Genomic DNA, 144,179 nt, shown 5'->3' with positions numbered 1-144,179 from the left:
TGTGATAACCAACCCATCTTAGTGGGTGGCTCCATGGTGAGCATCGCTGGATACTAGGTCAGTGCCCACCTCCTATACAAAGTCTTCCCAGACTCTTCTGGCTCACCTGGAAGCTTCCATTGCCTCTCAGCTCTTTCAGCAAGAATGAGGTTGCTTCCAATTCTCTCCACCATTATACCCAGTTTTTCTATCTCTCATGTGTCTGCTGCTTCCTCCCCAGTTCTATTGTAGATTCTTGAGCTCAGAACCTATCCCCTCCTTCTTTGCACCAGCCACCATGCCTCTTTCAGTGAAAGCCCGGTGGGTGATCGATCACAGAGGAGAGTCTGGACAAGGCACAGAAGCACAAACAGCCCTCCCAGCTTTTGCTGATGTTTTCCATCCAGGTTTGCACCCTGACCTGCACAGCTGCACCAGGCAGGAGGAACTAGAGGAAAGGCCAGCCTCTGCAGGAACCACCAGAGAGAAAGCAGGTGGAGGACAGGTGATTGCTGTGGTGGGGTGTGGCAGTGAGGTCAGGCAAGTCAGGAAATGAGGAAGAACATTAACAAGAGGAACCTAATACCCCTATTTTTATCTAGGGATTACTTTGCCTGGAAGAACATCTGTGCAAGAGCAGTGGAGTTAAGAAGACTCTAGCTTCTTTAATGCTGAGGTTTGCTATTCCAGATGTGAGCCCAAGAGCTCTTATTTGGGTCCATCTCAGAGGCCAAGCCAAGCTTTGCTGCTGTGGCTGTTTCTGCGTGTGTGTGTGGGAGGGGTGCTAAGGAGGAGAGGTTAGAAAAGCCCAGAACCTTATGGATCGGTGTGTGTGTGTGTGTCTAGATATTTACACTTTCTTTTGTTTTCACAGTATGTCCCAGCTTGGATGCTGCTAGACAAACTAATGCTCCCATCACCCCTTCTCAGAAATGTTACTAGCAGGTCCCAATCCACACAGCTTTCACCATCAGTAAGATGGCATAAGAATCATAGGTTGACTGCCACATGCTAAGTGGAAACACATGGCATATCATTCAAACAAGAATCCACATTTTCTCTAAGACGCAGAGCATTTATAGAAAGGGAGCCCCAAGCCACATGCAGAGAACTGAAAATAAGCCATGAGGAAGCACAAGCTAGAATCAAGATTGCCGGGAGAAATATCAATAACTTCAGATATGCAGATGACACCACCCTTATGGCAGAAAGTGAAGAGAAACTAAAAAGCCTCTTGATGAAGGTGAAAGATGAGAGTGAAAAGTTGGCTTAAAGCTCAACATTCAGAAAACGAAGATCATGGCATCTGGTCCCATCACTTCATGGGAAATAGATGGGGAAACGGTGGAAACAGTGTCAGACTTTATTTTGGGGGGCTCCAAAATCACTGCAGATAGTGATTGCAGCCATAAAATTAAAAGATGCTTACTCCTTGGAAGGAAAGTTATGACTAACCTCGATAGCATATTAAAAAATAGAGATATCACTTTGCCAACAAAGGTCCATCTAGTCAAAGCTATGGTTTTTCCAGTAGTGACGTATGGATGTGAGAGTTGGATAAAGAAAGCTGAGCACCGAAGAATTGATGCTTTTGAACCATGGTGCTGGAGAAGACTCTTGAGAGTCCCTTGGACTGCAAGGAGATCCAACCAGTCCATCCTAAAGGAGATCACTCCTGGGTGTTCATTAGAAGTACTGATGCTGAAGCTGAAACTCCAATACTTTGGCCACCTCATGCGAAGAGTTGACTCATTGGAAAAGACCCTGATGCTGGGAGGGATTGGGGGCAGAAGGAGAATAGGACGACAGAGGATGAGATGGCTGGATGGCATCACCAACTAGATGCACATGATTTTGGGTGATCCGGGAGTTGGTGATGGACAGGGAGGCCTGGCATGCTGCGATTCATGGGGTCGCAAAGAGTCAGACACAACTGAGCAACTGAACTGAACTGAACAAACAAGGTGGAGAAAGTGGCCGCTTTCTGGTTTGGTTTTTTCTTTAGCGATGCCAAGACTCTCTAAAGTATCCAGGAAATGAAGAAATGCCCTGAATCTTGAGGACTCCTGTAGGACTACTCAGAAATAGGGAGAATGAAGATGGTTCTGAACACTTCCTGGGCATGTGTCACACACCTCAGGGGATCCCCTTCCTAGTTCTTATTAGCCTGGCCTGTCATTCCATCAGACTGGGGCTCTGAGCTGTCCAAAATGCACCCAGATTCTCCATCAAACAGAGAAGGTGACCACATCTCAGAGGATTTCCTTTTTGTATACCCCATAGTGCCTCACCCAGGACAGCCCGCTCATTATCAACTACATCATCACCCACAAACCAAGAGGTCATTAGCATGAGGAATAGAAGTCAACCAAAGAGGAGCACTTACAAACAATAATTAAGGGTATTTCTCAAGACATTTTAAAAATAGGGGTGCTGTGACATCTGTCTGAGGTGGTTTAAATACAAGTCAGTTTTTCAAAGTCATTGCCCTCTTTCATTCATTCTGTTTTGCTCACTTGTTTATTTCAGACACTTTCAGTCTGAAAGTGGCTTTGTTGACAGTGCTTATAAAAGAAGGAAAGCAACATAAGGAGCAATTTCAAGTGTGTACTGTTCGCCCTGGCTTCAGGAATCCCTAGAGTTTGAGCCTATCTCAGTGAGTGGGTTGAAGGGGGTTGGGATGAGGGTCACCTTTAGGTGGGTCTCTATAAATCTTCATGTATCTTTTTTCTTTGGAAAGAAATAGACACAATTTATAGAGACATGCCCATGTGCCGGCACACACACACACACACACACACACAGCCTTCTCAAACAGACTACTACCGGCAAGCTAAATAGTGGAAATATGCCCTTATTGTGCAGGGCACGAGGTTAAGGAAGCCAAGTTTAAGTTTTTCTAAATAAAATAGTTTTTAAATGATAGCATTAATCATAGAATTTCAGAGCTGAAAGGGATCTAAGGGAAAAACCCACACCTGCTCCACCTCCCCTGCCCTCAGGTCTTCAGAGAATGTGTTTATTTCATCTCTAACCATTGAAGATGTACCTGCTACTTCCTTTCAGTGACACCACAACCAACACAGTTCTTCATCACGTAGGCCTTAAAGTCTCCCCTGCTGTATTGTGTGGTGGATCGTGAATTGCTGGAGTCTGGTGTTTTTCCTGAAACCTTAATGAGATATCAGAGCTCCACAAAGCTGCTCCAGAGGAAGAAGACTGTGGCTGGCCCCAAGGTGGAGCCCGATAGCAATTTGGGCCAATAGGAAGAACAGTGGGACTTGAAGAAATCCAGGGTTCCATGCCTGGGTTGGGGTACTAACCTACATGAAGGAAATTACCTAAGTCTTTCTGTACATCCACTTGGATTCTGTGACTTCATAGCTGTTATGTTTCCTTGGAACTGTCCTAAAGTCCTTTTGTGTATGTTTAGATAGCAGGAAAATGCATACCAGGGTAGGGAGAGCCTGCCTGGTTCTTAAGTTCCTGCCATAGTTCCAAAGCTCCAAATTAACCATGTACACACATCCTTGTTGCCTAGCTATGTGCAGATATGGTCCCAACACGGCTCATTGTCATGGCCCAGAAACATTCAGAGGCAAGGTTTACTCCCTTTTATTTCATTTCGCCTTCCCTACCCGCTACTCTCTCTCTCTCATTTCTCTCTGCCCATCTCCATTTCTCATTTTTTCACTCTTTCTATTTAATTTCAGCACCTCTTTTAGGATATGAAACTAAGGCAATTCTTGGAGGGCCACTCTGCATTGAGCATGGCTGCATGGAAACTAGTGTACTCACTTGGCTGCAATGACTCCTGCGTGGCACAGAGCTGCCTGGCCTGAGGCCTGGTCACCTGACTTGTCAAGTCAGGGAAGCCCTGTCGTTCCATTGCACTCTGCCCTCCATTGCTCTGACTCTGCTGGTGGCAGAGCTCAGTGGTTGGCCTTGTGTACTTTGGCAAGGCAGTGTGGTTGTAGTAGGCCCTGATGAGGTTTTCCTCAAGCCACTGTACAGTCCACTGGGAGACTGTGGATAGCCGAACCTAGCTGAGAATTCACTTCCTCTTCAGATTTCGTCAAGAAGGTGTAAAATGTTCAATGACTTCCTTAGACATTGGAAGGAATACAGCTGTTGTCAGGCTCAGAATACTCACCAAGGGAGGCTTTCCAAAAAGGGAAGTTTTCCTAGGTTAATGAAAGGCAGTTAACTGAGCAGTCTAGGGAAGAAGCAAAGCTTGGTGGAGGCAATTAGCCAGAATGGGTTATAGGCATTCCCCATTTCTACTGACAACAGCACAAAAGGAAATGCTCTTAAACGGCAGCATATGGGCTTTAGGGGAACTTTAAAGGGACAGCCTGGATTGTTGGCAGACAATGGCCCAGGCTGAGAGGAAGACACAGACAGCTGCTCCAGAGTAGATCTTTGGCAGTTTGAGGGTTAGATGTGCATACCTGGCATGGCATGTAGAAACCACTTTCTGATGTAACATTTGGGACCTCTGATCAAGATAACAAGCTGAATGAGTTAGTTCATGGGGCCCAGCCAGATGAGACATCTTTTTGTCTATTCTTAGGTATGGATCTAACAGAAGCAGAAGATATTGAGAAGAGGTGGCAAGAATACACAGAAGAACTGTACAAAAAAGATCTTCATGATTATCATGATGGTGTGATCACTCACCAAGAGCCAGACATCTTGGAATGTAAAGTCAAGTGGGCCTTAGGAAGCATCACTACGAACAAAGCTAGTGGAGATGATGGAATTCCAGTTGAGCTATTTCAAATCCTAAAAAATGATACTGTCAAAGTGCTGCACTCAATATGCCAGCAAATTTGGAAAACTCATCAGTGGCCACAGGACTGGAAAAGATCAGTTTTCATTCCAATCCCAAAGAAAGGCAATGCCAAAGAATGCTCAAACTACCGCACAATTGCACTCATTTCACACGCTAGTAAAGTGATGCTCAAAGTTCTCCAAGCCAGGCTTCAGCAATACGTGAACCATGAACTTCCAGATGTCCAAGCTGGTTTTAGAAAAGGTAGAGGAACCAGAGATCAAATCGCCAACATCTGCTGGATCATTAAAAAAGCAAGAGAGTTCCAGAAAAACATCTATTTCTGCTTTATTGATTATGCCAAAGCCTTTGACTGTGTAGATCACAATAAACTGTGTAAAATTCTGAAAGAGATGGGAATACCAGACCACCTGACCTGTCTCTTGAGAAACCTGTATGCAGGTCAGGAAGCAACAGTTAGAACTGGACATGGAACAACAGACTGGTTCCAAATAGGGAAAGGGATATGTCAAGGCTGTATACTGTCACCCTGCTTATTTAACTTACATGCAGAGTACATCATGAGAAACGCTGGGCTGGAAGAAGCACAAACTGGAATCAAGATTGCTGGGAGAAATATCAATAACTTCAGATATGCAGATGACACCACCCTTATGGCAGAAAGTGAAGAACTATAGAGCCTCTTGATGAAAGTGAAAGTGGAGAGTGAAAAAGTTGGCTTAAAACTCAACATTCAAAAAAAAAAAAAAAAACTCAACATTCAGAAAATTAAGATCATGGCATCTGGTCCCATCACTTCATGGCAAGTAGATGGGGAAACAGTGGAAACAGTGGCTGACTTTATTCTTTTGGGCTCCAAAATCACTGCAGATGGTGATTGCAGCCATGAAATTAAAAGACGCTTACTCCTTGGAAGGAAAGTTAGGGCCAACCTAGACAGCATATTCAAAAGCAGAGACATTACTTTGCCAACAAAGGTCCGTCTAGTCAAGGCTATGGTTTTTCCAGTAGTCATGTATGGATGTGAGAGTTGGACTATAAAGAAAGCTGAGCACCAAAGAATTGATGCTTTTGAATTGTGGTGTTGGAGAAGACTCTTGAGAGTCCCATGGAATGCAAGGAGATCCCACAAGTTCATCCTAAAGGAAATCAGTCCTGAATATTCATTGGAAGGACTGATGCTAAAGCTGAAGCTCCAATATTTTGGCCACCTGATTCAAATAACTGACTCATTGGAAAAGACTCTGATGCTGGGAAAGATTGAAGGTGGGTGGAGAAGGGAACGACAGAGGATGAGATGGTTGGATGGCATCCCCAACTCGATGGGCATGAGTTTGAGTAAGCTCTGGGAGTTGGTGATGGACAAGCCTGGCGTGCTGCAGTCCATGGGGTCACAAAGTGTCAGACACAACTGAGCAACTGAACTGAAACTGAGGACATAAAACTGAAAAATTCCTTTCTCCTAAGGAAGATTTAAGGGCAAATACACTAAATGATCTGCAAAATGGCTTTTAGCTCAAGGGGTTGCCCAATATCAGCATCTGCTCAACTAGAACGCAATTAACACATAAGCCTAATCTGAGAAATTGGGAACTTTCTCTCCCAGCATTGCTCTGTCTTTCTGGATGGGGGAGGAGCTTCAGCAAGAGCTAAAGATGAGGTTTCTTCTTACCTGAAACAGGAATCTTAGCAGGTCAGGTGTCCTCAGGTTGTTGTGATCTTCACAAACCCTGGGCACTTGCTCCCCAACCTGTATTACATGTCTCATCCATGTTGTCATTCATCTATTCCCCCACATGTGACAGGCCAGACCATTTCCCCTGTCACCTCTTTCTTTACCTACTCTTTATTTTCTAACTATATATGATTGATATATACATTAGTCAGGATAAGATCAGCTATGAGACAATAACAAATAGACTCTGGCATCTCAATGACTTGGCACAACTAAGTTCATATCATATGGACATAAAATCTGATGAGAGTCGTCAGGCATTCTTCTCCAACTTGGGCAACTTGAGAATCCAAGCTCTTTTCATTTTGCGATGGCAAAATCTCAACATGAGTCTCCAAGCTCTCTACGACAGGGGAAGACAGGGCTGAAGATTCCCGTGAACTATTTTAAGGACCAGTCTAGTGAGCAGTTTCCATCATTTCTTCTGTATCCATTGACAAAAAAAGCAGTCACATGGGTGCCATCTAACTGCAGGAAGGGTGGGAGATGTAACCTTACTGTGAGCCCCAAAAGAAGAAAATTAAACAGGATTTGGTAAATACAAAACATTGTCTCTACCAGTGTTTATGTCTGTAGTTTTGTGCCTCTTTATTCTTGGGGCTTCTTTGATAGCTCATCTGGTAAAGAATCTGCCTGCCATGCAGCAGACGCCAGTTTGATTCCTGGGTCAGGAAGATCCCCTTGAAAAGGGATAGGCTACCCAATCCAGTATTCTTGGGCTTCCCTGTTGGCTCAGAAGGTAAATAATCCAACTGCAATGTGGGAGACCTGGGTTTGATCCCTGGGTTGGGAAGATCCCCTGGAGGAGGGCATGGCAACCTGGTCCAGTATTCTTGCCTGGAGAATCCCCATGGACAGAGGAGCCTGGTGGGCTATAGTCCGTGGGGTTACAAAGAGTCGAACACAACTGAGTGACTAAGCACAGCACAGCACAGCAAAGCAAAGCATTCATCTTGGAGTTTTGCCCATAGAGAAGTACCTTACCTCCTGATCCACACACATGCAAGGGTGGATATAACTAGATATGGTGGACATGAACCTTATCACAAAGCTAATGTAATAGGTAGAGCATGGCATCAATAAGGTCACAGTAGCATATGAAACTAATCTGTGCCTCTTTCTCTAATGGTAAACTGGGGGTGTAATGCTTATCTTACACTACTGTCAGGATTAAAATATGCCATATTTGAAAGTTGCTAAGAGAGTAGAACTCGGAGAAGGCAATGGCACCCCACTCCAGTACTCTTCCCTGGAAAATCCCATGGATGGAGGAGCCTGGTGGGCTGCAGTCCATGGGGTCGCGAAGAGTCAGACATGACAGAGCGACTTCACTTTCACAAAGTTTTCACTTTCATGCATTGGAGAAGGAAATGGCAACCCACTCCAGTGTTCTTGCCTGGAGAATCCCAGGGATGGGGGAGCCTGGTGGGCTGCCGTCTATGGGGTCACACAGAGTCGGACACGACTGAAGCAACCTAGCAGCAGCAGCAGCAGCAAGAGAGTAGATCTTAAAAGTTCTCATCACAAGAAAAAATTTTGTGAGTACGTCAAGGCTGTATATTGTCACCCTGCTTATTTAGCTTATATGCAGAGTACATCATGAGAAACGCTGGGCTGGAAGAAGCACAAGCTGGAATCAAGATTGCTGGGAGAAATATCAATAACCTCAGATATGCAGATGACACCACCCTTATGGCAGAAAGTGAAGAGGAACTAAAAAGCCTCTTGATGAAAGTGAAAGAGGAGAGTGAAAAAGTTGCCTTAAGGCTCAACATTCAGAAAATGAAGGTCATGGCATCTGGTCCCATCACTTCATGGGAAATAGATGGGGAAACAGTGGAAACAATGTCAGACTTTATTTTTGGGGGCTCCAAAATCACTGAAGATGGTGATTGCAGCCATGAAATTAAAAGACGCTTACTCCTTGGAAGGAAAGTTATGACCAACCTAGATAGCATATTCAAAAGCAGAGATATCACTTTGCCAACAAAGGTACGTCTAGTCAAGGCTATGGTTTTTCCAGTGGTCATGTATGGATGTGAGAGTTGGACTGTGAAGAAAGCTGAGTGCTGAAGAAATGATGCTTTTGAACTGTGGTGTTGGAGAAGACTCTTGAGAGTCCCTTGGACTGCAAGGAGATCCAACCAGTCCATTCTAAAGGAGATCAGTCCTGGGTGTTAATTGGAAGGACTGATGCTAAAGCTGAAACTCCAGTACTTTGGCCACCTCATGCAAAGATTTCACTCATTGGAAAAGACTGATGCTGGGAGGGATTGGGGGCAGGAGGAGAAGGGGACAACAGAGGATGAGATGGCTGGATGGCATCAGCGACTTGATGGACATAAGTTTGAGTAAACTCCGGGAGATGGTGATGGACAGGGAAGCCTGGCATGCTACGATTCATGGGGTCGCAAAGAGTAGGACACGACTGAGCGACTGAACTGACTAACTAACTGACTGTGTATGGTGATGGATGTTAACTAGATTTATTGTGGTGATCACTTCATAATACATGCAAATATTGATCATTATGTTGTATACCTGAAACTAATATAATGTATGACAATTATACACTGATATAAAATTAATTATTTTTTAAAACACCATATGCCAGAATAGGTAAGAAACAGATACACTTGTGATCTTCGCTTTGCCCTAGTGAAGATGCGTATTCCCCAAAGTGGTTTCAGAAGCTTTCAGCCTGGCTTCCCCAGGATGCAGTGTGGCCTAGAGCATCTTACAGTGAGCTCTTCTCTATGTAGGCTGAAGATGGCTGCCTGCCTGTCATTGGCAGCCTGGGTATATAGATATTTCACCTCCCTAAAGATATTGGCTTGTTTTCTGATAGGCACGCCTAGCTAAGAAGATTATCCAACTATGCCCAACAGGGCAGTAAGGGTTTCATTAAATAGCAAAAGAGAGCTCCACAGAGTTACTTTAAGGAATTGCAATACGTTTGCGCATGCTCAGTTGCTTCAGCCGTGTCCAACTCTTTGTGACCCTATGTACTGCAGCCCAGCAGGCTCCTCTGTCCATGGGGATTCTCCAGGCAAGAATATTGGAGTGGGTTGCCGTGCCCTCTTTCCCGACCCAGGGATCAAACCTGTGTCTCCTGCATTGCAGACGAATTCTTTACCACTGAGCCACCAGGGAAGCCCAAGGGATTGCAGTAACTACCATTTATTGAATGCTACTTTATCTGTATGTTCTCATCTAATGTACATAAGCATCCTCCCAAATTTAAAACTGTAGGAAACCAAAGTTCAGAAGGGTTAAGAAAATTGCTCAAAGGTCATGCAACTAATAAGTGACAGATATGGGGTGTGAATTCAGGTCTGTCTAGCCCACAGTGCTGCTTGGTGGGGGTACAGAGTGAGGGGGAGAGAATGCTTGGAAGAGTGGGCCCTTCTGCATCAACCACGTTTTTTCCTTCCAATGCTCTGGCTCTTTCCTCTGTTTGAACTCCCCCTTTCTCTCCTCCTTTTGACCTTGATACTGCAGCTACAGCAATATCTAATGGAGGACAGCAATTATGTTTAGAAGCAGCCTCCGGACCATAGATACATCCACTCTGAAAGGGTTTCTGGATCAAGGGCAATCTTGTTTATGACAAATGGACAAATTGGTCTATTAGAGAAAAAGCATATAGCTAGAGAGCCATGGACAATCAGTGAAGTGACCTAGGGTTCTTGCTAACAGACCCTAGTGTGAAGCACTCCTTGGTGATATTCATGTAATATAATGCACAGCTGTAGGGAAAACACAGTCCTGAGCTAATCTTGCCGAAGCAGTGACCAGACAGGGAAGAGGGAACAGGGTGAACCGGAACAGGGTAAGAAGATCTCCACCATCAATAAACTTGCTGGTAAAAGAGGAATGAGCTACCAGAAAAGACTTCATCAACCTCAGATGAAGCAGCAGCCATAGAGTAAACAGAGACCCTCTTGGGTGTGGGGTGGGGTTGTGTGAGGAGGATGACAAAGTTACATGGGCCTATAGACATGTCTGGGCTTCCTAGGTGGTGCTACTGGTAAAGAATCTGCCTGCCAATGTAGGCGACAGGTTCAATCCATGAGTCGGGAAGATCTCCTGGAGGAGGGCATGGCAACCCATTTTAGTATTCTTGCCTTGAGAATCCCCATGGACAGAGGAGCCTGGGGGGTTACAGTCCATAGGATCACAAAGAATCAGACACAACTGAGTGACTGAGCACACATGCACACATGCCCCATAAAGACACTGAAAGATACCATCGTTCTGGGACTTCCCTGGTGGTCCAGTGGCTAAGACTCTGCACTCCCATTGCAGGGGGCCTGGTTTCATCCATGGTGGGGGAACTAGATCCTGCAGACCACAACTAAGATCTTGCATAGCTAAATATGATAAAATAAAAATAAATATTAAAAGAATCATCCTTCCATCTTCCTACTTATTTGGCCCAGAACTTTGCTACCCTTCCTCATATCTGTCTGTTCTTCTGGAAAATTAACCGGTATCTCTCCACACTGGCATTGTAGATGCCTCCATAAGGCTGAGATTGTTAGCTTTCACACGGATGAGAATTTTCCAAAAGCCAATGTGCAGACCACTTCCAGATCATGTTCCTACCAGGCTGTGTTGAAGTGAGATGAATCAAGGCAATGCAGTGAGTTCCTCATGAATTGAATTTAGTCTAAATGTATTCTGTTCTTCCTACCTTTTTGGAGTTAAAGTGTCACTGTTTAATGAAGTGGTAGAGATTTTTGCATGTAGAGGTATTTTTTTTTAACAAAATAAAAGCTGACCACCCTATGCCATTCGCAAATTAAATGATTTGTACTCTTCTATGAAATTCTAAATTCTGGACAGCACTGATATAAGTAACTCAAACTGTTTCTAATAATACATCTAGCCCCTCTCTGGGCCTTATTATCTCTGCTTGTTGCGTATTTTTTTGACTTTGCTTCATGTCATGAAAGGTAAATCTTCAGATGCCAGGAACACAGCCAGTGTCAGGTATTAGTAATATTAATGCTAATAACAGCTCTATCAAACGCTTAATGAGATGTCTAGAGGAAGGCACACACACCAGGCCTGTTTGTTAATGGCACTGAAGGTAGCCACAGTGTTATTAATAAATTAATCGCCTCATGATGTGAACCTTACACATACTCAGGCTCATCTTCTTAGCAATTAACAAGATTAAAATGATTTGTTCCACTGGGGACACATCAAAAGGGAATTTGATAACGGCAAAGGGTGCAGTTAGAAAGTTGCTCAGGTTTTCTACTCCCACCTCAATGTTGTAGTCTGAATAAAAGTACTTTCTTCTCATGATAGAACTGGGAAGCAAGACAAATACAAAACTCCTGGAGGAATGAAAACCTGAAAGCTGCAAGGCAAGAGAAGGACCTTTTCTAATGACTCAAAGTCTTCTGATCTTCTGATAGGCCAGTGGTAGCCACAGGAGCTAAAGAACCTCTTGATTGAGGGTGAAAGAGGAGAGTAAAGAAGCTGGCTTGAAAATCAACATTAAAAAAAATAACATCAGTTGCCTCCAGTCCCATCACATCATGGCAGATAGAAGAGGAAAAAGTGGAAGCAGTGATAGGTATTATTTTCTTGGACTCCAAAAATCACTGTGGATGGTGACTGCAGCCAGGAAATTAAAAGACACTTGCTCCTTGAAAGGAAAGCTATGACAAACCTAGACAGCATATTAAAAAGCAGAGACATCACTTTGCCAGCAAAGGTCCATATAGTCAAAGCTATAATTTTTCCAGTAGTATTGTATGAATGTGAGAGTTGGTCCATAAAGAAGACTGAGCACTGAAGAATTGATGCTCTCAAACTGTGATACTTGAGAAGACTCTCAAGAGTCCCTTGGACTGCAAGCAGATCAAACCAGTCAATCCTAAAGAAAATCAACCCTGAATATTCACTGGAAAGACTGATGCTAAATCTGAAGCTCCAATACTTTGGCCACCTAATTGGAAAAAACCCTGATGCTGGGAAAGATCCAAGGCAGGAGGAGAAGGGGGTGACAGAGGATGAGATGGTTGGATGGCATCACTGATTCAATGGACATGAGTTTAAGCAAGCTCCAGGAGATGGTAAAGGACAGGGAAGCCTAGCGTGCTGCAGTCCATGGGGTCACAGAGTTGGACATGACTGAGTGACTGAACAACAACAACAAGCCACAGGAGGAGATGGATGACATGCCCATGGTCTGATGAGACCATGTGCTTTGGTGTTCTCAGGTCTAGGGTAAAATTAGGGATATTACATTATTTTTGGCTCCTCCCAGCTCTGCCAGTCAGTGGATCTATACATCATCAACTGCAACCTGCAGTGATCTTTGGAACTTCTGATTAGACTAGGATTTCCAGGAACAAGGGAAAATTCGTATTACTGGGAAAACAATAGCTTTGACTATATGGACCTTTGCTGGCAGTGATGTCTCTGCTTTTAATCTGTTTGCAGAACTGGACATGGAACAACAGACTGGTTCCAAATTGGGAAAGGAGTACGTCAAGGCTGTATATTGTCACCCTGCTTATTTAACTTGTATGCAGTGTACATCATGTGAAATGCTAGGCTGAAAGAAGCACAAGTCAGAATCAAGATTGCTGGCAGAAATATCAATACCTCAGATATGCAGATGACACCACACTTATCACAGAAAGCAAACAGGAACTAAAGAGCCTCTTGAGAAAGTGAGAGAGTAAAAAGGCTGGCTTAAAACTCAACATTCAAAAAACTAAGATCATGGCATCTGGTCCCATCACTTCATAGCAAATAGATGGGGAAACAATGGAAACAATGATAGACTTTATTTGCTTGGGCTCCAAAATCACTGTAGATGGTAGCTGCAGCCATGAAATTAAAAGACGCTTGCTCCTTAGAAGAAAAGCTATAACCAACCTAGACAGCATAGTAAACAGCAGAGACATTACTTTGCCAACAAAGGTCCATCTAGTCAAAGCTATGGTTTTTCCAGTAGTCATGTATGGATGTGAGAGTTGGACCATAAAGAAAGCTGAGCACCTAAGAATTGATGCTTTTTTTAACTGTGGTGCTGGGGAAGACTCCTGAGAGTCCCTTGGACTGCAAGGAGATCAAACCAGTCAATCCTAGAGATCGGTCCTGAATGTTCATTCGAAGGACTGATCCTGAAGCTGAAACTCCAATACTTTGGCCACCTGATGCAAAGAACTGACTCATTAGAAAAGATCCTGTTGCTAGGAGAGATTAAAGGCAGGAGGAGAAGGAGATGGTTGGATGGCATGGAAGCCTGGAGTGCTGCAGTCCATGGGATCACAAAGAGTCGGATATGACTGCACAACTGAACTAACTGAACTCCCTGAACAAGACAACATACTTCTTAAAGCAGTGAGTTTTCTAACCTCCTAAGTTTTACAAACCCTAAGCCTAACCCTACCGGGCTGCTTGGTGGTTATTCAGATTGGAGAAAGAGGTGTCACTTCCCATTGTGCAGAATTTTTAAGATAGAACAGTTGTCATAACTAACTTCCTCGGGTCCTTGGTAAAATGAAGTGGGGAGTGAACAATTGAATGCTGGGAAGCAAGCTAAAAGTTTGACTCTACTGAACACAGTTCTGAGAAGCATACATCAGGGTGTGCAACTCTTGGCTTCCACTATTTCTTTCTCCCATTGCTGAAGGTTTCCACAGTCTTTATCGCAGTCTAAGTACCTGACCTCTACCCTTTCTCTGCTTCTTCACTGGTGACTCAAAGAGGACAACAGCTTGTGACATCTGTAAGGAGGTGGCAGGGCAAAGAGCTTAATGGTGAAAGGCTGTAGGATACTCTGGATGAATGACTGAGTGTAAAGATTTTAGGCATTCCAAAAACCTCTGACTCACGTATCTTCATCCCTTCCACAGTAAAAACTCTTAGTTAACCCCTAACCATGAACCCATTATGTAGATATGTCACTTTTCTTGGTTGCATCTAAGGCTCATCTACTAAGAGCTTTCTCTTGACTAAGTTGACTAACTTGACTAAGGCTTTTGATTTCTGGGAGAGGGGCCAAAGTAGAGTAAGTAGCAGTGTAGGAGGCACCCATTTAAAAAATCAATATTTCACTAAAGACATTGGCCTTTTACATTTACCAAGACATCTTCTCTCTCAGGCTGGCATGGATGTGGCTTCAGCCGCAACCCAGAGTTTGCCAAGTAAGCTAAGAATACTCAGCCTAGGCTCTAGGCTGCTTCAATACAGCTTCCTGAGGTATAGGTGCCATATATGTCTCAGTGTGTGTGTGCTCAGTCGCATTCAACTCTTTGTGACCCCCATGGACTGTAGCCTGCTAGGCTCCTCTGTCCATGGAATATTCCTGGCAAGAATACCAGAGGAGGTTGCCATTTCCTACTCCAGGGGATTTTCCTGACCAGGGATCGAACCCAGGTCTCTTTCATCTCGTGCATTGACAGGTGGATTCTTTACCTCTGTGCCACTTGGGAAGCTCTTATGTCTCAGTAAGAACCTCATTCATGAACAAACAACTAGCTATCCAACACATGCATTGCCACCCACCAGTAGGGGTCTCAAAGCCATGCCATGCCATCCAGGACTTTTTCACCTCCCTTAATTATCCCCGTGGTCTGTAGCATCTGACATTACCAGAATTCAAAATTGAATTTCCCCGGAAATTTTAATGATCTGGTTGAATTGCTTGGACATTGAGTACATAGAAAATTGTCTGGAACTAAACACACCAAACCACTTATGGCATTAACCCCTGAAGTGGTGACTGCGGAATTAAAGGGAACATTTTCCATTCTAGATTACACACTGTCAGTATTGGTTGACAATTTGTCAACAGGCATGCTTGTCTCTTGTAATTTAAAATATTTAAAGCAACCTAACCTGTGAATGTAAATTTGGTGCCAATTTAAACTGGGGTTGAAGGAGGAGGGCAGGCTTAGGCCATAAGACTCCTGAGAGGGAGAGGTGCCAAAAGTATTTAGATCCCTGAGCCAGGCATGAGTGTGGTCAGCCAGAAGCAGAGCAATAAGGGCCCCTCCCAGGCTTAGCAGGGGCTTAAAGTTGCAGTTGACTCCTAGGGACAGTAATGGACTTGTTTCACCATCACCGCCCTACTCCCACCATCCCCAGAAACAAAAGATCAAAGGGATGAATGGTTGAGGCAGAGCTGGAATGGAGTGGACTGTAAGCAGAGAAAATGAGGAGGTCCATTTCCTGTTCCCTGTCCCCTATCTCAGAACTTACCCTTAAATTATCACAGAGGCCTCAGGGATTAGAAAACTCTTTAGATGTTCTTTTTTTCTCTTTTATTTAGAAGGTAGTCTCAGCTTTTACTCACCCTGTCCACCCTCACTGCCTTTAAAATCTCTCGCAGCATGAAGTTTTAAGTCTCATTTGGGGCATTAGCCAATGGCTGTGCAGTCGATTCATTTGAAACTTTGGGGGAAAGCAGATTTGTTTTCCTACTTCATCAAAGTAGCCATGCCAGCCTGCAATCCCTAAAGGCATGCCCAGGTGATGGATGGAAAATGAATAAGAATCTTTGTATGTACAGACTATAGCACCTTTCACATAAATTTAATTCAGAGACTTCATCAACAGCTTGTTGTTTAGCTGTATTGGATTTGGGCTTGGAGCTGGCGAATACCTGCCAGGACACCAAGATATCCAGTGACTTCTGATGACTTGTTCAGTGTATGTCCATGGCAAGCCAGAGGAGGGCAGAACAGGATGCCAGGAAAGAGGTCAACTGCTTACTTCCTTGGGTCTGGTTGTCACAGGCCATTTGAGAGACTGATAATTGCCTAAATCCAGAAGGATTAAGGGGCCTCCAGCCTGGTCCACGAGCTGGCTGGACCAAATAGGTCATTGCTTTGAGTCCCTGTTTCAAATGTGCAGCTCATTTCCAAGACCAGTGCAAGTTTTGGCAGAGAGAATCCATTTGGATTCCAGCTTCAGTTAGACTGGATTTTAGGCACACTCTGCCAAGGAGTAAGCCTGACCACGCCCATTGACTAGAAAGTTACTTTCTTTTTGTCCCCTGGAACTTAGTTCAGCAATATAAGAAGACAGCATGACAACTGCAAGAGGTTAAACAAGAGATCAAATTGTCAACATCCGCTGGATCATCAAAAAAGCAAGAGAGTTCCAGAAAAACATCTATTTCTGCTTTATTGATTATACCAAAGCCTTTGATTATGTAGATCACAATAAACTGTGGAAAATTCTGAAAGAGATGGGAATACCAGACCACCTGACCTGCCTCTTGAGAAACCTATATGCAGGTCAGGAAGCAACAGTTAGAACTGGACATGGAACAACAGACTGGTTCCAAATAGGAAAAGGAGTACGTCAAGGCTGTATATTGTCAGCCTGCTTATTTAATTTATATGCAGAGTACATCATGAGAAACACTGGGCTGGAAGAAGCACAAGCTGGAATCAAGATTGCCGGGAGAAATATCAATAACCTCAGATATGCAGATGACACTGCCCTTATGGCATAAAGTGAAGAGGAACTAAAAAGCCTCTTGATGAAAGTGACAGAGTGAAAAAGTTGGCTTAAAGCTCAACATTCAGAAAACGAAGATCATGGCATCTGGTCCCACCACTTCATGGGAAATAGATGGGGAAACAGTGGAAACAGTGTCAGACTTTATTTTGGGGGGCTCCAAAATCACTGCAGATGGTGATTGCAGCCATAAAATTAAAAGACACTTACTCCTTGGAAGGAAAGTTATGACCAACCTAGATAGCATATTGGAAAGCAGAGACATTACTTTGCCAACAAAGGTCCATCTAGTCAAGGCTATGGTTTTTCCAGTGGTCATGTATGGATGTGAGAGTTGGACTGTGAAGAAAGCTGAGCACCAAAGAATTGATGCTTTTGAACTGTGGTGTTGGAAAAGTCCCTTGGACTGCAAGGAGATGCAACCAGTTAATTCTAAAGGAGATCAGTCCTGGGTGTTCATTGGAAGGACTGATGCTAAAGCTGAAACTCCAATACTTTGGCCACCTCATGCAAAGAGTTCACTCATTGGAAAAGACTCTGATGCTGGGAGGGATTGGGGGCAGGAGGAGAAGGGGACGATAGAGGATGAGATGGCTGGATGGCATCATTGACTCGATGGACATGAGTTTGAGCGAACTCCAGGAGTTGGTGATGGACAGGGAGGCCTGGCGTGCTTCAGTTCATGGGGTCGCAAAGAGTCAGACACGACTGAGCGACTGAACTGAACTGAACTGAAACAAGTGCAAGAGCTTCCCAGTTAACACTAACAGTAAAGAACCACCTGCCAATGCAGGAGACATGGGATGTGGGTTTGATCCCTGGGTTGGCAGGATTCCCTGGAGGAGGGCATTGCAACCCACTCCAGTATTCTTGCCTGGAGAATCTCATGGACATAGGAGCCTGGCAGGCTACAGCCCACGGGATCACAAAGAGTCAGACACGACTGAAGTGACTTAGCACAGATGAATGCACACGAACAAGTGAAAACAGCTTCTTGTAAGAAGACCTGACCTCAGGAGTCTGAAGAGAAACACACAAATCTAGTACCTTATACTTTTCCAAGGACTTGCATATATATATTTATATATATTTATCTTGCATATTTATATGTATTTATATATATTTATCTTGCATATTTAACTTGCATATTTATCTTGAATCTCACAACATCCCCATGAACTAGGTAAAGAAAAACCAAACAGTCCCATTCTACCAGTGAGGAAACTCAGCTCCAGAGAGGATACATGATTCATCCCAGACCACAAGTTAATGACAGAGCTTGAATTAAATCTGAGGTCTTCTGACTCCCAGAGTTATGTTCATTGGATTATGCCATATTATCTTAGGTCATATCTCTTTTTTTCCCCAAATATTTATTGAACACCTACCACATTCTAGGCACTATTCAAAGAACTTTGGATAGGGCAGTGAACAAAACAATGTTTCCTCTCATAGAGTTTATATTCTAGCGGTGGGAGAAAACAAATAAGTAAAAGTTAGTCACTGTTGTTCAGTTTCTAAGTCATGTCTGACTCCTTATGACTCCATGGACTGCAGAAATCCAGACTTCCCTGTTCTTCACTATCTCCCAGACTTTGCTCAAACTCATGTCCATTGAGTCAGTGATGCCATCCAACCATTTCATCCTCTGTCACCCCCTTCTCCTCCTGCCCTCAATCTTCCTAGCATCAGAGTCTTTTCCAATAATTTGACTCTTCACATCAAGTGGCTAAGGTATTGGAGCTTCAGCTTTAGCATCAGTCCTTCCAATGAATAATCAGGACTGATCTTCTTTAGGATTGACTGGTTTGATTTGCTTGCAGTCCAGGAGACTCTCAAGAGTCTTCTCCAACACCACAATTTGAAAGCATCAATTCTTCAGTGCTCAGTCTTCTTTATGGACCAACTTTCACATTCATACAATACTACTGGAAAAATGATAGCTTTGACTATATGGATCTTTGCTGGCAACATGATGTCTCTGCTTTTTAATACGCCATCTAGGTTTGTCATAGCTTTCCTTCCAAGGAGCACACGTCTTTTATTTTCCTGGCTGCAGTCACCATCCATAGTGATTTTGGAGTCTAAGAAAATAAAATCTGCCATAAATAAAAATAAAAGTATAATTTTTCAAGTGGTGTTGGATGCTATAATAAATAAAGATGAAGAGGAAAAGTATGATGGGTGTTATTTTTGATAAGGTAGTCATAGAAAACATTCTCCATTAAGGTCACATTTGAGTAGAGACCTGAAAAAAGGGAGAGAGCAAATTATTTGGAGGTAAAGTCTTTCTCTCAGGCAGAGGAAACAGCATGTGCAAAGACCAAGGGAAGTTTATACGTGATGTGTTTAAGAAACAGCATGGTGCGTGCATATATTATAGTGACATCTGTGTGCATCCTATTGTATTCGAAAGCAGACAACACTTGCACCTCAGTCTGTTGCTCATACTCTCTCAGACTGTGGGTGAGTTAAGGGGTAATGTGATGCAAGAGTCTTGACTGAACTGCTCAGCCAAAGCAGAGATGAGCTCTCTGAGCACAGAGTAGGGCTCTAACTCTGCAACCTCAGTGGCATTATCAATCAAGGCCTGAAATTGACCGGACTAACATGTATATCAATTAAGTTAGGCTTAATAGTAAGATTATATATTTTGAAGTTTGGTGTTAGTTTGGGTTCAACCATTTCAGAAAATATACAACATTGGTTTCAGTTTGAATCAATTCACTGTTTAAGAAAAAAAAAAAAAACAATAACAACAAACTTTGGTTCAGGTCACAGTTCAGTGAGAATATTTTGCTTCAGTTGATGAAGTATGGCTTAGCAAATGAATATGGCCAGTCTTGGTATTTGGCTCTTGGTTTGGTTTCATCCAAATTCCAGTATTCAACATCCATCAGATGGCCCTTCTATAAGCAAAGGTCTTGAAGCATTGATAGTTTCAGTGATATGAAACTTTTTTTAAAAATTTGATTCAGTAGATAGTTTTTCCTTTGACCAATGTTTTAAGACAAAATCTCTCTAACGGCTGAAATTTCAGTTAAGAGCAAAGTGATTTAATGGTTTGTATTTGCTTATTTTGTTTCACATTTTTAAGGAAGTCATTTCTACCTACCCAGCCAGACAAAACACAAGGAGCACACACTCTGAATATGCTTGCCCCCCACCCTTGCGTGTTCTCTAGTAGCTGCCTCATCCATCAACTGTCTGTTGAACCAAGCCTCAAACTTAGGAAACTGTTCTCTCAAGTGGGAAATAAATTCCTAGAACTCAGAATTTGAAATAGTCCACTGCCTTGCAAAGTCTGCAGTGAAAATGTTATTTGGTCTCCTTGGATAATTTTGCATCGTTTGAGTACAGTAGAATGTGAATCTGGTTTTGATTCTACTTGCCATGTAATCTTGGGCAATTTGTTACCCCCTCTGAGCTTCAGTTTCTTAATTTGAAAATTGGATTTAATAATAGTGCCCGCCTCCCAAGACTGATGTGAGGATCGGAAAAGATCATGTATGCACAGTTTCTGCCACGTAGTAGGTACACAATGATAGTGCTTATGATGATGAGATTTTCTGCCAAAAGGAATAGATGAGCAATTTTCTGATCTGAACATGACATGTTATCTGGCTCATCAGAAATCTAATGATGCCTAGAATTAATAGCCACATTTGACGTTTACTCCAAGGATGATGAGCTAAAGCTTTGAAAATTCCTCAGTTATTTGATTTCTTGTAGACAACCCAGATCATTTCATCACCCCTACCGCAAACAAAAATCCACTTTGGGGATCTAGTTTGGCTGTTTCTGCAGACTTGATGAATAGGGAAGTTGCCCAGATCTCTTTGCCATATGTGTCATTCTTGCATTGATTCCTTGGTTCAGAGATGAGATTGGAAAAAGAAGCGGCAAAGAAACGCCATCTATTGCCCATTTGCCAGTACCTCTTTGACACTATGATTTTAAAATGACTGAAGAAACTGCCAAGCATATGCTCAAGATTGCCAGGCTGTATGAATATCCAGTTGATCTCACAGGATGCAGATTAACCAATGAATTAGTTACTTTACTGAGTAATGCCTTGGACAGAAGCTAGACAACAACCTATTCCAAATTGTTCTGTTGCTTTAGGGTAAGTGAATGGTGTATTAGACCTCTGTACTAGCCTATTTACTGGTTCACATTCAATATATTAAATCATCCTTCTGGAAGCTAAGTTTATATTTATAAAGGACAAGAAGGACAGGTCAGAACTACAGTTCCATTGAAGTTGTGTCCCCATTGCCTACAACTGACTTTGAATAAATTCAATTCTCTCTTAAGATAGATAATACCACTCTGGTGAGTGCCTTAATTAAGTGAATTAGAACTCACTGGCATAAATACAAGATGGAATCTTAATATCAGTTAATGTAATATAATGAAAGCATTATTTTAACTAGTCTGAAGAACTGTTATGTGGGAGATCTGGCAGCTCTTAACATATTCTCGTTCTAGTTGTAATCTTTCACAGTCAGAAGATTTGGGTTAGTGGATTTGGAAACTAATTGGTTGATGTGATCCTAAACTGATCCATAGATTGGTGAATTCAAGCCTCTTTCCCATGGGGGAGGAGAGCACTGACTAAATACATTACTCACATAAGCATGATTTACTTCCTTGTAAGGTCTAAAGACTAAGTCCATTTAGAAAGTATAACTCAGGAAATTCTTAAGAGTGTAGACTAAATAATCAAAAGTCGAGGTCTTTCCTTTCTACTGATGTGATGTAACTAACTGAGCTCATCCAAAAAAATAATTTGTGTAGCTTTTCCAATTGGTGCCAAAGATGAAGGGAGAAAATGCAAGATCATGGAGCAGGTTAGAAATGATAGTGCCACATGAAGATCTAATTAATTACTAAGGCTTCATCAGCTTCATAATGGAAAGGGGTCAGAATATATTGAAGCACAGGAGTTATGGAGGACAATTGGTGCCTTTTCAATAGTGGATACTCTGCCAATAGCCAGTGTCTGAATTTAACAGTAACCAGGAAAAGACTCTGATGCTGGGAGGGATTGGGGGCAGGAGGAGAAGGGGATGACAGAGGATGAGATGGCTGGATGGCATCACTGACTCGATGGACATGAGTCTCAGTGAACTCCGGGAGTTGGTGATGGACAGGGAGGCCTGGCGTGCTGCGATTCATGGGGTCACAAAGAGTCGGACACGACTGAGCGACTGAACTGAACTGACTGATGCACCTGAAACAAGGAAAAAGGAAGTACTAGTCCCAATTCTGCCACTAACCAGCTGTGCAAACTTAGAGAGGGTACTTTCTTCTCTAGTAGTAGTTTCCCAGTCTTTCTTCTCTAGGGATAGTTTCCCAGTCTATCAAATAAGAAGTTGAACTAATTGATTTTTGAGGTCCCTTCCAGCTTTGAAATTCTATGAGTCTAATTTCTGGCACTATAAAAAAAAAAAAAAAACAAGCAACAAAGTATGAAAACTGTATATGGAGGGGTCTGTAGGTGAGATATTTGGGTAGATGATTCAGGATGAATATCCTTTTCATCACCATTAAGCTTGACCTGCTTTTTTATTAATACATGCCAGAGCCTTTGCTAAGTGCTTTAGACATTGTGCCAACACTGGTATGAATCACTGAGTTATTCTCATGTATACATTTATGCAAACTACTATTTCCCATATCTATAATCAGAAGGCATATCTCATCTGCTATTGGCATCCCATGACTTACATGAAATAGTAAGTTTAGAAGGACCACAAAAATGATTTACAATCTTAATCTGGGTGGGATTTTGAAGAAATCTAGTCATACTGTATACTTCCTGGGTCTTTCTAAAATACACAGAAGTTGACATTTCTTTAACTCTGTAGCCAGTGTTTTAGAGCCATAAATGAGAGGATGAAGGTGTTTTCTCCACACCATTAAGGGGCTTTCAACTCAGTTTCTGTCTTTCAACCAGAATCTTTGCCAATAGATAAGAATGAATGGTGTGATCAGTTACCAAAATATTTATGTTTGGCTTTAGAATTTGGGGTTGGGTTTTTATTTGAAGAGGTATTCCTAAAGCTTGGGAATTTCATACCACAAGCCAAATATTGAGAAGCTACATTGCAAAGAGAAGACATAGGAAGCACTGAGAGGTTTAGTCCACTCTTCCTTGTTCCTTCTGCACACAAAAGATCATCTTTTAGAATGACGTGTACAACCAGTCCAGGAGGAACCCCTGCCTTTCCACCAGGCTTATTCCTTTACTCACCACATCCACAAGGAGGTTTTGTGATAATTAGCTATTGTTTCCAAGGGTTTTTGTTTCCAACTCTTGTGGGAAAATCTGTTTCTATAAGTTGGAGTGAAAAACAAGAGAAATTGAGTTAATAACAAAAGAGTGAAAGTGAGTTATTCTGATGATCCATTTGTCTATAATGAAGAATTGACTGAATTTCCACGTTGTGGCATGTAATGGGGTGAAAATTATTCATGTGTATATGTTAACAATCTTCTCCCTCTCCCAGTGCAGCAAGGAGAAGTTGAGTTTTATTTTCTCAGATTCTCAACATTACAATATCTCTCTCATATGTTTGACAAACTAATTTTTGGCCTTTTGTGATACACAACCAAGAAGAGACAGCAAGAATACATGAGAAGCAGAGGGAAAGGATTTAGGCTGCATTCTAAGCCAATACACATAACGAAGTACTTGGAGAGAGGGAAATATTGAGAAAAGAGAACTGTTCTGCCTGAAAGTCTTGGAAAAGTTGGAAGTGTGGGGGACAAATTAAGGAGAGAGACACTGGAGACCTGTGGAATGTGATGCAAAAAAACCACAGGAGACAAAGGGGTATTCAATGAGTTGTTCTGAATCCCCTTCATGGTTTTTGATTAGCGTGAGAATTTGAATTATTTTGAAATTACTTTTGGTTGCTAGCACATGTCTTTGACTAAGACCTACTCTGATACTGGACAATGAGAGTCCTTACTCTATCAAAGCTTCATTAATTTCTCAAAACCATCTTTCCATGAGGTTGGATGCCTTGCCCCTGTAGATGTGCAATGACACTTCATAGCAAACCTGACCAACTGACTTTTCCCAGTTGCTAACCACCAAAGCCCTGCCAGAGGCTTAGGCCCTGGTGAGATGCAGTCTGGTGGCAATAACATTATATCTCTCACCCTTGACATATGGTTCAGATATTGCAACTTTCTCTTACAGTGCTTTGACATGTATTTTCTCTTCTTCCATCCTCAGGGCATCTCTATTTGAGAGGTAGGACCAGGATGCATATCTCTATTGCCCTCTTCAAAGGTTGCTGCTTGGCAAAACTACGAGACGTGAACGACACCAGGATTCTATCTGGGGCCAGTGATGAGGCTTGGTTGTGCAATAAAGTTCTATTAAAGTATAAAAGAGATAGAGAAAGCTTCTGACATAGACATAGAGGGGGCCAAAAGAGTGCCCCCTTGCTAGTATTTAGCAAGAAGTTATATACCTATCAGCAAGCTGCTAATTAGAGAAAGGAAATGTCTCAAAACTCTGAGAGTGGCACCAGGCCACTCACCCACAACAAGCATTTTGAGATAACATTGGCACAAGGTGAGTCATCCCGGGCCATAAAACAATTGACATGAATCTTGAAGAAAGGCAGATTTCCAAGTAAATACATAGTTTCATAAACATAGATTAAGAGAACATTTCCATGAGTAAAACATACTGGTTTGTTGAGCCATTATCGCTTCTGAGTCTTAGGCTGAACCAACTTGAAGAAAGACAGAGTCTAAGGTAAATACATAGTTCATTAACATAGCCTAAGAAAAACATTTCCATAAGAAAAACACATTGGTTAGCTCAAGGTTTGCAGAAAGTTAAGTTCAGGTGGAAGCAGGTGTCGTCATGGCAACATAGAATTGTAAAAGAAACCTCCTTTTAATTTTTTTTTTCTCTAATTTTATTTTATTTTTAAACTTTACATAATTGTATTAGTTTTGCCAAATATCAAAATGAATCCGCCACAGGTATACATGTGTTCCCCATCCCGAACCCTCCTCCCTCCCCATACCATACCTCTGGGCCGTCCCAGTGCACCAGCCCCAAGCATCCAGCATCATGCATCGAACCTGGACTGGCAACTCGTTTCCTACATGATATTTTACATGTTTCATTGCCATTCTCCCAAATCTTCCCACCCTCTCCCTCTCCCACAGAGTCCATAAGACTGTTCTATACATCAGTGTCTCTTAGAAACCTCCTTTTAATTTTGTATAGAGAAAGAAAAAGAATGTCATCTGACACTTGCAGTCTATTTCCTCCTTTTCTGCCTCTTACCCTCTCACTTTGCCAGCAAGTAATTAGCAGGGAATATTTCATAAAAAGATGGGCACAATAAAGGACAGAAATGGTACAGATCTAACAGAAGCAGAAGATATTAAGAAGAGGTGGCAAGAATACACAGAAGAACTATATAAAAAAATCTTCATGACCCAGATAATCACGATGGTGTGATCCCTCACCTAGAGCCAGACATCCTGGAATGTGAAGTCAAGTGGGCCTTAGGAAGCATCACTATGAACAAAGCTAGTGGAGGTGATGGAACTCCAGTTGAGCTATTTCAAATCCTGAAAGATGATGCTGTGAAAGTGCTGCACTCAATATGCCAGCAAATTTGGAAAACTCAGCAGTGGCCACAGGACTGGAAAAGGTCAGTTTTCATTCCAATCCCAAAGAAAGGCAATGCCAAAGAATGCTCAAACTACCGCACAATTGCACTCATCTCACACACTAGCAAAGTAATGCTCAAAATTCACCAAGTCAGGCCTCAACAGTACGTGAACCATGAACTTCCAGATATTCAAGCTGGATTTAGAAAAGGCACAGGAACCAGAGATCAAATTGCCAGCATCCATTGGATCATTGAGAAAGCAAGAGAATTCGAGAAAAACATATACTTTTGCTTTATTGACTACGCCAAAGCCTTTGACTGTGTGCATCACAACAAACTGCGGAAATTTCTTAAAGAGATGGGAATACCAGACCACCTGACCTGCCTCCTGAGAAATCTGTAAGCAGGTCAAGAAGCAACAGATAGAACCGGACATGGAACAAAAGACTGGTTCAAAACTTGGAAAGGAGTATGTCAAGGCTGTATATTGTCACCCTGCTTATTTAACTTATATGCAGAGTACATCATGCAAAATGCCAGGCTGGATGAAGCACAAGCTGGAATCAAGATTACTGGGAGAAATATCAATAATGTCAGATACACAGATAATACCACCCTTATGGCAGAAAGTGAAGAAGAACTAAAGAGCCTCTTGATAAAAATGAAAGAGGAGAGTGGAAAAAGTTGGCCTAAAACTCAACATTCAGAAAACAAAGATCATGGCATCTGGTCCCATCATTTCATAGCAAATAGATGGGAACAGTAAATAGATGACAAATAAATGGAAACAGTGACAGACTTTATTTTGGGGGGCTCCCAAGTCACTGCAGATGGTGACTGCAACCATGAAATTAAAAGACACTTGCTCCTTGGAAGAAAAGCTATGACCAACCTAGACATCACAGTAAAAAGCACAGACATTGCTTTGCCGACAGAGGCAAAGGTATGGTTTTTACAGTAGTCATGTATGGATGTGAGAGTTGGACTATACAGAAAGCTGAGCACCGAAGAATTGATGCTTTTGGACTGTGGTGTTGGAGAAGACCCTTGAGAGTCCCTTGGACTGCAAGAAGATCAAACTAGTCAATCCTAAAGGAAATCAGTCCTGAATGTTCATTGGAAGGACTAATGTTGAAGCTGAAACTCCAATACTTTGGCCACCTGGTGTGAAGAGCTGAATCACTGGAAAAGACCCTGATGCTGGGAAAGATTGAAGGCAGGAGGAGAAGGGGATGACAGAGGATGAGATGGTTGGAAGGCATCACCAATTCAATGGACATGAGTCTGAGCAGGCTCCGAGGGTTGGTGAGGAACAGGGAAGCCTGGCATGCTACAGTCCATAGGGTCACAAAGAGTTGGACACGACTGAGTGACTGAACTGAACTGAATTAACAGAGGGGTCTCCCAGGTGGCCCTAGTGGTCAAGAACCTGCTCGCCAATACAGGAGATGTAAGAGACACAGATTTGAACCCTGGGTCAGGAGGACCATATGTGCACATTTATTTGTGCATGGAGGATGGCATGGCAACCTACTCCAGAGATTCTTGCCTGGAGAATCCCATGGACAGATGAGGCTGGCAGGCTATAGTCCATAGGGTTGCAAAGAGTCGGACACGACTGAAGTAATCTAGCACACACGCAAGATTGGCAGAGACCACACATCCTTAAGCTCCTAATCAATTTTCCTTAAGCAACCCCTCAGAGAATTCAACAATGAATTGTCTGTGATCCAAAGGATCACTTAATACAGGATATACTTGAGAGCAGATAAGGGTCATGTTAACTATTCATTCTGCTAGTTTCTCTGTACTGGGTCTCCATATTGAGGCAGATCAACAGAAAGCAACTTAACCATAATATCTTAGCTTTCTGAGAGGAAAAAGAGCCTTACTGGCTTAAGATTTGACTTTTTACACACACTGTCTTTTTTGAAGGGGAAGAAAAGACATTTCCATTTAAAGATTATATCTGTATCTTTTGTAAAACCACACTGTCCATGATAATAAATACTACAGTTAGAACTGGACATGGAATAACAGACTGGTTCCAAATAGGAAAAGGAGTTCGTCAAGGCTGTATATTGTCACCCTGTTTATTTAACTTATATGCAGAGTACATCATGAGAAACGCTGGGCTGGAAGAAACACAAACTGGAATCAAGATTGCCGGGAGAAATATCAATAACCTCAGATATGCAGATGACACCACCCTTATGGCAGAAAGTGAAGAGGAACTAAAAAGCCTCTTGATGAAAGTGAAAGTGGAGAGTGAAAAAGTTGGCTTAAAGCTCAACATTCAGAAAACGAAGATCATGGCATCTGGTACCATCACTTCATGGGAAATAGATGGGGAAACAGTGTCAGACTTTATTTTTCTGGCTCCAAAATCACTACAAATGGTGACTGCAGCCATGAAATTAAAAGACGCTTACTCCTTGGAAGGAAAGTTATGACCAACCTAGATAGCATATTCAAAAGCAGAGACATTACTTTGCCAACAAAGGTTCGTCTAGCCAAGGCTATGGTTTTTCCTGTGGTCATGTATGGATTTGAGAGTTGGACTGTGAAGAAGGCTGAGCACTGAAGAATTGATTCTTTTGAACTGTGGTGCTGGAGAAGACTCTTGAGAGTCCCTTGGACTGCAAGGAGATCCAACCAGTCCATTCTGAAGGAGATCAGCCCTGGGTGTTCTTTGGAAGGAATGATGCTAAAGCTGAAACTCCAGTACTTTGGTCACCTCATGTGAAGAGTTGACTCATTGGAAAAGACTCTGATGGTGGGAGGGATTGGGGGCAGGAGGAGAAGGGGACGACAGAGGATGAGATGGCTGGATGGCATCACTGACTCGATGGACGTGAGTCTGAGTGAACTCCGGGAGTTGGTGATGGACAGGGAGGCCTGGCATGCTGCGATTCATGGGGTTGCAAGGAGTAGGACACAACTGAGCGACTGATCTGATCTGATCTGATACAAGGAATTGCATTTTAAATTCCTCCTAGAATTCAGTGGCAGGAAAAAATATCTGTTTGGGCAGACGAACTCACAGGCATCTTTTTTTTTTTAACTTGACAGAGAACCATGTGACTCAATTTTGTTGATTTCTTCCATTTTTACTTTAACTACCAAGAAACTCAGAGTAAAATTTAGTGGTCAAAGACAGTAATTTATCATAATGCTGTCTTAACTTTCTAGTTCTGTTTCCTATAAACTTTTATTCTGTTTTCAATTTGAATTAATCTGTTCTTATATGTTCTTAAAACTTGAAAACTGCTTACGTCTATTTTAAGGAGGCATGTTAGTGAATCATAGACCCAAATACTCTCAGAGTGGGAAGAGATCTTAAAGATCATTTATAGCAACCCCCCATACAATCCTAGAAACAGCACCTACTTTCTCCCTATCACACAGTCATTCAGCCTCTATTTGAATACCCCTCATAACAGAGAACTATTTCTGATGCCCAAACATTCATTTTTACACTGCTCTGATTTCTAGAAAATTCTTCCTTATGTTGACCTTATGTCTCTAGCTTTTGTCATTTGATACAGATTCTATCTCCTGAGACCTCATAAAGCAAAGTGAAACTTTGCTCTCCATTGTATCCTTTCACATATATCAAGAGAATGACTGCACTTTGCTGGAGCAGCCGTGAAGAGATACCCCACGTCCAAGGTAAGAGAAACCCAAGTAAGACAGTAGGTGTTGCAAGAGTGCATCAGAGGGCAGACACACTGAAACCATACTCACAGAAAACTAGCCAATCTAATCACACTAAGACCACAGCCTTGTCTAACTCAGTGAAACTAAGCCATGCCCATGGGGCCACCCAAGACAGGTGGGTCATGGTGGAAAGGTCTGACAGAATGTGGTCCACTGGAGAAGGGAATGGCAAACCACTTCAGTATTCTTGCCTTGAGAACCCCATGAACAGTATGAAAAGGCAAAATGATAGGATACTGGAAGAGGAACTCCCCAGGTCGGTAAGTGCCCAATATGCTACTGGAGATCAGTGGAGAAATAACTCCAGAAAGAATGAAGGGATGGAGCCAAAGCAAAAACAATACCCAGTTGTGGATGTGACTGATGATAGAAGCAAGGTCTGATATTGTAAAGAGCAATATTGCATAGGAACCTGGAATGTCAGGTCCATGAATCAAGGCAAATTGGAAGTGGTCAAACAAGAGATGGCAAGAGTGAACATTGACATTCTAGGAATCAGCGAACTAAAATGGACTGGAATGGGTGGATTTAACTCAGATGACCATAATATCTACTACTGAGGGCAGGAATCCCTCAGAAGAAATGGAGTAGCCACCATGGTCAACAAAAGAGTCCGAAATGCAGTACTTGGATGCAATCTCAAAAACGACAGAATGATCTCTGTTCATTTCCAAGGCAAACCATTCAATATCACAGTAATCCAAGTCTATGACCCAATAAGTAATGCTGAAGAAGCTGAAGTTGAATGGTTCTATGAAGACCTACAAGACCTTTTAGAACTAACACCCAAAAAAGATGTCCTTTTCATTACAGGGGAATGGAATGCAAAAGTAGGAAGTCAAGAAACACCTGGAGTAACAGGCAAATCTGGCCTTGGAATATGGAATGAAACAGGGCAAAGACTAATAGAGTTTTGCCAAGTATATGCACTGGTCATAGCAAACATCCTCTTCCAACAACACAAGAGAAGACTCTACACATGGACATCGCCAGATGGTCAACACCGAAATCAGATTGATTATATTCTTTGCAGCCAAAGATGGAGAAGCTCTATACAGTCAACAAAAACAAGACCAGGAGCTGACTGTGGCTCAGATCATGAACTCCTTATTGCCAAATTCAGACTTAAATTGAAGAAAGGAGGGAAAACCACTAGACCATTCAGGTATGACCTAAATCAAATCCCTTATGATTATACAGTGGAAGAGAGAAATAGATTTAAGGGCCTGGATCTGATAGATAGAGTGCCTGATGAACTATGGAATGAGGTTCGTGACATTGTACAGGAGACAGGGATCAAGACCATCCCCATGGAAAAGAAATGCAAAAAAGCAAAATGGCTGTCTGGGGAGGCCTTACAAATATCTGTGAAAAAGAAGAGAAGTGAAAAGCAAAGCAGAAAAGGAAAGATATAAGCATCTGAATGCAGAGTTCCAAAGAACAGCAAGAAGAGATAAGAAAGCCTTCCTCAGCGATCAATGCAAAGAAACAGAGGAAAACAACAGAATGGGAAAGACTAGAGATCTCCTCAAGAAAATTACAGATACCAAGGGAACATTTCATGCAAAGATGGGCTCGATAAAGGACAGAAATGGTATGGACCTAACAAGCAGAAGATATTAAGCAGAGGTGGCAAGAATACACAGAGAACTGTACAAAAAAGATCTTCACAACCAAGACAATCATGATGGTGTGATCACTGACCTAGAGCCAGACATCCTGGAATGCGAAGTCAAGTGGGCCTTAGAAAGCATCACTATGAACAAAGCTAGTGGAGGTGATGGAATTCCAGTTGAGCTATTTCAAATCCTGAAAGATGATGCTGTGAAAGTGCTGCACTCAATATGCCAGCAAATTTGGAAAACTCATCAGTGGCCACAGGACTGGAAAAGGTCAGTTTTCATTCCAATCCCAAAGAAAGGCAATGCCAAAGAATGCTCAAACTACTGCACAATTGCACTCATCTCACACGCTAGTAAAGTAATGCTCAAAATTCTCCAAGCCAAGCTTCAGCAATATGTGAACCGTGAACTTCCTGATGTTCAAGCTGGTTTTAGAAAAGGCAGAGGAACCAGAGATCAAATTGCCAAGATCTGCTGGATCATCAAAAAAGCAAGAGAGTTCCAGAAAAACATCTATTTCTGCTTTATTGACTATGCCAAAGCCTTTGACTGTGTGGATCACAATAAACTGTGGAAAATTCTGAAAGAGATGGGAACACCAGACCACCTGACCTGCCTCTTGAGAAGCCTGTATGCAAGTCAGGAAGCAACAGTTAGAACTGGACATGGAACAACAGACTGGTTCCAAATAGGAAAAGGAGTATGTCAAGGCTGTATATTGTCACCCTGCTTATTTAACTTCTATGCAGAGTACATCATGAGAAACACTGGGCTGGAAGAAGCCCAAGCTGGAATCAAGATTGCTGGGAGAAATATCAATAACCTCAGATATGCAGATGACACTGCCCTTATGGCATAAAGTGAAGAGGAACTAAAAAGCCTCTTGAAGAAAGTGAAAGTGGAGAGTGAAAAAGTTGGCTTAAAGCTCAACATTCAGAAAACGAAGATCATGGCATCCGGTCCCATCACTTCATGGGAAATAGATGGGGAAACAGTGGAAACAGTGTCAGACTTTATTTTTCTGGGCTCCAAAATCACGGCAGATGGTGACTGCAGTCATGAAATTAAAAGACGCTTACTCCTTGGAAGGAAAGTTCTGACCAACCTAGATAGCATATTCAAAAGCAGAGACATTACTTTGCCAACACAGGTCCGTCTTGTCAAGGCTATGGTTTTTCCAGTGGTCATGTATGGATGTGAGAGTTGGACTGTGAAGAAGGCTGAGCACCAAAGAATTGATGCCTTTGAACTGTGGTGTTGGAGAAGACTCTTGAGAGTCCCTTGGACTGCAAGGAGATCCAACCAGTCCATTCTGAAGAAGATCAGCCCTGGGATTTCTTTGGAAGGAATGATGCTAAAGCTGAAACTCCAGTAATGTGGCCACCTCATGTGAAGAGTTGACTCATTGGAAAAGACTCTGATGCTGGGAGGGATTGGGGGCAGGAGGAGAAGGGGACGATAGAGGATGAGATGGCTGGATGGCATCACTGATTCGATGGACATGAGTCTGAGTGAACTCTGGGAGTTGGTGATGGACAGGGAGGCCTGGCGTGCTGTGATTCATGAGGTCTTAAAGAGTCGGACACGACTGAGTGACTGAACTGAACTGAGCTGATCATGACCCCCATTTATTCTTTAGTCTTCTTGGCTAAGTATTATAATTCCTAAAACTGGCCCTTCTCAGTGCCTTAAGAGAAAACTGTAGTAAACAATAATTAGATTATTTTCAATGCATGAATGGGAAACAGTTTCACTATCAAAGGTCAGTGGCCATCAAGAAAAAAAATGTTAACCAACAATGGCATAATGAAAATGTGGCTTAATTTATCTCCTGGAAATTTTATGACGGGAATATGAAAACACTACTACTTTTTAAATGAAAAGCAAGGTATTTAACCTTAACTTAATAAACACAACAAATACAAAATACATCTTGCTTTTTTATAATGGTTAATTAAATTATACATATATATATATTTATATAGAGATACAGAGAGAGAAGTGTGGTAGGAGACAGAAAGATGGATGGGAATACCAGAAAAACATTAAATAAAAAAAGAAAAGAGATGAAAATGCATAGAGGGAAGATACACAGAGAGGCATAGAAACATTCATTTATTCATACAACCAATATTTATTGAGTGCCTTTTATATATGTCAAGCAGTGTGCAGAGTACAAAGATGAATTGAACATGGTTCCTGTCATCAAGAAGCTTGTAACATTTATTTTTTTCTCTTGAGATCCAAGTAAAGACAATAAGTATACAAATAGCTATAAAACAAGTTACTATTATATAGCCATTAAAGAAGTACAGGTAAAATTATTACAGGAATTGAGAAATAGGGACATATCACTATTGGGAACAGGCAAGGCTTTTTGGAGGAAGTGATATTTGACTAGACGTTGAAGGATTGGCCTCCTGTGGTGGTAGAAGGCCAGAGGAAATTTCAGGTAGAGGAAAAATTATGAATAAAGTCAAGGAATCAGAAAAGTTCAGGGGAAAGAGCAAGCAATAGGTTTGGGCTAGAGCATAAAATGGTAGAAGGAAGTTAAAGAAAATTATAAGATCTAAACTTTAATCCCAGAAAAGTACACTGAAATTTAGATGGAGATATACACAGAGAGGGAAAAAATTTACTTCTCTAGAGTAACATGACCATCATATGATACCCTTTTGGAATACTGTCACAACAAACCATCAGTTTTGCACTTTACAGACATAAATAAAGATATTTCATGTTAACGTTTGTCCTTTGGGGTCAGTGACCAAGTCAACTCAAATCTGATCAATGAGACAGATTCTGCAGACTCACAACCATCCCAATGAATTTAATCTGACCCTAGATTGCTCCTGGACCAAGGGATACCCAAAAGAACAAGCAGGTCTTGCTTCTTAATCATACCAAATATGTCCCAGTCAAGTTAATATACTGCCATTTATAAAGAACCTACCTCCATCAGCTAGTTCCCTAGAGGATTCTAAGCAATTGCTCAGGGCAATTGCTTTTCCTTTGATCTCTCGTTCCAGAAAAGCATGATCATGAGAAATTTACCTGGGACTACTGCCCATGATGGGGTCAATCTCCCTGAAGCAGCTGGAGCCAGTAAGTGCAGGGTCAAAGTCCCTCCCTGGCCAGTCTATTCTCACTGGGTACAGAATTGTACCCACAACGCAGATTTCACGACTCTGGAGGAGAAAGGTGGTGTCGACAGTAGTAATCAGAATTGAATCTTATCTTGCTTTGAAGTTTGCAGGCTTGGTTCTCCTCTGACTTCCCTCATTATATACTGGAGCTCTTAGTTGGATGATCGGCACAGTGAAAATGTCCCTAAGATGTCCTCTGAAGTCATGCCTCTTCTCAGGTATTTCTGAGACTTTAATTATATAAATAGAACTAAGACCATATGCTATCAACTACAAATAAATCCATGAGGCTGGACAGAATTGGAGGTTTGTCTTCTATCTACTCAGACCAAATCAACTTAGGAACATGTATGGCTCTGGATGAGATCCTATCTGTGTGATACAGGTGATTTAGTGACCAAGGAATCTGCTATTCTCTCTGTCTGAACTTTGATGTCAATACAGTCAACTAGCTCAAAAACACCCCAAACCAAAGTATTACTACCAAGCTTATGCTCATTTATACAGTTAAGGGTCTTACCCCAGGAATTCTAAGAGGTGTTCCTAAGGGTCAGGGGTTGTCCTTGATAACTCAGATCTCTTTTTGATTTTCTAAGAATAGCCCCTCTTTTCCTAACTAGATGGAGAATTTAGGAAGATGGCTTCTCCTCTCTGGACCCTAATACACTCTTCCACATTTCAACAGGGTTGATGGTCTCCAAGGCCCACCAGCTCTATAACTCTATGTGCACATTCATTTGTTTGGAATTAGGTCACCTTTGAAAAATCTTTAGTGGCATCTAATTTGCAGTGATCCAAAGTCAGAATATAGATTAATGGTCACCTCTGCTCTCAGTGCCTCTTTGAAAGAGATTCACTATTGCTTGGCCAGCTGCAAATCCAAACTGGAAAAGAGGTAAAATAGCAGGGTTTTTACAAACCACTCCAAAGAAACCCAAACAACTCACAAATAACAGATCTATGTTGTTAAAAGTTACCTTGTATCTATGTCTGTGATCTACCTATCAATCATCTTGACCTGAGAAGATGACATGGACCAGAGAAAGGGTAGGAGAGAATCATATTGCAGATTTCATTATTTTAATGGGCTAAAAATAACCAGCCAGGTGGGAAATGTGCTTGGTTAGGTCAGCCAGCTTTGGCTATAGAGGAGGCTAAAATAAAAGGACAAATCCATTGTGGCCTTTTGTATAATTAACGCTTACCGAGTTTTCAAGTTACATTCAATTGCTTGATGTCACATAGATGTGACCGCCCAGTGTACGAAGTATTACCATTTGGCTGTTTGCCACCTCCCACTCCTTGCAAGTAGATTCCACTTGGATTAAGGACAAGAATGTGATGAGATGAGTAGCCGGGTAATAAAATCATTTATACTAAGACAATGTAGGCAGAATGGGAGTCCTTGGGACAACACTTTTTGGTTGAGTAGCTTTGTGTAGTAAACCGAGTTACAGATAAGGTAGATAGCCATCTGCTATCTCCTCCTGCTTAGCTACACCATGTGAAATAAGAAACAAGTGGATCACTGAAAGCTGCCCACAATCTAAACAGATTCACTTCTACTGTCGAAAATAAGAGTAACACTGCTAGCAATAAAAGTAAAATGGACTAATTTGAGAATCAGACTGACTTCAGGTGTTCTTTGGATGGATGAATGTTATAATAACATGCAATAATCTATTAAGTGAGCCCACACAGGAATGATAAAATAGAATAAAGGATCTAAAGGGATTTTAAACAATTTTAATTTCCTTTGTGCCTTTCTGTGTTTTCTAAATTTTCTACAATGAACACATATTGCTGTTGAGATCAGTAAGGAAAAGAAAAAAACCTGAATGGATTTAAATAATCCCCATGGGATGACCATTTTGTTACGTTACATTTGTAGAGTACAGTAAAACCTCAAGTAAGCAGAGCCCAACTTGTAGTTCATCAGCATTTGGCTTTCTTTTTCAAATAATCCATCTTGAGAAGAAGCAAATCATAGGAAAGCAAGCAGATATAGGAGATGTGATAAAAAACTAATTTAAATATCTATTTTAAAACCTTGTCTAAATTGTTTTCCAAGTTGTTTTGTACAAATGAATATAGGTTACTTAGAAAAACATCATTTTGAAAAAAATCATTTTGGTCCCTCTTAACCACCAACTCAACCTTCTGTGTTATTAGCAACAGACGAATAGAGAAATAATTGGTTGTCTACAAGAATCAGGCTATACTCCACTAAATAAATCAAATGGTACCTGAAAGTAGAATGTTTTTCTTCTCCATGAATAATTAAAAACACTAAGGCAAATTGAAGAAAGCTTAGTTTTGGTCAATGCAGAAGGCTTTAATGAAAAAGAATCCAAGAAAGGAGGGAGTGATTTTAGATAGAGGTTCATGATAGAATCAAGCAAAGGAAGATGTGATCACGACCAAGACAGGACTAGCAGGCTAGACAAGGTAGGCTTGGCTGGTATGCTGGACTACAGAAATACCAAGGAGGGAACTAAAGGGTAGATAGGATTAGATCCAGAGCTAGCAACCACACTCTTAATCTTATGGCTCAGTAAACACCATGGCTGGTCAGTCCTCACTTTACATGTTCAGCCCAGGGACTAGACAGTTCCTAGGGTTAAAGCACTAGACTATGTCTAGGAGAATCCTGATCCATAGTGCCTACAGGTGCAGTCTCATTGCCCCTCCCTTGCCCCCCCAATCTTTCCATATTCATAGAAGAGGGCAGTTGCACCTCCTCTAGAAGTCAAGTCATGTTTTGAGTTGATACTTTTCTTTGAAACTTCCCTTAGGCTCTGCCTCTTTCTAGAAGCCTTAAAAGTTCAGTTTTGGACTGACGCTTTTCATAGGTAGAGGATGATATGTCATGTCTCCTCCTCCTCTGCCATGTCTAGAAAAGGGGATTAGAAACTCAGTTCAAGGAGACTGAAAGGCAACTTGAGCCTCTTCTACATCCTCTTGAAGACCTTTAGCATAGTAAATAGACCACCCCGAGGCTGGGAGAAGTGAGCTTCTGTGAAGAGAGAAATAGTCCAAGGGTGCTTTGACTGAAGACTAAGGGAAATCTGCTGGGAAGAGCTTTTGACTCTAACCTCAGATTTAGGGTGAGTTGATAATGGAAAAATTAAATATTAGTGAGAAAGGTATCAAATTATACCTTAGGCATTTCTTTCTTTAAAAAGGCTTGTTCTAAAAGAATTAACTGCTTTACTAGCTGATATGTTTGGGTTCAGCTTTTTAATAAAGAGATTATTTTTTATAATAAAAGAGAGGAAAAGCTTGCTTAACTATTTTAAACATGCCTGTGACTTAAGCCTTATTGCTTCAATCCATGTGACTGTGGCAAGCCACTGCCAACAACCCCTTGAAAGTAGACTCTGGAAAACTAAAAGCAGAAAGTAAAAACAAATGTTCAGAGGGATTTATTTTAAGGGCAGGGTGGGCTTGAAAGGCAGGGTGGGCAGGAAAAGGGAAGGAAAGTACCACACTTTAAGGGAATTGCTTGAGTCAGTCTATGACTTCTATATCTTTTACCCTGACAGTATCTCTTGCATCTCTCTGCTCTGTCAATGTTCAGAATGTGACCATGAGACCCAGTGAGCTACTTATCTAGCAAGGACAATTCAATTATGTTACCTAAATTCTCCTTACTTAGACAAGAAAAGAGACCATGACAGTTTTGGAAAGATTTTGAGTAATAAAGGATCAGAAAACAAAGGAACTTCTTTTTAGCCTCAGTTATCCAAACAACACAATTAACCAGATCCTTCTCTCCCCTCCTCCTGCCTATGCATTCCAGCCAACTGAGGTCACAGTGCACTGGGATTCAGATGTATGTTTGCTGGAAGATTTTTTTTTCCTGGCACTAATCTCATAGTATCTGAGTTATAAATTATGCTCATTAAATACTTTCTAGAGATTCAAATGAAATGAAAAAGAAAACAAAGTGCCTCCTACTTTTTTCTGTGAAAATAGAGACCTTCTTATCTTAGTCCAAGTAGGGCCTGCTATTCTGGAATAACTAAACTTGGAGGTGGTTCTCTGCCCTTCTTTAAGGTTCACATTCACTGTAGTATACATTCAAATGGCCTTTTGGGAATAGATGTATAGTGAGCAAAGCTTATTAAGGTTATTTCCCAGGGGCCCCCTTTCAGTAGAATTAGGCTTGAATAACCCTAGAGATTGGTCATCCTCAGAGGTAACATTGCTCACTAATTTCTTGCCCAGGCAGATCAGTTTGTTGAACTGGAGCAAGCTTTTCCATTGCCTCACCAAGAGAAGATTCCAATCATGGAGCCCTTCACTCCTGGGTGGGACAGAGAGGAAAGAGTAAGTATACCTTCCCCATCCTAGGCCTTTCATAGGATTTCAATATGAATGTTTCCAACCCTGCAATACCATGCTACTCCACCAGCAGCTTGCAAATTGCTGAACTTGCCTGGATCGTTGAACAAATAAACATCATTACATTTGTCAGGACTGCATAATTACAGTTGCATAATGTTGCTATTAACAAGGTTGTTTTGTTTTGTTTTTACCAATTTTAACACAAAAGAGGAGGCATATTAATGTATAGGTAATTCTTAATTAACTAATGAGATGTGTCCTAAACATTTATAAGTCAATGATTTAGAGTTTGGAATGCCTTGCTGCATGGAAGCTGTTACATATGTGGTGGTCAGGTTTCTAGGCCAGTCCACAAAGGCTGATTTAACCCACATGAAGCAGAGTTGTATTAGCTCTCTGGCGGAGGTCCTAGGTCTTGAGAGCAGAAGGAAAAGCATGCTTTCTTTCCATTCTTTGGGTCCAAGGAAAACCCAAAGCATAAGTTTTGAAAGTAGGGGAATCTAAACAGACTTTCCCACCCTCATACTTGTTTTCACCCTTCTTCCATCTCCTAGGGATTCACTGCTTTTGTCTCGTCGCAAGACCTCAACTGTGATCCTTCATTCTTCAAAACTGCCAACTTCTTCATTTCTCCTAGTCCACATGAAAATGAAAGTTCCCAGTCCTCCTGAGCATGAGACTCAGTTCAACTTCACTATAATATTAGATGAATTGCCCCTTCCTCTCCAAAAGGCATGTCTATGGTTTATCTGGGCTTCCCTGGTGGCTCAGATGGTAAAGAATCTGCCAGCAATGCAGGAGACCTGGGTTTGATCCCTGGGTTGGGAAGATCCCCTGGAGGAGAGACTGGCTCCCCACCCTAGTATTTTTGCCTGGAGAATCCCAAGGACAGAGCAGCCTGGCAGGCTGCAGTCCGTGGGGTTGCAAAGAGTTGGACAAGAATGAGCAACACTTAACTAATGGTATATCTAAGAGGAGGCTTGTCAATCCCACATGAACCACAGTTGATGAAATTTAAGGGAAAGTAAACAGATAAAGTAATAACCTCAAGGAAGTTTTAGGAAATGGTAGATATTGGAGGACAAGAGGAAGGAGCTATAGTAGAGAGCAGGGCACAGACTGAAAGGCAAGTCCTGTAGTCAGTTCACCAAAGTTATACCCCCTTTCTCAGGATCTTTCCTCCCACAGTGTCTGACACCACAGTGCTCTCTAAAGGTTTTCAAGTTTCTCCTCAATGGCTCCCATGGTCTTGCAGGTCTTTAATAAGTTGGGTCTATCTCACTAAGGGTCAACCTGAAAAGTCATAAAAAGTTAGAAACATTCTGGAATAAGTGGTGTTACTGGGTGATAGCAACATAGAACATTTAATGAGAGGTAAGTGAAATGTCTGGGAACCCTTGGATTTAGGTCAAGCCTTCTAAAATTTATTGGGGCTGCTCTTTTTGAGGATTTTGTGATTTGCACAACCTGACAAGGCCATTGTGGTCAATTAACATGCTAATTAAAGCCCAAGTGCTAATGAGTGTGTGCCTGCTCAGTCACTAAGTCGTGTCCGACTCTTTGCAACCCTGTGGACTGTATCCCACCAGGCTCCTCTGTTCATGGGATTCTCCAGGCAAGAATACTGGAGTGGGTAGACATACCCTTCTCCAGGGGATCTTCCCAACCCAGGGATCAAACTCGTATCTCCTGTATTGCAGGCAGATTCTTTACCACCGAGCCACCAGGGAAGCCCATGCTAATGAGGCCAGTAGTCAAATTCACTTTTGAGCCAACTGGCTTCAATCTGTCCCATAGACTCACAGCCCACAGCATCTTCCCCTCTAGCAAGGGGACCCAGATGAGTGAGTGTAAATGACCTCAGTCACACCCAGCTGCAATGCTGGGAAAGCACTACCCAGCACACAGCCAATGATGGTAAGCCTGCTGCAGTGTTTTCTGCTGCCAACTCCAACACATTCTTAGGAAGGCATAGGTTCTTGTACAGTACCTCCAATGCCCATGCCACCCTACCAAAGGGAAAAAAAACCCTTCAAGAGCTTCCAAACCCTTTTCTGCTGTGAGAGAGAGTCAGAGAGACAAAGACCAGTTGCTTATCTGCTTGTACTGGTCATCAGAAAAGAACAGAGCCCAGGTCCAGGTAGCAGGGTGGCAGAGGGTGGTGCAGGCTACAGGGCAGCCATGTGCTCAGTATAGAAGATTTCTGAAGCATAAACGTTATAACTCAGAGAGGGTACCTGTGATCATCACAGAAATGAGGATACCTTGGCTTTCTTAGGAGAAAAGCAGTTATCAATGGCAGACAAAGTCAACAGAGGCCACTGGGAATAGAGGAAGTGTATGGCCTTTGGTCGTTGTATAGCAGCTAGAATTGTGATTATTCTGGAACACGTTTAAAAAGATAAGGAAACAGGAGTGTGTGGAGACACTGTAACATTTACTTCAGAATCTTGTGATTTCCAAGGCTATGTGGAGGGAGCGATGGTCTGAGGGTCAGTGTCTCCATGAAAGAAGGAATAAGAAAGCAAGATAAGAGAAGAGACACTGACAGGAGCCCAATAAGGCACTGGAGTCCTCCGAGAGAGATACATGAGGGAGAATCCTTGATAATTGGTCTGTTGTTTTTTGCTTGGGAATGATACCCTTCTTGTCAGGGAGAAGAGATGAAGGAAATTGTCCTGAATTCAAGCCAGGCAGTTAAGAAGTTGCCAGTCTTATTTTGGTTGGCAAGACCAACCTCAGAAGCAATCGGGCAGGGCGCCAGAGGAAAGGACATAAGCGTCTTGCTGTGTGGCTTAGATAGAAGAGTATCTCTAAAGGCCTGAGGTGGCTCACCACGTGGCCCAGGTGCTGGACAATGAGAGAGATGGGTGCACCTGCCTGAGAACTGGATAACAAGGCCAGCCTTGTTAACATTCAAACACTGTATCAGCGCAGGAGGCGAGGATATCTCTCAGGCTGGGGCAGCCAACCTCCCTCTGAGGCAGCTCGCTCTGCAACAGGCCTCCTCACAAGGTTTTTGCACAACTCAGGGGAGCTTGGAATTTCGCCAGCTCCATCACACTCTGCCCACAGAGTGTAAGCTGACACTGGCACCCATGCCAAAGGGAGCCCCAGCTTTGAAAGTCTGGCCAGCTTCTGGGCTCTGTTTCCCTGCTGGCCATTACCTTATGGCTTGTTTCTCACCAGCTGCTTTTCTGCTTTTCTTCTTTGGAAGGCTGCAATCTCTACTGATTGAAGGCCATGGCCCACTTGCCTGTGGAGCAGGAGCAACACAAAAATAGTTAGCGAAGAGGATGTGGCAGAGAGGGGCATGGGAAGATGCTAATTAAGTGTGATCTCCACTTACCCATCTTTGCCCACTGGTGGGGGCACAGGAAGGGGCTTCGTGAAGCCCTTTTTCCCAACCAGCCAGAAGGTCTCTTCTGTGCCTTTGCCCTTATTAGAGAAAAGATGGAAAATCTTAAAGGTACTATAACCAATTTTTCTAAAGAAGTCTTTCTGGTCAATAGGAATGGAATGTCTACAAACATTCCATTTGGCTCAGAAACTGCCTCTGTTTTCCCCTTGTCCCCACTCCCTGGCATCTTCCTTCCAATACGGCTTCTTTGTCATATATACCCAAGGCTCAGACATGGAAATGGCAACCCAGTGTTCTTGCCTGGAGAATCCCATGGACAGGGGGAGGGGGGGGGTTGGAGAGCTGGTGGGCTGTGGTCTATGAGGTTGCAAAGAGTTGGACATGACTGAGCAACTAACACACACACACACACACACACACACACAGACAAGCTCCATAAGCTGCCACCGCAGCTAGATGAAAAGCAAACAGCATTTCAAGTTGTCATCCAGATGTTTGCCTACCCGCCGCCACACAGCTCCATCTTTGGGAATATGTGGCTGTTTTGCTTCACAGCTACCAAAGAACTGTATGTTCAATCAAAGATTTTGTCTGTCATTTTTGCCCTGATCTTTTGGCATGAGTCAACCCGTTGTCTTTTGTATCCAGAGTACATACATTCAGAGTCCACCTCCCCCCAACCCTCCACCATCCAATGGCTCTCACAAAAACCAAAAAGGGAATAAAAATGGAAAGCACACCATGCAACTTGGTTCTTAAGCCCAGGGCATCCTGGCTGCTTTGAGAAGTCTGCATTCTGCAGTGTTTCTTTTCTTCCTGCCAAGGGAGTCTTACAGTTAGAGAGAGACCCCAGGGAGGCCTCCACCTACAGCCCCACTAGTCGATTGTCAAGAACCACAGGTCTGAGAAGAGAAAGCAAATGTAAACTCAAGTTCATTGCCCCAGAGCCTGAGTGATGACTTCAAAAGAGCCACATTTTCTGCCCCTGCCCTACCATCCCTTCTTCTTCAATCAGTCCTCCTCAACAACATGGTTCTCTCTCCTCCTTTCAATTCTGTTTTGTCTGTCCTCCCAATTCCCCCAATCCATAAGGGGAAAATGTGTTTACTAAGACTGAGAAAAGTATGGGATGTGTTTCCAACTCATTAATCTGAAATATGGTCTCACTCTCAGCAGATCTTATTTGGAATAGTTCTAAATTGCTTAACTTAGAAATTCCAATTAGGTTTGCCCCTTTAAATATCAAATCCATTATTCTCTATTTTGTATCACATGTATTCATCCCTTAACAATCATAACAACAACCATAATAATTATTAGCATATTTAATTGGAGAATCTCAAAACTTTTCACAAATATTTGGTTCAAGACTGAGCGAGCCCTCTATGAGGAAGAGAACACCACAACAGCCCAAACTCCCTGAACAGACAGCCAACCCACCCTAAGCTCACATAATTGAACTATTTGGGACCAGAAGAAGTGAGCAACTTGAAAATATGCTCATATCACTCATTCTTAAATTTATTTCACCCTCATAGTGCCTGGGCTGAAAATACAGAGATGGATCTGTCCTCAAGGAGCTCACAGTATAGTTAAATAAAAACAACTATCAGGCCACGTCTTGGGCCCTAAACAGAAGCCCAACTCTTCTGCCTTTTAAGCAGTTTCTTTTCCTCACAGAATCTAGCTCAGCATCTCATATAGAATAGGTGCTCAATAAACAGAGACTATTCCATTCGCTGGCACTCTAATCCCTTGGGTATTTGGAATACTCATGGTGTCATTGGACCTCGCTTTGGTAAAACATACTCTCAAAACTTGACCCCAAGCCCCAGCCGTAGTCTACTGTTTTTCTTGAGCTCTAGAAGCTATCAGGACAGCATGCCAATACCCAAGGGAACTTTTGCAGATGCCAGGACTGTGCAGATATTTGGGTGAGTCCTGGGACATGCTGGGATGCCAAAACTAATGGTTGCAAAATAGAATGGGAGTGTTATGGACTCAGGCAAGCTTCCAAATCAAAGAATATGCTGGGGAGTTCCAAGGGTGCTCTGAGGTTTTGGAGGCCATCCAGGAGAATTCTTAGAATCCTAGCTCTCTGTTTACCCACCCTACTCCAAAATCCTGCTGAAAGGAGAGAGAGAGACTGGGGAAACAAGTAAGCAACAACTAAAGCCTAAAGCGAACTCTTTGACTCAGCATCAATCCCTAGGCAGTCCCAGAGATCTCCCAAATAATAGCACCTTCCTTTGGCCCGACACTTTAAAGACATCTCCTGTCTTATTTAATCCTCATAAAAACTCGGAAAACAGGTTTATTATTAACTTCATTCTGCAAATGGGGCCCTTGTTTATGATTATAAAATGACTTGGCATAGGTGGGACTTTGATCCCAACTCTGCTAGACTATAAACTTTATTTATTTTTTACTATGATTTTCTATATTTTATTGAGGTGGAATTAACACATAACATAGTGAAGAACAGGGAAGCCAAGTTTGCTGCAGTCCATGGGGTCACAAAGAGCGACTGAGCGACTGAACAACAAACAATTATGTTAGTTTCAGGATCACAACATAAGTCTAGTTAACACGTAGACTCCAAAGTTTAAATGTTCTTCCCTCTCCACTGTATAGCTTTTCCCACACACTGGAGTCAAGGGGCAGGTCTAGCGACCAAAAAGCAACTGTTGGTAATTTTAAAGCTTGTGATTAATGAGCTTCCTGATAACCACAGGTCAGAAGAGGCCTCTATGTTGAGAAATGGAAGCACAGGGAAGATGAAGTTACTTGTTCAATGTCACACACTGAGTCATCGATGGGACAAGAATTACAGACCAGACCTTCTGACCATCATGACTCTGTCAGTGCAACTTCATTACTTCTTAGCTCAATTGCTGGTGTGTAAATGTCCACCTCTGGCAAAGACAACAGAAACCACCTGAGAACAACCATTTGGGAAAATCTTTTTAGAATGTAAATCTACCTGAGACACCCTGGCAAAAGCATGTGATAAGCCTAGACATATACAAAGTCTCAGCAAGGAGCTTCAAACTTGTCAGAAAAATGATAAGTGAAGCAGAACTCATTCATGTAAGAGAAGAGGTAATAAGATGATTTATCACCAGGCTACTTGGAGAAAAATACTGCAAAAAAACAGAAATAGCCAGTTAAGCACTGATGATTTTTGTGCCAGTGTGGTAGCTCAGCTGGTAAAGAATCTGCCTGCAATGCAGGAGACCCTGGTTTGATTCCTGGGTCAGAAATATCCCCTGGAGAAGTGATAGGCTACCCACTCCAGTATTCCTAGGCTTCCCTGGTGGCTCAGACAATTAAGAATCTGCCTGCAATGCGGGAGACCTGGGTTCGATCTCTGAGTTGGGAGGATCCCCTGGAGGAGGGCATGGCAACCCACTCCAGTATTCTTGCCTGGAGAATCCCCATGGACAGAGGATCCTGGTAGGCTACAGTTCATGGGGTCGCAAAGAGTTGGACACGACTGAGCAACTAAGCACAATACAAGAGGGGGTTGGAGTGGACAGTGGGACAACTTCCTAGACAGCATGAGCTTCTCATCTCTCAATGTGTCTTCTAAGCTTCCTTATTTTGGTGTCTCTCTTTGTACCCCTCACCCACCCAATTACTCAACTGCTCTGTGTTTTCTTCTCTCAGCCAATCCAACCCACATCTTTGATCCCACTAAGAGAAACAACGTAAAGCGTCATCACTCCAATGGAGAGGGGATGGGGTTGGCGGGGGAGAGTGTTGTTGATGATGGATCCAAGCCTTGAGCTTAAGAGAAGAGGCTCTGATGGAGGAATTTTAAGCATCAGCCAGCTGGAAGGAGAGGATGTTTTTGGCCATCAACTTTGAAATCATACCTGGCTCCCCATCAAATGTGGTCCTTCTGAGCCATGTACTAGAGCAATTCATGCTTTCCAGCAGCACAGAGTGGATGAGGGGTGGAAATGTTGAAACAGAGTTTCTGAAGTATGCTGAAATATATTGCATATCCTCAAGGGACAAGGAATCCTCTGTCCCCCAGTCCCTACTAGGTGATAGTCAATATCTTTCCCTGGTGGGGAGGTGGAGGCTCAGAGACAGAAAATATCTCCCCTCTTCTTCCTTCCTTCCTTTGGGTCTTACTTCCCATCCTTATCTTTCTTCTCACTGGCCCTTCCTTTCCCCTGGGGCACTCTCACTTCTTCTCTCTCAGTATCTCCCTCTCAATCTCTCTTCCTCAGGAAGCCCCTGATAACCCAATAACCAAGGCCTGATGTGGCTGGCCTTAGGGGGCAGCCTCTCGCTGCCTCTTCCTCCACATTCCCTGGGATAGGGGAAACTATGAAGTTGCAAAGGGCCCTTTTGAAGTAGTCCTGCTTTTGTCTATGAACCACCCAAAGTTGTGATTACTCCTAACCAGTATGGGGGGAGGCGATAAAAATTGGCGGGGGGGAGGCGGTGAAGGCATATTTTTCCTTTTCAGTTGCATAAAGTGGCACCTCTTCAGTCCTTAAGTTCTCTCTTAAATGAGGGAATTTGTGTCTAGTAACATAGGGAGGCAAGCACTTCAGGAAACCAAGCCACCTTTGTCCTCCTCTGCCGAGAAATGACCAAATATATAGAGGGATCACAAAAGCCTTGGGTGACTTGATTAATTTCCCATGTAATATTGCCACCCCATCATATCTTTGTGTTCTCTGCAGAGGTGGGAAAGAAACCTCTGTCCCCTAATAAGTGATCCATTCCCCCTGCTAGAAGACATTAAGGAAGGGACAATCTAGGATTAGCCATAGAAGGAACTAACTGATCAACTATAATCAGGCCTTTCAATCTTTGACTTCTGAAATTCCTTTATATGTAAATTGCAACTATCTAGGGAAGGCATACCACTGACAGAAACAAATTACGCATCACTCAGTGCCCAGATTTTGCTTTGCCGGAGATTTGGGCTTCCTTGATGGCTCAGACAGTAAAGAATCTGCCTGCAATGAGGGAGACCTGGGTTCGATCCCTGGGTTGGGAAGATCCCCTGGGAGGAAGGAATGGCAACCCACTCCAGTATTCTTGCTTGGAGAATCCCCATGGACAGAGGAGCCTGTTAGGCTATAGTCCCTGGGGTCACAAAGAGTCAGACATGACTGAGCAACTAAACACAGAGAATAATCACTGAGAAAACAATTTTCATGCACAATAGTAACATAGAAAGACTACTAGGGCTTCCCTGGTAGCTCAGTGGAAAAGAATTTGCCTGCCAGTGCAGGAGACATGGGTTCGATCTCTGGTCTGGGAAGATCCCACAAGCAGAAGGGCAACTAAGGCCATGTACCACAACTATTGAGCCTGTGTTCTAGAGCTGGGGAGCCTCAACTACTGACCCCACATGCCCTAGACCCCATGCTACACAAGAGGAGCCACTGAAATGAAAAGCCCACATGCTGCAATGAAGAGTAGCCCCAACTCGCCACAACTAGAGAAAGTGACAAAGACCTAGCACAGACAAAAATAAATAAATAAACATTGTTATTAATGAAGGAGAAGTCAGGCTTCCTGGGTTATGGCTTGACTCTGCCTATCAATTGACTATGTAACCCTGATCAAATTATTTTACCATTTTGGGCCTTGGCTCTTCATCTGAAATTTGAAGGAGTTAAATGATCAAATCTCTAGAGTCTCTTACAGTTGGGACCACCTGGGGCCCTAGGGCCATCCAGAGGAAGATGAAAAGAATCCAGTGGAAATGGTGAAAAAGAAAAAGAGATATTAGTCTAATCCTGAATCCTAGATCAAGTGATAGTCCTCACAAAGAAAAGGTGCTGTTTGTCTTTCATCAGAACTGGCTTCATTCTTCTTGGTCCTTGGGGAAATAGATAAAGCTTCTCTGTACACAGGGGATCAATGTTGTGGATGAAAAATGCAAAAGGAGGGCCACCAAGCCAATGGACAGAAAATCCAAACTCTCCAGTAGTGTAGTTTATTGAACAACACCTGGCACTGCCAGATATTAAATGAGATGGAAGTTAGACAATGTAAATAATACTGCAAAATTCTGGGCAATTTTTTAAGAGAGAAAAATGCAACTCACAGTCTGAAAAATGCAGAGGGAATTTTAACGATACTTCTCACTGCAGCCATATTTTAAAGAGATGAAAACTGAGGCAAAGGGAATGATCTTTGCAGAACCACACATGGAATTGAGAATTCTGCCTGAATTACAGCTCTGACACCCAGATAAACTCTTTCAGCAGACCATGACCTCTCCAGAAGCAGGTGTGTCCAAGTGGTTTGACTCAGAAAACAAAAGGACATTATACCTTGAGCTCTGTTCTTCCTCGAAGCTCCACTTCATAGCCTTCACCCAGGGTTCGAAGAATTGTCACTGTGCTATGACTGACATGAATGCGATAAGCTGTAAAAGCAAGAGAGGCATGACTTTGGGTCCTTTCAGGTAAAATCAGTGAGAGGATATTAATGTCATAAATGCTCCCACTTCTAAATGGACGAGACCCTAAGCAAATTCCCTGAGAGAGAGAGTACGCTTTAGTTAGGGTTTCACAGGAGGAGGTAAGGGGAAGGAATGGTCTTCCTCACCAGGCCCAAATAAAGCATTAGCTATAGCACCTATCAGCCTCCTAGACACTATCTCAGATTAAAGACCATGCAATAGAAATGATTGAGATGAAGAAAACAGCAACCACTACTTGCCCTCAGCTGAAACGTTACCTCCTCTGAGGGGAGTTACAGTCTCACAGGCTGCTGCTGGGGCTGAACCCTCAAGGTTGGCATATCATACTTAAGAGACAAAAGGGTATCTTTTCCATACACATCCATCCAACTACCTTTCAACACTGCTGTACTTAAAATGAGACATCAATGAGAAATGTCCCAAGACCTCTGCCAGCATTGTGTGGTGACTACATCCATAGCTGTCTTTTTGGCAGATGCCTCTAGCTGTGTACACACATGAATGAATGATTTTCCAACTAATACCAACTTAGGATAAGAGACTGGGGAACTATGACTACAACGTCTGTTCAGAAATTAAGTGTAATTCTTTGGTGAAGAGCAATCATTTAACTGAGGTAGGATCCTTAACTGTCCTGAAAACTGTCTTCCCATGAAGTAAGATCTTGTTCAGGCTGAGTAGTCAATAAAAGTCCAAGACAGTTCAACACACACCTGAGACAAGTATTGAGGCTGGCCAAAAAGTTCGTTCAGGTCTTTGCATAAGATCTAGTGGAAAACTTATCGGCTAACTTAATAATTCTTTTTCTTTCATTTATTATTTTTTGTTGGAATATAATTGATTTACAATGTTCCCAATAATTCCTTTATAATCTGAGTACAATCCGAGTAGCATGGCATGAGTGAAAAGAACCGCGAGAAATTTCTGCTGTCTTCTTCAATGACTTTCCTTCTCTTGACAGCTCAGTATTGTCATTTGTGTCTTCATCACTACTTCATGGCCATCCCCAAACCTCCACTCCAAATGGTTCTTAAAAGTCACCTAGTGTGTCCCTAGCTAGCACTATGTGTGACATTCCACTAGCATCTAGTCATGAGGGAATATCTCAATAGAATAATCCTACTGATGGGGAACACACAGTTCAACACAGAAAGATAGCTGATTCCAACCACCATCCAGTCATGTGGCAAGGAAGATCACTCCAGGGCTGGGTCACTACTCACTTCCATTTCAGAATCAGTAGATTCAACTGAGCATAAAAGAGGTGTTGATGAAACTGATTTTTTTTTAAATAGACCTATGATGCGTCCTAATCTCATATCCAACACGAACTTAGAAGCTACCTCTTTACAGGTCTTCAGTCAGGAGTAGCACTTAATGTCATGTTTCAGTCACAGTCATTAGCTTCCAGAAAAGCACTCTAACCAGTTTCTGTAGTACAGGGACTACATATGTATACTTCTCTATATCCCTCACAATGCCTTCCTTACAGAGTCAGTGCTTCATATACATCTGCTGTGCATGATTCATTCCATTTTCTACTTCCCATCTGATCACTGGACAAGGTGCTGACTGAATCTGAAAATCTACTTTCCACTCTCAATTCTGTATTTCCAACATGAAATGTGTGGAGCTTCCCTAGTGCAGACCAGAATATGACTTCACTGTTCTACAGGCTTACATCAGTCCAGCGTACTGTGCCAGTTTCACTTCCTCCTGGGTTGCACTTCCAGAGCAAAGTTACATGCATGCAGCAGTTCCTGGATGACTACTCCCATGGCCTCTGCCATGTCTGCGACATTTGAAGACTTTGCCAGATGTCAGAAAATTTATTCTGACAACAGCTTCTAAGTTCCGTGCTGCCTCCTTTATCATGGCTGCACGGGCTAGATTGACTAAGACTGGACCTATTGTACAAGTCTGTTTCGGCACATGAGTGATGAGACGTGGGGTCAGACAGGGCACCACCCACTGTGATATAGGCTACCGTATCATCAGGGACTAGGTTGCATACACTGCTGAAGTTTGAGAAGAGCTTGTCTTGCTTAGTAGCTGTCAGAGCCAGGGCTGCTAAGGGCTTAAGTGATTTTTTCTAATATGTAATCCATGAAAACTGTATATAAAATCTATTGTTGTCTCTGTTTTTTTATACTAGCTTGAATAAATCACTTTGTCTAACTATGATATAGGTAAAGCACATTGTGATTCTGACATTGCCTTAGGAGTGATAGGAAATAAACAAGAAAGTGTTGCCAGCCACAGACAAATAGCATAATGGTTTGTATAGTTTTCTTCTCAAAGCAATGGGGGAGAAATGGCATCTTTGATACCATACCTGGTTTGATAGAAGCTAAGAGTTTTATATACAGGCAAGTTGAAATTATTTCAGAATTCTAAGCTCCTCAGATTTAAGCATTATTGCTAGCTAAATTGAGGCTGCTTTGATGAAGCCAGAACTCCTGGGGTCCTAACTAGTTCAAAAGAGGACTAAAGCAGGAAACATCAGCTGGTTGGGAGGTAGTTGACTCTGGGTGTGTCTCTACAAACTAGTTGAAAAAACAATGTTGATGTATGGCAAAACCAATACAATATTGTAAAGTAATTAGCCTCCAATTAAAATAAATAAATTTAAATTAAAAATTAAAAAAAAAAAAACTCAACATTCAGAAAACTAAAAAAAAAAAAAAAGTCAATGCCTTTCCTGTTTCTTTTTTCAATATGATGCCCACAAACCCACCAGGCTGACCAATTTTTTCCTTTACCCAAAGGATTTTGTTGTTGTTGTTTTGATCAAATTTCTGGCTGTTTCAGTGTCACCTAGCTACAGCTTAATTTCTAAAACAAGAAAGGTACATGCTCAGTCCAACATCACCCCCTACTGGTTTGCCATTAGAGACAAAAACCTGTGTGTTACATCCCCTTAAGATTCTCAAATTACCTTTTAATAATTCTTTGAAACATTCAAACATCTCTCTGCTTTGTTTCCCCTCTCTTGAGGAAGAATCACTTTCCCAGTAGCAGGAGATTACCATCCCATTCATCCCTCTAGAGGTACTCACGTAACCCTGTTGATTCCATCCGAGAAGCTGTGTTCACAGTATCTCCAAACAAGCAGTATCTGGGCATAGTGAGGCCCACCACTCCAGCAACAACCGGCCCTATAGAGGAACGCAGGTAATCAGGATTATAGTCAACAGGTATGACTCCAATGCTAATAGAGGGACACTGCCAAGGGAATGAATGTAGCTACATGAAAGAATAAGGTTGCCAGTAAATAGCTCTGGGACTCTGAAGGAAGTCTTTTGGTGAGTAATGCATTCTTTGCCCTACAAGAAAACAAATTCATGACAATGCAGAAATGATTACCCTTCTGATTGATGCCTTTGTTCCAAGTAACAGTTACACCCAAGATGCTTATATCTGTCAGTAGGGACAACCAAGCATTAAACCCAATCAGGAAAGCCTGGGCAGGGATTCAGGATCCAAGCATGTTTGTTTCAAGGGAAAAATGTGAGTCTTTATTGTGCCTTAGGGTTGGAAGGAGGTATCCAGGGGGCTATCTGTCTCCCAAATTGTGTCTATAAAGAGAATTATTGCTAAGACAGTTGGAAAATCTGAAAAGAAGTATAGTTGACATTCAATCATTTGTGTTAGGAGCATGGAAAGTGAAAAGTGAAGTCACTCAGTCGTGTCCGACTCTGCGACCCCGTGGACTGTAGCCTACCAAGCTCCTCCATCCATGGGATTCTTCAGGCAAGAATACTGGAGTGGGTTGCCATTTCCTTCTCCAGAAGGGTAGTATATACAGACAATCTGAGAATATTTTCTATTTGCCCTAAGAATGGTTTTTGCTTTTACATTTTAATACAACCATGCTAAGTGTTCAGAGAATGAACATTACTTGAAAGAAATTTCAGCAACCATACTGAAAATCTAGTTCAAAAAGATCTAGAAATGTCTCCAACTTCACCTTTCTGGTCTCTGTTCTAAGTGAAAATTGTTCAGCATTATCTTTTTGCTGTTTCCTGAGTTAGAGAAGGCTTCCCTGGTCGCTCAGATGGTAAAGAATCTGCCTGCAATTCGAGAGACCTGGGTTGGGAAGATCCCCTGGAGGAGGGCATGGCAACTCACTCCATTATTCTTGCCTGGAGAATCCACATGGACAGAGGAGCCTGGCGGGCTAAGTCCATGGGGTCCCATAGAGTCGGACACAACTGAGCAACTAAGCATGCACACACAAAATAATTATTTTTGCTCTAAAAAATTCCTTCTGAACATTCATTTGTAAGAATAAAAGTTAAAAAGAAAACTACAAAAGTTATGTTTCGTATTATAATTCATGTCTCACCCATTAAGAAGCATTCACTGAGCACCGAACTAGGCACCAAGGGGAATAAAAAAGAAATGTATCATATAGCCTCAGTTCTGTAGGAATTTAGAGCTTAATTGAAGAGAGGAGACTACCAAACCAGAAGCAATTAAGCAACAATCCAAGACAATATATGGTTGAGGCAAGATAAATGGTACAGGCAGAAGTGCTCTAATAGTTTAGAAAATAGGAGAGGGGTTGCTTATTAAGGCTTGGTTCAGTCCAAAAAGATCCAATGGAGAAGGTAGGATTTGATTTAGATCTTGATGAGTGAGTTGGATTTGAGTAGGAGAAAAGGGACAAAAATCAAAGGTTTGTGGTTGGGCTCGAGTTTGGAATTTTGGGAAGCTCTTATAGAAAGCAGTCTGCTTAGTTCAGGTGCCTGGGGAGAAACTAGAGACAAGATTGGCTATTGGGTTGTACAAGATGGTGGACCTTGAACCACTAGAGAATTTTGAGCAGGGAATTACATAATGAAATTTCTTTTTCTTTTTTTCTCGCATCAGTGTATAGAATGCACTGAAAGGGGAGAAAGTAAAACCAGGGAAAACAGTTAAGTGACTATTACAGTAACTCAAGCACAAAGTTGTAAGTACTGGAAAGGAGGTGATGATAGAGGGCAAAAAGGAGTAATAAAAGAGAGACATTAGGGAAGGAGAACCAACAGACATGTTGACTGGCTGATTGACAACCATGAGAAAATTAGCATGTGGGCCTGGGAACTTATGCTGGTTTGTGGGAAAAGATGACTTGAAGTTTTAGAAATGCAAGATTTGAAGTAATGGTAAATCATCCAAGAAGAGTTGTGCCAAGGGGAGTTGTTGATGTGAAACTGAAGCAGCAATGAGAGACGAAGGCTCCTGTTTAAAAGAAAAGTAATGAAAATCACCTATATGCTAAGCATTTGGGATATAAACATGAGTAAGATCTGGTGCCTGCCATCAAGGAGCTTATAGTATAATAAGCTAGCAAGCAAAGACAGATTGTGATGATAACTATGAAAAGGATGGACAGAAAGAAGCAAGAGTGGAAGCAAGAAGATACTATGGCAGTGATCCAGGCAAGAGATGCTGGTGGCCTAGACTTGAGTAGTGAGAGACAAGAAGAGACAAGACAGAATCAAGAAATATTGAAAAGGTAAAATGGAAATATTGAATGTAAATATTGAAAAGGTAAGACTTAGTAATTGGCTAAATGGTGAAGATCAGGGTGAGGGCAGAGCCAAGGAGGATGACTCTCAAGACGAACTGGAATAACTAGGTGAATGGTAGTGACACCAACTTAAATAGAAAATAAATACAGGAAGAAGAGATCATTTATATGGGTAGAAATCACTCTGTTTTGGATGTGTTGGTCTGATGTCTGTGTGGAACATTCAAATGGAAATGTCAGCAGTAAGTCTGATATACAGGGCTGAAGCTTAAGGAAGAAGACAGGTGTTGAAGTTGTAGAGTTGAAAGTCATCAGTACACAAGTGGTAGTTAAACCACAGATATGGATGAGATCACCCAGAAGAGCACAGTAGGGGAGAGAAACAGTGGATGAAGGACAGAACCCTGGAGCATATCAATATAGATAAAGACAGAAGGCTTCCCAGGTGGCACAGTGGTAAAGAATCTGCCTGCCAATGCAGAAGTACAAAGGATGCAGGTTGGATCCCTGGATGCAGAAGATCCCCTGGAGAAGGAAATGGCAACCCAGTCCAGTATTCTTGTCTGGAATATTCCATGGACAGAGGAGCCTGGCGGGCTACAGTCCCTGGGGTTGCAAAGAGTCGGACACAACTGAGCATGCACACAGACAAAGACAGATGAGATTATCAGACAATGGTAGAAAATGAAAGCCAGTTTGGAGTGAGTTGAGAAATGAATTTGAGGTTAGGACATACAGAGAGCAAGGAGATCACAGCTCGGAGCTTTGCAGAAAATGTGGGAGCAGTTAGAGAGCAGGGATTGCTAAGGGAGCCAGTAAATGAAATGGACAAGAAGCATTCAGAGAGTGAAGAGCAGGTCATAAAAGCCAATTGTGGGGGGGGGGGTGCTGAATTGTCAAGAATACCAAGTGCTGCAGAGATAGGGGCAGACTAGGACTGGGAAAAGTGATGAGGGCTGAAGCCAGATGGCAAAGGGGCTAAAGAGGGAGTGGACAGTGAAGAAATGGTGTGATAAACGTCAATCATCCTTCTACAAAATTTGGTAGGAAAGGGATGAAAATGATGGGAGAAGAAAAGGGGGCTAGAAGAGCAAAGATAAACAGGAGGTGAGTAGAAGCTAGTAGATGAGAGACCTGAGTAGATACCTGGGAATGTATAAAGACAGATGGAAAGGGTACAATGAGGGGCATCCTGAAGATGTTCAAGCAAGTGAGGAGGAAGGTGGGAGAATAAATACTCCAGGAGTTGAGACTTCAACGAATTAAAGGAACGATCCTTTAAATACTACATACGCAGGCTGGTCTTGTATCATAAACACAGAGATGTTGGCTCTAACAAGAAAGGTGGACTGGAAAGGTTTGGTACTTAGAACAAGAGCTGCTGCCCACTGGGGTAGGGCAGGTGCTGGAAGGAGAGGAAATGGGGAGACGAAAAGGAATGATGCAGCACTAGACACCTGGATAATCCAGCTGCCAATAATCAGGGAAGAGCTACCCTCTTCCTTCTGTTTCCAACCTTCCCTTGAAGTGCATAATGTTTTCTCCCACTTTAGCTGCTGGTTGTTACCTGAGTGCAGGCCTATTCGAATCCGGACCGGCACCTCTGGCATGTGCCGCATCTTGAAGGTACCCACAGAGCTGAGGATGTCTAGGGACATGTTTGCAATCTCAGCTGCATGCCTCATACCATTCCTCTTTGGGAGGCCTGAGGCCACCATGTAAGCATCTCCAATAGTCTCTACCTGGAAATCAGGGGAAATAGAATTAGCAAGTAAATAATGTGTGTGTCTGTGTGTGTGTGTGTGTGTGAGCATGCATATATGAGTGCACGTGTGACCTTTCATACAGTTAAAGGGTATGATGGACGCTAAGTGTTCTTCTTGTAAAGTGAGGAAGTCAGAAAGAGACTCTCAGTGTTTCACAGGCCTGGCTGCACAGTAGAATCACTTAAGAAACTTCATTTTAAAACATACTGATGTTTAAGTCTTACACCCATAGATTCTACAGTTACTTCTCAGGTTCCTGTCTGGCCCTAGTGAACTATCTGGCTCCAAATAATTCCTGGGGCAAGGGAAAGGGGAAATTTATGGGACTGTCCATGGATATTCACTGGGGAGCACCCTTGGAGAAGGTGCTTTCCCAGAAAGCATTTCTCTAGACCATTTGGGGTCAAAGAGCTAGGGTAGCTTTAAGGCAAATATAGGGAAAAGGAAAGGAAGGAAGTGAAACAGTCTGTTCCTTCTGCTTTACTTTGCTAATATGACAGTTTTGCAGCTTCCTCGGGTGTGAGAACTGTCTTCTCCCACCAGCTCCCTGTCCTAGCACTACCTCTCTAAGGAGCAGCAGTACTAGCCCTCCACTGCTTTGCAGGTGGCAGTTAGAGCTGGACACCCGTGAATAAAGGTGACTCTGTGATCCTCATCTTCCCCACAGAAGTGTATCCACTCTTTCTAGTGACTAGTGAGGTGAAGCTTTGCAAGTAAATCCAAAAGATAAGTAAGCTGAAGGGACGTCTATGAAATGTGCCAGTCAGACTCTGCTAGTACAAGTTTCCATTCAGTTAAAACTTTATATTCTCCTAGATTCCCTTAAAAACTAGGAATAAAACTACCATATGACCCAGCAATCCCACTACTAAGCATATACCCTGAGGAAAACAAAACTGAAAAAGACACATGTACCCCAGTGTTCACTGCAGCACTATTTACAATAGCTAGAACATGGAAGCAACCTAGATGCCCATCGACAGATGAGTGGATAAAGAAGCTGTGGTACACATATACAATGGACTATTACTCAGTCATAAAAAGGAACACATTTAAGTCAGTTCTAGTAAGGCAGATCAACCTAGAGCCTATTGCACAGAGTGAAGTAAGTCAGAAAGAAAAACAAATATCATATCTTGACATATATATCTATGGAATCTAGAAAGAAGGCACTGATGAGCCTACTTGCAGGGCAGCAATGGAGACGCAGGCATAGAGAACAGACTTGTGGACACACGGCGGGCAGGAGAGGGTGGGGCAAATGGAGAGAGCAACATGGAAACATACACACTAACATATGGCAAATAGATAGCCAATGGGAATTTGCTGTATGACTCAGGGAACTTAACCCAGGGTTCTTTAACAACCTAGAGGGGTGGGATGGGGTGGGAGGTGGGAGGGAGGTTCAAGAGGGAGGGGACATAAGTATACTTATGGCTGATTCATGTTGATGTGTGGCAGAAACCAACACAATGTTGTAAAGCAATTATCCTTTAATTAAAATGAATAATTTTTCTTAAATGGCCCCAAAAATCTATGTTCTCCTAAATAACTGCACTCACAGGGCGCCATGGTTAAGAGCATGAAATTCTGAAGTCACACAGCCTTGTTTAGAATCCCAGATGCACATTTTACAAACTGTGTGGCCGTAGTCACATAACTTTTCCACTCTGTGCTTTAGTATCCTTATCTGTAAAATAGGGATAATGAGAGCACCCACCTCATAGAGTGTTTTAAGGACAAAATAACTTAATAAATGTCAAAGCAATTAAAACCTGCCTGGGGGATGATAAGTGCCAGCCATTACCATCATCATCATCACCATCATCATCATCATAGCCAAACTGACATGTCTTGAAATAAACCATAGGACTGTGCCTATGACTCAGTTCCAGATAAAATTTAGTACTTGGCAATAGGCTCCACATTATGACTTTCTATAGTGATCTTTTGCACCTATGGGGCTTTGTACCTCAGGATACTTCCATTCAGGGCCTCTCTTACCTGATACAATTTGAGAAAAGGATTCATGCACTCAGATAAATAAGCATGCCTGTTCACACAGAAGAAGGCAATGGTACAATGCAAATACTATATGTACGGGAGGGAGAAACTCACTGGCTGGCTATTATCATTGACTGGTGGTTGATCCTTCAGCTTTACCGAGTCAGTCACCCAGGAGACCCCACGGATATGGATGAGAAAATTAGAAGGACAGGGAACATGGGTGCTTCTTGGCCTTGGTGTGACACTGATGTGGGGAATATGGGTTGCATAAACCAGAATAAGGACACAGAAAGGGTAGATGAGGCATAGAAAAGGTCTGGTTAAGATGGGGTGGTAGTAGGAACTGAAACTGAGAACAAATCACCAACTTCATGATTCTGCAGCAGCCTTCTCATTCCACTTCAGATTATCAAGTGCCAGGGGAGGTGATTCCAATTTTATAGGTAAAGAAAATGAAAACACAAACGGATTTGGTGATCCGCCACTGGTTCAATTTTTATTTCCTCTGTACTGTGTTGTTTTTATTAAAAAGGACTGAATACTTAGATGTAATTTTTGGATTCATATAGCCCTACTCTGTCCTGAAAACAGCCTGCTACCTTCCTATTGCAGCCATGAAGTATCAAAATACCTAACAGCCTCATTCCCAAGACCCCCAACAATTGTCTGAACAATATCAGCTGGATTGATTAAACTCGTGGCTGTGTTACTGCCCACACTGAATCATCTTTGATTTTAATTTCAACTGAATTAGCTTTCAGTGATTTGTTTTTCTCTTCAGGCTGCTTGAATTCAACAAGACGGGTAGTCTGATTCCATGGATTTTTCCTGCACCATGGTTTCCATGTGTGCTTCTTGATTAGTTTGCAGCTTCTGCTGATTGACAGGCATGATGCCTGTTTCTGAGCCCTATTTAGGCAGCTTGGCCTAGCCCTGAGGCTCTCTACTTAACCTGAAAGAGCCCTGTCTAATCTGAGATAGACACACTGCCCTGTGTGTGATTTGAGAATTGGAACCTTTCAGGCTACTGTGAAGGATCCAATGAATGGAGCTACTCAATCTCCAGCTTCAGCTGGTTTCCTGGGACAGAGGAGCTGTCTAAAGTGTGGGATGCCTGGGGCATCTTTTTCCATCACTAAAACAAATTTCGATGTTGCAGACAACATGGACATGTTCCTACACTGCTATGAGATTTTTAGTCATTTTTCTGCCTAGAGACAGGGCAACACATACAATCAAGGGGAAAGAAGCATGGCACCGAAATGAGTGAATATAGTCATCTGTTCTCCACTCATCTTCTGCCACCTTTGATAGAAAGAGTGGAAAGTGACATGCTGGAGGGATCAGGGCAAGTGGGAGCAGCAGGTTGCTGCTGCTGATAAATCGCTTCAGTCGTGTCCAACTCTGTGTGACCCCAGAGACGGCAGCCCACCAGGCTCCACCGTCCCTGGGATTCTCCAGGCAAGAACACTGGAGTGGGTTGCCATTTCCTTCTCCAATGCATGAAAGTGAAAAGTGAAAGTGAAGTCGTTCAGTCTTGTCCGACTCTTAGCGACCTCATGGACTGTAGCCCACCAGGCTCCTCCTTCCATGGGATTTTCTAGGCAAGAGTACTGGAGTGGGGTGCCATTGCCTTCTCTGGGGAGCAGCAGGTTACAACCTCACAATTAGTCACTTCTTGAGACCTCAGACCACTAGGTGGGCTTTAGGTTACTCTGTAGCAATCCCAGAGAGCCTCAGGTCCAAAGTCGAGTTTCCTCCTGTATAAAAACAGTACCTAAAGGAGGGAACCAAATTTTAACACCATGTATTATATACACACAAATTTTCCCAAGATGAACTTAGTCATCAACTATGGGCCAAACACTATCACTTCTGTATGCCCTTCCGTGCCTGCCCTGTGGGTACTTGGAAACTGAAGAACAATAATACTTTTTGGTCTCAACCTCTTCTTAGTCCCAGTTCTAGAAAACAGCTCAAGAGAAATCTGACCAGCAATCTCTTGCCATGTTGAGCTTGTTATTTTGAAAAATGTGACATTATATGAATTTTATTTGGCCTTCGTTTTCAAAGGGAGACCAATGGAAGTGTATACTATTTAAATTTTAATTCCTAAATAACAGCATTTGATACAATTGCATCCTTCCTTCAATTTTGGAGTACACACAGGTGGGCCTCATATCAAAATTGCTCTCTGGAACATATTGTCTTGCTAAGTGACGTACCTTGTAGACATCATGACTGCCAATGATGGCATCAAAGAGGGTGTACAGGTCATTGAGAAGATCCACCACCTCAATGGGCTCACTCATGGCTGAGATGGTAGTGAAGCCCACAATGTCGCTGAAGTACAAGGTGACCAAGTCAAAGCCCTCCGGTTCGACTGTGCAGCCCTTTTTGAGAGATTCAGCAACTGATCTGAAAAGCAGACACAGACATTCCTCAGAGGACACAGGCTTCCCTCCAGGCCACATCTGCTAGAACACAATTTCTCCAAAATTCACTGCCATGTAGGTAAGAAGGAAGAAAATGTCACTGGGATGCAAACACCCATTCTTTTGTTTATTTTACAAACAGATATTGAGTGCTTACAATGTGCCAGGCAATGTGCCAGGTGCTGGAATACATCATTGAGCAGAGTCCTGGTTTGTTCCTTTGTGGACTTTTTCCAACTCTCTATCCTTCTTTCTCTGCTTCCCCCGACCCACCCACTCCACCCTACCTGGGGGCACAAAATGTTCCCAGGAGGTTGCCTTTGCAGGAAACTAACTTCCCTGATTATCTCCTAGCAGATCATGATAAGGGGACTTGAAAAATTTGGAAACGGTAGCAACACATAAGGCTCTCACTCTAAGGAAGGAAAAGCCTAGAAAAACAACCCAGCTACTTCCCTCTAGGAGCTCAAAAAACTGTCTCCTTTTAATTGGTCAACTTCCAGGCAAAGTCATGAAGTGACAAATAGAAAAACCAAGGCATCAAAAATGTAAATGACTAGCATGATCCACAAGAAGTGGAAAATTAGGAAGTGTGCTCTGCTCCCTGGGTTTTCCAATTCTTTGATTTGAAGGTGTGACTCAAACCTACTGGGAGTAGAGAGGGTACAGGACACAGGGAGGGAGCAGTTAGCTGATGAGCACTTTTTTTTTCTATTTTTAATAGAACACAGTTACAAGCATTCACACTCCTCAGGTGTTCACACATACGGTGGGAGCATCTGTGTTAGGAGCTTTTCCGTTTTCTGTTTTTCAATTTCCAGCTCTTCAGTTCGCTCCTGGATCAAATCTTCCAAGTTGCTAGAATATTGCTCCAGCATCCGAAGCATAGAGTCAATAATATTAGTCTTCTTCCCTTTATTGAAAGTTTTAAACTGGAAGTAAAGCAGAAAGAGAGCCAGAGAATCCTTACTCCTTAAGCTTAGAGGTGGTGGAGCAAGACCCTTTATCACCCTTCCTCTAAAACGCCAGGGCAAGAGAGGTAAAGCCAGGTATAAATAGGAAAAGTCACTTCTCACTCTTTTGTCACCCTGGCCCATTCACAAGGCTCTTTTTCCCTGAGTAGTTCTTCCGCTACCCTTCTGGTTCTTTCAAGTCTAAGCAAAGGTGCTCTCTGGTCAGTATCCTTCAGTTCTGAGATGCTAACACTTTGAAGCAGTAGCCACTTCAAAGGCAAGAGGATTTGGTCTGGAGCTCAGGCTAGTCGTGAAGTGGGATAAGAGAAAAAGGAGGGCTCTTTTACTCTTCTAGATCATCAACCTACAAAACTATACTTGTCTTCTAATGCCACCATGTTACCAGTTCTTGGTCAGCTGGAGGTTCCTTGACCTCTTAAATGTGACCCAAGATATACATTTTTTTTTCTATATTTGTTAGTCGCCCAGTCATGTTTGACTCTTTGTGATCCCATGGATTGTAGCCCTGCAGGCTCCTCTGTCTATGGAATTCTCCAGGCAAGAAGGCTGGAGTGGGTTGCCATTTCCTTCTCGAGGGGATCTTCCCGACCCAGGGATCGATCCCAGGGCTCCTGCATTGCAGGCAGATTCCTTACCATCTGAGCCACCAGGAAAGCCTGGTAAGATCTACATGGTAAGATCTATCCTTATTTCTTACCATGGGGCCCAAGAATAACGGTGTCTCCTAACACTTGGCCTTCATGTCCGGGTCATGTAGAAATTCAACTGGTCTTGCCCCTGATCCTTTAGAGGTGGCTGCATGCCACAGATCTGCAATATGCCCTCCCTGGACCCTGTTCATCTACAGGGACAAGGAGCTTGTCATAACATTGGTTCAGTTCAGTCACTCAATCGTGTCTGACTCTTTGCAATCCCATGGACTGCAGCACATCAGGCTTCCCTGTCCATCACCAACTCCTGGAGCTTGCTCAAATTCACATCCATTGAGTGGGTGAAGCCATCCAACCATCTCATCCTCTGTCATCCCCTTCTCCTCCTGCCTTCAATCTTCATGAAGGGTAGCCCCTTCTTACTGCTATAAAAGCAGGCAAAAGGCTGGGTTGACACCAAGAGAAGACTGGTGGTAATTCTGCTCAACAAATACCTAGGAATCTGTCCCAATGAACCCTTTTATACACATAAGGGTTCACACGTGTTCTACGTAGCACTCAATGCCCCAAGGCTAACACTATGAGCTTCCTTCTGAGCCTGGTCTGCATCTACCTGTCCACCGAGGTCCTGTTGGTAATCACAGGAGCCAACTCAGATGCTTTGGTGCTCAGATGCTCAGTAGTGTCTGACTCCATGTGACCCCATGGACTGTAGTGCGCCAGGCTCCTCTGTCCATGGGATTCTCCAGGCAGGAAGACTGGAGTGGGTTGCTGTGCCCCCTACAGGGGATCTTTCCAATTCCCCTATTGCCTAACCCAGGGAGCCTCCTCCTCTTCCCATTTCAGTTGGTTTAGCTGCAGGGATTGGGGAGGCATTTCAGTGAGGGCAGCCCCAAGCCATCCTGTTTGAAAGTCATATGATGTGCACTCCTTCTATCTATCATCGGCCTTTCTGCTGCCTTCTGAAATAACATCTCTAGCATCAACACCAGGGTGAATGCTTTTCTTCCTGCCTCATGGTAAGTTTTCAGAAATTTGACCTCCATAGTTCTGTGCCTTTTCCCTACTACTACTGAACACCTGTTTGAGTGTCCTCAAGAGACTCAGTCAGGCTAATGGAGGCATTCTGAGACGGGGACATGGATGACTTAATATTCAGAGCCCCCCAGGCTTTCAATCCAAGTCTTTCTGTTTTCCACCTCAGATACCTGCCACTCACTGAGCATCTCAGTGCGGTACACCACCCAGGTTCAAAAGCCTCTCCGCCGCTGCTGACACAGCACTCCCTCAGTTTCGGTATCCTTTCATTTGAACAAAGCCCTCAAGTGCATGCTCTGACATAGGAACCGCACCCTAGCAGGGCTCCCTTAGCAGGGCTCTCTCTCCGCTCCTCATTTTCCCTGTTGAATCCTGAATGCTAGGGAGTCAAGCTCTTTAGAAACTCAGTATCTTAAGGAGGGAACTTATCACTTTTCATGTACTTTATTGCCTCAAGTAGGGCTTCCCAGGTGGCTAAATGGTAAAGAATTCGCCTGCCAATGCAGGAGACACAGGCTTGATCCCTGCATAGGTCCCCTGGAGAAGCAAATGGCAACCCACTCCAGTATTCTTGACTGGGAAGTTCCATGGATAGAGGAGCCTGGCAGGTGACAGTCCATGGGGTCGCAAAGAGTCAGACATGACTGAGCACACAGGGCTTATTGCCTCAAGTAGTTCCCTAGGAACCAAAGGAATCTCCTGCTTTTGTACTCCATATTTGCACTTCCTTCCATCTTGAAAACCCTTTCAAACTCCTCATATTTTTCCATACCCTCCAAAAACAATCTGGCTTCACTTAAACGAGATACACATCAGAGTTCTCTGGAGTTTCCAAAGCAAACAGGGCTCTATGAGGGTCCCCATTTATTCCAGGATCCACCTACTCCTTCTACTAATGGTCTCAATGACATTGCCTTGCAAATGCTTAGTGGTTCAAGTTCATCTTTGAAAGGTCAGTTAGGTCAGATTGTGGATGGTATGGAGCAGAGGTTCAGATATAGGAGAGACCAAAACGAATCCTAATTCTCTTGGGGGATGTACTGGAGATGATCCAGCACCAAAGGGCCTTCAAATAGCCAGTTCCGTGCTTCATCCCCATGACGAATGCCTTCTTCTCTTGCAAGAGGGTCCTTCCACAGTATAATGAGAACCCAAGAAGTTCGTTTTGGTAGGCTGGCTTCAGGATGGCTTCTGGGCAGTGCTAAGCTTCACAGAGTCCTTACCTGGTTAAATATTTCATCAAATGTTGGTCGTTGTTCTGCAGCCTCAGCCCAGCACTGCTTCATCAGCTGGAGACATTCTGGGGGTGCATGCTCAGGAGGAACCACTGGTCTGTACACTGGAGGAGGCTTCTTAATTCTTTCTATGATTTCTGTTAGGAAGCAAAAAAAAATGGTCTACAAATTGGGAAAGTACCGAGATTTGGTAAAGATAATTGAGTTTTAAACAAGAATGACGTTGGGCAAGAGAAACCACAAAAAGGCCATCTATTTCACTTTCTCCTTAGGTGGCCTGAATATAAATTATATCTGAGCAAAGGCTATATCAATCAGTTGAGAAAGGGAGTGAGAAACTATTAATAATTAACTGAGGTATTTGGTATCATTTAAGCAGGCTTCCCTGGTGGCTCAGTGATAAAGAATCTGCCTGCCAATGCAGGAGATGCAGGTTTGATCCCTGGGTCGGGAAGATCCCTTGGAGGAGGAAATGGCAACTCATTCCAGTATTTTTGCCTGGGATAGCCCATGGACATAGGGCCCTGGTGGCCTACATTCCATGGGGTCGCAAAGACATGACTTAATGACTAAACAACAACAAAAATCATTTAAGCACAGCTTTGTTCTGCTTCTGCTATATATTATTTATGTTTTTATTGAGATATACTTGATTTACAATGTTGTGTTAATTTCTGGTATATATCATAATTATATATGAAAGTGTTAGTCCCTCAGTTGTCTGACTCTTTGTGACCCCATGGACTGTAGCCCACCAGACTCCTCTGTCCATGGAATTCTTCAGGCAAGATATTGGAGTGGGTTGCCATTCCCTTCTCCAGGGTATCTTCCTGACACAGGGATCAAATCCACAGAGATCAAATCTCCTGCACTGGCAGGCAGATTCTTTACCACTGAGCCACCAGGGAAGCCTGTGCTATACAGTAGGACCTTGTTATTTATCCATTGCTTCAATGATCTGGCTCCTTTCACCCACCCCCAAATATCTAAGCCTTTCAATCCCCACAGTAGACCCAATGAGCCCCCACTGAAGGCCCAGGTTATGGGCCCTGCCTGGTCTCTAGGGGAAGGGAATTAAGATCACCATTAAATCATTCAGGGCCTCATTGGGATCCTCCTGGCTGCTAGCACTTGACTTCCACTCTGAGTGGAACATTTACTATGTATCAGACTTTGCATGGTCTCTCTGCTTCCAGCCTAGCCTTCTCCAAACCATTCTGAAAACATGAATTTGGCCATGTCGTTTTTTTGCTTGAAATCTCTTTATGGATTTTTATTACCCACAGAATAAAATCCAAGCCCTGACTATCTCTTCAGCTCATTTCTTATCCCTAGTCCCCTCTTCACACCCTTGACTCTCACATCCTCATCATGAACCAAACCTTGCTGGCACCACCAGCGTGTCTTTCCTACCTTTGCCTTGGCTAAAACCCTCCAGCAGTATGGCTTTATACTACATAAGAAGTATCACCTAGCCTTCATGAAAGAATTTCAGTTGTTGCCTCTGCTCCTTGTAACATGACACCTTCTGCTCTGCTAACTCAGGCTGGCCCATATGGTGATGGTTTCTCCTTCATATCTCTCACCCTGGCCCCAGTGCAATAAATTCCATGGAAATTGACCCTATGAAGTACAACTTCCCCACCCAACTCACTAGTACAGGGAGTCTCTTTCTCAGAATACCATCAAGTTCCCTTGTCCCTGTGTCAGAATACTGACAAGTGAACTAGGTCACCTCTGTCCTTAGGCCCAGCATGGTTCATGTCCTTGAGGAGCTCACAGTTCAATTGGAAAGATAAACAAGGACCAGTGATATAAGTGCTCTAGCAGGCATACGTACAGGAGAGCACAGAAGGGACATCCATCCCACACTTAAAAGGTCAGAGAAGGTTTCCCAATGAAGGTGACATGAGTTGAATGAGACAAGGTGGGGAGAAGGCACAGGCAACACATGTGGAGGCACCAAGGTGGGAGAGATGGTGGTGATTTCAAGGCACTGCCAGTCACATAGCTTAGCTGGAGTATGAAGAATGATAGAAGATAAGCCTAGAGACGCAGCTAGGGACCAGATTGTGCGTCTTATGTGAGGAGACTGGGCTTCATTTAACTTGTGATGAGGAACTGTTGGGGAGGGGGTTTAAGTAGAAATAAAGCTTTGAGTGGGGCAAAACACTACTAAGTATTTTAGGTTTGGTTTGATTTTGCATTTTTAAAATCTTGTATTTTGAAATACATTTAGACTTCCAGAAAATTTGTAAAAAACTAAAAGTACAATAATTGCCTATATCTCCTTTACTCAGCTTCCCCCTAATGTTAGCAACTTATAAAATCACAGTACAGAGGAAGTTAATATCAGTACAATGCTTATTACTAATCTAGAGTCTTTATTTGAATTTCATTATTTTCCCCCTAATATCCTTTTTTTGGTTTCACAACCCAATTCAACATCCGTATCATATTTCATTGTTCTGTCTCAGTCTCCTCCAGTTTGTGATGGTTCCCCATTCTTTCCTTGTCTTTCATGACTTTGATACTTCTGATGAGTACTGGCCAGTCAGAATGCCTCTCAGTTGGGCTATGTCTGATGTTTTCTCATGGTAAGACTGAGGTTATGCATTTGGGGGCAAGAAGACCACAAGGGTGGTACTGTGCCCTTCTCAGTGCATTATGGCAGGGGAGACATGATGTTGATATTCCTTGATCACTTGGTTAAAGCAGTGTCAGCAGGGTCCTCCACTAATAAACTTACTATTTTTCCATTCCTAATTACTTAATATCTCGTCAGTTCATACTTTTAGAATATGTCAGCATCCTGTTTCCCCTCAAACTTTTGCCTGGTAGCCAAAGATTCTGATGGGAGATAAGGATGAAAGACTATTGCAGGTCACAAGGAAACGGGAGGATTCTGACATCCAGGAGCATCATGGAGGGGGCACTGAAATCTCTGGCAGGGGGTATCTGAAAGGAATGGTAGGGGGCTGCTAAAAAAAAAAAAAAAGCTAACATAGAAGTCCTGTGGGCTCTTGGCTTATGTCATAGTTCAGAAAAGGACCAGCTTCTCGGGTGGGGGGAATTCCTTCCAAATGCCTAAAGCGTTCTGGCTCCAAGTGCCACCTGCGCACAGCACAGGCTGCTTGCAGACCAGCAGGCAGTTAGCACAGACACAGGATTGTGTTCACTCTTTTGGCAAATCACAACAGCCTAGGTTGGCCTGACGACCTGGATCATGGTGGGGTCCTGGTACCTTTTTCACATCTCCTGCTTACCTTTGGCAGGCAGATCCATCATGCAGAATGGGGTGCCCCGGACCATCACTTCCTGCATGATGATGGCAAAGCTATAGACGTCTCCTGCAAAAGAACGTAACCTGCTGCCCCTCGGGGCTCTCAACAGTTCAGGGGCTGTCCACAGCAACTCTGAAAAGAAAGCACTGTGTAATGAATCCAGGGAGAATTAACTGACAGCATTTGCAATGCCCTCAAGGGCTCCAAGGATGCTGTTTTATTGACTGCTTTATATTTTTATTAAGACAGACTGGCATGCTAGTGCTGCCCTCCCGCCCCCAGGGTCTGAATCTATGAATCTAGGAATTACTCACAGCAAAAGCATACTACTTTCCCCACCCCAGGAGCATACAGGCAGACACAGCAGAGGTGTGGGGAAGGGCACAGAAGCTCGAAATAGAAAAACTATCTGGTGCTGGCTTTCTTGCTCTGTTGAGCCTGCAAGTAGCAGTTGGCCAGCTGCCAGGGAAAGGCGAATACACTGCCAGACTGGTTGCCATGGATTTGCTGTGTGCTGAGATCTACATGTGTCTGGTAATTTGAATGTGCTGGGGCTAGGGGATTCACAAGTTGATTTCTCCAGGTCTTAACTGAAGATTAGAAGATCCCCAAGCCTCCTCTGTTCCTTGCAGAGCAAAAGCATGCAGCAATTCGTTCAACTCAGTTCCACAATTATTTACTGAGGACTTACTATGTATGAGGCACTGTGCTAGGGATGGGGCAGTGGCAGAGATGAATTAGACCTTGCCTTTGCCCTTGCAGAGTTCACAGACCAGTTGGCAAGACACACATGTGTACCCCTAACTACAATACAACAGAGATGGTGATGTGGGCCACTGTATAGTGTATGCATAGTCACTCAGTCATATCTGACTCTTTGTGACCCCATGGGCTATAGCCCATCAGGCTCAGCTGTCCACAGGATTTCCCAGGCAAGAATACTGGAGTTGGTTGCCATTTCCTTTTCCAAGGGATCTTCCTAACCCAGGGATTGAACCCATGTCTCCTGTGGCTCCTGCATTGGCAGGCAGATTCTTTACCACTGAGCCACCTGGGAAGCTCTATAATGTAAGGAAGGAAATCTATTAAAAGCCAATATTAAGCACCCATTAAAAAAATATAATCTCTGCAGGTGATGCTAGTGGTAAAGAACCTGACTACCAATGCAGGAGTTATGAGACTCAGGTTTGATCCCTGGGTCAGAAAGATCCCTTGGAGGGCATGGCAATCCACCTCCTATATTCTTACCTGGAGAATGCCATGGACCGAGGAGCCTGGCAAACTACAGACCATAGGGCTGCACAGAGTCGGACATGACTGAAGAGACCTAGCACATGCACACATGCTGCATTCAAAGAGTTATGGCAATCAGAGACTCAGAAATTTGGGGGCAAGCTTCCTTAAGCAATATATAAAGAAATACTGATTAAAATGGGAATGTTTTACATTGAACAATGTGAAATTGCTACTTCTGTAGCTCAAAAAATGGTTCAATATTGGCAATTCCATGAGATTCGAGCTAATAAAAAAAAAAAAAAACTGAGCGGATCAAATTATTCCAGGAAGGCTTCCTGGAAAAGTTAAATCTTAAAGGAGCTTGTTAAGAAGGTCAAGGATGCAGTTTCCTAGAGCTGAGAGGGTAAGGGCTTTGCAGGGAGAAAGAACAGTGCGTGCAAAAGAACAAGAGATAGAAAGGAGCAAATTGTGGATGGGAGTGATGATAAGCAGATTAGCTTGGCTGAAGAGAAGGGCTCTGTTAAGGAATAATGAGAAATGAGAAATGAGGTTGATGAAGTGGGGAGGGAGGGTGGCTGGAAGAATGAGGGCAGGAGGTGAGAGGCCCCGAGAGCCAAATGAAGGCATTTGGAGTGAATACAAAAGGCAGTAGGGGTGCTGGAGCTGGAGAGGGATTTGATGAAAGTTGTGTTCGCGAAGATTAATCTGGCAACCTGCACAAACTGGATTGAAGGAGGAGAGAGGCTGGAATCAGGGAAACCAGCTAGGAAATTATTACAGTAAGAGCCAGAGGTGAGGTGCAAGGGGTGACAGCAGCAGGATGAGGACCGAGCTATATACGAAGGTTAAAATGGACAAGGAAGGGACAGGGCGCTCCTCCGCGGGAGAGAGGTGGAATAAACAACAGGTTGACAACCAGACAGGGAGGCTGGAGAAGACTGTCTGTTGAGGGTGGGGGTGGCGGGGAAAAACACTGGCTAACTTTTCAGCTTGTCAAATTTGGGGTATTGGGAAGAGAGCCCAAAGGACAAGGCCCTAGGAAGCAGGGAGGAGGATAAAAGATCAGATTATTTTGGTTTGTTGCTGAAACCCAGGAAAGAGAAACTCACCCTGGAAATTCTTATTTGGAGCCCATTCTGATCTAAATGGTGGTCCAGGAAATTCTAGCCTTACCCCAAGCACATACTCATCTCATTTTGTCTTCCAGGTGTCCCCAGCCTTTGTCCCCCAATTCCCCTGCCCACTCCTGGAGTGTTTTGCCCATCAGTCACCTTGCCTAGGTGAACTGATGCTTGCAAATAAAACTGAAAAGACCGAATAATACTTTAGTCAAAGGAATACATTACTGACCATGGGATTTCAGGCATGTTTGTTGAGGGGGGGGGCAGGGAAAATGGTATGCAGCTGCTTGTTCCTGGCATCCTCTCCCTCTGCACACTTAACAGCACAAGAAGGGAAAAGAGGACACAACTCTCGGTTAAAAAGCTGGGTGATTAAATATAATCATTACCAAACTATTTTCAGAGAGCACTTACATGTATGTTGCTAATGGCTAAAATGCTTTTTCTGCACTATACTTGTGTAATTGAGAGTAGGCAGTAATGAATACACTTACAACATGCCCCCATCTCCCCCTTCCCATTCCAGAGCCCAGTAAGAGCCACTGCCTACCATTAGACTTGAACTCTCAGGAAAAAAAAAAATCATTTTGGCTTGTTTTGTGTTTACTGGAACCAGGGCTAACTCTTAGCCCTGCTATGATGATAAAATCAACCTTGGAGAGCCAGTGATGCGATACAAGAGAACACAGAGCAAAAGTCAAGAATCCTGGGTTCACAATTTCAACTGGGTCACTAATCAGCTCACCTTCCTAAACCTTGGCTTCCCCATCTGTAAAATAGAAATTGAGCCAGACGATCTACAAGACCTTCCAATCGTAAGATTCGATTAGCCCTGTCATCTAAGGTAGAGCGAAGCAAGTTTCTTTATTTCTTTCATTCATTGATTCAACAAACATTTATTCCACCAGGTACGGTGAAAGGCACTGTGGGAGGCAAACTTATTTCTTGCCTTCGCAAGACATAGTTTAGGGAGGGAGAGAAGACAGCTAATTAAACATGTATTACCAACAAAGTGTGGTATTAAAACAAAGTTCAATGCCTTAAAGGATCATAAAGAGGATAATTTCACCAAGCCTAAGGAATCATAAGAGGCCTCTTGAATCAATTGAGCCTTCTGGAAGGAGTAGAATTTAGCCAGACTCAGATGAGTGGGTAACAGTAGGAAGGGAAGAGTGTTCCAAGCAATGAACAAGGTATATGTAAAGTTCTGGAAGTAAGAGAGAACCTAGTGCAAATAAACAACTGGAAGGCAGTCAGCACTGCTGGAATATAGGGACAGTGGTTAAGCATGAGAGGTCCTCATGCCAAACCACGAAGGACTTGTAGGCCATGTAAAGGAGTTTGAACTTTATCCTAAGAGCAATGGGAAGCCATTCAATGAGTTTTGGCACAACTGTAACATGATCAGATTTGCAGTTTAGGAAACTCCCTCTGGCTTCAGTGTGTGAAGAATGGATTGAGCATCCAGATTGCCCTTGCAATTTGGAGAATGAAATGAAAGTGTAAGAGGGAGAAACAGGGAAAGAGACAGACACAGTACACCAAAAAAACAAAAACAAACAAACAAAAAAAACCACTGCAGGTACCCTGTCCTTACTCTAAAACTAGAGTTTCTTAAGTTTGAAAGTTGTCAACCTGTGAGTTGAATGGAATTCTAGGAAGCTGGACATTGTGTTTCATTTTATAGGTGAGTAATTTTGACAGGAAGATAAGTACTTCCCACTCAGCAGCTGTCATCCAAACATCCTAGTCCTAACACCGGGCAACTACTCCAAGATTTCAAATTAGGATTAGCCAGATAATAACCATAGGATTCAGTTGTCAACAAGAACAGGTCCACAGAGAGAAAGAGAGGGAAGAAGAGACAGAGACAGAGAGAGACATAAAGAAAGACAATAGCACATGTTTCTATTGTGATTACTAAGAGCTTCAAGTCCTTTAAAGCACTGATGGTCAGAGAAAGAGGAAATTGTTATTCAATGTTTTCATTTAGCTGGGTATAGGAGCTAGTCTTCAGAAGATCTGAACTGATATTGCTAAGTAGGTGCACGATTTGAGCAAATCTTAAGACTCAGTTATCTCATTTGTAAAATGGGTGAGTTGGACCAGATGACTCCCTAAAGGTTCATATTCCACTGGCTTTATTAAGCACAAAAATGATGTCACTGATGACTGGACTGTGTCTCTATCTGTGCATGTGTCATTGTGTGTCCTTCAGTCTTCATTTCTCCTATAAAGTCAGCAATTTTAAAAGTTTTAACACCAAAGATTCTTTTAAGAATATGAGCATATGTTGTCATTTTGAATCTCTCTCTGTCTCTTTTGGGTTGTCTGCTTTTCCATTTTTGTGTCATTATTTCCCCTCTTCCCCCTTGCAATACTGCTTAAAACATTTAATGTGCTACTTTCCTATATTTATTTAACCCTATTCATTTTCTCTCCTTACGTCTTTCTCTTCCTTCCTTTTTCCTTTCCATCAGTTCATTCCCTCCTAGCTCTCACTCACTCACTCCCAAGCCCTGAAGTCTCAGATTTCTCCTGTTTCTTTGATCTGTTATGACCCCTACAGGCATTGTCTGGTGCTGCCAAGGGTGCACCAAATAGAAGACAAAAACACAATATGGGCATTACAGCCATGCCTACTGATTTCCTAGAAGGCCATAGTTCCGTCTGACGCCATCCCACACAACCCATGGAGCATTTACTTGCTGGGGGGCCCCCTCCTTGCTTCTTCTCTCTAAACAGAGACAGCGAAGGTAGGCTTTAGTGACATCCCATTCCAGAACGGGCTTTGTGGGAGTCCAACTACCAAATTACCTTCCATTCAATCTGACAAGTATTTATTGAGCACCTACTGTGTGCCTAGCACTCAGCAAGTTCCTCCAGGGACACCTGGGGTCTCCAGACAATATAACCTAATCCTGCCCCAGCAGGAATTCAACATCATTGCACTGGCTTTGTTCAGAAGGTTGGGCTGTGTGGAGATTACGGCCTGCAGATTTCATTCAACTCCTTTGGCTTGGAAATGAGGCTGATTTTCAACAAAAGTGAGGAGTTGAATCAGCCTGAGGCTTTAATCCAAGGCTGGCTCTCATGTGAACTTCGGAGTACCTTGTGTGCGTCACAAGGGTACAATACATTGCTTACCTTCTGCAGAAGGTTCCTCTTGGGAGAGTCTTAGCGTTTCCAAGATGTCATTAAAGCCATAATCTGTCACTTTGAGTACAAAACGCCCATCCACCACACAGTTCCGAGACTTCAGCCTCCCATGAACAAACTCTCTGTGGTGTAAGTACTTCATGCCCTGCAGATGATACAAACAAGATTTATTTAGCAGCTTATTTAACTGTTTTGTGCTTTTGGAGCCACTTTCTGAGATTGTTCACAGCTACTGTGTCCTGGAATTCAGCTTTTTTCTCTTATATGCAGGCAAAGCAAAACTTTTGACAGCAAGAATTGTTTCCAGGTCCCTTTTAGTGCTAAAATTTTACACTTTGATGAAGAATCATATTTTGTGGATGTAAAGAACTGTATGTTATGGCAAGATTTATTGACATTTCAAACACAGGATGGCTCTATACACATATAATTGCCAAGAAATGGAAGATTCTGATTGTCCCCCCAAAGGTCTAGCCCAACTCTCATCCACTACTGGTAGGAATGGAAACTGACACAGCCTTTTGAGTGGGTAATTTGGAAACAGCAATCAAAATTGAAAGTATATGCATACATACCCTGTGACCTGGAAATTTTACTTCGTCAAATGCTTGCACATGTACACAAGGAGACACACACAAGAATGTTCTTTGCATCTCTGCTTTATATTATATAATTGGATATACAATCAACAGCTATCAAGAAGGGATATCCAAACTGTGGTACATCCAAACTATGAAATATTTTGCAACAGCTAAAAAAATAATAAGACAAACCTGTATGTACTAATAGGGAACCATATCTAAGTCACAAAGTAAGTGAAAAAAGAGGAAGTTGCAGAACTATGTGACAGTATGTATTTTAAAGAGCAAACAAAATCTATAATGTATGTGAATACACACAAAATGAATTGCAAGCCTAATCACCAAACTGTGATCAGCAGTGATGAAGTTGGAGGGAGGATATGAAAGAGGGTTGTGTAATTGTCAATACTTTTCCCATATATATTTATATCATTTGACTTTCAAATTTAATTGAATACATTATTTTTATAAATAGAATTGTTTTATGTTCATAACATATAAAATATATAACTTTCATAAAAAATATAAGTATATAAAATATATGCAATTTATTTTATATGTCTTTATAATTTAAAATAGACAATAAAAAAGAAAGCCGAATACTACGCAGTTTGTTTGGCAATCTTATATGACATTCAAATGTGATGTACTGGGACTTTTTCAGATGACTTTAATCATTCAAATACAAATTCACCCATATTCTAGAGCAGTAATCTCAGGATTGTTTATGCTGAGTCCTTTTCAATATCTGTCTCTATTTTGCAACTTGACACTCCTTTGCATTTGTACACTTTACATCTTGCATCCTGGAAATTCTGTAGTCCCCAGTACTTCCAAGCAGAGTCTACAGTAGGTGAGATTTCTCCCAAGACACTTGGGTTTCATTCATCATGGGCCTCAGAGGACTCATTTAGAGGACTCTCCCTTAACTCATGGGACTTTGCTTACGGAGTGAGTGGACAAAGTATTAGAATAGGAATTAGGAGATTTAAATTATATTATCAGCTCTGTCACTTAATAGCTGGTTGATAAATATTTACTGAGCACCTACTATGTGTGGTAGACACTATATTAAAAAAAACCCTCATTTTGCTTCTCAGAGCCTCCATAAAAGGAGGCTAATCACAATTCTTTTATGCAAAATTGAAACAAGATAATGTCTATAAAGCTACCTTAAAAAGGGTTAGGCCACAATACAAGGGTCAAGACTCTGATTAACATACAGAAAGCTCAACCAGTCATTGATTATCCAGATCAGCTCACTACAGGTGCACATAGACACGATTTTCGTATCATTCCAGGGATTTCATGGATTCCACTGAATTGCACACATGGACCCATTTGTGAACCCCACAGGCTGTTAACAGTCCTGGCCTCTGAGAATGGAAGTGATGCCTGAGAGAATCAATAGTCTTTTTGGCTGTCTGGTCATGCTGAGTTCCACATCTATAACTATGTCACAGACCGATGTAAAGACCTATCACCTATTTCTAACCTGAACCACCTTTTAGAAGGTGAAAGCCAGGAAATGGGACTAAGTAGAACTAAAGAGCCCAGGAATGAGCCTATCCCCACATCCAGAAAGCAGACAAATGGGATGGAAGAGGAGTGCTTAAGGCAGAAGAGTGCGCAATGGCTATAGGCGTGCATGCTCAGTCGCTTCAGTCATATCTGACTCTTTGCGACCCCATGGACTGTAACCCACCAGGCTCCTCTGTCCGGTTCTCCCAGTAAGAATACTGAAATGGAATGCCATGCCCTTCTCCGGGGATACTCTCCACCCATGGGTCAAACTCACATCTCTTGTGTCTCCTGTACTGGAGGCAGATTCTTTACCCACTGAGCCACCTGAGAAGCCCAATGGCTATAGGAAGTACAGATAAATCTGGCCCTCAAATTGGTAGTGGGGGGAACAAACAAATTTTTTCTTTATCAGGACCTTATAACAGATATATAAAACAAATAACAAAGGTGCTGTGAGAAGAGGTGGGGGCCAACACGGGGAAGGAAGGTGGAGGGTGATCCAAGGAAAATGACCGAAGGAAAATAAAACATCCCCAAATATTGAAGCTTTAATCTATGGGGAAAATCTTGGATTTTCAGTCTTTCCATTAACCTTGATGAGATCCAGCAGGAGTGATGATTTAAACATCCAATCTAGTTTCACATCCTGATTCATCAGTATGTCTTCCAGGCTCCTTCGGGAACAGAATTCTGTCACAATGGCAAATACCCCCGAATCATAGAAGAAGCCCACCAAAGGGTTAATATTCTCATGACGCAGGTCCTTCATCTGGAAACAGAGGGAGAGAAGAGAGTCACAGCTGTTCTGTCTCAGTTGGAGTTGGGGCCTTCTTCCTGTTTCTTTAGGGACTCTGACAGAGTGGAGCTCAGTGACCTAGGAATACTAAAAAGGTTAGTACAGTAAGAAGTGGAATAGATTGTCTTTCTGTGAATATTCATCTAGGCAGCATCTATTAAAATAAATAGCTTCTATAAACATCAGGCCAAAGCTCATAAAATTTGTTTCAGAAGAAATATTTAGAATTTGGACAACATTTTGCCTTCGCATCCGTTCATTTTTTTCACTAACATGAGAAACATTTAGGGTGTCCCAACAATGTCCAAGGCATTGGACTGCATGCTAGTGATGCAAAGATAAACAAACTGAAATCAGTGCCCTGACAGGGCTCACGTTCGAAGAGAGGTGATAGACACACAAACTGACTGACGCATTTCCATGTGAAACGAGGTCCTATCAAAGGGAGAGCAGGATGCTAGTGGAGCTCAGATGGGAAGTGTTTAATTCAGCCTTGGCGGTCAGAGAAGGCTTGCCTGAGGAGGTAACGTCTGAACCATCATGAAGCGGAAGTAAGAGCTGACCGCATGAAGGTAACATGGTGGCAGGGGGCAGGGCACCCAAGAGGAAGAGCGTGTTATGCTGAGGAAACTGCAACAGGTTTAGGGTAGCCAGAACACAGTGTAAGGGAAAGAATATGAGGCACAAGGCTGGAAAGATAGACAGGAGCCACATCCTGTGCAGCTTTGAGAACTCTACTATAGAATTTAAAATTAATATTATGGGCACTAAACAATTGTTATCTATTATTATTACTATTTAATGGGGGATGAGAGAGAAAAGCGTTACATGATTACTTCTAGATTTCTTCTTGGATTCCTGGATAGATGGCTGTGATATACCTCAATATAAGGAATTCAGGAGGTTTAGTAGTGAATATGTTGGTACCCCACCCATATTCCCTTTACCGTGCATCTCCCAGCTGCTGTAAATGTTAGCTGATCATTCACAGTTGCTCCATTCTCTTGAAAATTGTCCTAGAGCCCAACTCAAAGGGGAGCTATCTTACTTGAAATGTTAGAGCCCACTCACAGATCCCAGGTAATGACTGACTGACTGGGAGTTGTACAAAAGTTCAACTCCCTAGCCTCAAAGGGGAACTCATGGTATAACTTGTGTGGCAGTATTTCTCCCATAGGATCATAGTGAAGCTAGTCTCAAGCTGAGATCACATACTTGCCGAGCTTTGACTTCTGCCTTATCCTGCATGCCTCTCCCTTTAACTGCCTTATTCTGCATTCCACTCCCTTTCTCTTGAGAGCATTCTTTCAATGAGTAATTTGAACAAGAATTCCCATCTCAGGCTCAGCTTTTAGAGAATCTGACCTAAGAAAGTGGGAAAACAAATTTTGGGTTATGACAAGACTGATTAATTCAGTTTGAGACATGTTAAGAATGAAGGGCCTGTGGAACATCAAGTTGGAAATATTTCAAAGACGGCTGGAGATAATCAGAGTTTGAAGCTCAGAAGAAAAGTGTATTCTGGATAAATAGACCTGGGAATTGTAAACATGTAAATGGTAAATGAAATTAATGGGAGTGAATGAGATAACCCAAGGAAGTATATAGAATAAAAAGAAAAGGAGGGAATTTCAACATTTAAAGGATGGGGACGGGAAGAACATCCCACATAAACACTTAGAAATGAGACTAAAGAGAAAGGCTTATTTAGAACATTATGAACACCACAAGAAGAGTTTCAGGAAGGTGAGATAAATGCTGGAAGGAATTCAGGAAAATGCGTTAAATACCAGAGAGGTCAAGTAAGATGAGAACAACTACACCTAGACACATCATCGGAGAAGGCAAAGGCACCCCACTCCAGTACTCTTGCCTGGAAAATCCCATGGATGGAGGAGCCTGGTGGGCTACAGTCCATGGGGTCGCTAAGAGATGGACACAACTGAGTGACTTCCCTTTCACTTTTTACTTTCATGCATTGGAGAAGAAAATGGCAACCCACTCCAGTGTTCTTGCCTGGAGAATCCCAGGGACGGGGGAGCCTGGTAGGCTGCCGTCTATGGGGTCGCACAGAGTCAGACACGACTGAGCGACTTTCCTTTCACTTTTCACTTTCATGCATTGGAGAAGGAAATGGCAACCCACTCCAGTGTTCTTGCCTGGAGAATCCCAAGGACGGGGGAGCCTGGTAGGCTGCCGTCTATGGGGTCGCACAGAGTCAGACACGACTGAGCGACTTCCCTTTCACTTTTCACTTTCACGCATTGGAGAAGGAAATGGCAACCCACTCCAGTGTTCTTGCCTGGAGAATCCCAGGGACGGCGGAGCCTGGTGGGCTGCCAACTATGGGGTCACACAAAGTCGGACACAACTGACTCGACTTAGCAGCAGCAGCAGCAGCAGCAGCAGCAGACACATCATAATCAAACTCCTAAAATCTAAACTTTTGCAGGCAGTCAGAGAAAATACAAAAACCTCATCATTAAAAAAAAAAAAAAAGAGTCAAAGGGACATGTGTGAAAAAACCTTCGGGTAATATCAAATCCAATAGTAAAACATTAAATTCTTTCCCTCCAGAGTCAAGAGTAAGACAAGGATGTCTTCCTTCACCATTTCTACTCAATATTGTATAATAGTATCAAAACATTGGTGAGAAAATTTAAAGAAAACTTAAACAAAGATCTGTACCACATTAATGGACTGGAAGACTCAATATTGTTAAGATATCCATTTTCCCTAAATTGATTTATAAATTCATATAACCCCCCATGAAAAATTCCAGAAGGGTTTATTAAAGTAATAGACTAGTAGATTTAAGAACTTATTGAAAATTAAAAGGAACTACCCTAACAAAAACAATCTTGCAAAAGAACAAATTGCAGAGCTTACACAACTTAACTACAGGACTTACTCTAGAGCTATGATAATCAAGACAGTGTGATATTGGCAGTAGGATACACTGATGAGTTAATGAAACAGAGTAGAAAGTCCAAAAACATACCCACACATATATAGTCAGTTAATTTTTCATCAAGTTGAAAAGTTAAGTGGAGACAGGAAAGCCTTTTGTAAACAATTGTTACTGGAACACTGGATATCTCTATGGAAAAAAATTAACTGTGACCACTACTCTCAGTCCATATATAAAAATGAATTCAAAATGGATCATAACTCTATATCTAAAATCTTGGAATAGGCAAAGATTTCTGAGCCACAAAATACAATAAAATAATAAATTGGATTTCCTCAAAATTAAAGTTTGCTCATCAAAAGATACCATTAAATAAACAGGTCACAGATTGATAAAAAATATTGTAAAACATATATCTGACCAAAAGCAGGATATATAAAAGAATATCTACATGTCAACAATTAAAAGACAAAACTCTCAATTTTTTAAAAATGGGCAAAAACATAAAAAGACAAATAAAAAAGAAGATATAGAAATGAATTATAAGCACTTAAAAAGGTGCTCAATAACTTTAGTTATCATGAAAATTAAAATCACAATAATAAAACATTTTCTACACACTGGAAAGTTTTGCAGTATCAGAAATCTGTATCAAAAAGACAAATGTTACTGAGAATTTAAAGCAACTGGAACATTTGTACATTTCTAACAGGAGAATAAAATTTTATAACCAATTTGGAGAACTGTTTGTATGTTTCATGTAAGTTATACTTACATCTACTCTATGACTCAAACTATTAAGTACTTACCCAAGAGAAGTGAAAATATATGTTCACAAAAATACTTGTGCAAAAATGTTTACAGTTGCTTATGAAAAGACAACCCAATACACTAATCATCAGAAAAATGCAAATCTCCCACCCACTAGGATGGCTACTATACAATTTTTAAAAAATAGATAATAAGTGTCAGCAAGGATGTGGAGAAATTAGAACTCATGTGCACTGTTGGTAGGATTGTAAAATGGTGCAACTGCTATGGAAAACAGTATGGAGGTTACTCAAAAAATTAAAATTAGAACTACCATATGATCCAGAAATTCCACTCCCCAGTATACACAAAGAATTGAAAGGAGGATTTCAGAGAGATATTTGCATATACATATTCATAGCAACCCAAATGCCCATCAAGAAATGAATGAATAACATAAAATGGAATATTATTCAGCCTTTAAAAGGAAAACTATTCACACGCTACCACATGGATGAATCTTGAAGACATTATGCTAAGTGAAATACACCAGTCACAAAAAGACAAATACCATATTATTCCACTTATATAAGGTGTCTAAAGTAGTCAAATCCATGGAAACAGAAAGTAGAATAATGGCTATCCAGAAATACAAGGAGGGGAAAAAGGTGAGTTGCTATATAATGGGAACAGAGTTTTATATTTGCAAGATGAAAAAGTTCTAGAGATGTGTTTCACAGCAATTCGAGTATATTTAACACTGCTGAACTGTACATTTAAAAATTGTTAAGATGGTAAAATTTACATAACATGCTTTTCATAATTAAACAAATATGTATGGTTGCCTTAATTATAATGCCAAAAAAACTAGAAACAAGCCCAATTTTCATCAACAAGAAAATTATAAACAAACTGTGATATATTCATAAAATGAAATACTACTCAGCATTTCTTAAAAATGAACTGATACCGATACATGTAAAAACATGCATTTATCTTAAAACGTGCTATATTGAGAGAAAAAAGGAGTGTACACTCTATCATTCCATTTACATGAAATTCAAAAACAGAAATAAAACACTAATTCATGGTGATAGATATCAGAACAATTGTTGCCTCCAGGGTAAAACAAAATTGACTGATAAGGGAAACAGGGGATTTTCTGGGGTGATAAACATATTCTGTATCTTGTTTTGAGGAATGGTTACATAGATAAATGCAATTATCAAAATTCATTGTACAGACCATCTAGTTATACCTAAATAAAAAATATGTTGGAAAAGACCCTGATGCTGGGAAAAATTGAAGGCAAAAGGAGAAGGGGGCGGCAGAGGATAAGACTGTTAGTATCACCAACCGACTCAATGGACATGAATTTGAGCAAACTCCAGGAGATAGTGGAGAACAGGAAAGCCTGGCATGCTGCAGGTCATGGAGTCACAAAGAGTCAGACACACTTTAGCAACTGAACAACACCAAAAAAATGTATTTTCAAAACACAATGAGACATTACAGGAAGTGAAATAAGCCAGTGACACAAAGACAAATGCTGTATGATTCTGCTTCTGTATAGTATCTAAAGTAGTCATATTCATAGAGACAGAACATGGACTGGTAGCTACCAGGTATTGAGGGTGAGTGGGGAAAAGAAAAGTTTTGTTTAGTGGGTATAGAGTTTCAGTTTTACAAGATGTAAAGCTGTGATGATCTGTTGTAAAATAATGTGAATATACTTAACACCTAGAGATGGTAATTTTTGTTGTTTCTATCTAATTAAAATAAAAATTTTGAAAAACACAATGGGATACCCATAGAAACCAATTATGCCTAAAACCAGAAAAACTGACAATATGAAACATTGGTGATGAGGTAGAGTAAAAGGGAGCTCTCATAACTTGTGTGCAGGAAATGAAAATAGTAAAGGTTTGGTAGTGCCTTATAAAGTTAAACATGTACTATATTATAACATCCTTAGAGGAGGGCACGGTAACCCACTCCATTATTCTTGCCTGGAGAATCCCATGGACAGAGGAGCCTGGCAGTTTACAGTCCATAGGGTCACACAGAATCGGACACGACTGAAGCAACTTAGCACACACACACATATTTTAACATAGAAATCCCACTCCTAGGTATTTACCCAAGAGAAATTAAAATATGTGTCCATAAAAAGACTTATCAAAAGCACGTTCATATCAGTTTTATTCACAATAGCCCAAATTGGAACCAGCCTAAATCCCCATCAGTAGGAAAAATACATACATTGTGTTATATCCATACAATTGACTACTACTCAGCAGTGATGAGAACAAGCTATTTATATATATCACATGAATGAATCAGTCAGTACACTGTATGATTCCACTTACATAAGGTTATAGGATAAGCAAAATGAATTCAAGATAGGCCCAAAACCCAGAACAGTGGTTTCCTTTGTGGTGTCGCAAGGATGGGAGGGAGCATGAAATACTTTATTGATGAACACAAGGGAACTTACTTGAGAAAAAGAAATGTTTTCTATCAGAGGTCAGTGATCTTCTTCTGTAAACGTAAATACAGTAAATATTTTAGGCTTTGCAGATTATATATGATTTCTGCTGCAATAATCTTTGTTTTCATTTTTTACAACCCTTAAAAATGTAAAACACATTCTTAGCTCCCAGGATGTAAAAAACAGGCCAGGGGCCCTATTCTATATCATAATAGATGTCTAGATTATATGGGCATATCCCTTCATCAAAATTATATATCTATGATATGAGCATTTCAATGTATGTAATTTTACCTCAAAGATACAGAACTAAAAAATAACAACAATAATAATAACCAAGTCAGAGATGTGGGAAGTGAGTGGAGGTATAGATGAAATAATAATTGTAGAGTGTTGATAATTGTTTAAGGTGTGTGATGGGCATATGGAATTTAGTTATATTAATCTGTTTACTTTGTATGTGTTTGTTATTTTCCATAATAAACATCTTTAAAGAGAAACACTTCTAGGATGTAGCTGAAGCAGTACTTAAACGGAAATTTCTAGCTTTAAGCGACTGTATTAGAAATTAAGAATCAATTATAAAAACTTCCAGCTCAAAAAAAGCTAGAAGAAAACAACAAATTAAAAACAAAGAAACTAAGGGAAATAAACAATCACAATACAAATCAATGAAATAGAAAGCAGACATACAAAAGAGAAAAATCAACAAAGCCAAGTTTATATCTGGGAAAGATTAATAAAATTGATAATCTTCTCGCAAAACTGATCAAGAAAGAGAAAATACAAATTATCAGTATCAGAAATGAAAATGGGAGTATCACTACAGATCCTAAAGCTATTTAAAAGATTGCATGAACATATTATATACAATTTTATGCCGGTAAATTTGACAAAATATATGAAATGGACAGTTTCCTTATAAGCTGTAACTTACTAAAACAGGTATGGGAAGAAATAGAAAGTTTGAATAGTCCAATATCTATTTAAGAAATTGAACCTGTAATTTAAAATCTCCACGCAAAAAGAAGAACAATAGGGATATTGTTCTTATATTTAAAGAGATTTAAACAGAGAACTGACAAAATCAGGTTCTATTTTGATTCAGACTGCAGTGTGGAGAAAAGATATCACCAGTGAGTGGTGAAAATGGATGTGCTTAGCATTAAAAAAAAGAAAAATTGCCAGTGGTTGCCAGTGGTTAGGGGGAGAAAGATGTGAATAGACAGAACATAGAGGATTTTTAGGGCACTGAAACTATCCTATATGTTACTGTCAATATAATGGTAGATATGTCATGATGCATTTGTCAAAACTCATAGGGTATACTACCTTATATGAACCCTAATGTAAGCTGTGGACTTGGAGTGATAATGATGTGTCAATGCATGCTCATGGGTTATAATAAATGTACCATTCTGGTTCAGGATACTGAACAGTGTGGGAAACTGTGTGTGTGAGTGGGGGCAGGGGGTGATGGAAACTCTCTCTACTCTGCTCAGTTTTGTTGTGAACCTAAAACTGTTCCCCCAAAATTCTCTCTTTAAAAAGAAAGACAGTAGCAGTAGCTCTAGTGGGTGATGAAGGGGGCTTGGACCAGGATGATAACAGTAAAAATAAAGGAAGAGAAGAACATAGGAGGTTTAAGGAAAATGGAGAAGCTTTGAAATATGGGTTGTAGAAACCAATGAAGTACTGTAATGGACTTAAAGGACAATGTTAAGGTGCATTTTAAGATGAGAGACATGAATTTATAGTGGAAACAATATACTTTGCATGACTTTCTGCCATAATGCTTGGTTGTTCAAGTGCAGGCACAAAGAAAGTCAAGAGTTAGGGTCATCCAGAATATGAGTTTTACAAATTTATCTGACCAAAAACACAGAAATAATGTTTTCAAATGATCAATTATGTAATCTAAGGTGGACCTGGAAGAAGATGAAAGAAGGGCTTATGCGGTGGGTGACAGTAGAGGTCTGGAAGACCCAATGAAAGTATAGGTACAGTTCAAAGAAGAGAAGGCTATAGTCAGAGAGTGTGATGTCTGAATCTATGATTTTGGAAGTAAAGCATTTTCAGTAGCAATTATAGATAATGACAAAGCCCAAGGCATAATGATAGCAGTGGGTGGCTAAAGAGAAGTGGAAGAGAAGATGATCAGAGATTACATGGCAAGGAACTAAGTAGCCAAGGTATTGGATGATACAGGGCGTATGCTACTCAGTTCCACATGATGGGAAAGAACATGAGACTGAGAGACAGATAGAGCTTGATTTTCCTACATACACCTTTGCAGAAGTTGGGACCCTAAAAGATGTTGGAAGTCATCAGTCCTTTGGCTCCTGACTCCAGCTGTTTCTCTTTCAGGAACATTGATCTGACTGTACAGGACTCCCTTCTGTAGCTCGCTCACCAAGATGTGTTTTCCAGTCTGGCACCTGGTACCCAGACCTCAACCTTTCAAGGTCATGAAAGCATAGAAGTAGTCAAAGCAGTGTTGGACTCACAGTGATAGCATCGTCAGATCACCTTCCTGTTTCATAGAAGTACTGCTGCTGCTAAGACACTTCAGTCGTGTCCGACTCTGCGCAACCCCATAGATGGCAGCCCACCAGGCTCCTCCATCCCTGGGATTCCCCAGGCAAGAATACTGGAGTGGGTTGCCATTTCCTTCTCCACATAGAAGTACTAGAAAGGAATTAAGACTTTTTACAAGGTAAATTCTGAAAAACTGTTCTACACCCGCCGTTCAGTTCAGTCACTCAGTCATGTCCGACTCTTTGAGACCCCATGAATCACAGCATGCCAGGCCTCCCTGTCCATCAGCATCTCCCGGAGTTCACTCAAACTCACGTCCATCAAGTCAGTGATGCCATCCAGCCATCTCATCCTCTGTCGTCCTCTTTTCCTCCTGCCCCCAATCCCTCCCAGCATCAGAGTCTTTTCCAATGAGTCGACTCTTCACATGACGTGGCCCAAGTATTGGAGTTTCAGCTTTAGCATCATTCCTTCCAAAGAACACCCAGGGCTGATCTCCTTCAAAATGGACTGGTTGGATCTCCTTGCAGTCCAAGGGACTCTCAAGAGTCTTCTCCAACACCACAGTTCAAAAGCATCAATTCTTCAGCGCTCAGCTTTCTTCACAGTCCAACTCTCACATCCATACATGACCACAGGAAAAACCATAGCCTTGACTAGACGGACCTTTGTTGGCAAAGTAATGTCTCTGCTTTTGAATACGCTGTCTAGGTTGGTCATAACTTTTCTTCCAAGGAGTAAGTGTCTTTTAATTTCATGGCTGCAATCACCATCTGCAGTGATTTTGGAGCCCCCCAAAATAAAGTCTGACACTGTTTCCACTGTTTCCCCATCTATTTCCCATGAAGTGATGGGACCAGATGCCATGATCTTCGTTTTCTGAATGTTGAGCTTTAAGCCAACTTTTTCACTCTCCACTTTCACTTTCATCAAGAGGCTTTTTAGTTCCTCTTCAGTTTCTGCCATAAGGGTGGTGTCATCTGCATATCTGAGGTTATTGATATTTCTCCCGGCAATCTTGATTCCAGCTTGTGCTTCTTCCAGCCCAGCGTTTCTCATGATGTACTCTGCATAGAAGTTAAATACACCCTCGGACTGAGTTAATACCTGCACCTGACATGGCAACACAAGTTAGTAAGGGGGCACAAAAAGATGTCATAAGGATAATAGGAGCCAGTTTTCTAACTGTTGGAGAAAGGAGTTACAAATATGAAAAGGAAAAGAATAGAATGAACTCTGTGGCATTCATTTATAATGGGAGGTATTAGATATGATAGATACATAGACATATACATAGATAAATAGATCTATAGATAGATTGAATGAAACTAAAACCACTGATATAAACGTATGAATAAATGGTAAAGAAGGTAAGGCTCTTTCTTACTGTACAATCCCAACAAATAAACATAGAAAGAATGCTAGAGTTAGAGGGTCATTAATGGATGATAAAATTAGTAGTAAAAATTTGATGAAAAACAGGATATTTATACAGACCCAAAGTATTAATTACAATGGAGAAAAATAACAGTAGCCTTACAGTGGCAAAACCTGGTAGACACCACCTAAACCAAGTGATCAAAATTAATATCATGCACATCCAAATAAGAATGTCTTTGTTTTCAGGAAATAAACACTGACATATTTAGAGGTAAAAGGGTATGATGTCTACACCTCACAGTCAAATGGTTCAGAAAAAATGAGTATATAGTCATCCCTCGGTATCCACTGGGGATTGATTCCAGAACCTGTGAGGATACCAAAACCCATGGATGTTGAAGTCCCTATATAAAATAGTATAGTGGGACCTCCATATCCTTGGGTTTTACACCTGCATATTCAACCAATTCAAGGTTGGTTAAACTGGGGTTGTGGAACCTGTGGATTCTGAAGGCCAACGGTACATAAATTTATAAACAGACAATGAAAAGCACTAGGCAAAATGTAAACAACCCGGGTGGGGTATACATGAGTTCCTTAAATTATTTTTGTAGCTTCTCTGTAAGTTTGAAATTACATCAGATTTTTAAACTACCCAAAAAAAAGATATCATGGATGCACTCTACCTTGGGTCTTCTTATTTCCATATTTCTAGCTTAGTAGTTCCCCTAGGTCTGGCCGTTTTGGCTCCATACTTCGGATCTAGCTCTTTGTTTGGCATGCCAGATGATCAAACCGGTGTGGAACTACCTATTCTAGCTCTGATCTTGGTCTCCCTTCTGGATTCATCCTCATTATTTTTCCTTCAGCTCCAGGCATCAAAACCACATGCAGGGCTTCCCTGGTGGCTCAGTGGTAAAAAATACACCTGCCAATGCAGGAGACACAGTTTTGATCCCTGATCCCAGAAGATCCCACATGCTGAGGAGCAACTAAGCCCATACACCACAACTATTGAACCTGTGCTGTAGAGCCCACAAGCCACAACTACTGAAGCCCACATACCCTAGAGTCCATGCTCCATGACAGGAGAAGCCACTGTAATGAGAAGCCTGAGCACTGCAACTAGAGAGTAGCCCCTACCTGTCCCAACTAGAGAAAAGCCCAAGCAGCAACAAAGACCCAGAACAGTGAAAAATGAATAAATAATTAAAAAAAAAAAAAAACAACTACATGTAAGGGAAATACCAAATCATAACATCTCATTGGGATCCATGGGTCACAGCTGGTCTCCCACAGGCCACACCTCTTCCATGTCCCCATTTCCTTTGCTTTCTCACTAGTTCTGAATATAGCATGTGCCTCGTTCAAACCTATTGGATTGATTTGAACTTGCCTGATTCAGAATGTGAAGGAATCCATCATTATCTTCTAGGAATCCCCTTTTCATGAGTCTGAAGGAACCAGACGGTCTCCACAAATCTTTTATGAACTCAAAGTTCAAGGATCTGATCTTAAATGGTTTGAGAGGGAGCATCATCATCTCTGCCTCATCTATAGGCTGCTTCCTTAACCCATCCAAGGACTTTCTGAATATAATTGGTGGGATTGGGAAGTCACCATTTGTCTTATATAAATAGAAATTACCAGATGACTTTTCTAGGTATAGCAGCTAGAGATTATGAAAGATTATGGGATATGTACTTAATAATAATCATAGTAGCTACCATTTTACAAAGAAGCTATATGTCAGGAAATGTGCAAGACGCTATATATGTATCATCTTAACCCTGGGAAGCAGACATTAATATACTCCTTTCACAACTGAGGAAAGTAAAGCTCAGAGTTTAGGTGATTTGCTCAAGTTAATATACCTCTTAAGTGGCGGAGCTGGGATTGAATCCTTCATGTCTTTTTGACTCCGGAGCCCATACTTTTGCCATTTCATCATATAGTCATAACAAGTCAGTCACCTCCCTGTAGTTTCCCTGTACTGATTTGTTAAAAGATCTTCCTAACAGTTGGTATTTGTTACTTTGGAGAAATGATTGGTTTCAGCGGGAATACGTTTAAGACAGAGTTTCTCATACCATTTCAAATATGTCACTTGCACTTGATTCGACGGATTTAATGTCTCCAAAATTTCCTGAGGGGAATTTTTTCAGCCATACCCAATCACCCTAGAAAGAAAAGATAAAGAGTGTTGAGGAGCCTTAGTTGCCAACAGCTTTAGAGCAACTCTTCCCTTCCACACTAAGAGTTTATAGTTAGACCATCAACACACACAAGCTCTGCTCCTCTTTCTCACCCTCTACCCCATGGATATTCCATATTCCAAGCTAAAAAGGATGTCATACAGAGAAGTTGCAGTTTAAAATTCCAATTAACTAAAGACAGGGAAGCAATTGCAGGAATGCAGACCCCAGAAAAGGAATGATACAACTACCTGAACTCACTGCAGGAAGTGCTGGGTCATTTCACTCATTCATAGCTAAGTGATGTAGCACCAGGTTTCCTGCGATTAATGGTTATGGTTAGTGGTTGCAATTCTGACTGCCTTGAGGCGTCTGTGGTGAGAGATGTAGGGCAGGAGATGCAGTGCAGCAAATGTTGCCTGCATTCACCTTGATCCATTTTTCTCTCATGGGACAGGCCATTTGGGGGCCTTTTATGCTTTAATCATAAACCAATTGGCTTCAACACCAATTAAACATTTTTCATTTGGATGTACAAGTGTACGACCACAGTAATATGAGTAATCTAGACTCTTTCAGAAGTCTATTTCTGACTTTTTAAGCACAAAACAGTGATTTTCAAAGGCTGCCTGTCAAGTCAAAAACAACAGTTATTTTATTGTCTTCACTTTAACACAGGTGCCTGCTAGATAATTTTCTCCTACATGCACAGCCTCAAGGATTCATCAGTCACCAAGCCCTATTTAGTTTCTGTCCAACCTAAATTTGAAAAAAAGCAATACATATATAGATACCTTTTTCTCTGTAATAATAATAATGCCTGACATTTGCACAGCGCTCTCTCCTCTTCCAAGTGCTTTCACATCTATTACCTATAGCCTGGAGCTTCCATTTCAGACTGCACCAATTTGTCATCAAGTAGAGATAATAAAGCAGAGAGCTCTATACAGTCAAATTCCAAGAATAAGAGAGTGTAGCCAGTCTCTTATTAAGGAATATATCCAGCTGTGGCATTACATCTGGAGACCAGCCGGAGGCGAAGGCTAATAACAGGAGCTGCGGGCATCTGAGTTACTTGCCTCTACTGTGTGTCAGAGGGCATCTTCTAGCCAAGGAACTCAAAACCCTTTAACTAGGAACTTGCTTTCAGGGGCCTTCAGCAGCTGAACAGAACTAGGCCAATCAGGCTCATGCTCACAAAGTTCAGAAAGGTAGTCTAGGAACAGTGCCTGTCTGCACTAGAATGGTCAAAGTACCAATTCCTGGTCTCTTGCCTAGCAACTCCCTGTATGTGGCCCCATACCAGCTACATCACAGTCACCAAGGAACTGGTTAGACAAAAGACATAGACTGGCTGGGCGGATGAAAACATATTCATGTATGCACTTATCACATCACTATACTTAACCCTCCGAATTGTATGCAATTATTTTATATTGTTAGGTTAATCATGTTTCATTATGGCTTACAATTATAATGATCTTTTATGTAAAAAAATAAAAGGTACTGGTTACAAAGGCCCATTCTAAGGCCCCACACTTACTCACTTAGTCATGGGAGTCATGAGGGCCTGACACCTCAAAGCTTTAGCCTTCAGAGGACTTTGTATTTTGTGCATTTGTGCTCAGTCGCTCAGTTCTGTTCAAAACTTTGCGGCCCCATGGGCTGTAGCCCTCCAGGCTCCTCTGTCCATGGGATCTTCCAGGAAAGAATACTGGTCTGGGGTGCCATTTCTTCCTCCAGGGGATCTTCCTGGCCCAGGGATCAAACCCATGTCTTCTGTGTCTCCTGCATTGGCAGAAGGATTCTTTACCACTGAGCTACCTGCTCCTTTTCAGAGGACTCTGCCCAGGATCAAAGGCTGAAGTTTAAACTGAAAGAATAAATTCTAACAGGAATTTACAAACTCAGCCCATGTGTGGGTTATACACTAATGGTCATTAATGCCTTCCAGCACCTTTGCGATTCTATTACTTGGATCATGATCACTGCTAGCATCTATGGCACCTTTGTGTTAACCAGCAAAGGGTGCTTTCCTCAAGTTAAAATAATAATTGTGTGAGACTATTTATTATTTTGCAGCCTATGGAAGCCCGGTGATGCTGGGTAGCAGCCCCAGCTGTATGTATCTATGCATATAGCACATTCTCATTGACTCATACATCCTCCAGATGCCAGAAAACACACTCCCCCAGCAGCTTCAATACTGTGGATACCAACAAACACTGCCTGCCAGGTAAGGCCTCTTTGCAGGTTTGGAGTCAGGCTGTAGAGGTGCTGGTGAGAAGCTGAAATCGGATCTATAAAAATATTAGGCAGGAGAAAGAAGTAATCTCAAGAAACTCCAGGGGTATTGTCAAGGTAGCACAAAGTCAGGTGCATATTTGTTTACCAGTGACTATGTATGTGCATAGTCAGGTATGCTGGTATATATGTAGATACGTATGCGAGTTGCCCCCACCACCTCATTCCAGAACTAGGCTGGGAGGCCAGAATCTCTCTGCTCACTCCTGCACCACTCTCACTTAAGTTAGTATATGTCTACAATGTGAACAGTACCCTCTTAGATGTGGCCCCCTTGTGCAGTGTACACCTGAGCATCAGTACTGGCAGCTCTGACTCTGCCTATAGCCAGTGCCTGCTACCTTCTTCCTGGAATCAGCCCTATTACAGACATGGCTTAGCTGTCTCTCTTGCTTATTAACTTTTAATAAGTAGTTAAGCAGAGCTTTTTTCCTGCCAAATCACCAAATTTGAGAGCTTCATAGTTAGAGAAATACAAGCCTGAAGAGATTAAATGACTGGCCCAAGGTCAGAAGGCTAGGTAGTAACAGAAGCAAGGTCTTCCATCTCCCACTTTGTTGCTCTTTCTTCCCATGGGCTTTCTTTAGTTTGGGGGCTTTGTGTGTTTGTTTTAAGATTTAAAGACTTCTCACGAACTTTATAAGCAAAATTTTATTGAGTCTGTGTGTGTCCTACTTTATTAATAATGAGGAAAAGGGAGGATATGGGCAGGTTTTATTTTTACCACACATGCACCATTTGTTTTGTTTTGTTCTTTTAAGAGAAAGAATGATAAAATATCAATACTTCACTCATCATGCATTTTTTAATTAAGAGGAAGAAACATCAAACTCTATTCACTAAAGTTTTTAAAGTCCATAAATTTTGCATTAAGGCCATGTTGTTTTAACTAAGAGCCAAGAGAACTAGGTTCTACACCTGGCTTTGTCTCAAATTCAAGGGTGGCCTTAGGGTAGCTGGGCTTCCCTGGTGGTGCTAGTGGTAAAGAACCTGCCTACCAAAGCAGGAGACATAAGAGGCACAGTTTCAATCCCTGGGTCAGGAAGGTTCCCCTGGAGGAGGGCATGGCAACCCGCTCCAGTACTCTTGCCTGGAGAATCCCATGGACAAAGGAGCCTGGCAGGCCACAGACCATGGGGTTGCAAAGAGTCGGACACAACTGACGTGACTTAGCATGCAGGCACGCATGCTTAGGGTAATCACCTCATTGGCCTGAGTCTCAGTTTCCACACCAATAGAGCTGGACCACTTAGATGATTTCTAAGCTCCTTTTCAGCTTTGATGATCTGATTCTGTGATGAGAGAGAGAAGATGGCTGTGGAAAGGAAAGGGGTGGAGAGAGAGCTACCTGGGATCTAGAAGGTGGGAAGATAGAAAAAAAGGCTCTGGGAAAGAGAGATGGATGTGGAGGATGTGTGAGGGAGAGACAGAAATGGGACAAAGAGAAAAACACAGGGAGAAGTGGAGAGGCAGAAGGAGTCAGAGAATGAAGAGGAAGAAACAGTTCAGTGGGTTCTCTCTGAGGGTGTCAGGGTGGCACTACTGCTCGCCTCACCCTTCCCTATACAGTGGCTATCAGAACAGATCCTGACATGTTCCCTTTGCATCTGCCATTCACAGCTCTTTCTCCCAAGCAGCCTGCTTAGCTAGCTTTTATTTTACATCTCTGAGTGTATCTCTGAGATAAGGGCTGAGTTTCCTGGACAGTTCCGGAGGATATGCACCCGTGTGTCCCATCAATCTGTGAATCTGTGTCAGTGTATTACAATGACTAGAAAGGCACCTCCTAGAGAAGCCTGTCCTTTGTTATTAGGTATCTGCTTCTCCAGGTACATCATCTGGAGCTTCCATATATTCCAATAAAAAACCTTATGAAAATTCTCTTTAAACAGAAACTAGATAATGAATCTTCTTTAAAACACGCCTAATAGAGGGCCCTTTCAGAAGGCATACTGGACCTCTTTGTTTGGTCTGTTGATTTGATTGACTTCTGCTCTTTCCCAAAGTCCTCCTCAACTCTAGCTAGACAGTTTTCTAGCTTCAGCTGTCTTCCTTTGCATGCTGACCTTGTGGTGTGGTATTATTCTCACTAATACCCTCCTTTTGTGCAGATAAACTTCCCCTATGGACTATGCAGTTCAGAAATACCCATGATCTGAATGACCAACAATGGTCATTATGGCAACTAACTCAACTGTCTGCCTCCTTCCAAAATGAGGAAATATCTGACAGATTCTTAAAGGCCAATTATATACAGATGTTTATTTTTTTCTCCTTCTTCATTCTACACTAAAACCTTCCAGCTCCACCAAATAAAACATACCACAATTCAACACATAAACTCTTCTGCAGAATCAGAGAATCATAGAACATTTGAGCCAGAAGAGGCCCCAGAGTTCTCTCAGTTCAGCAATTCCCAACCCTGGCTGCACATATAGGGGAACTTAAAAAAAAAATAACACTGCCTGGGCCCACCCCAAACCAACTGAACCAGAGTTACTAGGGGTGGAGCCTCATAGGTATTTTTTTGTTTCCCACAGGGCTTCCCAGGTGGTACTAGAGGTAAAGAACCTGCCTGCCAATGCAGGAGACATAAGACACACAGGTTCCATCCCTGCGTCCGAAAGACCCCCTGGAGAAAGGGATGGCTACCCACTCCAGTATTCCTGCCTGGAGAATCCCATGGACAGAGGAGCCTGGTGGGCTACAGTCCATGGGGTCGCAAAGAGTCAGACACGACTGAAGTGACTGAGCACATGTACACACAAGAGATTCTAACGAGCAGCCAAGATTAAGAATTTAGTTCAACCCCTCAATTTACAGATGAAAAACCAAGAGACTGCCTTAAAGATATACCATACTAACCTTGGTGTTTTAAGTAGCTATAAATTATTTATCAAATGGATGGAAGCATTCAACTTGGATAATCCAATGATGGAGAACCTAAAAATTCATTCTGACCTGTTTTGGACTTTCTTTGTAGTTACTATTAAAGTTGCGAGTGTTTGCTGCTTTGGGGAGTATCTTCAAACAAAACAAGGAAACTACACTGGAAAGGCCTCACTTTGGAGGGACAGAAAGGCAGTCTGGTTTCCCTTTTATCCACTGCTTAACTCTTTCCTGGGTTTCCCTGATAGCTCAGTTGGTAAAGAATCTGCCTGCAATGCAGGACCCTGGTTCGATTCCTGGGTCAGGAAGATCCCCTGGAGAAGGGATAGGCTACCCACTCTCGTATTCTGGCCTAGAGAATTCCATATGGACTGTATAGTCCATGGGGTTGCAAAGAGTTGGACACAACTGAGCGACTTTCACATTAACTCTTTACTGCTGAGAAAAAAACAGTTCATCTCTCCAACCAATGCGAGATTTGTTCTGGTCACCAAATGCCAGTATTTTAGATCAAGGGGTTGGATATGGTCTTTCAAAGCTTGAAAGACAGAAATGTAAGTGAAATAAAAAGGATTTCTATTTTAGACAGCAGAAGGTAACCTGTTACTCCAAGAGTCAGTACAGACTAAGAAAAGAAATGAATAATTTTTAAAAGATTTCCATAATATCAGAGGATAACAGGTATAGGAAGAAGAACCAGAATATGAAGAGACGAGCTTGTCCCAACCCTTACTCTATATAAAGCATATCTCTAGACATCACATCACAAACAGTTCATTCAGGAAATCATTTCTTCTATTATTATACCTATGTCTTCTGGAATGAGTGACATGGTTAAGTGTTAAGTCTGAGTCTCACAGACTTTTTTCCACATTCCTAGTAAATAAACAGTGTGGAAAGATCAGTGAAGCTGTAAATTAAGTAGATTAGTTGCCAAAGAAAATCTTGGTCAGCTGAATGAGTCTGTAAGGGGATAATGGACAAAAAACTTACCAAAAGGAAAGACTTACCAAAGCCTCAACATTTTTTCACAGAGACTAAGCAAGTTCTAAGTCACTCCCTCATTTTAAAACCCAAGAAAGCAGCAGATTAGATAGCTGTTGGATATCCTACCTCATAAATCGCTATGTTGGAGTTTTCACAGGTAGCTGGAGTTAGACTCCCTGAAGAAAAGGAGAGTCTTGGGGACCTTCCACTCTGGACCTCCGACGTGATCTGGAAACTTACACTGGCATGACTTCCTCTCTGTGAAAGGATTAGGAAAGAAAGTTTATGAACAAAATTAACACGATTAAGGACGGAGCACACAGCTATGATATAGGTACTATGTTTATCTGGTATTTTTTTCTTTTTTTATTCCGAAGAAAGTAACTCTTTGAGTTGAGCTCTATAAACATGACATTTATTAATTTTTCCTATTGCCATCATTTTTTTATGCTAGAATTGGTTCTTGCTTCACCTCCATATGCCATAAAAGAAAGGCAAAGCTTTGCAGATATTTTCATCTCCTAGAGAAGTTAGAGTGATTCAGGGGGATAAGAAAGAACACCAGTCATAATTCAGTGTGGCACCCTCATTTACAGACAAAAATGAGAAAAAGATGAAAATCTAATATTTTGAAAAAATCAGGTACAGAACTAGGACAGAATCCCACCTTCTGGCTGTTAGGCCTAGCTCTTTATGTTACACCATCTTGCATGCATGCTCAGTCACTCAGTCGTGTCCAGCTCTTTGTGACCTCATGGACTGTAGGCTGCCAGGTTCCTCTGTCCATGGAATTTTCCAGGCAAAAATACTGGAGTGGGTTGCCATTTCCTTCTCCAGGGGATCTTACCAACCCAGGGATCAAACCCACATCTCCTGCATTGGCAGGCAGATTCTTTACCACTGAACCACCTGGGAAGCCCATACCATCTTGAATGACATCCTTTTTCTATGCAGGCAAGCTTCATGACACAAGGCATCTCAGAAAGCAATAAGATGGTAGAGAGTAGATCATCTGCCCATGATTTATAAGTCTGATGCTTTGTAAGTCCAGGTGGTGCTAGTGGTAAAGAACCTGCTTGCTAATACAGGAGATGTAAGAGATGCAGGTTCAGTCCCTGGGTTGGGAAGATGCCCTGAAGGAGGGCTTGGCAACCCACTCCAGTATTCTTGCCTGGAGAATCCCACCAGAGAAGTCTGGTGGGCTACAGTCCATAGGGTCACAAAGAGTCAGACACAACTGATGCAACTTAGCACACACATAAGTCTGATAAAAGAGGGCTAGGAAGTGCAGTTAAATGACAAAAGGAAGGATTGTCTGAAATCTTTGTTAACTTTTAAAATTGAACATCTTCAACTGAACTTAATATTTTCACCTGAACCAGCAGACTTATTTTATATGAAGAAATATCTTAAAAAACAAATATCTTCTGACCCAGGGATTGAACCCTTGTCTCTTACATCTCCTGCATTGGTAGGCAGGTCCTTTACCACTAGTGCCACCTGGGAAGCCCAATAAATCAACAGGTTCCTCATATTCTTCTCCATGTCTCCAAATATGCCTTTTTAGAATTATAGCAATGCAGACTTAGTAGTCACATTGGGTATTGTCTAGGCTATTCCCCACCCCCAACTCCAACACTCTCATTTTATAGTGAAGAAACAGAGATCTAGGGACTGGAAGAAGAATGTGGATGTTATATTTCTGGTCCTGTGTGTTCTTTCTACCACATCATGCTTTGTTTCACTCTTGTTTGCCAATAAAAATTAATCTTAAGTACTGTCACATACTCTGCCCTTAATAGTCTTTGATAAACTAAAAATTACCAGTTGATTTAGCCCCAAGCTCAGTTCATCCTACCAAGACAAGACTATCACAAAGCTCCAAGGCAATGGTAAACTACACCCAGCCCTTAATGTGTTGATATCCCAACAGCTCAAGATTCAGACAAGATGGAAAACTTGACTCTTCACATAACCCTTGCATCAACCTGAACCCTCCTCAAGAGAGCAAGGCCAGAGAAGAATCTACTTCTCTTTCAGTCTTTGTTTGCCTATCTCAGCAGGAGCACTTAGATTAGTATATTGAGTTATAGACCTCTTCACAAAGGCCAAAGGAGAAAGCAAGAGAATCTGCCAAAATCCACATACATTTGGACTTCAGCTTCACTTTCTTCTAAAAATTTCCTTTCCTGACCTGACTTCTCCTGACCTGCCAATATTTCTAGACTGAATTGATTTTATATTCACCAAGAGTTTATACTTTCAGACATTCCATTTGGATGGAATTCTTGACTTGGCTTTGACCAATTAGACCCAGCCAGCTGCAAGTTTGTGACTACACAACATTTAAGGAAAATGTATGCTTCCCCATCTTTTCCCATCAGAACCCCTGATTCAAGCCAAGTGCCAAAAAGGATGTGGAGGTTAAGAGCTATGTTCTCCTATGGTAACACCATCCCTTTCTACCTGGACCAATATAGTCAAGAAGAAGAAGAACACTCCCTCTGAGACTATCTATTTCTGTTGCTATTCATTTTTATTAAGCCTATGGTGAAAAGTGATGATTATTGTTTTAATTCTCATTATGTCAAAATTTATGCACAAGTGAAAGAAAAGATCTATTATCATGAACAAGATTTTAAAACCGTAGGTACTTTGTTCATCTGGAGGTAGCACTATTCTGCTATTTATGGTGGTTTTCTGGGGACTAGTATGAAAGCCAAACATGTTTTGTGTCTTAGCAGGAAAGAGAGAATGGGCTTCCAGGGGACTCAATGGTAAAGAATCCACCTGCAATGCAGGAGACCCAGGAGATGAAAGTTTGATCCCTGGATCAGGAAGATCCCCTGGAAGAGGAAATGGCAACCCACTTCAGTACCCTTGCTTGGGAAATCCCATGGACAGAGGAGCCTGTCAGGCTATAGTCCATGGTGTTGCAAAAGGTTGGACATGACTGAGCATAAATGCATGCACAGGAAAGAAAGAAGGCATAGTTGAAGGAGGTTTTATATTTACTGGACCATCGCAAGGCCTATACAAAGGAAAGGATAATTCAGTTCAAAATTGTTTATTGTTTTGATACTTTAGGCCCAAAATGTCTAGGCAATTGACATGAATTGTCATTTTGACATTTCAAATGTCAAATGAACATGGAACAATAGACTGGTTCCAAGTTGGGAAAGGAGTATGTCAAGGCTGTATATTGTCACCCTGCTTACTTAACTTATATGTAGAGTTCATGTGAAAGGCCAGGCTGGATGAAGTACAAGCTGGAATCAAGATTGCCGGGAGAAATATCAACAACCTCAGATATGCAAATGACACACCCTTTTGGCAGAAAGCAAAGAGGAATTAAAGAGTCTCTTGATGAAAATGAAAGAGGAGAGTGGAAAAGCTGGCTTAAAACTCAACATTCTAAAAACAAAGATCATGGGATCCGGTCCCATCACTTCATGGTAAATAGATGGGGAAACAATGGAAACAGTGACAGACTTTATTTTGGGGGGCTCCAAAATCACTGCAGATAGTGACTGCAGCCATGAAATTAAAAGATGCTTGCTCCTTTGAAGAAAAGCTATGACAAACCTAGACAGCGTATTAAAAAGCAGAGCTATTACTTTACTGACAAAGGTCTATCTAATCTAAGCTGCAATTTTTCTAATAACCATGTACAGATGTTAGAGTTGGACCATAAGAAAGCTGAGAGCCAAAGAATTGATGCTTTTGAACTGTGGTGTTGGAGAAGACTCTTGAGAATTCCTTGGACTGCAAGGAGATCAAACCAGTCAATCCTAAGGGAAATCAGTCCTGAATATTCATTGGAAGGACTGATGCTGAAGCTGAAGCTCCAATACTTTGGCCACCTGATGTGAAGAACTGACTCATTGGAAAAGACTTTAATGCTGGGAAAAATTGAAGGCAGGAAGAGAAGGGGATGACAGAGAATGAGATGCTTGGATAACATCACTGACTCAATGGATGCAAGTTTGAGCAAGCTCATGGGAGTTGGTGTAGGGCAGGGAAGCCTGGAGTACTGCAGTCCATGGGGTCACAAAGAGTCTGACATGACTGAGCAACTGAACTGACTGACCAATAAACAAGTACGGATTTTTAAAATAAGTTTATTTCCTTTGACCAAAACTTTACTATATATTGCTTCATTTGGACAATGACTACTAGCCATCTGCTCTTATTATTGACCACCCGTTTCAGGATAAAATACTTTGTCACAGAATTGAATCCTTGTTCTCTTAGTACTAGGTTATCTAGTTGGCTTGGTTTAGAGCTTGTACTTCAGTATCTACCCTTTGTAATTGAGGTAGGAAATTTCCTACAAGCTATATTGAATATGACAAATCTAGACAAGTTACACCACATGTGTTCCAGGGTCCTTTAGTGGCTTCAAAATTAGAAACTAACATCAATATGCTTTGATGGCATAAGAATAGAATGTACCTTTCAGCCACTGTGATCACTTTAGCATTCAGCAATACATTTCCAGGAACATGATGTCAACCTTACAAAAGGATCCGGTGATTTACACACGTAATGGTTAGGATTGTAATTGAGACTTAAAGCAAACAGCTGAACATTTCATTTGATTCCAGATGCACAAGGTATTATCCTGTAAATCCATTCTCACCCAGACAACTAGTTAAAGCATGCTTTTTAGTGTCGCATTTAAGCAAATGATCAGTTCTGTCAGAGATAATTATTTCTCAGATCTTGTATGCTGGTGTAGCAAAAATAGCACATGGGGGCAATGTGAGGTGTGTGCATCCTCTCCGGACACCATGCCACCACCATACTAGAATTTGCAAAGACTACTGTCTTTATTTCAACCACAAAGACTGGGCACAAAGAGGCACGTGCGTGCTTATGTGCTAAGTCACTTCAGTGACTGACTCTTTGTGACCCCATGGACTGTAGCCTGCCAGGATCCTCTGTCCATCAGATTCTCCAGGCAAGAATACTAGAGTGGGTTGTCATGCCCTCCTTCCCAATCCAGGGATCAAACTTGTGTCTCTTAGGTCTCCTGCTTTGGCAGGTGGGTTCTTTACCACTAGCACCACTTGGGAAGCCCTACAAAGAGGCACACTCTCCCACTACTAGCTAAATTCAACAAAACTCTTTCCTACACATTCTCTTTCACAAACTCTTTTTTATTGCTGTTTTCTCTGCCTAGGATGCCTATCGGAGCCAGGCAGGTAATATAAATTAATGAAATAAGCTGAGTGCATGCATGCTTAATGGCTCAGTCGTGTCTGACTCTTTGTGACCCTATGGACCGTAGTCTGTGAGGCTCCTCTGTTCATGGGATTCTCCAGGCAAGAATACTGGAGTGGGTTGCCATTTCCTCCTCCAGGGGGTCTTGCTGACCCAGGGATTGAACCCACACCTCCTGTGTCTCCTGCATCACAGATGGACTCTACCCGCTGAGCCATCGGGGAAGCCCCAATAAGCTGAGCAGAAGACAATGGAGAGCGATGCAAACTGTGCCAAACGGCAGACACTGTTTTTATAAATTTTTCCAAAATGGCAAACTACTGCAGAGTTCCAGCCAATTGCCACAATGATACCCAAAGTTGATAGATCTTCCAACTTGTAAGGAATACCCAAAAATCCAAGGTTTTATGTGTAACCTCATGATTCCAAAATTCTGGCTACAATTTTTATAACCATAAAGATCAAACAAAAGTGGTTACCAATTTGTGACCTGGGACCTAGACAAAGCCCATCCTTTCTTAAGACCCAGATTTGGTTCTGGGTCTCTGAGAAGTCTTCCTCCAGTAATCTATCTCCTCTGAAGTTCTACTGTATGTCTGGTGTCCTTTGTGCAACATGGCATCTACTGACTCTTCTGTATGGTATAACTTGTCTCTCTGACTGTAATCTCCATGAAGCCAGGGACTATGTGCCATCTCTTACAAAACCTAGCCCAAGGCCAGGACATAGTAGCAGGCATTAAATGCAAATAGCCAATACAACACAATCACAATCAGAACACCATCCTGTGACACTTAAATCTCTTTCACTAGTTGATTGATCCACCAAGCTTTTAAAAGCACCTATTACACTATCAGCACCACATCAGGTGCTATGGCTGACATTAAAAACAAAAGATGTACCTCCGCCCTTGGGGAATAAGCAATCACGTGTTGAGTCCAAATGTACTCAATATACAAATGTATATAAAGTCATTGCTACCCTATTGTTCAAAGTACTTCACTTTCTCAAAACTGTTCTAAGCCAGCACTATCCAACAGAAATGTAATATGAACCACATGTGTACTTTTAAGTTTTCTAGTAGTCACATTTAAAAAACCTAAAAAGAAACAGATGAGATTAACTTCAGTAATGTTGTTGTTGAGTTGGTTGCTCAGTCATATCTGACTCTTTGAGACCCCATGCAGCACTCCACGCTTCCCTGTCCTTCACTATCTCCCAGAGTTTGCTCAAACTCACGTCCATTGAGTTGGTGATGCCATCCAACCATCTCGTCCTCTGTCACCCCCTTCTCCTCCTTCTCTCAATCTTTCCCAGCATCAGGGTCTTTTCCAATGAGTTGGCTCTTTGCATCAGGTGGCCAAAGTATTGCAGCTTAAGCTTTAGCAATAGTCCTTCCAATGAGTATTCAGGGTTGATTTCCTCTAGATTAACTGTTTTGATCTCTTTACAGTCTAAGGGACTCTCAAGAGTCTTCTCCAGCACCACAATTTGAAAGCATCAGTTCTTTTGTACTCAGCCTTCTTTATGGTCCAACTCTCACATCTGTACATGACTGGAAAAACCATAGCCTTGACTATTTGGACCTTTGTCGGCAAAGTGATTCTCTGCTTTTTAACACTCTGTTCAGGTTTGTTATAGCTTTCCTTCCAAGTAATACAGTAATATGCTTTATTTAACCCAATATATCCAAAGTATTATCATTTTGACATGTCATTAATATTTTTAAATATTAGAATTAAATACTTTACATGTTTCTGTACTATCCTCTAAATCCAACATGTATTTTACTCTTACAGCACATTTCAATTCAGCTAGCCACATGCAAAGTGCCTGAAAGTCACCTGTGGCTTATGGATACCACCAGGGGCCACACAGTAAGAGAAAGGGATGTTCCTTACCTTACTGCCAAAGTGGGGATTGATAAATGTCACATCCTCCAAAGTCAGTAGAATTCTGTTGGGTCCTTTAATCAACTGGATTTTATTTATACGATGTCTGAAACAAGCATAAAGTCAGAAGGTCATGGGGGTTGGATATTTTGCAAACCATGGGGTAAATTTGCCCTATGATAGAAGTTAAAAAAATATACAAGATAATTGACAGAGTAAACACACAGGGATGTTTACCACATATCCACAGCAAAGAGAGAGAGCAAGTCTGGGCCTCATAACTTTCAATATTATGAAGACCGAAAGAGAAAAGTGAAAATGCTATTAAAGAAGTATCAGAAGGGAGGGTGCTGCATAGGGATGGGTATCTCAGACGATTAAAACAGTGATTCCGTGTCAAGGGCACATTCAAAACAACACCTCTGAATACTTTTAAAGAATACAACACCTTTTCTCATTTGCCATATATTCTATATTTCTCTATTTGCCATATATTCTAATGATACCAGGGCCAAGAATCATTAATCTCAATTTTACAAATACAAAAAAATATTAAAGAAACAAAACAAAATTAAGCAAATTGTGTGAGATACCATTGCCTGAGGCAGAGCTGGAGCCTGAATCCTGGGTGTCTGGCTGTGGGCCCAGATTCCTGCCCACAAGACCACTTGTCTTGCAAAGTTGCCAAAGCAACAGGTTGAAAAGTGGAAAAATTCAATCAGTTGGCTGCTTTGTCTACATGATTCCAAACAAATGGGCTGACTGGTTTTTTTTTCCTTTGACTGAATTGGTCTCTTGTCTGAGCATTACATAGACACAGTTTAAACCTGATTCTCTCCAAACATGCCCATTAATTTGTGGAGAATGCAATTATTTCTAACAAATCAATTAGTAGACACAGAAGTTTATGATGTCTACCCACAGTGTCAGGTAGGTCCTCAGCTGAGCTAACTGGGCAACCTGAGGATCTCGAGGGAATCTTGGGATTAGTTCGTGTGGTTGTTTTGTTCTGTTTCATCTTGGGGGCTCTGATAGCTAGTTTGGATTCACTTTTTCCATAATCCCTTAACGGTCACCCTGTGGAATGCATTAAAGCAGACAGCCAGAATGGGGGGAATCAAAATGCTTTGTCAGAAAAAAAGAATGCTTTGTCAGGTTTCTCTAAGAAGTCTGAGGTGTCACTGTAGCTTTAAGTACCAACAACCCAGACAGTTTTTCTCAGTGATTCCACTGATTTGTAAACAAACAATTAATGTGTTTCTAATTGTCTGCCAACAAATATGTCCCTTATCATTGTGGAAGCTGCTGCCCTGCAGAGAAAATTAAAAGAGCCCTGTAGTGAATTCTTGGGTAGAGCACATGAATCTTTTGGCAAAGTAAAGCATCACTCCCTAACTTATCTATTTCATATGTGCAATGAATTGTCTTAAGGCAGGCACACCTGTAAAAATAATCATGCTACAGAATACACTCTAGTAGAAAGACAACTGGACCCCCAATCCAGAGATCTGAGATGCAGTGCAGATTCTGTCATTAATTAACCAGATAACCTTGGATAAATAATTTAACCTCTTCATGCACCAGTGTCCTCATCTCTTCAGCAGGATAATAGTCCTTGCATTACTCGCTTTACAGAGTTGTTTTGAAAACCAAATGAGATAATATATGTGAAAGTGCTCTGAAAAGCATGAAGCACTATGAAAGTATAAGAGCTCATTATTACCATTATCATCATTAGTATTACAAAGCACGGGAGAGCTTTATAGAAAGGCGAGGCAATCTGGTTCGGAGTAAAGAGAAAGGAGGAGTTCAAAGAATCCTTTGTTTTGGGGTGGTTGGGTTCTTTGCACGTCTTTCTTTTTGAAAAGAAAAAAAAAAACTTAAACAATCAAAACACAGAGAAAAGGAAGGAACAGAGAGCCACTCTCCTGCAAGTAATCACCATCTATTACCGAAACTCATCAGCCGCTCAGCTCTTCTGATTGCAGCCGTGGTGAGCAGAGAGAGGGAGGAAGGCAGTGAAGAGAGGGCATCTTTTGTGCTTTGTTAGCTGAAGAACCAAGACCCAAGTGACTCTGGGAAATGATGTGCCTCTCTCCCGTCTCTGAGTTTTCTGTGACCACTTGAAGTACCAATTGTCTCAAACTCATTTTCCTCTCCAATCATTTTCCTCTCTAATCATCTCCCTCTCCAATCATCTCCCTCTCCAGTCTTCTTTGCCCTTCAGCCTACAAGCTCCAAACAAATCCCCCCCTCCATGACTTTTTTTTTTCTTTTTTTCTTCCCTCCCTAAGAATTACAGGTCAGGCTCCCTCTGAGCCCAAAGAACAGTCCATTTCATGGGAAAGACCAGTCAGATCAGTCATTTGCTGGGGGTGGGGGGCAGTTGTCAAATAACATAAGCAGCTGAGTGACTCCATTTTCCACCCTGCCATGCCATCTTTTGCCATTGGGGAGCTAGAGCCTACTCCTTTTCAAATCTCTCTAGAGGAGGAAGATTTTGATTGGAGGGTATTTATATTCACTAAAAGTAGCTCATGATGTTAATTAAATACTTTATTCCTTGGCAGCAGCTAAACAGTAAATTTCTGTTCTGAGTAGGGGTATGTCACCGTCACAGAAATCAAAAGAAAAACTTTAAACTATCATCTTTATCCAGTGTGCTTTAACAATTCATAAGCTACCTACAACTTTGTTTGGCTTTATCAAGTCTCTAATACTGCGGAGACTGGATAATAGTAGTTTTTCACAGTGATGCTAACATACTAAACACTAGGAATAACACCTGTCAGTTTCAATCCAGGATTTTACATACTTGTTAGAATATCAGCGCTGGAAGGGCTCTTAAAGATCATCTAATCCAATTCCTTCATTATACAAATGAGAAAATTCTGGCCAAGAGAAATAGTGTCTTGTCCAAATTTACACAGATACTTAAGACACTCTATAGACACTTTTTTCCTTGAAATTTATGCAAATAGCTCCACCCCATTCCCCACCAAGTTCTTGTCATATTGTTGTTAGGACCACCCTTACAAAGAGATAACAAAGGTGCGGCTTGCAGAGTAGAAAGGGTAACGTGGGAGAGTTGTGGTTGATTTAATTTTTCCAAAATCATCCTACTGTGGGGAGGAATCAACTGTTGAAGTGTGAAGATTATAAGAAAGGGGTGTCATATTATAAAGCCAGCTTAAGCCATTTATCCCTGATCCTGAATTAGTTCATCAGAGTAGTTGGTCATGAACTTAAGGATCTGAAGAAGAAAGATAAAGACCTGATGGTAATGATGATGGTGATGATTAGCTAGGACAGATTTTGTCCAAGCAAGAATGATAGTAAAAATCTGCAATAGGATACCCTGGGCAAAAGTGATGACTCTCAAAGCAAGGATTCTGGGTTCCTAACAATCAGCAGGAGAGTTCCATGTGCTTGAGAAGGAGTTGAGATTTACCATTTCTTGGGCACCTACTGTGAGGCAGGTATTGTTCTAGGTACTTTATTGGCTTTGGTTTATTTAATCCCCTTTACAGTCCTGTGAATTTATGCCATTATTCCTAAATCTTCGATTCTAGCCAAAGTTTGCCTAATTCTTTGAACTTGTTAAAATATCCCAGTCCATACCATTTGCGGAGGGAAGTGTTTCTAGGAGACTCTGCCAGTGGAAAAGGGAGCACAGATTGGGGTAAGCAGTCCCTAAAGTACTAGCTCTCTTATTTCACGATACCGTTGAGAGCCAGATCAACTCATAGGCAACAACACTGACAATCACAGCTGAGGAAGTTATTCTTGGCATCATGAAAACACTTCACTCTAAATGGAGCCGGTAGGGATGGTAAATCACTATGGAAAAAAGAAAATCAGTGGGTCATGTAATGAGGCAATTGTACTGAAACATGACTTCCCGGAAATCAATATTAACAAGGCTATTATGGGCTTGTAGTTTTATATACAAAAAGAAAAAAAAAAAGAGTACCTTATAAAGTAAGCAAATCCATTAATAGACAGCAGGGCTATAAGCAAAGCAAGGCAGACCATCAAAGCAAAAGTAGGGTTGATGCCTGCAGAGAGGAAAAGGAAGGGAAAGAATGGCATCAGAAAGAGGCTGTAAATAAAGGGCACCACGGAGCGACTCCTCATGCTTTCTGGTGACTCTAAAATCAAGCTACATCTACCTAACTTATTTCTATTCTTTCCCAATACAGTCTGTCTTGTTGACTTTATGAACACAGAAAGCAATTTCACTGTTCTGAAGCAAAACTACTCACCACTCTGACAATAACAAATCACATGAATGAAGGCTGACCCAGGTGTTTCTTTGGAGAAAAAAGTTCATGAATGGAAAACTTTGAGTACCTTAATTTAAGTTGAACAGCGATATAGTTCTTGAGAATAAATATGTTATTTCACCTGTGAAAGGTATTATGTTGCCTTCATAAAATAAAATATCTTTTTAATCCACCCAAGCCCACAGACCTTGTGAGTTATAGATGAAAAATGTAGCACTTGTCCTTCAAGGTTGAGCCTGGTTTTGATAATTATTGTTTTCACTAGGATGTAAATTGTCCTCTGCAAAAGCTAAGTGTTTGGATGGATTACTAAGATTTCAGAGGGAAATGATGCAAGTGAAGAGGTAGCGAGGTGCTAAAGCAAAAGAGAAGTTGAAGTCTAATTCAAATAGATGCATTTGGCTTTAGAAAGGTGTGGGGTATACCTGCATAGGAATAATATAGATCCTTCCAAATTTCTCCTCTGGCTCTTGGAGATTTGATGGAGTGTCCCCACTTCCACAAACCAGAGGGTTTCCATCAGTCAATCAAACTGCCAGTATTATGGGATGCCGACCGTGTTGGGTGGTTGAGGGTGGGGCATAAGAATTATTAGCTCTGGTCCCTGCCCTCCAGGAGCAGTCCATTTGGGAGGAAGAGACACAATCAATACACAAGAAACAATTGGAGAGCAATTTTGTACTAAGCTGTGAGGTACAGACTTTTAGTTAAATGGGTGTTCAGAGAGGAGAGGGTGGAGAAATTGTATTTCCGTGGTGGAACCTGATTGACAGGATTTGGATACATCAAGGGAAGGACAGGTAAATTTTCTAGCAAGGGAAACAATTGCAGATCATAGCATACAAAAGACCAAGATAAAGCATCATGCCTTCCTCTTACTAGAAAAATCTCTTTGGGAGTGGAATCCTTTTAAAAATGACTGCGAGCAGCTTTTAAATTGTGGATGGTTATTCAAGGCTGCAAAGTACCTCTCATTGTCCTTATTATTTTAAATTAACTACATAGAGTTCCAAGCTGTTTACGTCACCTGACTGCAAATGATTGATTCTGTAGTGTCCCAACATTAAAACATGCCTTCCCCTAAACAGGTTCCCTGTAACCCAAGCTGAGCCAAATTGACTAACTGTGATTTTCCATTCCTTACCTCCTTGGCAGATCTTCCCATCTGCAAACCAGCATTGTGCATCTGCTCGAGGGGGCCTGCCACCAGGAAAGTGAATAGGGGTCTCTCCGAATCGTAGCAGCTCCGTTTCCATGTCCACAGTGTAGGTACTATGGAGTTCCCATTCTTTCCAGTTGGTGTCCAGGATTACATATTCTGAAATTCCATTTCCATTTGAATCTGTCCTTATCAACTGGTTGAATCCATAGAACTGCATGTTTCTGGAATGCTGAACCAGGCTGGCAGCACTAGCCCATCCATTTTCTTTCATAGCATTATTCATGGCTTGTGCGATAAAGTAAATTGAATTGTAGATGGTTCCAAACAACGGCGAAACCTATTTTTAAAAATTACAATTATCTTGAGCCCTAGTTGCCCTAGAGCAATCTCAGAGTATATTCCAAGCCTGTGTTCATTATTATGGGCTGCACGTCTGAGTGGAGGTGAGCTATGAAGACCCAAAGGGGGAAAAAAAAACAACAATTGTTTCTCAGGACTTGTTTGGTTTCTCCCCTGATTTTTTCTGTTTTTCTCCCCCAGGCCTTCACATCTTTAAATATATTAAATATGACAATTTTATGAGCAAACCAAGTCATACACAATATATTTTTATGCTTCTAAACTAAGAAAGTGATTTAGAGTTATAAAGTGGCTAAAAAAAGTATGAAATAGACAAGAGGCACTCAAAAGAAATTTACCAGGTTAATTACTGGGGCATTATGCATGGTAAAATCATTTGGTTGGGACTACTAGAGTGGTTGGTATATGTGGTAAGACTGTAAATAATGTGTCTCCATAGTCCATGTCTCTGTCCCGACTTTATTCAAAATGGTTATTCTCTTAGATACATGCACTCCAGAGAAAGTTAACACTACAATACAGTTTTAAACATGTACCCCCACACCTACACATGCAGACATACATATTGACACATACACACCCACAAATACAGAGCCGAATGTTGTTGTGTTTGGCGAAGGTGGCTTTTAATCAAAAAACCCCATAATCTATTGCTGTGCAAAGTGGCAAAGCTTTGGTGAGAAGCCATTGTAAAGCAGTAAGGCTGCTACAGTGAACAACATGATTCTTCCTCCTACATAAATATGATTTTTTAAAAAAGCATTTGTTTATTGTGTCTGATACCTCACTCATTAACCTTGAAAGTTTATTTTTGGAACAAACCTTGTATCCATTTTCCAAAAAGGTGGATAAGAAAAGTGAATGATCCCCCCCACCCGCCTTGCCCCAACACTGGCTTCATGGTTTCTCATAACATTTCACTTCTAGGATGGAGTTCAAGAAAGCTATGGTCATGCCATTTTACTGAGCTTCAGGGAAAGCCAATATTTGCTGCTTCAGTTTCACAAAGTCTAGAAAGCTATCCTCCTGTAACAATCTTAGGTTTTTTTGTTAGAAATACAAATGAAGATGCAGAGAGGTGTAGCAGCTAGCAAAACACTGTCATGTCTTGAAAATGAAGAGCAGGGGGTTTTCAACCCTGGCTGCACATTAGCATTACCCAAGGAATGTCAAAAATACTGATGCCAAACCCAACCCAGCTAACAAAATGAAACACTTTAGGTTAGGAACCCAGTAATCAGAATTATGAAAAGCTCCCCAGAAATTTTAATATTCACACAGGATTCAAGACCAACAGTATAGAAGAAGACACACTGGCCTGTGGGTCTTTTCCTAATGCCATATGTTGCACAAGTCACTATTCCCCTCTCTGGGCTTCAATTTCTTCCTCTCTAAATTGAGGATACATAATCATGAATGGAGTCATCCAGTCTATCTTACTTCCTAGATATGAAAAGGAGTCCCAAAAATGTTAAGTGATTGGTCAAGGTCGACTAGCAAACATTTGGTTTGCTGTTCAAAACAGTCATATGGGCTTCCCAGGTGGCTCAGTGGTAAAGATTGAATCCAGGGTTCAATCCCTAGGTCAGGTAGATCCCCTGGAGAAAGAAATGGCAACCCACTCCAGTATTCTTGCCTGGGAAATCCCATAGACAGAGGAGCCTGGCTGGCTACAGTCCATGGGGTTGCCAAGAGTCAGACACGACTTAGTAACTAAAACAACAAACAAACAGCAAAACAGCCATAAGATTTTGGTCCACATCAAAAGCTCTTTGATATTTGCAGGACCATTTGTTCCTGTCCAAAATGTCCATGAGCATATTCTGTCCATGTCAAATGGTTCTGGAGAAGACCAAATATCAAGGACGTTTGGCATGGACCAAACATCTTATGGCTGTTTTGAACATGACTATATGGTCCTGCAAATACCAAGGACCATTTGGCAAGGACCAAATGTATTATGAACCAAATGTAGATAGGTGTTTTGGTCATGACCAAATATCAAGGACATTTTGGTGTGGACCAAATTTCTTACGGATATTTGGGACAGGATCAAATGTCCTGCAAGGGTCATGGTCACTCACCTAGGCGTAAAATCAGGACTAGAACCCAAGTCTGTTGATTCTGTTCATTTTAGCATTCTTGATTGAAATACATATTCTCTATGGTCTCTTCTAGTTCTGAACTCCTGTGAAACTTCCCAAATCATGATCTAGTTCAGGGAGCAATTTGGCTTGCAGACTTTTTTGTTTGGCTTGTTTATAGGTTCTTCTTAATTCCTCTGACCTTCTATCATTGATGTGCCTACAGCTCAGTCCTTGGTCCTTGGTCTTCTCTATCTAAACTAACTCCCTTGGTGATCTCTTCTGCTCTCCTGGCTTTAAATACCACTCTATGCCATAAATCCCAGATGTACACTTCCAGTTAAGACCTGTTTCCTAAATTCTAGACTCATACAGTCAACTGCTTACTTGGTATCTCTCCCAAATCAAGCTCCTGATCTTTATCTCAAATCTTTGTGCTCCATTTACAACAAGGCTTTCCTATTTTTGTTAAAAGCCACTCCATTCTTCCAGTTGTTCAAGCCAAAGACCTTGCCCCAGCAACAGAGCTAACTAATAGCAGAGAAGAAACCAACATCTCAATTTTCTGAGCTTTATTCCAATGATCCCCCTTCACCACCCTACCTTAACACACACTATAGAAATAAGCATGGTGAATGGATGACATGTGCTGCCACTAAGGCATCCACACTTAGTTGCCTAGCACACACTGAGGTCCCTTTAGGGGGCTGCACTAACTCTCCCTCCTGACATTCTCAGATGCTCCAGTTAATTGTATTTAGGATTTCTGCAAGAGTCTGCCTGTTCCCTGGGGCTTGGTAGGTTATGACAATAAGTGAAGGCTGGAAGGTAGAGGATAAAATCAATACTAGTAAAACAAATGAGTAAAAACCCACAGGGCAGCAAGTCCCTGAAAGCAGGGAGAATGCTAGTATTCTGTTTCGAAAGGTACAAAGCCTTCTGGGAAAGGGACTGCATCTAACCTACCACCAAAAGCAAAGATTTGAACTCTTAAAAACAATATCCTCACCTCAAGCCTGACCCATCCCATGGGATTTTCAGCTGACCAGCCCTCGCTGCCCTCAGATCTCTCGGATTGACCCCTGTTAAAACTCACTGACAGTAACTTCCCAAGATGAATGAAACCTGAAGCTTATCCTGCAGGATTCTCTAGCTTCCACCACATATCACACACATATACACACACATGCACATACTCACACACAAAGAGCCACAAAAAGTATGGTAGGGGGACTTGAAGCTAAGGGAAAGAACACAGCTGTGGCAATAGCATTCATTTGCAAAAGAGGGGCTGTCACTATGACCCACTCTCGCTGTGAGGGCTTAGATTTGTGTTCTAGCTGGTTTTGCCATTTTACCTGCTGTGCCTTCAACAATGGTAACTGCCCCTTCCCATAAGCCAAAGGCATACTCTGTTAGCATTAGTAGCAAAAGCTCTATAGTTGCAGCTGTTGCACATAATGAGGAAAAGAAAAAGTAAAGGATGGGACAAGGGAAGTAAGAACATTCTTTACAACCCTCTGTGTTGGCTTCTGACTATAGTTCCAAAGAAGCAAGACAGGATTAGCAGGACCTACTTGTCAGGCAGATGACCTTGTTATATCACAGATCAGAATGGTGAAACCACTCAGCCTATTGGTTTTGACTACTGTATAGACCTGAATCAGAATGAATGAACTGTGAATAAATGAATGATAATTGAGATTTAATCTTTCATTGTTACTCAGATATTTTGGTCTTCCCTTGTGGCTCAGCTGGTAATCCGCCTGCAATGTGGAAGACCTGGGTTCGATCCCCGGGTTGGGAAGATCCCCTGGAGAAGGGAAAGGCTACTCACTCCAGTATTTTGGCCTAGAGAATTCCATGGACTGTATAGTCCATGGGGTCGCAAAGAGTTGGACACAACTGAGTGACTTTCAGTGATTTTAGCTACCCTAGGCCTTCTGGAGCTTGTGTCCAGGAAATCAAGGTCTGGGTCAGGAGCAGTGATATTTGAATTTGTTCAGTGTAATGATTTTTGCTGTCATTAAGTTGACTATTATCAGTTCAGATTTACTGTGCTTAAAAGACACAAAATGCTTCCAAAGAATTTTGACTTTGGAAGTACATTAAAATACACACACACACACACACACACACACATATATATATACACCTGGCTTGGAAAGCACCATTTGAAGGACAAAATGGCAACATTACCTTTGAACAAAAAGCCAGGTGCATACAGAGATCAAGAAACCAAAAGGTAACTGAATTCTTGTAATTAAAGGTGGTACCGCCAATAATGAATTTCCTGAACTTAGCCAAGAAATGGCTAATAGCCTAATCTGTTTGGCATGATACTCATGAACATCACACTCTTATTTTATATAGAATAAAGCACAAAGACAATTGTAGCCACTATGAGCGGCAGGCAACCTTTTCGGACAACCTGTCTGGTAGGCCCCCATCCTGGAAAGCTCTAGTCTTAACCACATCCCCATCAGCCTAGCAGCCCCCTGCTAACCACCCATATCTATAGTAATGGAAAACAATACGTGTAGGAGCTTCAGGTCCCCCAGGCTTGCTGAGAAATCCAGAGGACTTCTTTTGCTTAGCCAAATAAGGTCACATTTGGAAAAAATATTCAAAATATGTGTTCTAGAAACATGCATTTGTAGCCAATAGAATTTCACTGAAAACAAGGATTGGGAATACAATGAAAGTGAAGAAGGCAGGAACTAAAGCCTCATTTCAGAAGTCTTTTTGTGCCAGTATATAAAGGTACAAAGTGTAATCCTTGTCCAGTCATGCTGAGACCACATTAGAAAGTTTGTCACTGATATCCCACCCCCAATCTCTCCATTCAGATTTATTTTTCTACTTTTACATGTTTCCATAATGTCCTATCACCTCCTCTATTAGAGGAAAACAATCTAATGTGTGTGTGTCTGTGTGCGTGTGTGTGCTTAGTCGTGTCCAACTCCATCGACCCTATGGACTGCGACCCCACCAGGCTCCGCTGTCCATGGGATTTTCCCAGCAAGAATCAAGAGTGGATTGCCATTTTCTCCTCCAGGGGGGTCTTCCCAACCCATTGATCAAACCCATGTCTCCTTCGTCTCCTGCATTGCAGGCAGATTCTTTACCAGTGAGCCACCAGAGGAGCCCCAAACGATCCAATAAATCCATTCAAATCAAAGTATTAGTCTCTTAGTAATGTTACTTTGAGTAAAGTACTAGACATGGGAAATGATCTAATTTTTTAAAAGGCTATTGTGTGGTTGAATGGTCAGGTTCTGGTACTTCTGGTATTAGACTTGAGTTGGAATCCTAGCTCTGCCACTTGCCAGCTGTATGACGGTGGACAAGTTACCTTGAGCCTCAGTTTCATCACCCATATATGGATTTCAATCAGTTTACTCGCTTAGTCATGACAACTCGTTGCGACCCCATACACTTGATAATACCTCATTTATAGGCTTGGACTGAGGATTCAATGAGACCATTTATGTAAATTACCTGGTACAAAATAAGCATGGACTACATGATAGCTGCTATTGCTTGTATTTCAGAAGAGGAGCATAGGGCTCTGGTAATATCATCCTAGAAGTTAGTATTCAAGATCCTTGTTCCAGTCTTGATTTCATCACCAATAAATAACAGAGTCCCAGTTTTAGACCCAGTGTCCTTAGCATCCTGAAATGGTAAACCTGTTCACCTTATTGGGGGAAAGATCTTGTTTCTATTTTGCTTTCCATTACATTACCTGCAGAATGCCTAGGCCATCATCATAATAAAAATAACAACATTAATAATAACAATCAACATTTATTGAGGAGTCATTAGGTGCCAGCCAAGCTCTTTTATGTGTATTAACTCATTTAATCTTCACAATAATTGTATGAGGTAGGTACTGTTATTATTCCCAATTTAAAATTAGTGAAGATATGGTGAGCTTAAGTAAATTTGCAGTACTTTTCCCTCAGAGCCCATGCTCTTACTTACCATGTTATACCTGAGCTTAATAAATACATGCTAAATTAATTAATGGATGGTAAACTAACCAATAAAAGAGTATCATGTATACCTTTTGTAACTTCTATTTTCCTTTCATGGCTTCCTTATTAAAGACAGAAAAATCAAATTTTTTTCTTCACTCTCTTCCCCTTCTCAAACATCACTCCCAAACACCAAGGAGAACAAGAAGCAGAAACAGTAAACCTCCACATCTAATGGTATTGCTGCTGCTACTGCTTCTAAGTCGCTTCAGTCGTGTCCGACTCTGTGCGACCCCATAGACGGCAGCCCATGAGGCTCCCCCGTCCCTGGGATTCTCCAGGCAAGAACACTGGAGTGGGTTGCCATTTCCTTCTCCAGTGCATGAAACTGAAAAGTGAAAGTGAAGTCGCTGAGTCTTGTCTGACTCTTAGCGACCCCATGGACTGCAGCCCACCAGGCTCCTCTGTCTATGGGATTTTCCATGCAAGAGTGCTGGAGTAGGGTGCCATTGCCTTCTCCACTAATGGTATTAGGAGACATCTATAATCTTGAACCACAGAATATGAAGATAGAAACCTGCTTAGCAGACTGGAGGGAGATTAAATTTAAGTACCTGAAGAGGGGAATATTGGTAAGCAACAAGGAGATTTGCCCCTGTGAAACCTGGAAGGGCTTAGGAGTTAGAGGTGCTATGCACAGAAGTGGGGGTTAGGCAGAGCACTAAAAGAGGGGTAGCTTTGAATGTGTGTGTACAGAACAGTTAGATTTCTGCCATCTACCTCTACCAAGGAGAGCCGAATCTCTGCAGGAAACAGGTTAAACTGATTCAGAGCAGCTCCAGAGCTGGAACACTTGACCCAAAGGACAGTGAAAATGAGGTGAGCCATAGAAAAATGAATTATGAAGCTAAAGTGTTCATACTTAATGATGAAAATCCCAGTCTACTTCTCCCAACATGGCTCCTAGAACAGTGACAACCAGGATTACAACTCCCAGAAGGAGATCGAAGCATTCTTCTCTGAAGAAAGTGACTAGCCCAAGAGGCAAGATCTACAGATATTGACACGCACACAAAAAAACAGCTGGCAAGTCAATTCCCTGATACTTAAACCTACAGGTCAACATGCCCTCCATGGACATAAACCTTCAAATCCTTCTTTTAAAGCTTCATTGTTAAATATAACCAGACAGCCAGGATCATCACTTAGGAAAGCTTCCAAGATTAAATAGAGAGACCAAAACAAAGAAGTATGAAAAATTAGGAACTGAGAGAGACACAAAGAGCAAAGGAAAACCTCAAAGAAACTATAATGAGTATCTTCAGAGAAATAAGAGAAAATTATATATTCTTGAAACAAAAGCAGGATGCTATAACAAAATAGAATCAAACAAGAATTAATTCTTGGAAATTAAAAACATGATGGCAAAAAAATTTAATCAGTAAAAGAGTCAGAACACAAAATTGAGGAACTCTTTCAGGAAAAACCACTAAAAACAAAGATACGAGTGATACAAGGGAACTAATAAGACAATTTAAAAATTCAACCCAGAAAAAAAAATCAACCCAGGCAATCTTATATCAACTAGTGGTATTTCCAGAAAGTACAAAGACAATGTTGTTGAGGAAATTATCAAAAAAAAAGAAAGAAAATTTTCTAGGCAGAAGGAACTTCTAGATTGAAAGGCCCTACCAAATGTACAGCACAATACATGTCAAAAATCCAGGCATAATCATGAAATTTCATTACATAAGGAATAAAGAGATAACCTTAAAAGTTTCCAGGGAAGATAAGGAGGAGTAAAAACACATTACATAAAAGGATCAGGAATAAGAATGACACTGGAGTTCTCAACACCAGTGATGGAAATAAGACAAAGTGCCGTGTCTTCAAAGTGCTAATAGAAAATAATTTTTAATCTATATTTATGCCATGCTGTGCTAAGTCACTGGGAGAAGGCAATGGCACCCCACTCCAGTACTCTTGCCTGGAAAATCCCATGGACAGAGGAGCCTGGTGGGCTGCAGTCCATGGGGTCGCTAAGAGTCGGGCACGACTGAGTAACTTCACTTTCACTTTTCACTTTCATGCATTGGAGGAGGAAATGGCAACCCACTCCAGTGTTCTTGCCTGGAGAATCCCAGGGACGGCGGGGCCTGGTGGGCTGCCGTCTATGGGGTCGCACAGAGTCGGACATGACTGAAGTGCTAAGTCACTTAGCTGTGTCTGACTCTTTGCAACCCTATGGACTGTAGCCCACCCGGCCCCTCTGTTCATGGGGATTCTCCAGGCAAGAATAATGGAGTGGTTTACTTCCAGGGGATCTTCCCATCCCAGTGACTGAACCCGTGTCTCTTAAGTCTCCTGCATTGGCATGTAGATTCTTTACCACTAGCATCACCTGGGAAGCCAACCTATATTTATGACAAGCTTAGTCAAACTATCAATCAATAGTGAAGCTAGAATAAAAGTTCACAGTGTAAAATTTTGAAAGTTTAACTCCCGTTTATCTTTCTCGTAATCTGCTAAAGGATGTGCTCCACCAAAATGAGACCGTAAACAAGAAAATGGGAGTCATGAGAGTCATGAATAGTCAATCCAACACAGAAGAAAGAGAAAAAGGAATTTCCAAAGTGGCAAAAAGGAAGATCCTATCATAATAGTTGTACAGCAACCTTAGGGAGCAACAAGTTTAGATTGGAATAGGAGGACAGAGAGCCTTGGGAAAAACAAATGAAATTGATAAGGGATTTAACAGATTTTGCCATGTATAAAATTGTTTTGAAAGGATTCTATAGTTTTATCAGACAGTGCAGAAAGACTTGGAAATCTAAATTAAGGAAAAAAAATTAAAATAAAACAATTATTAACTCCAGTAAAAATCAAAAGTTATAACTGAAATGAATTCTTACTATAGTATACCACATGGATTATATATGAGTGATATTTAGACAGGTAAAATATTAAAAACATAAAATATGAATTTAACTAAAAGGTGTGACATAATTGTATTGAGAGTCTGAAGGAGGGTAAGAAAGTATATAAGAGCTAACAATCTTTAACTATAATAGGAAATGAGCAAATAATATCCAAAGTAGAGTAATCAAGAAACCAGTAGCAGTGTGATATTTAGAAATATAAATACCACAAGAGAGAACTAAAAGACATGAAAGTAGTTGTTTCTGATGAAGAGTGAGAGGAAGGCCTAGGGACTGCCTTGTTGATACAAAACTTTTAGTATTTCTTGACTTTTAAAACTATGTGCATGCATTGCTTTGATAATTTTGTTTGTTTGTTTTTAATTTTTTGGAGATGCAATTGTATAAACTAAAAGGATGCAAACCATTGCTTTAAGCAATATAGCCTCTATATTTTGAATTTTCAACTCCACTGGAAGTTATTGGGCAAGGGAAAAATATAGCCACCTTTCTCATATATTTGTTTACTCATTTACAATTTCTCTTTCATTAGAATTTAAGCCCCATAAGATTGGAAACAATTAATGTGCTAGTAAATATTAGCAATAGCTCTAAGAGAAGGGGAAAAACCTCTTATTTGTAGCATTTACCTCTTACTTGTAGCATTTACCAATTTATGTGGCATAAATATTCTCAACGCCTGATTCAATCTACCAATATGATGCCAGTGAACACAGTGTTGGGAAAAGAGGCACACAATTGGCTTTTATGAACTGGCTCCAATTCTACTGACAAAAATCCTGTCTTGTTTACTCTTATCTGAAGTTCAACATAGTGCATGGCACATGGTATGTGCGTAATAAATAGCTGTTGATCTGTTGATTGAACAAGAAAAAAAAAAAACAGGAGTCCAGGGGTAAGCAAAGGAACTATTGAGCAATTCTTTGCCAATAATCATAAAACTTCAAGAGAGTAGGAAGCTGAAGTCAGACTGTAACTTAGAGGCTAGGTCACCATCAACCAATAAGGTCATTAACCAAAAACAAAAAGTGAAAAGGAAGTAGCTGTAAGTCAAGCACTCTGCTAGTCACTTTACCCATATTGCTTTGTTTAATCTTCCCAACAATCCTAACAGCTGTAGATTACTAACCCACTTTACAGATGGTAAAATTGAGACTCAAAAATCTAAGTAATTTCCCCAAGGGTAGACAGCTAGCAAAAGGAAAAGCTGAGATTTAAACCAAGTTTGTCTAACTCTTTACCATATGCTCTTTCTGCTATACTAGCTGCCTTTATTTTTTTTTTTCTTTTTTTTTCCTAATTTTATTTTATTTTTAATCTTTACATAATTGTACTAGTTTTGCCAAATATCAAAATGAATCCGCCACAGGTATACATGTGTTCCCCATCCCGAACCCTCCTCCCTCCTCCCTCCTCATACCAACCCTCTGGGTCGTCCCAGTGCACCAGCCCCAAGCATCCAGCATCGTGCATCGAACCTGGACTGGCAACTCGTTTCCTACATGATATTTTACATGTTTCAATGCCATTCTCCCAAATCTTCCCACCCTCTCCCTCTCCCACAGAGTCCATAAGACTGTTCTATACATCAGTGTCTCTTTTGCTGTCTCGTATACAGAGTTATTGTTACCATCTTTCTAAATTCCATATATACTAGCTGCCTTTAAAAACACCTTTTAGCAAGGTAATTTAGGGGAAAGGGGGTTTTTGTTTATCAGAGATGCGAAAATAATTATCTTACACTTCTATCACTCTTTGGTTATGAAGGCAAAGCCAAGGCACCTGCAAAGTGGGGGCAGAAATGCATCTAAACAAGCTTTCTTTATATATAAGCTTTAGAGTCTTTGTTTTCGCTCTATTTCCTTGTCTAAAGCACAGTACAGGCTGCCTAGCAACCAAACTAATGGTGTCTTTTTTTACCTTAATTACCTTATGTTTTCCACAGCTCAAAGAGATTGGATCAACTATTAAGAGCAAAAGGTCTGAAATTTTTGTATCAAAATATCTGCTCACATACACGTATTACACACACAGATACACACACCCATGTGCGCGTGCACACACACACACTTCTTTCTATGTCCCTCAATCCTGTGATTAAAGTAAAAAAAAATGATTTAGTCTTGTATCTATATGATACCATATCATTGGATAAAAAGTACAAAAATTCACCATCTGGTTGCTTGCCTGTGAATACACCAAACAACTGGCTTGAGCAACCATTCTTGGCAGTCTGCAGGATTCTTGCCACTCTTTACCAAATCAATGAATTGTTTTTAATAAATATATGTGTGTCTCCTAAAAGAAAGATTTATTATAAACTTATCAGTGGCAATAAAGTTCAAATCCAAAACTGTTAATATCTGTGCTAGTTACTTTTTTTATTAGAACAAGAATCAGCAAAATCTTTGCTATCAATACTCAGGACAGAAAGAGATAAGAAAACCTAGGGTTGACCTTTCTATCCATTCAGATAGAAAGGCAGTGCACAGAATAAAGGAATAAATAATATACACAAAGGAGACGATCATGGAGAATGTGTTAGGCACAATCAATTGCCTACACGACAGCCTTCTTCCTTGCTAATGGAATCTCAATTTTAATTGTGCATACTTTTTCAGCAACCATAGGGTCAGTCACAATGGTCTCATTCTTCTTTCTAAATTATTCAATTTAGCATGAGTATGGGACATGACTGATCAGGAAAGTATGGCGAGAAGTCTGCTTGAAGAGATTCTTGGCAAGATTTCCTCACTTTTAAAAAGAGACACAAGAAAGGGACATTTCTCACTTCCGTTTGTAGACAGTTCCACTTGGATGTGCTGTCTGGAACTGTAGCAGTCATCTTGGGACCAGGAGAGTAACCAGCATGAGAGCAAGCCAGCATACGATGGTTGTAAAGTGAAAAAGTGAAAATAACCTGGTTCACTGATAATGTCATTGAACAGCTGAATTAACTGACCCTAAAGTCCCCATATCTTCCAGTTTTGGAAAAAAAAATTACTTGGGTTATCTTGTGTTGAGCTTTCTGTTAGTTACAGCCAGAGCATTATAACTAATACACTATGCTAGCAAATGCTAGAACTTTTCAACTTATTTATGTGCCATTCTAAATACTTCTAAAAATGAGTGCCTTCTATGTCTGGCCTCTAAGCTACAAACAAAAACTCCCTCTATATTTTTTCTGATGTAACTATCTTTGGCCTCCCCATCTTTGTTTCATATTCCTTGTCTTCTTTTTATTTCTCCCTCTTTGTTTTTGTCTTTTGTCCATTTTTTGATCCATTTTGTTTTTGTCCATTCATTTCTCTGCTTTCTTCCTGTCTCCACTATTTTTATTTCCACTAGTCCCTCTGGCTGTGATTTGAATCTGAAATATGTTTATATATATACTCAACTATACATATATATCTATATATATTATTTCTTATATATTATTAGGGAGGAATTCTTCCCCATTCCCAAAGATTCCTTTCATATACAGACAGCCCTACTAGCAAAACAAACACCGAACTTCTTCACCACCTTACTCATTCCTTCCCACAAAGGAGGAGTGACTTTGACTGATCCATTTGGAAACAGAATTAAACATGTGTATCCCAGGCCATCCTAACTTCTTTCTCTTAAGAGTGAGCTCCCTATAGGGAGTACATACTCCACTATGCTCTTTTAGGTTACACATTTAAATGAAAGGCATGCCCTCATGGGGCAGGAATATAGAGGTCTGGTAATGCTGGTGACTAGATGGAGAAGGCTGATCAATCTTCAGATTCAATAGTGGGAAACTCAAATACACATAGACAGAAGCTGTATTCCCCAATACCAGCTTTATCAATAATGAAGCCAGTATCTTCTTACATACCAGCTGTTATTGTTGAATTGATCAGAACTTGGGTCAGAAATAGGATTCATTTTTACTAGGCTCCTTTGAACGGCACTTATATGTATGTGTGTGTGTGTATATATATATATATATATAAAATATGTATTTTAGCACTAGTATATATTAAAGTTTTGTGTCCCTATTCTTAAACACATTTTGTTTCTTTTTCATGGTTGTATGCTGTCATTATGGGTAGCTTGAAGATAAAAAATAAAAATAAAAACTCCAATAATGTGTCTTTGTTTTACAAAAGTTTTTTGCAAACAAAAGGTGTTTTTAACTTGTGTGCAGTTGCCTATTATTGACTGAGTTTCCTCAGGAATAGAGGCACTTGATAGGAAAAATATTTACCTTCCTGATTTTTGAGTTTTTCTGATCATGATTAATTTGTGAATCTGCACTTACTTGATCTGACTCCAGCTTCTCAGGAATTTCACCTCTAGCTGCTGCCTCCTCAAAGGCTTGATAGAAGGTCTTTTCTTGGGACTCTACTGTGATGGTCAACACAGCATCATAGGCTTCCCGGAGTTTTGGGTTGTTCCTTAAAACCTGGTAGGGGGTATGCTTATAAGGTAAACTGTAGAGCAGGGTGTCATAGGGAACAAAGACATAGGTGCCATCAGTCATTTGCAGATCGTGAGCCCATTCCAAGAGATGCGTCTGAGTCTCTCCCCCAATCAAAGTCGAATGCATACACATGATGATTACTGAAACCAACAAAGCAGGGAGGTTATGGCGGCAAAATGTTAGTAAGATACAGAACTAAACACTACAGATTGGGAGAAACAAATAAATGTACTATAACCAATTTGTAAATGATATCTATCTTATGTCTTCAAGATGAGCAAGATATTGAAACCTTGAGCTGAGGCTGAGGTATTTTCAGGGACTCTGATTAGGCAATAGGGAAAAATCAGACGTGTTTACAGGTTGCAGTGTCGAACACTAGACGGGAATAAGAACAAAGTTACCAAGTGGGAGGTAGCATAATGAAAGGCTTTGGAGTTAGAAGACCTAGGTTTATATCCTAATGTCACCACTTACTAGCTGTATGCCCACCCTTAGGTAAGTTACTTAACCTCTCTCTGCCTAAATATTTACTTCAGGGGATGGTAGTGATGACTGAAGGAGGAATCCATATAATGGGCTTAACACACAGTGCTTGATAAATGGTGTATGTGTGTGTTAATTTCTCAGTCATGTCCAACTCTTTGCGATCCCATGGGTTGTAGCCAACCAGGCTCCTCTGTCCACAGGAATTCTCCAGGCAAGAATACTGGAGTGGGTAGCCATTCCCTTCTCCAGGGGATCTTCCCAACCCAAGGATCGAAACGGAGTCTCCTGATTGCAAGCAGATTCTTTAGTGGCTGAGCCACAAGGGAAGCCCTCAATAAATGGTAACTATTATTATACCTAAGAATAAGACACCTAGAAGAAGATGGGAGATTTTCCCATAGCCACTGTTGCTTTTTATTGCCTACCTCCAACAAACATACATTCTAACAGATGTTGACCAAGTGTTCCCACACTTACCAAGGCCATTATAGAACATGAATGGCACTAACTCATACTCTGCTATAATATTACAGGTGATCTGTTCAATTTTTGAAAATCCCACTTCCTTATAATTGGAATTACTCTGCATTCACTCCAATTCTTCCTAGACTTATGAAACTATGTTGTTTGGCAAGGCTATGCTAGAATAGAGTGGATTGGCCACGGTTGAAGAATGGCAGCTAGATAATGAGACTGAAAGTCTTATATCCAATTTCGCCCTTGGCACGCTAAATGAGTTTAGTTTAAGTCCACTTGTGCTTCAGCGCCCACATCTTTAAAATGCAGATTCCAATGCATTTCACAGGTACATTGAGTAACGGTTTAATTAGATAATGCCTGGCAAGTACTCTGAGCTCCTTGAAGAAAGGCAAAGACCCTACTGCCATTGGTAAATATTAACTATACATGCTTACATGGAAACTTTAATCTCAGGAACTGAGTATGCTTAAACTACGTTCAATGACTGATGTTGGGCATTTACATATTGCTTCCTCTATTTTCAAAAATCTTTGCAGTTGTTAAATACCCCCAGAAAATTTCTTCTTTGAGGTAGAGCTAGTATCCTTCATTTTTTAAGGCATACCTAGTAAGTTATGAAGTTGATTTAAACACCAAACACACACACCCACCCACACATACACCATAACTTGAATTTTCAAATGACCTTTTAGCTCCTTCAGTATTATTATCCTGAGAGGTTCTACATATATTCTGATGCACAAACTTTCCATTGAAGACTCTAGGGATATCTTGGGAGCTAGTTCATGAACCACACAAGGAATTCAACCTCCCTGATTCATAATCACACATTGTATAATGGGGAAATTGAGTGGCAGGGAGGTCTGACAAGGCAATGATTGGATTTAGAAGAAAAAATAGGACCGAAGGTCCAGAGTTCCCTAAATTTGGCTATACCATTAAATACGAATCACTGTGGTCAAGTTGGTACATTCACATGTCCATTGAGGGGGAAATTGAGTTTTGTCAGGTGCTTCAGGTAGCTGGCCAGTTCTTCCAACAGTACCTCTGGCAAGTAGGTTAGTATTGGCATCTTTCTTCTACAAAGACAGATTAATTGATGAGACCAAGGTTACCCAAGAGAGATAAAATTCATTTAATTAACTTGTGCATGCATGCTGAGCTAAGTCACTTCAGTCGTGTCTGACTCTTTGTGACACTATGGACAGTAGCCCGCCAGGCTCCTCTGTCCATGGGAATCTCCAGGCAAGAATACTGGAGTGGGTTGCCATTTCCTTCTCCAGGGGATCTTCCCAGTCCAGGGATTGAACTGAGGTCTGTTATGTCTACCTGCATTGGCAGGCGGGTCCTTTACTACTAGCGCCACCTGGGAAAGGAATATTAAAATTACTTCACTGAATGGAAAACATATAAAACTAAGTGCTTTGTGTTGGTTGAAATACAACAAATATTTTAACATACACTATGTGTACCGGGTGCTGCAGTGTGCCAGCCAGATGCAACCTTCAGTAATGAAACATTCTTTCTCCTAGCTTTTGGGAATGTTTGGAGATAATAGCTGATACCTCCCTGGGAACTGGTCTCAGGTGAGGAGAACCACCTTTCCCAAGATTGTATCCCCTCAGTAGTGTACTGGAGCCGGCTCATGCTGGTTCACAAGAGCCAATGGTTATATTTTCAGGGATTTTCTGAGCTAGTTAATGTCATGTTGGTAGCTTGAAATTGGCCATGGTGGGCATTACAAAACCATGGGAATCAGCAAATGCTACAAATCAGGGCTTTTCCCTCCTCCCTCATAAACTGGCTGTTAAACAATTATTATCACACTGTGAAATGAAAATATCTCCTGCCATATTAATCAGCAAGAAATGTCACAGCCATCAGCGATTTCTGGCCTCCAAATGTGAATGAGGGTTCCCAAAACTGCAATCCACCGGATGCTGCCGCCCCCCACCATGATTGCTGAGGAGCTGGGGATGCAAGAAGCAAGGTGAACAAGGACACAGGATTGCCCCCACAGGCTGAGCTGCATGTGAAGGGAGTGAATCCAGCGAGCCCAGAGGCTTGCATCTGCCCTTACACAGAATGCTAAATTCCTTAACTTGATACCTGATCTTTGATTATCAGACTGCCTGCTCCCCTTGTCACAAACTTGCATATAGCCTGACTTCCCCTCCTGCCTCCTTGGAGCAGTTTTCTCAGAGCTACTGAGATGCTGTCTCCCAGGCTCAGAGTCCTGAACATTCCCACCAAATAAAATAACTCTCTACTTTCAGGTTGTGACTGTATTTTTTAAGTCAACAACACTGCATGCCTTTCTCTGCATCAGCCTATGCCCAGTGACTGGTCAATATGGAGGCATAAAGGCCAACACTCCTTAATTCTGGACAATTCTGAAAGGCCATCCCAGCTGCAGAGTTCCCCCTGGGACTGGCTGGGACCTTTGTTGTGGCTGCATGACAGTTTAATTTCTCTCTTTCCAACCCTACTGCTGTCTCTCCTTCACAGACGTTGTCCTTGGAAGCAATCCCCCAATAAGCTTCCTGCAGACAAATCTCCATCTGCCATACTTTTTTTCCAGGGTACCAACTTATGACACTGGTTTAGATCCCCACTGTACACTGAACTGACATCCATCATGGCACTTACAAGATGTATTGCCCTTATTTATTTATGTCAGCCTCTACTATGAAACCATGAGTTCCCTGAAGCAAAAAAAAAAAAAAAAAACTGTATTTTATTTATTTCTGTATCCTGGTACATAATTATGCACCAAGTATACAATGAATATTTGAAAATTTCAGAAACAGAAGTTATGAACTGGGTATCTTTTGTGGGTTCCATGAGATGTGAGACATGGGCATTTCAGATTGTTAGTGTGGAGGAACAATTCAAAGGGATATTTGCTGGGCAGGTAGATACTAACATGCCTGTCTTTAATGCTTGTGCCATTAACTATGCTCAAGACCTTACCCTCAACCTGAACCTCTACTTTTAATTTTCCTTTCATTGGCCCACACGGAGGTCATTTCAGGCAAAGAGTCAGAATTTTTATGACTGGAAAGACTCTTTGAGACCATCTACCTCCTCTTATTCCCTCATCATTTTACAGATGATGAAATGGAAGACTCAAGAGGGAACAATCACAGTATACTCTATTTTTTGCAAGGTAAGACTTTGCTATTGAACATGATTAAAACAGAAAGCATAAATACTGAATTCAAACAACACCAGCTTAATTTAATAGATTGTGTGCTTCGTGAATAAGGATTTATGGATGCACCTGTTCTACATGATTATTTTACTAAATAGCTTTATTATCTCAAAATGACATTCATTAAAATGGGATTTTACCTGTAAGTTGTCAGGAAAGGATTAGTAGACAGAAACCTTAAATCCTTGGCAAGGTCTAGGTCAACAGGTAATCATTGAATAATATTAATCTGTAAGTTTCCGTCCTGATTGTTAACTGTCAGGCCACTCTATGGCCTAAACAAGGACCAGGAAACACATCCTCCTGAGCTCCCATCTCACCAGGATATGATACTAGCACTTTCTCTGAGCCACCTGAGCCCCACTTGAGTTGTCTAACAGCTATGTCTTCATACTGTGGTACACACTATGGCAGGGTGCTCAGAACCCTTCAATGCTAGCAGCAGGAAATGTCATGAAACTCTAGAAGCTAATTCCCAAGTCACTCAACTCCTACTTCTATTCCTATATTAAAATACTCTATCTAATACTTCCTTGAGATATAGAAACTGTGTTTCTCCAAAAGCAAAGTTTATTTCTCCCAGATTCCTGGCTATAGAGTGCTTAGTGGAGAAATCTGAGCCCAGTCTCACATCTTGTGAGATGAAAATGTTTTCACTAGCTAGTGCTGAAGAAGTTCTTTAGAAGTCCTATTCACACTGTGAATAACCTACAACACTGAGCCTACAACACTGCTCCCAATCCACAGAAACCCTCCATTCTACTGTCCTTGATTTTCATTTTAACCATTTGTGACATTTCCTACCACTGCTACTGCTAAGTCGCTTCAGTTGTGTCCGACTCTATGCGACCCCATAGACGGCAGCCCACCAGGCTCCCCCGTCCCTGGGATTCTCCAGGCAAGAACACTGGAGTGGGTTGCCATTTCCTTCTCCAATACATGAAAGTGAAAAGTGAAAGTGAAGTCACTCAGTACTGTCTGACTCTTAGCGACCCCATGGACTGCAGCCCACCAGGCTCCTCCATCCATGGGATTTTCCAGGCAAGAGTACTGGAGTGAGGTGCCATTGCCTTCTCCGTTCCTACCACTAGCATTCATCTTAACCTATTTCATGTTAACGGATATTGAGAGAGATGGGAGAGAATAAGCAGTCCAGAGAAGGAAGAGGGTATCCAGTGTGATTTATCCCAGGTCTCACATTCCCCCAGGATTCACACCCATGAGGCCACAGCCTGATAGAAGCAGATTCACACCATTCTCCTCTCAGCTCTCCCCCACCCACTCTATAAAAAAGATACATAACTAGAATCTGCATGTTTCCCAACCACCACCCCAAAGTGTGATTCAGTGCAGGATGCCCCCAAAAACCATACTTTTAGAACACCACAGTACATGATGTGTGGTTATTTCTATCAATTAAGGACACCACACACATTTTTAGCCTTAAGTCCTGAGACCACCACTTACGTACCTGCCACCAGTGTTGAACTGGTTCAAGTAGCTCAGCATGCTGTCAGACACATATTACATTCAATGGCCATTCTGTCTGTATTAGATCATGCTTTTTCATACCCGGTAAAACTGATATTACAAGTACTTTTACTGCCTTCACATTACTGCCCAGCTTACATTTTTAATATTCCTTCATATCTTGCAACATATGTTTTGTTCAACTTTTCCTAAACCGCTATGCAGATCTGTGTGTGTGTGTGTGTGTGTGTATGTTCAAACACATACAAGAGTTGTGTCCGACTCTTTTTAACCCCATGGACTATAGGCCGCCAGGCTCCTCTGTCCATTGGATTTTCCAGGCAAGAATACTGGAGTGGGTTGCCGTTTCCTTCTCCAGGGGATCTTCCTGACCCAGGCATCAAACCCGTGTCTCCTGCATTGGAAGGCAGATTCTTTATCACTGAGCCACCAAGGAAGCCCAGATGAGGGCTTTTAAATGCAGGAAGCCTAGATGTTTATAGATTTTCTCTTGGGCTGGGTCTTCAATAATTATATCATCACTGATAGTGGACCCATTCATGAGAGCAAGTTGTCCTTTCACCATTCACATTGATTTACATTAACTACACCAAATTCCCTATCAGCACTAAGGTTCTTGGTCATAGTATTATACTATCACTATTGTTACTACTGTAGGAAAAATGGGATAATGTTTATCACTTGGAGGCACTTAAAAGAATTTCATCAGTGGGCCCAGAGAGAAAAATGGAAGGGCTGCATTATACACCATGGAACACAGGATCTGAAGTGAGTATGCCTTAGGGGCATTCCTCAAGTACATAAGAGGCAGTAGAGTTTAAGTCTTTCATTAAACCAGTGATTCTCAAAGTATGATCCCGGAACCATCAGCATCAGCACTACCTTGAGCTGGTTAGAAATGCAAATTCTAGGGCTGTATTCCAGCACTTCCCCACCCCCACCCCCACCCCCCAACCCCCCCCACCCCGCCCAGTCAGAAACCCTGGAGGAGGGATGTAAGCCTTCCAGGGGATTCTGCCCACACTTAGGTTTATGAGGCACTACTTTAGATCAACCTGAATACGTAGCCTAGCCCTCCTACTCACTAGTTACGTGATATTGGGCAACCATTTAACCTCTCTTAGCCTCCAAATTGGAGAAGGCAATGGCACCCCACTCCAGTACTCTTGCCTGGAAAATTCCACGGATGGAGGAGCCTGGTAGGCTGTAGTCCATGGGATCGCTGAGGGTCAGACACAACTGAGCGACTTCACTTTCACTTTTCACTTTCATGCACTGGAGAAGGAAATGGCAACCCACTCCAGTATTCTTGCCTGGAGAATCCCAGGGACAGAGGAGCCTTGTGGGCTGCTGTCTATGGGATCGCACAGAGTCGGACACAACTGAAGCGACTTAGCAGCAGCAGCAGCCTCCAAATCTCATCCATGAAAGTGAAAGTGTTAGTCACTAAGTCCTGTCCAACTCTTTGCAACCCCATGAACTGTAGCCCATCAGGCTCCTCTGTCCATGGGATTCTCCAGGCAAGAATATTGGAGTGGGTAGCCATTCCCTTCTTCATGGGATCTTTCCGACCCAGGGTTCAAACCTGAGTCTCCTGCATTGCAGGCGGATTCTTTACCAGCCTTTGTCCACTCACTAGTTATGTGGTATTGGGCAAGTATTTAATCTCTCTTAGACTCCAAAGTCTCACCCATAAAGTGCATTTAATAGTAATTGGCCTTAGTTTACAGGGCTGTTGCAAAAATTGAATGAGATGGCCCATATAAAACCCTTGCAAAATGACTAACATATAATAAATACTCAATAAATATTAGCTTTTATCATGTTGTCATTATTACTGGTGTTTTTTTTTTTTTTTTTTTGGTGTGTGTGTGGTACGGGGAGGGAGGTGGGAGGGGGGTTCGGGATGGGGAACACGTGTATACCTGTGGCGGATTCATGTTGATGTATGGCAAAACCAATACAATATTGTAAAGTAATTAACCTCCAATTAAAATTAAAAAATTTATATTAAAAAAAAAAAAAAGAATCTTCAACAGATGGCAGAGGCTGGCCAGATCCCTGACAATGAGGTAGTAATAAGGTATCTGATTTTGAAGAACAAGAGAAAGACATTCTGACAGTGTCCTAGTTACTGAACATCATATTGTAACTAAGCATTCCCAATTTGGAAGGATTTAAAGGAGTCCCCAAATGGTTCAACAGCCTGGTAAACCCAAATTGAAAGGATTTCACAATCAGCCAAGCATTGATAGGCAAAAAGGTGAGGAGAAGGGAGGAGGGATTGAAATAGCCATTTGAAAAGTTCTCTAAAGAGCTTTTCAGTGGGGCCTCCTGCTAGTCTTTGTGAGAATTAGCAAAAGAACTTCTGGGTAATTGCAATTCCACAGGTGCTCAGCCTGTGAGAGATGCTTTTTCCTGCCACTGGATCAAAACCTCCAACAGAACTCATGGTTTAAGGAGTGGAGAGTGAACTAATTTTGGCCCTCATGTCCACTCAGCTAGGTTCCCTTGTGTAGGGCCAACTTCCATAACCACACACAGCAGCCCTGACCATAAGTTGAGGCCTTTGTCTTTGATCAATATCTCTCCTTTATGACTTTTTCAGAAACAAAGATAATTGCTAATTGCCTCTGAAGCTTAAAGGAAATGAGCTGACAATCTGGGAGAAACGGAATACCGACTTCTCTGGGACTTCATTTACCCCATTCTTTGATTTAGTGATGTCTGTATCTACCTACTTGTTATGTGAGAGCCACAAGTGTTGTAAAACTTAAAAGAGAATACCTTTCTCCTGGATAACCCAGAGGATTAAATGACATTATCTATATGCAAATACCTTGTAAACTGTAGAGTTTTCATTGTCTCAGTGGTAGCCTCTAATAACGCCCCCGCTGTTTCCCCTTCCGAAAGCCCACAACCATTATTATTATTGTTATGATCATCTTTACAATTAAATTTTATCATTGTCTTGCTGTCGTATAAGCACAATTTAGACCGGTTTCTAAGAAATATATTCCTTCTGACTCCAGTAAGGTGCCAGTGAGCACTCATGCTTATGCTCATATTCAGTCACTCAGTTGTGTCTGACTCTTTGCAACCCTATGGACTGCAGCCCACCAGGCTCCTCTGTCCATGGGATTCTCCAGGCAAGAATACTGGAGTGGGTTGCCATTTCCTTCTCCAGGGGCTCTTCCCAACCCAGGGATTGAACCCATGTCTCCTGCCTTAGCAGGCAGATTCTTTACAACTGAGCCACCCAGAAGCCCAGTGAGCACCAGAAACATAAATTTATGTGAAAGAGAAGTGGCATACCAGCCAGCAATAAGCTAACTTTCTCTACCCTCGCTCCCCACCACTACGTCTCATGCCACCACCACTGCCACTGTCACGTGGGGCTGTGGTCACTGTTATTGTGAGCAGGTCAGACAAAATCAGTCTTCCAACTATTTCCATTACTTCCAAACATTGCCAGTCCTCTCCAAAGGAAGGGATCCCTTTCTACTATATTTTGTACATCCCAAAAGGTCCTACCCTGAAGGTTTGTTTGCGGGTCCATAGTGTTAAGAAGTAGCTTCATATCCAGCAGAATAAGGAAGAGACCAGGTCCTGCCTTGCTCAGTCCTTCTCAGCTGAGGTCACTACAAAAACCTTAGTGCTTTTTCAGTTATGATAGTTAACAGCTAGGAATACTATTACCATATTATACTATACTGTTTAAATACTATATACAGTATTACCATATTTCTAGTCCCAGTCAAAAGGTGCTAGAAAATCAGCTAGAAATGTCAACCACAAATTGGCACTTGTCATGGGTGCTTGCCATCTACCTCTACAAGGATTGAATCATGTGCCGCTCCAGCTGCTGACCTTCAACACCCCTTGAAGGAGTTCAGGGTGGAAAGCAGAGATGAGGCACTCTGTGCTCCAGCAAACTGGCAGGACAGGTCCTCAGACAGTTAGATATTTTCAGGAGCTAACTTTATGACCCCAATTCTTGTATCTCCTTGTATCTAGAAAAGCACTAAAATCATTCATGGTGATGGCTGTTTCTTAAGACTAGCACAGGCTTCCCAAGACCAGCAGAAACTTTCTACAAAAAAATATGTGCTTGATTGCATGTACTCCTCCTTCACCAAAATCACATATATACTGTCCTTTCCCCTTGCCTCTTTGGAGCAGTTTCTCAGAGATATCTGAGGTGCTGTCTCCCGGGCTGCTGTCCTCATATTGCCCCAGATAAAACTTAACTCGCAACTCTCACATTGTGTGTGTGTGTGTGTGTGTGTGTGTGTGTGTTTGTAGTCAACAGAGATTTGATCTAGTATGTGCTGAATCTGGTGTACTGTAACTGTCCTCACTTGTTCTGTTGGCCCAATCCATACTCATTGGGGCTTCCTTCATAGCTCAGTCAGTAAAGAATCTGCCTGCAATGCAGGAGACCCGGGTTCAATTCCTGGGTCAGGAAGATCCCGTGGAGATGAAAATGGCAACCCACTCCAGTACTCTTGCCTAGAGAATCCCATGGACAGAGGAACCTGGCAGGCTACAGTCCATGGGGTTGCAAGAGTCAGACACGACTTAGTGACAAAATCACCACCATACTCCTTAGCTTCCAACTTAGTTTCTCACCAGATCTCCCATTCTCTGATGGGACCAGAGATGTGCCCTGAACCTCAGGCTTCGTGGCTAAAGTCCCGATACTCAATTTACATTCATACTCTGAATCCTGCTTCTCATGCTCCTATTGGCTGGTACACTACTGTCAATGATCAAGTGGACACTAAGTTTACCTTAAGACTCACTCCTCTTCTGCAAATCCTTCTACCATATCCCACGCACCACTTGGGGTGCCCTCAGATACCAACAACTAGCTGTGCCAAGTGTGAGTACCACACACTCTTGGATACTGCACACCGAACTGCCAGAGGTCATACTCAGACCACAGATCAACCAATGGCTCAGTTTCCCTGCATCCACCCCCAACCTACCCACATTCTGATTCATGTTGCTGAGGTCCCAGCATGCCTCATCTGAGTCTGCCTATGTTTTGTCAGAAACCCAGGGTAAAATCCTTGCAAGCACAGCTTTGTCTTCACTCACTTTGTCTTTCTGAGTCCTTATTGCACTTTCTGTTGCTTCTCTCCCTATTCAGGGTCTTCCTTTGTTCCATAACCACATACCGTCCTCTCTAGGTTTCCAGGATCCCACCTCCATTCTGCCCCCATCTACTCTCTCACCCCCATCTTAAAATTTTCATTCCCTTAGTAAGCTGATTCACACTGTTATACAGAAAACAATCTGATTAAACAAAGTCATATTAAGAAAAAATATCTGGTAACTTAAAGTAGGGAAAGTTTATTTGCATTTTCATGAACTTGAAGCAATGGTTCTTGACTCTAGCTTTATTTTGCAAGCACCTGGGAAGCTACTTAAAGTACCTTTGCTGGGCCCTCACCACCAGAACATCAGGATATCCGGAGGCGGCACTCTGGCTCCAATCATTTTGAATAGATGTCCAGGTATTTCCAGTGTGCAGCTGGAGTGAGAACCATTGACCTAAGGGAACGAATCTCTAATAGTAGGGCGATAATAAGTGTATTTGCTACCTCCCTGCCTCAAAAGAGTTGTGGGTGCTGAGCACTCAATCCTAACTTCTCTCAGTCTGAAAACCCAAAGAGCTTTGGGGCCTGGATTTATTTAACATTACATGGTAGGGAACAAAATGTCATTTTAAAGAGTATACTATTTAGAATGGGTGGGATGTGAAATGCTCATGGAATGTAAACTTGCAGGAGACACTGGGCTTCATGAAGATTTGTAACATATTATAAAGTTATGATATTAAATATGTTAGCTTGTTTCTGGCATGACTCTTCCCTGGAAATGGCTTTATATCTTTGAAAATAATTTTGTGCTCTGCTTTGAAAGTATCAGGCTCTATTATGAAGTAATCAGAGCCATACTGATTGCTTAACATTTATAGGATCTTGTAGACTGCAGCTAGAAGCAGACTATTGTAGTTCCTGGAATTAAATATTCTTGCCCTCATCCTCCCAAAATGATCATAATTAAGGTCCAATACTGGAGACACTCAAAACTTAAACTGAGCTTCTAGGTACAGGCCAGCCCCAAGCTGGACCATTCTCTAACAAGTGCATTGTTATGTTAAGGAAATGACTGGGACCAAGACTAATCCTAGAAGTAATCAGTTTGACAAGTAGTTTCTGAGCTATCTGTCTTAAAGTGATGGAATGACTGCAATAGCGGATGAGCAGTGTTCCTACAAATCACTGCTACTTTCCAGAAAAAGGTAAGGTGGAGATTAAACAATTAGAATAGAAAAAAAAATCAAGACCCAGTGTCACAAGGGCTTGCAGTAAGTATATGTAGAACACATCCATCTGATTTAAGAAGATCAGGAAGAGTCCTCCCCTTCCCCAAAATGCACCCAACTTGCCCTCGGTCAGTGGGTCAGTTGGCTGCTTCACAGTTGCTCCATGGTCTCTGCAAGAATCATCTTTGAACAGAAAACTTCTCTTGGAAGGGGAATGGTTACAATTTGGGTAGGTTTCTCATTTTAATATGCTTTCTTTTATCAGCTATGTCCCTCCATATCAGCCCATTGTATGCTGCAGAGAGAGAAAAACCCTGTTTTCAAGGACTGGAAAGCAAGAAGGGGTGGGTGTGCATTTTGGAGTCCAGAGAAGACACGTTCTAAGTGAGAGGTGATGAACCAGGGGCACCGGGCACCTATGAGGGAAAGTACCCAGAAGGGAATCAAAAGGAAATCTCACTTCAGTGACTAGACTGGACAAAAATAAAGCTCTAAGAACACCCCTTCTCGGCTGATCTGAAACTGCCGAGGTCCTAAGAGCATGGAGGGTGTGTGGCCACAGCTGCTCTTGATGCTAATCTTCCCCACTGAGGTGCTGAAAGCAGGCACTGGCACCCAAGGGCATTTGAACCACAGAGGTCTTTGTACTTGTACTCAGTTCATAAAATAGGCTCTGTTGAAGCAGGACAGTCTTGGGGCCTGAGTGTGATTGAAAGGGGGCAAATGCATGAAGAACTGGGGAGTAATGTGCTATCCTAGGCTGTGAGGGTTAGAAACCTTTCACTGAAGCCACATTGAAAGCTGAGCCCCGAGAAAGCACTCACTGCGAATTCTATCTGCCTGGCGAATCTGCTGGAGAGCTTTCTGGATGCTTTGGCTGTCTTGTCCTGTGGTCAGGACGACCCCTACTGGTAGGCCGCGGCTCCGAAGAGCACTTGCAACTCGATAGGCTGTGTGCACCCAAATGTCTTCATCCGAGGAAATGACTCCAGCGTGAGCCCACTGGAAATATTTCATGACAGTTAGCAGCACCCGGATGGGAGAAGGGAGGGTCCGAGAAAAAGTCGGGTGGCTATTTTTACTGTCTAATTCATAATTCACGCAAGCCCAGGAGAAAATCCCTTTGTCCCAGCTGTTTCCCAGGAGCGAGGCTGCCTCGCAGTAGCCAGGGTTGGCAGGTCCAATAAACCCTGAGGCCATCTGGTGGTGGGAAATGAAACTGGAGAGAGCCCTGGAAGCCTGGCAGTCTTCATTGAAAATCACATATTCAAGAGAGTGACCCAGGTCCAAGGCTGGGTCCTTGTTGATCCGCTCAGTGGCTAACTGAGCAGCAATCTCAGGCAGGGCCTTTGAGAACAATGGATCACAAGTCCAAGGGCCAACCACCCCTATCTTGTAGGGTGGCGCCCACACCTGTAGTGGGAGAGACATAAGGACCAAGAGCCACAAACACCACAGGAGCTTGAAAGATGCAAGGCCATGTTGTCCTCGCTGTCTTCCCAGAGTCACGAACCAGAGCATAAGGTGGGAGAAAGGCCAGGGTCCCAAGAACATAGCCCTCCTGCTTCCAGCAGGCTAATGAAGAAATACTGCAAGGTGATTCTGTTGTTCCGAGACTGACAGTGGGGTGTCCAAGTGCCTGTCAATCAGAAGAAAAGGTATATTACTCCCATTATTCCTGAAGCTTCTGGAAATAAAAATTATGAAAGGAATGTGTGTGTTAGTTGCTCAGTTGTGTCCAACCTTTTGTGACCCATGGACTGGAGCCCGCTAGGCTCCTCTGTCCACGGTATTTTTCAGGCAAGAATACTGGAGTGGGTTGCCATTTCCTCCTCCAGGGCATCTTCCCAACCCAGGAATTGATCCCGTGTCTCCTGTGTTGCTTGCATTGCAGGCTGATTCTTTACCCACTGAGCCATGAAAAGAATGGCAGTCCCTAAACTGTAAGTTTCTCTCCCCGACCCTGATCAAACTCTTCCTGTTCCTCTAGTTCTTGTAATCCTTATCTCAGGAGATGACACCTCCATCTATACTTGCTCTGGTCAGAAACCTAGCAATCAGCTGAGATTCTTTCTTCTGCCTCTCACTCAATCCATCCCCAATTACTGTTGATTCAACTTCAGCAATAGCTGCTCATCTCATAGGATTACATAAGGATTACATGGATTAAAACATACAGCAAATGCTTTTAACATTTAATATTTTAACATAATAACATAATTAATGTTATTTTAGTGATATTATTATTATTATAGTTTCAAATATGTCCATTTTTCTTGACCACACTGCCCTCTTGGGGCCAGATGCAGATGTTAATAGATAATGGCAAAGCAGAGTAAAACGTGCTATGATTGAAGTAGCCCAGACAGAGGAAGATAGAGAGGGTCATCCAAGCCCAAATTTCAGGGGAGTAGAAGAGGGACTGCCATTCCTTTCATGGCTCAGTGGGTAAAGAATCCTCCTGCAATGCAAGAGACACAGGAGACATGGGCTCAATCCCTGGGTTGGGAAGATCCCCTGGAAAAGGAAATGGTAACCCACTCCAGTATTCTTGCCTGAAGAATCCCATGGACAGAGGAGCCTGGTTGGCTCCAGTCCATGGGTTGCAAAGGGTTGGACATGACTGAGCAACTAACACACACAGAAGAGGGAAGAGGAGGGAGGTCTCTCTGAGTTCAGCTTCAAAGAAAAGTTAGCCAGGTGAATGGGGTTGCCAGGGGGTAGCCTTCCAAGCAAAAGGAACAATATGAAGTAAGGACCAGAGGTGGAAAAAGGAAAAGGATATATTGATATTAGATTCTCAGAATTCCAAGACATTTGTTCTGCTCAGGTCTGTGGTGTCAACCAAGGCAGGGGCCAGATCACCAAGAGTCTTATATATCATTTATAAGCTTTTAGATTTAATCATGTAGATAATAGATTTAAGCAGAGAAATGGTATTATAAGATTGCTATTTTTTTAAAGATTACTCAAAGAACAGGGCAGAGAATGGGTTGAAAGGTGGCAGGGAGACCAGTTTTGAGGCTATTGTAGTAATCCATATGAGAAATGGTGGATTTCCCTGGTGGTCCAGTGGTTAAGAATCTGCTTGCCAATGCAGGGGATGCACATTTGATTCCTGGTTGGGGAACTAAGATCGCACATTCCTTAGGGCTATGGAGCCCACATGCCACAACTAGAGACTAGCTGGTATGCCACAATGAAGATCCCACATGCCTCAATTAAGACCCAGTGCAGCCAAATAAATAACTATTTTTTAAGCCTTAAAAAATATCACTCACCTAGAGCCAGACATTCTGGAATGCGAAGTCAAATGGGCCTTAGGAAGCATCACTACAAACAAAGCTAGTGGAGGTGAAGGAATTCCAGTTGAGCTAGTTCAAATCCTAAAAGATGATGCTGTGAAAGTGCTGCACTCAATATGCCAGCAAATTTGGAAAACTCAGCACTGGCCACAGGACTGGAAAAGGTCAGTTTTCATTCCAGTCCCAAAGAAAGGCAATGCCAAAGAATGTTCAAACTACCGTACTATTGCATTCATCTCACACGCTAGCAAAATAATGCTCAAAATTCTCCAAGCCAGACTTCAATAATACTTGAACCATGAACTTCCAGATGTTCAAGCTGGTTTTAGAAAAGGCAGAGCAACCAGAGATCAAATTGCCAACATCCGCTGGATCATTGAAAGAGCAAGAGAGTTCCAGAAAAATATCTATTTCTGCTTTATTGACTATGCCAAAGCCTTTGACTGTGTGGATCACAATAAACTGTGGAAAATTCTGAAAGAGATGGGAATACCAGACCACCTGACCTGCCTCTTGAGAAATCTGTATGCCAGTTAGGAAGCGACAGTTAGAACTGGACTGGAACAGCACACTGGTTCCAAATAGGAAAAGGAGTATGTCAAGGCTGTATATTGTCACCCTGCTTATTTAACTTCTATGCAGAGTACATCATGAGAAATGCTGGGCTGTATGAAGCCCAAGCTGGAATCAAGATTGCAGGGAGAAATATCAATAACCTCAGATATGCAGATGACACCACCCTTATGACAGAAAGTGAAGAAGAACTAAAGAGCCTCTTGATGAAAGTGAAAGAGGAGAGTCAAAAAGTTGGCTTAAAGCTCAACATTCAGAAATCTAAGATCATGGCATCTGGTCCCATCACTTCATGGGAAATAGATGGGGAAACAATAGAAACAGTGAAAGACTTTATTTTGGGGGGCTCCAAAATCACTGCAGATGGTGATTGTAGCCATGAAATTAAAAGATGCTTACTCCTTGGAAGTAAAGTTATGACCAACCTAGACAGCATATTAAAAAGCAGAGACGTTACTTTGCCAACAAAGGTCCATCTAGTCAAGGCTATGGTTTTTCCAGTGGTCATGTATGGATGTGAGAGTTAGACTATAAAGAAAGCTAAGCACCAAAGAATTGATGCTTTTGAACTGTGGTGTTGGAGAAAACTCTTAAGAGTCCCTTGGGCTACAAGGAGATCAAATCAGTCCATCCTAAAGGAAATCAGTCCTGAATATTCATTGGAAGGACTGATGCTGAAGCTGAAACTCCAATACTTTGGCCACCTGATGCAAAGAACTGACTCATTAGAAAAGATCCTGATGCTGGGAAAGATTGAAGGCAGGAGGAGAAGGGGACGACAGAAGATGAGATGGTTGGATGGCATCACCAACTCAATGGGCATGAGTTTGAGTAAACTCTGGGAGTTGGTAATGGACAGGGAGGCCTGGTGTGCTGCAATTTATGGGGTTGCAAAAAGAGTCAGACATGACTGAGCGACTGACCTGAACTGAACTAAAAATTAAAAAAGGAAAGGAGGCACACCAAGAGAGTAGTAAGGATTAAAAATATAAATGAGATTAAGAAGGTAAAACCAATAATACCTTAGTGACTGATAAGATGTAGAAGGTAATGGGAGAAAAAAGGAGGACTCCAAGATGATTTTGAGCTATGCAACTGGTTGGAAAATGATACAAATCTCCAAGATAGAGAACACTAAAGGAAGGGGTGGGAAGTATATCGTATTCAATTAGACATGTCGAACTGATATTGTCTGTAGACTAACCAAGTAGCAAGTTCCAAGTAGCAAGTCAACAATTTGATGTACTGGATCTCATAACAGAAAGCTGAGCTAGATATATAAATTTGAGTGCAATCAATTGATAGAGGGCAACTGAAGACATGGCATATTGTCACCCTGCTTATTTAACTTATATGCAGAGTACATCATGAGAAACGCTGGGCTGGAGGAAGCAGAAGCTGAAATCAAGATTGCCAGGAGAAATATCAATAACTTCAGATATGCAGATGACACCACCCTTATGGCAGAAAGTGAAGAGGAACTAAAAAACCTCTTGATGAAAGTGAAAGAGGAGAGTGAAAAAAGTTGGCTTAAAGCTCAACATTCAGAAAATGAAGATCATGGCATCTGGTCCCATCACTTCATGGCAAATAGATGGGGAAACAGGGGAAACAGTGACAGACTTTATTCTTTTGGGCTCCAAAATCACTGCAGATGGTGACTGCAGCCATGAAATTAAAAGACGCTCCTTGAAAAAAAAAAAAAAAGACGCTCCTTGGAAGGAAAGTCATGACCAACCTAGATAGCACATTCAAAAGCAGAGACATTACTTTGCCAACAAAGGTCTGTCTAGTCAAGGCCATGGTTTTCCCAGTGGTCATGTATGGATGTGAAAGTTGGACTGTGAAGAAAGCTGAGCACCGAAGAATTGATGCTTTTGAACTGTGGTGTTGGAGAAGACTCTTGAGAGTCCCTTGGACTGCAAGGAGATCCAACCAGTCCATTCTGAAGGAGATCAGCCCTGGCTGTTCTTTGGAGGGACTGATGCTAAAGCTGAAATTCCAGTACTTTGGCCACCTCATGTGAAGAGTTGACTCATTGGAAAAGACTCTGATGCTGGGAGGGGTTGGGGGCAGGAGGAGAAGGGGATGACAGAGGATGAGATGGCTGGATGGCATCACCGACTCGATGGACATGAGTTTGGGTGAACTCCAGGAGTTGGTGATGGACAGGGAGGCCTGGCGTGCTGCAATTCGTGGGGTCGCAAAGAGTAGGAGACATGACTGAGCAACTGAACTGAACTGAAGACATGGCAGTGTATAAGATCAACAAAAGAGAGTTGCAGAGTAAAGTAAGAAGTCAGAAGACAAAGCCCTGAGAACCCACAACACAAAGTTCAGACAGAGAAAAGGGAGGTCATAATCAAAACTTCCATGAACAGTATGGAAAAACAGCAAAGTCCAGGAGCTAGTGGTGTCTTACAATCCAAGGAAGATGACGCTTTAGGGTGAAAAGTGTTTATCACATCTCACATTCTGTTGAGAAGTCAGGTAAGCTAAAGATAGAAAGGTATCTGTCCATCAGATTTGGATTCAGAGAGTAAGGCTGCAAGTGGAAGGACCCACAATGAGTCAAAAATGAATGGGAATTTTTTATAATGTATTTTAAATTATTTATTTACTTTTATTTATTTGGCTGCTCCAGGCCTTAGCATTGGCCCCAGGGATCTTTGATCTTCATTATGGCATGTGGAATCTTTTAGTTGCAGCACATAGGATCTTTTTAGTTGTGGCATGTGCAATCCAGTTTCTTGACCAGGGATCAAACCTGGGCACCCTGCATTGGGAGCTTTGGAGTCTTAGCCACTGGACCACCAGGGAAGTCCCACTGAATGGGAATTAATGAAGTGGAGTCAGTATATGTGGAGAACTCTTTCAACACAACGCATGCAAAGCCTTTCTGCATTTGACCCTTGTTTTTCTCTATACTCCATCTCCCTATTCTCATCTGATGCTATAGTAAAATTTTTACAGTTCTACAGACATGTATCACATAGTTTGTCAAGCATAGGATTTGGAAAATGCCATTCCTTCTGCCTGGAATGTCCTCCTCCTTCCTCCCATACTCCACTTTCAGATTCTCCTGATGAACCTTCTACCAGCAAAACCCAAATGAAGTGTTCACCACTCTGTTCAGCCTTAGTTAACACCCCCAGATTGAGTTCATTGTTTTTCCACCTGTGCCTCATACTTACACCCATTAGGTAAGGTGTTCCTTCGATTTATAAACAGTCCCTATTTCTGGTCTATGTTGTGACAAGAATACTGAAATGTTTGATATCTCTGTATTTACAAGACCTCACACTTTCAACTATAAGGGGTGGGCAATGAGGGCAACTTTCTATGGGGAGCAGAGCCCCCTGTAAAGGGATTTCCTAGCGATCTTCTTCATCTCCTTAATGCCTAGCCAACATGTAGTAGATACCAGATAAATGTTTGTGAAATCAATGAATAAAACATTAAATTTGGTCTAAGGTCAAGAATAGCTTCACTAGATATAAAAAGAATTACTTGATTGGGAGTGATGCTAATGAGGAAAATCCTTAGTGAATTGTTAATTCCAAAGATCAAAATAATGGTATGACACTGTTCATGGCTAATAATCAGCACTGGTATGAACTGGGCAAACACAACTGGTTGCTTATTGCCAGCAACAATTCTGCCTGTGCTAAGTCTGTTGGTTATTATCTTGACTTTCATCCCTCATTTTATGAGAAAATTTGACTCTTCAAGAAACCAGCCAGAGGAACATCTGCTGGATCTTACAGACCTATCACAATAGTATGCTCCATCATCTGTGAGCAGGTGAAAGCTCATGGAAAGGACGGTCAAGAATGACAGTTGAGGAGACAGCTCGAAAAACAGCATGAACTGGGGGTATGTAGGTTTGAAGGGGAAACTTCCAACTTTGCTTTGGAGGTGTTGAAAGGTAGTTCTGCACTGCTTACATGCATAAAGACATCAAATTTATTCCTAGACTTTCAAAAATGATCTAATGCAACCTTCCTCCCCTGAAATAGATGCATTCTGTGTGCTCTGGTGAAAGCATCTGGGTGAGATTTATAATGGACAAGGTGTTGAGATGGGGACTCAGCCTCCAAAGAGCTCTCAGTCTAGCACTACAAGGTGAGCTCTAGTCAGGAGCCACACACTTCTCTCTCCATCCTCTGGCCCTGATCCCTTATTTTGCATGATAAAACTTGGGAGCCAGGTCAGTCTAGGAGCAGACTCTTCTCTGGAGTAGCATGGGAGAGGTCCCTATTTTTGTACTGGGACAATGACACTGAGCTGTATGATCTGTCTTTTTAGGACCTCACTCTTTCAACCACCAGGATTCGGCAGAATGAAGGCCATTCTATATGGGGAGCAGAGCTCTGTTGACAGCAGCAGAGCCAGGAGGCCAATTAACTGCCTCTTCTTCCCCAAACATACCTAGTTTGATGGGTTATCTCCCAGAAGTTGTACATTTAAATCAGAAATTAGCACTAGGAGATAAAAGGCTAAGACTTACTGAGTTCTTGCTATGTATCAAACACTGGGTAAATTCTGCATGTATTACTTTATTTTTAAAACTCAATATCCATCAACAGATGAATGGATAAAGAAGATGTAGTGTGTGTGTGTGTGTGATATATATACACACACATATATGTGTGTATATATATATACACACACACACACACACACACACATATATATATATATATATATATATATATATAATGGAATACTGCTGCTAAGTTGCTTCAGTCGTGTCCAACTCTGTGCGACCCCATAGACGGCAGCCCACCAGGCTCCTTTGTCCCTGGGATTCTCCAGGCAAGAATACTGGAGTGGGTTGCCATTTCCTTCTCCAATGCATGAAAGTGAAAAATGAAAGTGAGGTCGCTCAGTCGTGCCCGACTCTTAGCGACCCCATGGACTGTAGCCTACCAGGCTCCTCCGTCCATGGGATTTTCCAGGCAAGAGTACTGGAGTGGGGTGCCATTGCCTTCTCCAAATACTGCTCAGCCATAAAAAAGAATGAAATAATTTCATTTGCAGCAATATGGGTGCAACTGGCTGGAGGAGGAAATGGCAACACATTCCAGTATTCTTGCCTGGGAAATCCCATAGACAGAGGAGCCTGGTGGGTTATATATAGTTCATGGGGTCACAAAAGAGCCAGATACAATTGAGTGACTAAGCACTCATGCACGGGAACAACTAGAGATTTTCGTACTAAGAAAAGAAAGTCAGAAAGAAAGACAAACACCATATGGTATCACTTATATGTGGAATCTAAAGTATGGCAAAAATGAACCTATCTACAAAACAGAAACAGACTCACAGACATAGAGAACAGACTTGTAGTTGTCAAGAGGGTGGGTGGGGAGGAAAGGACTGGGAGTTTGGGGTTAGCAGACTTAAAACTATTTTATATAGGATGGACAGGCAAAAGGTCCTAACACATAGCACATGGAACTATATTTAATATTCTGTGATAAACCATAATGGAAAAGAATATAAAAAATAATGTATATATGTATACAACTGAGTCTATACATGTATACAAGTGACTCTATATGAGTCACTTTGCTGTACAACAGGCATTGGTACAGCATTGTAAATAAACTATTCTTCAATGAAAAATAAAATTATGATAGTGATAACTAAGTAAAAACAAACAAAAAATAAAATCAACTTATCACAACATTTTGAGGTAGGTACTATTATTACCCTCATTTACAGATGATGAAACTAAGGCTCAGAAAGGGTAACTTTCCTAAGAGCACATAGTAGCAGGATGGGGATTTGTACCCCAATTGATCAAGCACTGCCTGCCAACAGCCCCTGATCTATGAAATCACTGAGACCATCCTTATTGTACCTTCTGTGCTACCCAGATGGAACCTGAATGATTCACTGGTGGTTTTTTTTAAAATCTCTTGTTCCCCTTGAAATAATAAAATAGGTAATTAGAGGGACGGATGGAGTAAACTGGGAGGGATGAACAGAAATTTATCATCCAACTGGAAGAAATTTGCCACCGGTGTTCCAGCCAAACCTGGGGACCCCTCACTCAGGGTGCAGTATTGCACAACTAGGGGAATGGGTCTCCAATCACATTGTACTCTATATGAAGCTAATCCTAGTCTTTGAGAGTGGAAGTCTTGGGAGTATGACCTTTGGCACATTAGTTTTCCTTCTTAACTGCCTCATCTACAAAATAAGAGGTAAATTTAATGCCTTTGAGGTAAGGGATTAAATAAGATAGAATGTTGAGCACGCAGCTGTCCTTCAGTAAATACTAGTTCTTCCTTGCTGTTTGGGAAGAGGACTGCATTAGGAATTGGAAGACGTGGATCTTAACCCAGGACTGCCACTGACTCACCATATGACATTGAAGATATCATTACCCCTTCTAGGTTTCTCTTTTACTCCCTCAGTTGAACTAAAGGATCTTCAAGTCGTTTTCTCCTCTGACCTACATTGATCCTGGGATTCTGTATTTCTTCCAAGCAGTACTTGTAAGAGGTTTTCTAAACCTCTGCACTATTAAACTGCTTTCTGAATTCATTAACATTCCCTAGGCTTTGCTGTTCTAATTAGATTTTGCTGAAGTGTTTAGCACTTGCTTCTATCTGGCAGATCCAGTTCCTGATCATTTAAAATTTTGGTCTAGAATCCTCTATCAAGTACTTACAATGTGAAGTTCCCCCCACCCTTGCTTGAGTTATGCCACACTGAAAATCTGGACTCCTTGAACTATTCACTATCATATCATCATTATGAGGAAGGATACATTGAGAACCTGGTTTGTCCTAGGCGTGTGTGAGTGCTCAGTGGCTCAGTAGTGTCTGACTCTTTGTGACTTAATGGACTGTAGCCTCCCAGGCTCCTTTGTCCATGGACTTTTCCAGGCAAGAATAGTGGAGAAGGTTTGCCATTTTCTCCTCCAGGGGATCTTCCCAACCCAGGGATTGAATCCATGTCTCTTGAGTCTCCTGCATTAGCAGGAGGATTCTATATCACTGTGCCACCTGGTAAGCCAGGCCTGTAGCTCCAGGAAAAAAAAAAGTGGGGGCATATAAGGCTTGGCCAAGAAATTTTACCAGGAAAAGAAACTATACACACATCAGGAGGAAAGGGGCAATAATGTCCATCAACATGCTGCTGCTGCTGCTGCTAAGTCGCTTCAGTCGTGTCCGACCCTGTGCGACCCCATAGATGGCAGCCCACCAGGCTCCCCCATCCCTGGGATTCTCCAGGCAAGAACACTGGAGTGGGTTGCCATTTCCTTCTCCAGTGCATGAAAGTGAAAAGTGAAAGTGAAGTCGTTTAGTCGTGTCCAACTCTGTGCGACCCCATGGACTGCAGCCCACCAGGCTCCTCCATCCATGGGATTTTCCAGGCAAGAGTACTGGAGTGGGGTGCCATTGATAAAGTCAAATTTGTAAGGTCCCTGCTTGTTTTTGCTCACTATGCTATCTCCAGGGCCATGCCCAGCCTGAAACATTATAGGTATTCAGAAAATATTTGTTGAATAAAATAGTGAAGAGGAGACATGGAGTACAAATAAAATGTTTTATATTACCATGTTCTTGAAAAGGCTCTATTTTAGGCCTTGGTTAGAAACCACCTTTGGCAAATTATCCAGCAGGCAAAGTTTGTGTTCAAACTTCTAGTTGGGTTTTCTTTGCTCCCTCTATGAATGGACAGGAAAAGCAACTCTACAGAAAGAAACTCTTTAAGTGATTTCCACTGATATGTAAAATAATATTTGATACTTTCCCCTTCTCCTCCCCAACAAATGGTGTTTGTTTTTAAAC

At 41.8% G+C, this 144,179-nt stretch overlaps 1 protein-coding gene across 1 annotated transcript; it reads right to left on the bottom strand.

Moving 5' to 3' along the window:
• Window positions 1-40,932: 40,932 nt before the first annotated feature.
• Window positions 40,933-134,117, bottom strand: GUCY2F (guanylate cyclase 2F, retinal). Its single transcript, XM_086386650.1, has 18 exons — window positions 133,315-134,117; window positions 120,318-120,619; window positions 106,649-107,003; window positions 105,192-105,276; window positions 101,228-101,324; window positions 94,227-94,358; window positions 87,816-87,905; window positions 75,452-75,628; window positions 72,743-72,899; window positions 67,221-67,370; window positions 63,943-64,091; window positions 60,826-60,989; window positions 59,848-60,040; window positions 55,417-55,591; window positions 51,388-51,486; window positions 48,177-48,271; window positions 41,854-41,942; window positions 40,933-41,760 (listed from the first exon to the last, which is right to left on the bottom strand). The coding sequence occupies exons 1-18, from the start codon at window positions 134,042-134,044 to the stop codon at window positions 41,673-41,675; spliced, it is 3,327 nt and encodes a 1,108-aa protein (XP_086242776.1). The 5' UTR covers window positions 134,045-134,117; the 3' UTR covers window positions 40,933-41,672.
• Between the last annotated feature and the right edge of the window lie 10,062 nt (window positions 134,118-144,179).

Source organism: Bos grunniens, chromosome X (genome assembly GCF_055505025.1).
Source record: "Bos grunniens cultivar Pamir isolate PY7600 chromosome X, Bosgru_T2T1.0, whole genome shotgun sequence".
In the NCBI taxonomy this organism is placed as follows: Eukaryota; Metazoa; Chordata; class Mammalia; order Artiodactyla; family Bovidae; genus Bos; species Bos grunniens.
The sequence above is the reverse complement of the archived record's forward strand: the minus strand, read 5'-3'. Positions and strand labels throughout refer to the sequence as shown.

Bases quoted from the DNA above. Each gene is read 5' to 3' on its own strand.
- GUCY2F (XM_086386650.1), bottom strand. From the start codon at position 134,044: ATGTTCTTGGGACCCTGGCCTTTCTCCCACCTTATGCTCTGGTTCGTG. The intron at 60,990-63,942 runs GTAAGGACTCTG...CTTTACTTCCAG, and splicing joins TTGATGAAATATTTAACCAG to TTTAAAACTTTCAATAAAGG. The intron at 48,272-51,387 runs GTGAGTACCTCT...TTGCTTTTACAG, and splicing joins GATGGAATCAACAGGGTTAC to CTTATCGCATTCATGTCAGT.